We start from the raw sequence: 109904 nt of genomic DNA on the forward strand, positions 1-109904 counted from the left end.
TAAAAAAAAAAATCCCAAAGCGCCCAACAGTCAATTGGGTTTATTAAAATGAACAATTGGATTTTGTCAAAGGAAGCTTTTTTGTAAAACTAAAGATGCTGTTTATAATAAAATGGTAGGGTTCTTGGCATGGGGCAAAAAATATTTCTTTGAGGGTGAGAAACAGGAATGAATTATTTGATGCAAATATGTGATTGTTAAAAAAATTGAATGTACATAATAGTTTTAATATGCATCTTGTACCAAGTCCAGTGCTGAGAGATTTATTTAAATGATCTCAATTAATCCCCCCACACACACACATCCACAGATCAGCGTGGTTTTGCAGAGGTAGAAACTGTAAATTCAGTTCTATAACCACTTTAAAAAGAACAGAAGAGGTCACAACCATTGGCCACAGGCTCACCCACCTAAAATCAGCTGCGGTCATTCTGCTCAGGCCTCCTCCCTGGCTTCTGTGCACAGTACAGACACGCTTTACAAAGCCGCCAGCCTCCCTGGGTTTTGCATTTATTTTATTTAATTTTTCGCATCATACTGCACCCAGTCTCCTTCCCTGGCCTTTGCCTTTCTAATTCTTAGCAGCTGAGGAAGCTTGCATTGACCGGTGGAGTGTGTGGGGTTATTTTTGAAAGCAGATGCTGGAATTCCATTTTTATTTTAACCTGGTTATTGAGTGGGGTGGGGGAGGGAGAGGCTGGCCAATTCGTGTGCAAGACGAAAAAGCTGGATTTTATCACAGGCTGAGCAATTTTGACAATGGCTGCTTGGGTTTGTGATGTGTGAGTGGTTCCAAGGCAGTCCTGAATGCGTGTATGTGAGTGTGCAAATGTGGGTGCATTTGGGCATGTGAACAGAACGGGTGTGAGTGTGTGTATGTGTGTGCACTGTGTGAGGGGGTGGGGAGAGGGAGGGGGCAGAGGCTGGTCTGTGCACCTGACCGTATATTCTTAGTGTGCGTGCACGGGTGTGCGAGGGTGAGTTGGTACGTGTGTGTGGTGTGGGAGCATGCATGCGTGTATCTGTGTGTGTGCCTGTGAGTATGTGGATGATGTGCAGGAGTGTGTGGGAGGATGTGCGTGTGAGTGCATGCCTCTGCGCGTGTGTGTGAGAACTGTGCGTGCCCGTGTGTGAGTGGTTACAGGTTAGATAGGTGTGCGTGTGCTTGGGATTAAGTGCCTTGTTGGTGCACATGCGTGAGCGCGTGAGGCTGTGTGTCGGAGCCTCCGCCTCTCCTGCCTTCCTCACTCCTGCAAGCTCAGCTCCCAGCTTCCCGAGACCGCTCTGCCCCTGCCCGGCCTCCCTGCCTTCTCTCCTGATGCTCCTGCCGTAGGGACATGGGTCCGTACCTCTTCACTGCTGCCCTGCTCATTCTCTCACGAGCCTCAGGTGCCCCACTCGGGACAATATGCTGAGATGCATTCATTCCATAAATGTTCGCCTCCCCTGGGCGCTGTCTGAGGGCAGGGGCCCGCGTCCAAAGCATGGCTCGGTCCTCAGTCCCCAGAGCCCAGGACAGGATGAACGGACTAGAGTGTGACACCCATAGATAAGAACAGTGGCCTGGACTGTAGGTGCCGGCACACTGTGCCAAGGGCGGCCGTGGAAACCCCCTTGATGGATGGGGAAACTGAGGCCTAGACAAGAGGTCCCCCCACCCCGGGATGTGCCTCCCACCCCGTCCAAGCACCGGCCCTGCTGGGTGTCAGCTGTCCTGGAACACTTTCCCTGTCGTACCTGGCCTGGCGCATGGATTTCCGCAGCCATCTCTCCATCTGGCAGCTTTATTAACCTGATTCGACTGATCGAGTGATTGACGTTTGCTTATTGGCTACTCCTGCCCCTCGAGGGACCCGGACTAGGAGCCCCCCACCTCCATCTCCATCAGCCCAGGAGGACAGGGGACACCAGGACCCTCTCATAGGCCCATCACACACACAAACAATTACTCGCAATTAAACACTTGTGGTGATTGGGTCCATTTGAGTGGATCTTTCCAGAAGATGATGTGCCAACATCTAACAAAAAATTAAAAGCCAAATTGAAAATGCGAGCTTGGTGAAGACAAGAACTTTTATCTGTCCCCTTCCTCCCTGGGTCCCGAGCCCCTTAAAACCATGCCAAGCACACAGTAGGTACTCAATAAATAGTAAACGAATTCCCCTGGCCTGTGTTCCTACTGCTAGAAATGTACCCCATCCCATGGGGGCATGCACAATGGGGCAATATTTACATAAGAGTATGTTCCTAGAGGCATTCATTGTTCCAGCAAAAATGTGGAAACAGCCTAAAAGCCAGGGATAAGATGTTCTTGAAATCAGTTACAGAGTGCCAGCAGCTCCGAGCACTACACAGCTGTTCCAAAGGCGAGTGCCGCCCAGGCAGCGGCACTGAATATTCCTAAGATATATTCAGTGCAAAGGCTAGTTGCCCCAAAGGAGCCAGCAACGTATGTCCGCACAAAAACCTGCATAGGGGTGTTGATGGAAGCTTTATTCCTAACTGCCCAAACCCGGAAGTAACCGAGATGTCCTCTACTAGGTGGACGGATCATCCAGAAGATGCAATGTTACTCTACACTAAGAAGAAAGCTAACAAGCCATGCATAGAAAGACACGCAGGAACCTTAAATGCACATGACTGAGAGGAAGAAGCCAGTCTGAAAAGGCTACACACTGTGATTCCAACTCTGGGACATTCTAGAAAAGGCAGGACTCTGGAGATGAGAGTAGGATCAGTGATGTGGGGTTTGGGGGGAGGAGGGATGAATGGGCGGGGCCCAGAGGGTTCTTAGGGCTACAAAACCATTCTGTATGATGCTGTAATGCTGGGTGAACAGTATTACGTCATGAAAGCCCATAGAACTTACAACACAAAGGGTGAGCCTTAATGTAAGTTATGGACCTTAATGTGCCATAACAAGGGACCTCAGACTGAGTGGCTTAAACAACAGAAATGATTCCCTCCCAGCTCTGGAGGCCAGAGGTCCAAGATCAGGGCATGGGCAGGGCTGGTTCCTTCTGAGGGCTTGGGGGAGCATCTGTTCCAGACCTCTCTCCTGTTTCTGGGGATCGCTGGTGATCCTTGGTCACCTTGGCTTATAGAAGCACCACCCCGATCTCGGCCTTCATCTTCACATGGCCTTTTCCCTGTGTGTGTGTGTCTATGTCTAAATGTTCCCTTCTTATAAGGACACCAGTCACATTGGATTATGACCCACCCCAATGCCTATCTTAACTTGATCTTCTGCAAAGACCCGATTACTAAATAAGGTCACATTCACAGGTGAACTTCAGTGTCTTTTGCTAGGGATAAAATTCAACCGATTACAGTCACTTATAATGTATTAAGGTCAGTTCATTAATTGTAGCTCGTGTACCACACCCATGGTAATAATAGAGGACGCTGTGTGTGTGTGTGTGTGTGTGTGTGTGTGGTGGGGGTGTATATAGGAACCTCCTACACACTGTTCACTTTTCCTGTGAATCTGAAACTATTCTAAAAAGCAGAGTCTATTATTAAAAAAAAAAAGCTAGGTACTAAACAGTGAGAAAGATGCTCAAATTTGAGCAAAGCAACGGGGGCACATCTATGTGTGGGGCTCGTACAGACACAGGACACAGAGGCTGCCAAGCTCGCCCTCCTCCTGCCACCAAGCCTTTGCATATGCTTTTCCCACTTCACTTAACTCCTGCTCTACTTGCAGCTCTCAAGGCAAATGTCCTCTTCTTGGGGACCCCTCAGGCTGCCTGTCCAGCCCCGATCCCCCTTTCAGCCCCCCTTAGTCTGGGTCATGCTTTAAGGTCTGTCATCCCCAGACTGAACTCCCCTGCTCCCCCTGCACCCCGTCCAGTCCTGGCACACAGTAGGTGCAGTAAAGATCCTTTAAGCGATTATAAGATTAAAATAAATGGAGACTCCACAGCCTCTTGTAGCAGGAACTCAGCAAATGGGATCACTGTTTGAAGGGTTATTAGCAGCCATCAGGAGCACCCCCTCCATGAGCCCCCGCAAGCCCGAGGTGGGGGGACAGAGGCCCCTTTAAGGGTCCACTGCCACCCGGCACCCACCCACCTGATGAGGCTCAAGAAGCCCATTAAGTGATTTTTTTCCTCCACTTACAGCTAGCGGCATCGACAGGGATACTCAATATCTGAGGGGCCGCTGGCCTTGGAAGAGAGATTGCAGCTACCTCAATAAAACATTCCCTCTCGTCAGCGCCTCCCCCGCCCAGCCGAAGCTGCGTGTCTGATCCCCTCCCCTAATAAGCTCCGTTCTCTCCCCTCCAGGAGGATGGGATGCTGCACCCTCCCAGGCTTTCAAGCTCAGCTCAAGGGTTGAGGGTGGTGGTGGAAGGAGAACCATTCCCACTTCCCATCTGTCCAGATTCTGGTGGGGTCACCTCCCCCAGGAAGTCCTCCAGGACCACCCGAGTCAGGCTCTGGATTCCTGCAGCCCTGCTTTGGGAGGTGGGAGGCTGGGGTACATAGAGGGACCGGGGACTGAGTGGGGTCACCCAGCAGTGTCCAGATGCCACCACTCTCAATTGTCCATTTGCTCAACAGAGAGGGAGGCAGGGCTGGGCTCTGGTACTCCCAGCCCTGTGGGGCTGACATGAGGGGCCGGGCAAGATGGGGTGGGGCGCCGGAGCTACAGAGCAGGGAGGGACCAGACAGGGTGCAGGGCTAGAGGGAGCCCCCTCAGGATGCGATGGCAGCAAACTGGAGGGCAGACAACCCAATGTGACTGGACTGGGCTCGTCCAGCCTGCCTGGGGAGGGGGTACATGGGGTCTGAATGCTGTGGCAAGGGAGGGAACTCAGCTGGCCAGGTTGTGGGGGAAGCCCTCTCCCCAGACTGAAGACCTCCGGTTCTAGCTTCAGCACCAAGAACAGCTCCCCAGTCCTCTCTCGATGGGAGGGGACCTCATTCGTCAGAACATAGGACCTCTGAGAGACACCTCCCAGGACTTCCTTGGGCCTCAGCGTCCCCAGTAAGATGAAAAAAATGCCTTGCCCTTGTGGTGGGGGGATGGGAGGCAGCAGGTGTCAACGCCAGAGTGAATGAGTAAATAAATGATTCCAAAATTTCAAATCTGACTCAAACCCCTTGTTCAAAAACAGGGAAACTGAGACCTGAAGAGACTGTGGCTCTGCCCCTCCTCCACAGCCAGATTCCAGAATCTTCTCTCCGGGCCTAAGGGTGAATGGGAAGGGGGAGGCAGGGAGGGAAGAGGGGTGGGGGAACAGCCACCTCCCAAAATGAGCCCTGTTCATTGTCCAGACACTGATCCACTGCACTGGGAGATGCCAAAGTCCCGGAGGGCCAGCTCTGGTCTGGATCTCAGGAAGCCCCCAGGCTGATGGGGAGATGGGCGGGGGGGTACTGGGTGGGCCAGAGTGTGAGCCCCAGGGTTCAGGAGTCCCTGGAGGGGGGAAGTGAGGGTGCTGGAGTCGGGCAGCTGGGGAAGGGCAGCGAAGGTTCTATCTGGGAGGGGTGGGGAAGTTGTATAGAGTGGGGGCATTGGGACTGGGCTCTGTAGGTAGAGTAGGAGTTTCCTAGAGTGAGCAGAGGGACAAGCAGAAACGCAGGTGAGAGATCATGGCTCATTTGGGGAGGGTTGGGAGGAACTCAGATGAGAAGGATGCCCCCCGCCCCAGAGGGGAGAATGGGGGTGAATTGAGGGAGCCCCTGGGGCCTCGGCCAGGACTAGGAGCAGGTGGGGGCTGAGAAGGCCTGCTCAGAGGGGCCCAGGCACCCACTGCGGGGGCCAAAGCCTCACCTTATCCCCACTACCCAGACATCAAACCCAGCCTCCCCGTCTTTCAGGTTATTAATTTTTCAGAGAAGAAAATGCTTTTTGTATTTTTTCCAGGCAAAATATTGATAATGGTTTTAATGTGCCTTTCCTGCTTTTGTGTGTTGAGAGGGCTTTTCCATTCTGGTTGCTGCAGAGGCTGCTATCCCCCCTACACACACACACACACACACACACACACACACACACACACACACACACACACACACACACACACACACACACACACACACACACACTCTGCTGCAGCCCCCCATCAGCAGACCCGCGCTTGTCTGTGGAGGCCCGGGTGTCTGCAGAGATGGCTGGGAGTGGGGTGGGGTGTTTTGATTGCTGCCGGGTGGGTTTTGATCGCAGCCCCCTACCTGCCTCAAGCCCCCCACCTCTGCTTGCACAAAGCCAGATGCCCACCCGCCCCAAGGTGGGTCGATGCGCCCTGCCAGGGGAGCTGATGTTCCCAGCAGCTCCAGGCTGAGATACATCTTCGGGTTGTTTGAAATATGCCTGCCTTATTCTCATGACGATCAAGAAGCAGGAAGGTAGGGAGGCCCGTTCATTTGTTCATCCATCCATCCATCTACCCATCCCTCCGTTCACTCACTCACTTGTACGTCGGCCGGTTACTAGGCACTTACTATGCACCAGGCAGGGTACTGGAGCCACAGCCACCACCAGGCAGCCCCTGACCCCTGCCCTTTTGGAGTTCACAGTCTGGTGGGAGAGAAGGGTACTAACCCAAAAATTCCAGGGAAAAAGATATCATTACAACTTGTGACAAGACCCCTGTGAGAGACACGTAGGTGTGTGAGACTGTAAAACAGGGAGGGGTCAGGGACTTCCTAGGGCTGTGACACCATCTGAGCCCTGATGAGCCAGGAGGAGTGGCCTCTGGGAAGAGGGGCAGTGAGGTGCTCAGACCTCCTCCGAAGGCAGCAGCCTGTGCGGGACCCCAAGGCACCAGAACCTGTTCTCAGTGGTTCTGAAACATAAGCATGTTTCACAGTCCCATGGGAGGCTCCCTGATGCCCAGCCAGACAGCCCCCCACCTCTGGGGCACTGATTCAGCAGGCGATCCTCTCTCTGAAGGCCACCGCACCAGGGGAAGCACCAGTGATTGGTGAGATCCAGACAAGGGCCATACCTCCAGGGACAGGCAAAGGGGGGGCCCTGGGGCCAGACACCCTCAAGGCCCGGCTTACCGTCTGCATGCTCTGGGGGGGCTCACTTCAACCTTCAGGTGTCAGCTTCCCCGTAGGGAAAACGAGCATGGTGAGCATCCCGATTTCCTGTGACAGGAGAAGGAACGAACCAAGATGACCCAGATCAAATACTTAGTGCAGAGCCTGGCACACAGTAGGTGCTCAATAAATGTGAGTGCCAATGATGATCAGGTGCGTGACTGATTAAGGAGCAGGAACCCTCCTCTGAGCTGATGCCCGATTAAAATGCAGAAAGCAAGAGCATGTCACACCATGTATTAGTTAGCTACTGCTGCATAACAAAGCATCGCAAATTTACCAGCTTGGAACAACACACATCTACGATCTGTCAGGCTCTGTGGGTCAGGAGTCAGGGCACTGGGTCCTCTGCTCTGGTCCCACAGGCCACAGTCAAGGTATCAGCCAGGCTGAGTTCTTTTCTAGAGTTCAAGTTCCTTTTCCAAGCTCACGTGGATGTTGACAGAATTCAATCCTTGTGGTTGTAGGACTGAAGTCTGGGTTGTTTTATTTTTTCTGGCTTTCAGTAATGAGTGTGCCAGCTGTTTCCCAACACATGCTCCCCTCCAGGGACCCCTCACAATGTGGTAGCTCACCTCTTCAAGGCCAGCAGGAGAATCTCTGCTGGGATAGGGTCTTATGTAACACAGTGTAATTATGGGTGGACACCCATCACGTTTGCCATATTCCACTGGTGGTACGTAAGCCCACACTCAAGGGGAGGGGGTTATACAGGATGCAACACCTGTGGGTACAGTTTCCGTGGCCATTAAAATTCTGCTGAGCACACCCTGCTCGGGCACACACTCACATGCACACGTCCAGGACCAGGCTTAGCAATGGCCACAAAACTATGCGTGGCCATAAGTATGAACATACCAGCAAGTGTTTCTCTTTTCGCATTGCCTGCTGAGGAGCTCAGAGCCAATACTGTGGCCCACCTGCTGGGTTTAGAACCACCTGCTGTGGGTTTTATGGACTAACTTCTCTTCCAGCTACAGCTTCTCTCGACCTCATTTCTAATTTATTTTCTCTGGCTGCCTTATCTCTCTGCAACCTCCTCCGTCCCAACTTTCTGGACCCAAAACAGGCTGATAAGGACAGCAGTTCCCAGCTGCTCAGCAGATGAGCACTGTTCTAAGGGCTTTACATGAATTCTCTCATTTCATCCTCAGTAAAACCCCCTCTTGCAGATGAGGGAAAAGTTGCACAGAGCGGGTGTGAGAACAAGCCCAAGGACACCAGCTAAGAAGTGGAACAGAGAATCCGGATGAGAAGCTGGGCTCAATTCCAGGAGATTGGGTTTGAGATCTTGGGCTATAGGCACCCATCACGGACCTTCAATGAAATCACATACAGAGACTGATCTGCAAAGCAACCTCAGAGAGGATTGAACCAGCAGGAAGGCTGCCCAGCCGTCACCTCCTCCCCGCTCCTGAACCCACAGCTGGACTGTGGGGCTGCCCCAGCATAAATAATCTTCTGCAAACGCGCCTCCACCCACACATCGATCTGTGGGCAGGACAGAAAGCGCTGCTTCAGGGAAACAGTTGCTCCAGAGAGCAACGTGAAGCCCCTGCACCAGCCTGCTGGGGACCTCCTCAAATCCCCGGACAAAGCCCCTGCCCCATGCCCCTCCCAGAGCCCCCCCAAAGGGAAGATGAGGGGCCCAGGGCTGAGGCAGGATGCTTGCTCACACCATGTGTTTAGCTGTCCTCAGGGACTGCACAGGCCCGAGCCTGCTGCTGAAGCACACTTGAACGGATCTTCCGGGCAGGTGTCCGTCCCTACTGAGCGCCCCTGGCCTGAGCGGGGCGATGGGGACACCAGGGCACCCCAAATGCTGTTTGTGCCTTCAGGGGATGCCCAGGCCTGGGAGAGAGACAGCAGGTTAAGAGGCAGGGCAGCGCACACACTGGGTGGAGAGCAGATGGAGCAGGACAAGACGGGATCACAGTGGGGCCTCTCAGGGTGTGGTCCTCAGACCCTCCAGTCCCCTCTTCCAGAGCTGCCTCCGTGCAGCTTTGTGCAGCCCCGGGTTCCAAACACAGGCCTGAGTATGCATCCAGCCACTTTCATTAGAACAAAGGCCCTGCACTTCCCTTGAATCAATTCACAGTAATTCAACGTGATCCCCATTTTACAGATGGGGAAACCAAGGCACAACGAATTGGGTGTGTTACCCAGAGTCCATCAGCGGGGGCCTGAGTTCACACCCCAAGTCTGTAATTGTCAAGGTAGCTGGGGAGTTGGGGCCTCAGTCTCCTCACTCATAAAAGGGGACTGACCACCCTGGCTTTGCCCACCTGCTGGGATCTGGGGCAGGAGGTGAGCTGAGGCCCACACCTCAATGATGCCCAAGGATGCTGAATCCAGGGCCCTAGCCCTGCCCCTGCCCAGTCATTTCTGCCCCATTCAGAGGAACTGGGGAAAAAAATAGCCCTGGGAAGGTACAAGGAACAGAAAATCAGGGGCTTGGTACACAGAGGCAGACTGGGAATTCCAGAACCAACACACAAAACCAGGGTTGGCTAACCAGAGGCGCATGAATCCACCACCATGCGCCTGGCACTGCCTCCCTGGAACCTCCTGTGAAGTGTGGCTGGGGTCCTGCTGGGCCTGCAGGGGAAAGGAGGAGCCTCCCTCGCCTCTGTCCGCCCCTCGCCCTTCTCTCCTGCCTCTTCTCAGGATCAATGTGCAGATCAATGCCAGGCTCTGTCCTCTTGGCCCTGCTTCAGGGACCCTCTGACCCCCACCCGGTTTGCTCTCCCTCAGACACAGCTCGGTGGCTGCACCTGCACAAGCATTTCCTGGGCATCACCCAGGTGCCCTTGGGTTTGCACCGTGTATGTTTTGTGTCCATTCCACAGATGAGTACGCTGGGATGCTGAGAGGGGCCGTGAGGTGGGTAAGGGGGCACTGGGGTTCACATTCAGAACTCACTCTTGACTTTGGGGGGGTGAAGCCCTGGTACCAAGGACCCTGAGCCAAAGAGGCACCCACAGGGGATTGGCGACCCAAGGGGCTGGGGTCACTGGCTCCACCGAGCAGCCAGCACAAGGCTCAATCTTCCTATCTGTGAAATGGGCCGCCCCTCAGAGGGGTCGAATCAGCCATGGCAGCACTTAGCTGGCTTGACATGGGTCGTCCTCCTGCACCCTGTGCCCCACTATGCTTCTGGGACCTTCAGAGGGCTTTTCCCGGGCAGCCGAGAGATGCTCAGCAAACTGGGAGGCAGGAGCCTGGGTTCCGCCTCAGTTTCCTCACCCAGAAAACAAGCAAGGGGGTCGACAAGATGACCCTCAGCCCTCCCCAGCCCCTCCCCCTCCTGCCACTGCTATGCTCCTGGGGACCCCCCCCAGGACTAGCAGCCCACTCGGGGACCCTCCTGATGGGAGCACGTCCCTGATTTCTCGCTCCACCAGGGCCCTTGCCCTCCCGTCTACCTTCCCTCTATGTGGAGGGCAGGTGAGGAGGGGGCTGGAGGGGTTCTCCCCCCACAGTTCCCCTGGGAGACACAGCCAGTGGGAGCCTGGCTTCTTCCCTCCTGATGCACAGGGAGTTAGAGGTCGATAATAATAGAAATGTTATGTTGTGCGTGCGTGCGTGCGTGCGTGCGTGCGTGCGTGTGTGTGTGTGTGTGTGTGTATCTTAAGTGAAGAGGAGGAAGCTGGGTCCCTTACCCAGCCAAAGTAGGGGATTTATGACAGAGGCAATTACACAGGGAGCCGGCAGGGACTGCTGGGGGCCAGGGTCTTGTTAAGGAAGTGGGTTAACCAGCAGTTACAGCTGTTAGCAGCGGAGGGGAGGGGAGTGGAGAGAGGGAAGGAGGGGGAAGGGGAGGGGAGAAGTGGGGGAGGGTAAGAGGGGGAGAGAAGAGGGAGGAGGGGGGCATCAAGACCCGCCCTCTCCTTCCTGGCAGACCCTCCCAGTCCCTCCGTGTTGGGGTGTCTGGGCCAGGCTCTGCTCTCCCCACTCCCAGGGCTCCCCAAAAGTCAAGCTGGAGAGAGTTCGAGCGGGACTGCAGCGGCCTTTTCTGGAGGAGCCCAGTTGGCCCTACCTTTCCCCAGTTCCTTTAATGATTATCTGGCTGGGTGGGAGTCATGGGGGAGGATGCAGGAAGCCCTCCAAACTTTAGCCCCCATGGCCCGGCTGCTGGTTCACAGGCCCTGAATAGGGGACGCCCCGAAAGTGCAGGCTGGAGTGTCCCTCTCAGTCTCTTCGTCATCACCACCACCACCACCCCGCAATCCCTGGGACTGTTCGAAGCGCTGGGTTGAAGGGAGGGACCCCAGGCAGGGATATTCTGTGTAGCTGGACCCTGTGCCCCACAGATTCGGCTGGGACTTCAGCATTGCCGCCGAGATCAACTCTATCCCCAGCTGGACACACCGATGTGTCCACAACACATGCAAACTGGGCTCACACTGGGACTCAGGCCTGGGGTCGGTCGGCTCACCGGCTGGGGGTCTGGGGCAAATCCCGGAACCTCCAAGTGCCTCAGTTTCCTCATCTGAAAAATGGGGATGATTAGCGTTGCTCCCCCAGAGTCTCACCTCCCCAAGCGCACAGCAGGCATTGCTGGGGTGGGGGGAGGGCAGGCAGGTAGAACCGGGTTCTGCCGGGCGCATTACCCGCCAGGGTTCAGGGAACCCCCTCACGCCCACACCTGGGGAGGGAGGAAGAAGGCGGCAGCTGATAGAAGGAAGGAGAAAACTGTTTCCTTTCCGCACACCTCGGTGACTCACCTGCTGGGCTCAGGAACAAACAGCTCTCCCTCCCCCACTGTCACCGCCCTGGGGGGAGGGGGAGTCATTCAGCCCCCACCACATCCTTGAGGACGCTTCTTTGTACAGACTGGGGCTGGAAGGAGTTGTTCTAGAGGCCACTGGGACCCCCTCCTGCTGGCGTCCCAGCCCAGGAGAGAAAGCCCAGCCCCACTTAGCCTGGCATTCAAGGCCTGGCTTTGACACCCACCCCCTCCTGTCAGGTCCCAGTTTTATCTCATTGACTCATTTAACAAATATTTCCTTGATGAAGGCCTCTGAGCTAACACCAGCCTCCTGCCCCTGCTCCATCCCCTTCTGCCCCAAGTTACAAGGGGCCTTTGCATCCCTGGACTTGCCTACCTGACTCAAACTCCTGCACGTCGTACAAAACCCAGCCTACAAAACCCAGCCTGGAGGTCCTCCCCTCCAGGAAGTTTGCTCCCTCCCCCCAGTCCTGCCCTCAGGGGCATGAGTGACTGTGTAGTCTTTGTCTCCCCCTCCCCAAGTAGAGGAGCTACACCTGGAGGGCAGGGGCTGCAGCCTCAGCTCTGGGGTGGGGACTACGCAGAGGGGTTCGTTAAATCAGGTGAACAGCCCAGCTCCGTTCCTCCGTCCTTGACGTGTAGATTCTGCCTGGCGGGGCGCGCACCCCGGTCCCATTCTCAACTTCTCAGTGTCCCTCAGACAGGTCTCCTAGATCCCCTCACACCCCAGGGGTGCAAGCAAAAGAGACAGACCTAGAGGGCAGCTCGGAGGTAGGGGGCGGTCAGCCTTGGGGATGGGCCGGGAAGCCTCCTCTGCCTCCCCTCCCCCTTCCTGGCCCAGCGGAAAGGGCACGGGTGTGTTCAGATAAATGGCGCATTAATGGGGCGCCAGACCAGGGCGAGGCTCCCCGGCCGGATGCCGCGGAGGGTAACCTACCGGGGCGGGGCGTCGGACCCTCCCCGAGTGGGAGGGGCAGAGTCCTCCGTCCCCGCTGGGCCTCCGTCTCCGTATCGGGAAAGTGGGCGCTCTCCCAGGCCTGTGCTGCCCACCCCCGCCTCTGTCTCGTCTCATCGTGGGCTCTGGGGATCCAGGGCAGGAACCTCCCGGGGGTCGAAGCTGGCGTGCTGGGGCTCAGCAGAGCCCTCGCTGCGACCCGGGCCAAGGTAGCTCCTGGAGGTACCCCAGGGTCAGCCCCGCTGCAGTCCGGCCGGGATCACCCGGCCTGGGGCCTCCCCGAACCCATCCACCGCGCCCCGTCCCACCCCCAGCTCCAGGATCCGCGGGCCGCCTTTCTGCAAGGAAGAAAGCGTTGTGGATTAAATAAATAAATATATATATATATTTACATCTTTACTTGTCAAAGGAGCGTCCCTTCCGGGAAGGGCCAGAGGACGCTCAGGACCGCCCAGGGGTGGGGGAACTCGCTTCACTGTCGGGGCCGGAGCTTGGCCGCGGGGGTGGCCCGGCCTCTCCGGAGAGGGCGCCAGAAGCGGGTTTCGTTGCGCCGGGGAAGTCAGCGGCCTGCGATGCCCGGGCCGCGCGGTCAGCGGAGTTGGGTAGTGGGGCGCCCCCCTCTCCCATCCTCTGGGAGGCCGCAGCCCGCTCCCTGCCTGGCCTGGCCTCGCCTCAATTTCCCCAACTGCGCACCGCGGAACAAGGTCGAAGTTTCCTCACTAGCAGGGGGCGGGGTGGGGGCGAGGGGACGACGGGTTGTGATCACGAAGGAGCCGAGAGACCAGGGGTTCGGGCCTGAGGGGGGCGTCTTCGTGTCCCCAGCCCCTTCTGGCTGCGCCTCCAGCTCGAACTCTCCGTGTTTACAAGGTCGGCGTCCTAGGCTCCAGGCCCCCAGCCCAGCTCCGGGACCTGCACGCGATCCCCGGCGCGCAGAGGGAGCGAAAGCAGGCGGAGGGGGCGGGAGGAGAACGAGCAGACCTCCAGAGCCCTGGGGTCCCCTCGCCCCTGCGGGTCACTTTCCTGACCTGGCAGGAGGTGCGGGCCCAAGCTCCGCAATCCGGGCTCCTCGCGCTCCAGCCCGGGCCTGGCCGCGACCACCCACCCGGAGTCGTAGTGGTGGGGGTGGAATTCTCTCCGCTATCTGCGCCTGGAACTCCCGGGCCCGCGAAGGCCGAGCTGCTGGGGGAGGGGACGAGGACGCGGGGCCCCAGGGAACCCCCCACCGGCCACGGGCTCCCGGTTCCGGTGCCCCGGCGCAAACAAGCGCGGTGTTTGCGGAGAGCGCGGCGGGCGGCTCGGCCCAGGAGCGATGAGGATTCGATGGAGCCGCGCGGCGTGGCGCGGGCAGCGGAGCCAGGGCGGGCGCGGGGATCGATCGGGCGCAGCTATCGCCGACACGCCCGCGGGAGCAGCCACCCCGCGGGCCAGCGCGACCGGGCGCCCCGCGACGGCGGGCAGGAAGCTCGGACGTTCTGCCCGCCACCGGCGAAACCCCAACGTCGTGGCGCCCCAGGTTGGGCGCTGGGGTGTCCCACACCCAACGTCCGAGGGTGGAACCTTCGGGCGCCGCGAGCGCAGCCGGGCCGGGACCCCCGGCCGGGCCGGAAAAGTCTAGCGCCCTCCCCCCACACCCCAATCTAAATAAAGTCCTCCGACCCCGCCCGAACGAAGGCGCAGGAGTCGGGCGGAGCACGTGGGCCCAGCCAAGTGCGAGCCGGCCAGGAGTTGGGGCGTCTGCAGGTTTGGGAGACCGTACCTGGGGCTGACACGGATCTCGGGCTGGGTGGGACTGGAGGGGGACATTAATCTCCACTATTTATTAAAACCTCGCTCTAAAAAAAAAAGGAAGGTACGCAGCGGCTGGTGAGTTTCATTTCCGTGGGCGACAAATCGAATCACAGAATCAGCCGCGAACCGTGCCTAGCGGAGGCCCGGAAAGGGAAAACTTTGAGTATAACACCTCCCCCCCCCCATATTTTTGGCTGTGATCTGGAGCCAAAACAACAAGGAATGTTGCCTGTCCAAGAAGAGAGAAGGTGGACGGTACTGATTCGAGTTGGGGCGGATTGGGGATGTTGAACCGGAGGAGATGGCTGGGCCCCCCGGAGCGGGGAGGGGGCCCGAGCTCCAGCCAAGCCTCCCTGCCGCTTGCTGGACGCTGCAAGCCCCCGGGGTTAGGGGGATGCGGGGTTGCACTTCCCGGCTTCTCCCAGGCCCGGCTGTGCACAGAGAGGGTGGGCATTGACAGAGGCAGCCCAGCGTGGGCCGAAGCACCCCTAGGCGCAGACGCGGGCTCCAAGCGTCAAACTCCAATTTTCCTGGACGGGATACTGAGGCCAGAGAGCTTCCGCCACGTGGCCAAGGTCTCCCTGCCCCCATCCAGCCCACCCTTCCCCCTGCCGCAATTTGCCTAATGACCCAAGATCGATCAGGGCCTGAGCCACCGGCCGTCCGTGGTCAGCTCAATTCTATTTTACTAATTACTAAAAGGCCACTGGTGGGGGAAGCCGGTTCTGGAGCTCCAGGGGGCTCTCCGCTCACTCTCTGGAGGGTGGCAAATTTTTGTTCAGTCTCCCAGGGGGACCATAGCCTCTTCAGGAGCGGGATCCCTGTCCCTGTGGGTGTCTGAATGTCCAGCCTAAAAGGGGTGCAGGGCTGCGCGCACCTGGATGAGCCTGGTTCCTCCGCCAGGTATCTCCTGCGGAGTGGAGGTGCTCAGGGTGTCCTGAGGCAGCAGAGAAGAGGGGACCCCTTCATCTCAAAGCTGCTGGTCTCCCTCTTTCAAAATGGACGCTTTCCCCGTTAGAAAAGGCACACATGGTTGTTATAAAAATGAAAGTGATAATCAAGCTGGAGGAAATATTTATATAAAGATGGAGGTAAAAGGCTGCATGGCCCTGACCCCCACAGAGCACCCCTTGGTTGACTTTGGGGGTACTTCCTTCCACCTTAGCTTTCCCACCCATAGAGACCCCCCCGCAACCGCCTGATCTGAGCTTGTTGGGCCTGGGATGCGATCGTTTTATGAAGGCTGATTGATTTTTAGATCCCACGATTATTTTTAATTACCTGTGATTGTTGGCCAGTGAGATGGGGGGGCGGGGGGTGGAGCCCCGCACAGCCAGAACCCAACCTCCCAGACTTGGAATCTGCATGGGGAGGGGGATATTCACTTGTTCAGACCTGCCCATCTCTGCCACCTCTGTTTTCCTACCTGGAATATGGGTGTACTGATATATAACCTGAAATTATATATAAATCCTGAATTGAAAACTTCATGGACCTGGACCTGGGGGCAGTGTTGGCCCTTGGGAAGAATCTCAGAACGATCACTGCCACAATCTACCTTGGGCCTGAGGCAGAAGCAAAGCAGCGATGCAACTTCCCGTTGGGGCTCGGTGAAGAGTGTGTGTGCCTGGTAAAGAGTAGGCAGCCACTAAATGCTGAGTCCTGAGCACAAGGCACTAAAAGGGGTCCCTTTTAGCCCTATCCCACCCAGGACTTGGCTCAGGCCATTCTACTGTCTGATCCTCCAAAGCTGGGGGTCAGGTCATCCTGGCTCCCCAACTCCCTCGCACTCAGAGACCCCCACCTCCCTCTCCCGCTATGATGGAAAACACAGATGTGTCCCAGGCTCTCAGCTGGGGCAGGCAGGAAGGCACCCTCCTCCCCGTCAGAGAAGGGGAAACAGACACTGAAAGGGCCCTGGCACACGGTCCAAGCCCAGTGGCAGTTCAGAGAATCAAACCTCCAATGCATAGCCGCGTCTACAGGGGCGGGAATCCTGTTGAAGGTGGTGACGGAGGGGCTGCCCCAATGGTTTGCGGCGGGGGGGGGCATAGCTCACTGATAGGGTCTTCCCCTCCCTCCGCTCGCAGATAAGAGCCCTGGTCCTCCCCTCGAGGTGGGGGTTCCCAGGGTACCCTAGCAGAGGGCTTACTAGCTCTACCCTTCCCCTCCCCATTCTGGAAAAGGCAAAGGTTACCCCATGGGGCAGATGTATGGGGAAGGAAGAAGGGGTGGGGCCGGTTTGGGGAGTCCCTCCTCAGCCCCCACTCTGGCCTTCAGATGGGGACACCACTTGGGGTCTGGCTTGGCCACTCCAGACTCCCCTCCCTGATCTGCATCTTATTCCAATAGAGGGATCACCTTGAGGAGGGGGTCTCTCTGAGTGTGGGAGGCCCCCTCATTTATCCCAGTTCCCAGGGATCCCTGGGCCTCACCTGTCTCCACGTGGTGAGGAAAAGGAGCACCCTCGCTCCCCTCTAAAAGAGAAACCCCAGGGAGAGCGTGGAGCTGGACCAGGGGCTTTGTGGGAAGCTGGGAGGATGTGTCTTCGGCCTGCCTGCTCTGGAGGGGGAGAGGGGTTCTTTAAGAGTCACCCCCAAGCTGCTCCCACGCTGGAGATGAACGAAACTAGAAGGAACTGGGAGGTGACTTGGGCACCCCTGAGGCCAGGTGCTCCATTGTACAGCTGGGGAAACTGAGGCCCAGATGCCCACACATGGGGGCAGATTGAGACACTTGGGAGGCACAGGCCGTGACCCAGCCTGAAGACCCTCTTTCAGCACACTCGCTCCAGAGAGACCTTTGTGGGGGGCTGTGACTCCCTACCTGTGCTGAGATGGAGGTGAGCGAGCAGAGGGCCCACCTCCTGGGGGGGTCTGTGTGAGTTGGGGGGAGCACGATCACAGACCCCCACTCAGCCACACTCCTGCGCACTCCCTAAAGATGGACTCACGGGTGCCAGGTAGGAAAGTAACCTTCACGACCCTCGGGAGAGACAGGGAATCAGAGACCCAGAGACAAGGTCCCCAGTCCCACCTCGGCAGAGTCTGTCCTTGACCCCCGCCCATTGTCCCCGGGTACGACCAGTCCCCAGGGGGCACGGCGGAGACAGAGGCAGGGGACCCCAAAAGCCCGGAGTCTGGCCCACTCCGGCCTGCCTGGCGCTGAAAGGGGCCGGGGCGGGCGGAGAGCGAGGCGGCGGGAGGTGGCGGCGAGGGGAGCCGGTGGGCGGGGGCACTGACGTCAGACCCGGGCCCGGGAGCCGGCGGCCGCTCCCCCGCCACATCCTGGTGGCCGCGCTCGCAGCCGGGCCGGGCCGTGCGCCGCTCAGCCGGGCAGCCTCGCGCGCAGCCACCGGAGAGCGGGCGGGGGACATGCGTCGGCCTTGAGCGCGCCGGGCCGGCGCCAAGGAGCGCGCGCGGCGGGCGGGCGGCCGAGCCGGCGAGGGGCCCGCGCGCGGCGGCCGAGCATGGAGCTGAGCCTGGAGAGCCTGGGGGGCCTGCACGGCGTGGCCCATGCGCAGGCGGGAGAGCTGCTGAGCCCGAGCCACGCGCGCTCGGCGGCGGCGCCGCACCGCGGCCTGGTGGCGCCCGGGCGCCCCGGCCTGGTGGCGGGCATGGCGAGCCTGCTGGACGGCGGCGGCGGCGGCGGCGCCGGGGGCGCCGGGGGCGCGGGCGGCTCGAGCGGCGCGGGCGGCGCCGCCGACTTCCGCGGGGAGCTGGCGGGCCCGCTGCACCCGGCCATGGGCATGGCCTGCGAGGCCCCCGGCCTGGGCGGCACCTACACGACGCTCACGCCCCTGCAGCACCTGCCCCCGCTCGCGGCCGTGGCTGACAAGTTCCACCAGCACGCGGCGGCCGCGGCCGTAGCCGGGGCGCACGGCGGCCACCCCCACTCGCACCCGCACCCGGCGGCCGCGCCGCCCCCGCCGCCCCCGCCGCAGCGCCTGGCGGCCAGCGTGAGCGGCAGCTTCACCCTCATGCGCGACGAGCGCGCGGCGCTCGCCTCCGTGGGCCACCTCTACGGGCCCTACGGCAAGGAGCTGCCCGCCATGGGGTCGCCGCTGTCGCCGCTGCCCAACGCACTGCCGCCCGCGCTGCACGGCGCCCCTCAGCCCCCGCCGCCGCCGCCGCCGCTGGCCGCCTATGGCGCGCCGGGCCACCTGGCGGGGGATAAGCTGCTGCCGCCCGCCGCCTTCGAGCCTCACGCCGCGCTGCTGGGTCGCGCGGAGGACGCGCTGGCCCGCGGGCTGCCCGGAGGCGGCGGCGGCGGCGGCAGCAGCTCGGGCGCCGGGAGCACCGGGGGGCTGCTGGCGCCGCTGGGCGGGCTGGCGGCGGCTGGAGCGCACGGGCCTCACTCCGGCGGCGGCGGCCCGGCCGCGGGCGGCGGCGGCCCCGGGGCGGGTGCGGCGGCCGAGGAGATCAACACCAAGGAGGTGGCGCAGCGCATCACGGCGGAGCTGAAGCGCTACAGCATCCCGCAGGCCATCTTCGCGCAGCGCATCCTGTGCCGCTCGCAGGGCACGCTCTCCGACCTGCTGCGCAACCCCAAGCCCTGGAGCAAGCTCAAGTCGGGCCGCGAGACCTTCCGCAGGATGTGGAAGTGGCTGCAGGAGCCCGAGTTCCAGCGCATGTCGGCGCTGCGCCTCGCAGGTAGGAGCGCGGCGCGTACCGCCCGACCCTGGGGTCCGGCTCGAGGCTCCCCAGCACCAAGCAGTGCGGCAGCGGAGAGCCCCGGCTCCCTCCCCAGTCGGCGGCCTTGCGCCCCGCCGCCCTCTCTGAACCCCCTTGCAGGAGGCTAGAGCGTGATCTGCGCCCCTGCCCGTCAGTTCCGTCAGCGAAAGGGGGAAAAGGATTGTGCCGCCGTCCCTCCCGTAGACTCCCGCCCAGCCCCTCCGGGACCTGGGAGGGGGTCCCTGGACCCTTTTTAGACTGCTGAAGGATCCCCAAGCTGCCAGCAGGGTCGCTCATTGTGTGTGTGATGTGTGCGTGTGTGTTTTAGGAGGGGGGGTGCCCCAAACGCGCCGCCGCTTTCAGCTCGGGGTGCCACTCCTCTCCTCCCAAACGGCCCCTCGCTGCGCCTCCAGCCCCGGGGCAGAGCGCCAGGACCGTACACCGGTTGCCAGAACCTTAGCAGCCAGGGCCGGGCCCGCGCTCAGCCCCCGGCCCCAGCGCGCGCTTCTTTGTAGCTGGGCCTCTGCGATCGATAGCGCCCTCCCCCTCTCCGGCCGCTGGCAAAGGTCACCCGAGAACGGGCGGGGGAGGGGCAGCCCGGGGGACCCTCGGCCCGCGCGGCGCGGAGGCCTTTACACCCCAGCCGGCCGCCCGCGACCACGCGTTTGCTCCTGACTAGGGTGCGCGCACCCCATTGGCCTCTCTTTTCCGTTTTGTGTTTCTCTCCTTTCTACTTCTATCTCTGTCGGGCGAACTGGGGTCTATTTTTTTGGCTCGATCTCCGTTTTCCTCCTGGTCTCATTCTTTCTCCTTCTCTCTGTCCCGCTCCCTCTCTACCTCTCTCTGCCTCTGTCTCCGTGTCTCACTCACACTGATGCTCATCCCCCCTCTTGCTCCCTCCTCCCTCCCAGCTGACAACAGCTGGGTCCACACCTGCCCCCAGAGAGCCGGCAGCCAGGACCCCTTCTCCTGGGTGTGCGTGGTGGGGTGCAGGAGAGCCCCCACTCTCACCACGGTGGCCTGGCTTGGGTGGGGGGGGGGTCTTTTCCTGGCCACTCTGGGGAGGGGCTGCAGCCGCAGCAGCCGTCCCAGCAGCGGGGACAATAGCGGCCCCGGGCGCCTGATCGATCGCTTCTCTGCGCACAGGGGAGAGTGGGGCTGGATGGAGTGGGCTGGGGCTCAAACCAGACACCCCCGTAAGCGGGGAGGCAGGAAGGGACTTGGCTGTGAGGGGCCGGGCAGGGGGGCTGGGAGAGAGGGGGTGCCGTTGGGGGATGGAGAGGGGTCGGTGTTCGTTGCTCCCCTCCCCCTAGGCGTCCTGGACAACCTGGGGGACCTGCACCCACACGCGGGCCTCAGTTGCCCGTTCTGCAGAACAAGGTGACTGCCTGAGCCTCGGATAGGCTTCCTAGATTCTCCTCATTGGAGACTAAATCCTCCTTTTATGTGGCAGGTAACCAAGTGCGTGGGAAGGTGGCCGTGAAATGTTAGAAATGGCATCAGGAACCTGGACGGTCTTGTGTAAGGGCAGTACCCACTCTGTCCTTCTCCTCATGACACATGCAATGACACAGGTGTGCTCACAGGGGACACTCAGTCACACCCGACACACAGCCACAGCCTGCCGTGTGTGATGCAGGTGATCAGGGTTCTGACGCTGTAGGTACTAAGCAGTCCTCAACGAATGGGGTCACTTGTAAGGTTTGACTTATTGCACACTGGCCACCTTCGGCCTGCTCCCCGGTGCATGTATTTTGGGGAAATTGTGTCTGACATGTGTGTACCCAAAGGACACACCACTTTCCATTTTTTTCCACCGTCACTGTCATGTAACTAACTGGACCTCTTTGTGATATTTGAGTGGCACACTTCGGGGCCACCCAACAGATTGGCCAGGGCGTCTTAGAATGACAAGCCTCAGGTGAGAAGTCCCTGTGGCGGGTGCCTGCCGTGAGGCATCAGTGCCAGCCAGCAGGGCACCAGCTCCCAGAGTCGGTGTAAGTGCGGGGAGGGCAGGGGAAACTGAGGCTGCGTTTGCATCCCAGCCGGGCCTCCCTGACTTCTGCGGTGGCAGCCAGACGCCTCACCTCTCTGAGCCTCGGTTTCCCCTTTTGAAGTGGGAGTCAGAATAGTGGCCATCTCAGGGGTACGTGGGGGAAATGGAGAGGATGAGCGCAGGACCTGGCACATGCTCAGGTCCAGGGGACATTGAGCCGCGACACCCGGCCTGTCCCCGGCTCCGCCAGGCCGCTGCCCACGCGTGACTCACCCCCCCGCCGTCCGCCTGGTCCGCGCGCCCAGCCCTGGGCCCCCGCCACACCTCTAGCGCGTTCAGGACCCCGTCCACAGCGCGGGGCTGGCCTTAGGATGTCAGAGGTGGCCGGGCCGGGGTAATTAGGCACCGACCAGCCGAGAGGCCTTTAGTTCCGGTTGCTGCGCAAATGAAAAGCGGTTAAGTGGCGGCAAATCGCAGCGGTTGGGGGGGCGGAGGCGGGGCGCATCCCTCCCCAACGCGCCGACGCGCAAGCGACAGCCCAAAGCATCTCCCGGCGCGCAGACCCGCGCAGTCCCACCCCGGCAGGGAGCACTCACCGCCGCCCTTCCTCCTCCCCGCCCCATCCCGGGCCCAGTGAAAGCCGCCCACCTTCCCGGGACCCTGCAGCTCCGCGCCCCAGTCCCACCCCTCGCGCTGGCCCGCCTCCGGCCTCGCCTCTTGGCCGAGCTGCTCCGGAAGTCCCGTCAGGTAGTCCTGTCCTTGCGCTGGACCAGGAGGGAGAAAGACACACGCAGAGACAGAGAGAAAGAGAGATAGGTAAGGAAGGACAGAGAGTGGCAAAAAAAAAAGAAGACAGAAAGTCAAAGAGAGAGTCAAAGACATAGAAAAGGAGAGACTGGAGAGGGGAGTTGAGAGGTCCCAGTGGCTGCCCCTCTGCTGGGTTCCACTAGTCTGGATCCTGTCACCTCCCAGCTCCCCAGCCTCTCTCCTTCCCGGCTCTGGGGCTGAGGAGGGAAGAGCAGTTTCTTTGTTTCTCTAAAGTACCCAAGAAATCTGGCCAGGTAGACCCGAGGGTCCCCCACTCCGTTGCCCCCAGGCCTACCAGTTCTTTGTGACTCAGTTTACCCACCTGTACAATGTGTGTGCATTGGGGGAGCCAGGCTCTGGGTCTGACATTCTGAGATTCTGGGGATGGCCCATCCTGCAGCCCCCCAACCCCACTGCCATGGGGGGGCTCTAGCCCTACTCCACCCCAGGGTCCTCAGACTCCCACAGCTTCGGAGCCGCCGCCTCTTCGAAGCCCTCCCCTACTCTGTCTCAAACAGTAATTACGGGAGAGGGGCTGGGGGAGGGGCTGGCAGACTCCGCGGGGGCGGGGCGGTCGATGAATTCGAATTACCGTCTCTAATTCATCACCGTCGCCGGGTCGATAACTTCGGCCGTCTTCAAATATTGTTTAAATTGCAACTCCGGAGGAAAAGTATTTTTTGTAACTGATCAGAAAATATATATAAAATATCAGATGGTGGCGATTGAAAGAAGGGCCCTCTCCTCCTCCTCCTTCTTGCCTGCTGATGAGCCCCAGACCCAGAATCCCTGAAGGCTGTGGGAGACCGGCCATGGGGGAAACTGAGGCAGAGAGGGAGCCATTTCCGGAGGTGACAGGGGGTGGGTACGATGAGGGCAGATGTCAGGGTTGGCGGTGGATTTGCAGTGGCCAGGGGCCTGGAGTCTGGAAGGGATGGTGACGGAAAGGGGAAAGGCACACCAGCTGCCCCCTGCCAGGCTAGGACAGGCTTTTCTCCCACCCCTCCCCCCATTCTGCAGCCACTATCCTGGACAGGTGTTGAATGGGGGTGGAGAGGTCCTGAGGCTGAAGAGACTCAACCCACAAGGTCCAATCCTGGAGTCCCACTTGGAGGGACACTATCCATCCCCCAGCAAGCACTCTCGACCCCCTCTCCCCTCCCCTCATCCCCCCACCCCCGCAAAGACCAATGTACCTTCAGTAAAACCTGACCTTGATCCACCCACAAGGGTCCACACCTCTTACAGACCCCTCCAGAAAGCCACCCCAGCAGAGAATTTGGAGACCTGGCCTCACCCGGGCTCTGTCACTGACTGATCTTGGGTGAGGGTCTAAGTCTCAGTTTCCTCATCTGAGAAATGGACAGAATCAGATACCACCTCCTGGGTGTTGGTTGAGGTTTTTCTTATCAACCCAGCCCCCCCCAGAGCCCCTGTACCCTGAGGCCACATTGCTTAATCACCCACTCACACCCACATCTCCTTGTCTTTAGGGAGGACCTGGGTCACCCCTGGCAGCCTGTGCTTTGTGGGACCCACAGAGAGTGGGCAGGGGAGCCAGAAGGGGTCTGGGACCTGGAAGGGGACACTGCAGGCCTCCTCAGGGAAGCAAGGAGTCGGGGGATACTGTCTGGGGCTGTGTGTGCCAGGGCCATGAGGGGCTGTGCATGATGCCTTGGGTCCCCCAACCAGTCCCTCCTTCTAGACCACAAGACCCAAGTGGGGTGGCACCAGCGCTCTGCCCAGGTTCACTGATTCTGGCTTCCGCTTCCATGCAGAGGGGTAGGCAGAGGAGAGGGGTAGGTTGTCAGATGGGGAGGAGGCGGGCTGGGATGCCCAGAAGCCCTCCCCCTCCCCCTTGGTTCGCCCACCAGAAATGAGGGACCTTTTAAGCCAGTTTGGATATTGAGCCCATTTTACAGACCAGCAAGCCAAGGCTGAAAGAAAGGTGCTTGCCAAAGCTGCACACTCAGGGTGACTCAAAGCCTTTAGTAAATGGGGCTTGAGATGCTCAGGCTCCCACCTCCCTCTGAGATGGGGGGACATTCCGGGCAGGTGGCCCAGCAGAGACAAAGGCTGGGAGGGGAACTCAGTGGACTGAGGCCAGGGACAGGAGGGAGGCTCTCAAGGTCATGTCAAGGTCCAGTTTACAAACAGCTTGGGTGACCCTTGGGCCGGGAGGGCAGGCCTGCACTTTTCCTTCCGACTCAGAGTTGGACAGGATCACAGACCCAGATGAGTCCCCCCAGGGACCACCAGAGACCCTGGGGATGGGGGCCGGGTCCCAGTGTCCTCCTGCTGCACTCAGAGCCACCCGCTTCTGCTTTTCCTGGTGAACTGCCCCCTCCTGGCTGCCAGCCCTCAGGGGGAACCTGGGCCCTGAACTGGAGGTCCAGCCCTCCTTGGACCCCAGTCCCGATAGCCCCTTCCTGCCTGAGAGACAAGGATGGTCGTTCCCACGTCACAGAGAAGCACACAGAGGAATCTGCCGGGTGAGGGGCTGGAGCTGGGCTTTGGCTCCTTTGTTCTGAAGTCCCCTTAGCTGAAAATCCTAGGACTAACCAAGACCCAGCCATTCTCCCTAAACTCCCTCCCTATCAACCATCACCACTCTAGTCTGAGCAACCCACCTCTGACCGCTGCCTCCTCCTTGCTGGTCTCCAGGCTCCACTCCCTCCCCTGATGTCCTCTCTCCAAAGCTGGAGGGGGCTTCTTACAGTAAGTCAGAGCTCATCATTCTTCTGCTTAGTACCGTGCCTCGTGGCTCCCGAGAGCCCAGAAGTAGAGGAAACTTCCTGCCACGGCCCTAACTTTCTGTCCTGCGTCAATGCAGGTGGAACCACCAAGGACAAAGGCTGGGAGGTGGGAAGCCAGAGCTGCTGTAAGGATGGAGGCTGGACCCCTGCGGCTGGAGTCTTTGTATGTAGCAGCGAGCTCAGCTTAACCAGGGGAGCTCAGGCTGGTTTGAATCAAGTGTTTAATTAAATATGGCCCTTGATCAATAAGGAAGGCTGTGCTCCTGGGGGAGGGAAGAGGCTGGCCAGGAGCCAGGGGCAGCCTGGGAGACCCACCTGACCTTGGGCAGTCCAGGGACATCTGCGGCCTCAGTTTCCCCTCTGCCGAGTAGGTGTGGACATGGTGGGGCTAGGAAACGGGGGAGACTCTCCTGCTGCTGGTGTCTTGCCCTATGGACAGATGTGGGGCAGGCCAGGGCCTTAGACCTAAAGAGTCACACGCACAAAGCCACAGATTGGCAGCAGATGGAAACGGACAAGGAGAGGTGCCCATGGCCGGCGCGGGCCTCTGGAGAGAGGGAACGGAAGTGTAGACGCGCCAGCGACACAGTGTAGATGCACGCGGGGAACGCAAGCGGAGATGCAAAAGAATGGGGATGTAAGTGTAGATCCTCACGGAACACAAGTGTAGACGCCCACATCCACACTAGGGCAAGTGCGCACAGACTCCGGCCCAGGACCCCCACTGCCCTCCAGTCGGGGTCTGGCACATCCCGGCGCTGGGGGAGCAGGGAAGAGCCCACTTCCCTCCCCCCCCCCCCCCCCGACACCGCTGGCGCCTGGGAATTTTTCAGGGGCCCCCAGCTGAGCCGCTGGGCCACCTCTCCTACCCATCTACTTCCGGGCAGCTGCTGTCCGGACCCCACTCCCTAGAGCTGGGGGGTTGGGAGAGGGTCGCGTCCGCCCGCGCGGTGACGGAGGTAGGTGATGGGGGACCTGGTGCGGGCACAGCAGGGTTCATGCTTTTCTATGCACCCTAGCGCGTCCGCGCCCACTAGGGAAGATGTCGGTGCCTCAGTTTCCACCACCAGGCCAACGCCGCCCCGCAGTGCCGACAAAGCCGCGGAGTGCAGCCAGGGCCGCCGCGTTCCGCACGTCTGTCCTCAGCGGACGTGGGATCTCACAAACCCGAAAGGATCTAGCGTGCATCCGCCCTCCACAGCCTGGAGGGACATGGGCGCACGCAGCCCAGTGTAAGGACCCGGCCCCTTGCCCTGCACACCCGCGGCTTCCCAGCCTCAGGGTCACCGGCGCGCCCTCAACAAGCGTCCGCATCCTACCCCGGGGGAAGTCACATCCCACCCGTGGGGAGCCGCCCCTGGGTTCGCCTCCCTCCGGCCCAACCCAGGGCGGCGGCGGACTTGGTGCGCTTGGCTGTGCGCTCAGAACGTCGGGTCACTGCTCCTGGAACGCAGACAGCACAGCACGCAGGGGGGGCCCAGGGCGCTTGGGGAGGGATTCGCGCGGCGGCGGTCAGGCCCGGGAATGTGGACAAGGCGCTTCCCCTGCGCACCTCCGTTTCCCCAAATGGAGACTAGAATCCCCGGCCCGGCTGAGAACGAAGCACGTAAAGAAAAGCCTCCTGCGCGCGTTGGAGCAACGGCAAAGTCCCTGCTCGCTTTCCTCCACCTCCCTCCTGTCTACCCACCCTGTTCTTTAAAAAATGCTGTATTGGGCTTCCCTGGTGGCGCAGTAGTTGAGAGTCCGCCTGCCGATGCAGGGGACACGGGTTCGTGCCCCGGTCCGGGAAGATCCCACGTGCCGCGGAGCGGCTGGGCCCGTGAGCCATGGCCGCTGAGCGTGCGCTTCCGGAGCCTGTGCTCCGCAACGGGAGAGGCCACAACAGTGAGAGGCCCGCGTACCGCAAAAATAAAATAAAACAAAATAAAATGCTGTATTATTTTTTTCAAACAGCGGACACATTCGCCAACTTCCAAATTTAAGTGGAGCAAGTCCCCTTTCTGTAAACCATACTTTGTATTGCTCCTTCTAAAGAGAGGTTACACTTAATCTGGCAGCCATAGTGCACGTACTTTTTTCCTTTTCCTCTTTTTAAAAAACACTGGTTCTGCTGTGCTTTTGCCTCACTGACACCCGGCACGTCCACATCAGGAAAGAGAGAGCCTCGAAGGCATTTTTGCCTGCTGCATAGCATTCTCTTTTGCCATTTCCTTCTATCTTCAACCACGTCCCTGCCCAATGGACATTTAGGACGGTCCAGGTGGTTTGTCGTCGCCCCCAGGGCCGCAGTGAGCACGACAATTTTGCCTGTGAGTTTATCTGTGGCTTAGTTTCCCAATCACTGAAATGCTGGGTCCTCCTCCCCCCCTCCCCCCCCACCAGCCTTTTCTGCTTTGGCTTCTCTATGCTTTTTCTTATCACCGAAGGTTCCTTTCCTGTCATCTTTTTCAAATCCATTTCCAACTGTCGACCGCTGTGACTCTTAACATTTTTTAAAAAATAAAAGCTCTGTGTGCACCCGCTGATGAGGTTTGCCCCCGAGTGCCTGAATGGGGGGGTGGGTCTCAAGGCGTGAGAGCTGCCCCTGGACACCCCCGTCCCCCCATCCCCAGGCGTTGCAACCACCAGATGGAGCCCCCGCAGGAGGGGCAGCCCAGAGCCCAGTGGAAACGCTCATTTCCCTGATAAGTCTTTGAAAGGCTCAGAACTAATTTGAAAATGCGGCCATTAAAATCCCATCAGGGGAAGCAGGTGGGTGGGGAGGGAGGCTGGGTGACAGCCAAGGTGCGTTCAGAGGCTGGGGGAGGGGGAGGTGTGGACCTGGCGCGCAGGGGAGGGGTGGAGGGGCAGAGAGTGGAGAGGCATCGGAGACAGAAGAGGGGCTGCTGAGGCTTCCAGGGGGTCCACATCTGAGGGCAGGGGCCTGGTTCAGCACTGTCTCCCTGGAGATGAGTTTCCTCCCCCCCACCCATGGGAACCTTTTCCCGGTGCCCTGAGGAGTGCAGGGTGTGGATAAAGCGGGTCCGAGGCATGTATATGCTCCAGGCTCCCCTCCGAGTGACTCACTGTGTGACCTTGGGCAAGTCACTCACTGTCCCTGGCCAGGGGAGGCCAGCGGGGGATGCTCAGGGCAGCTCAGCCCGGTGGGGACAAACCACTAGGGTAGTGGCATCAATGTGGTCCACATCTGGGGCTGGGCAGCTGGTGGCCCGGGTGGGGCGTGTAGCCAAGGAAACCGGTCATCATCCCAGCCGGGACCTGGCTCCGTATTGAATTGTCTGCCCCGAGAAGCTGAGCTGAGCGCAGGAGGTGGCTGGAGGGGAGGGAACGGGACTGGCTCCCGCTCCCACACCACCACCCCGTGCCCAGGTGGGCGGATACTGGGAAGGGGGTGGTACAGGCACACAGGTCCGCGGCCCTGGGGGCAGGCAAGAGTGGCTCCGTGGTGGCTTTGACACTGTACAGAGGGTGACACAGAGGGATGAGCACAATTGCCCAAGTGCCTGCATCGCTGACTTCTGGGGCCACCGTCTGGCTGCTGTCCTCCCCTGTCAGACCCAGGCTTTCACTGTGGGGGGGGTCACCCTCCTGATGCCACCTGGCTTCTGCCAGATCTGTTCCCCGCTAGCCGGGCTCATGTCTTCCCCCACAGATAGCCCACCCATGCCCACCTCCATCCCGAGCTGCACAGCGGGGGCAGCTGGCAGCCCTGTCTGAGAACAGTCAGTCATCGGTTTCCCTGTATCTGTGCGATTATTCGGGTGATGCGTTTTCACACCACATCGAGGCTCCGTGGGAGCTTTGCACACAGTGCACACAGGAGGTGCTTGATAACTGTGTGAGTGAAGGCGGGAGCGGGAAGGAGTGAGCAGCCGCAGGGTCCGCCCTGGCCCACATTTGGAGCCAGCTTTGCTAACCCTCGCGACCGACCACTGCGCAGTTGGGACCCCCAACCCCACGGACAGACGGGGACATCAGGACCAGGGGTCGCTGGGCCTGCTTTATAAACCAGGTAAACAGTGTCCACAGACTGTGTGCTCAGGGCCACTCGGCCCCTGAAGCCCAGGCCCAGGATCCCCGCTGTTAGGAAAGGGCAGGGCAGTGGGGCAGCTAGCAGGCCCAAGGCCAGAAGACAGACAGGAGCCACCCCGGGGGTCTCAATGGCCCATCCTCCATCCTGTAGACTCAGACCCAGTGGGCTCAGCACCACGCACACTGGCTGTCACAGCCAGCAAGTCACCTTCCGCCCTTGATTCTTCACACTGCATCCTCTGTCTGACATCCACACTGTGTCCCCAACCCCCGAGGCCAGCTGCAAGCAAACGTCACGCTGAGGCCTGCTGGCCCCCAGGGTCTTCCCCCGCGGCCCACTGACCGGCCACATCCTCTGAGCCTTTGCCCCCACCGCCCCTCCAGGTTCCCACCCGCTGCCTACCTGTCTGCCGGTTGCACCAAAGGCTCTGGCTACCCTCCCAGTTTTCCCAGTTCCTCACGCGCGTGTGGTCTGCTTTGCGTGGCTACCCCTCCCAATACAGCAAAGCCGTACTGCACACACCGCCTTCCACCCGGACAGGCCCTGTGCAGCCCCACGCGGGCACACCCAACTGATGGGGGACAGGCAGACTCCCGCGTGGTCAGCCGGCTGGGGCCAGGGATGGCCCAGGACAGGCACGGCAGGGGTACTCATCCCCCCATGTCACCCACCCAGACCACAGTGGGCCTCTGGAGGAGGAGAGGAGGAAGGCACAGGATGCCAGAGGGGAGGGGGAGATGGGGGGGAGGGGGAGACGGGGGGAGGGGGGAGAAGGAGGGGGAAGGAGATGGGTGTTTGTCAGGTGATGATGGGGGTAAACAGGTGCAATCCTAGCTCCCTCCAGTGCAGACCTGATCCTCTCCATCCACTGAGGGGCGACTGAATCCAGGGACACCCCCCCTCCCCTGCCTGCTGCACAGCCCCAGCTTCTCCCTGGCTGACTGGGGACAGGGTGCTCCCTGCTGAGGGCCCTCCCTGGGGTCTCTCTGCTTTACCGGGCCCTCCAGGGCAGTGGCCAGCCGGGTCTCCCTGTGCAGGGTCTTCCAGTCTGGGCTGAGTCCCCTACCACCCACACAGGGGTGTCAGGCATTGGACAACACAGCCAGCTGGCAGCCTCCTGTGGATCCACTCTGTGCTGGGCACCAGAAGGCTCCTAGGGGAGAGAATTGGGGCTCTGCTGAGGGTGAGGGGAAGAGTTTCCTGGGGCAAGGGCAACTGGGGCTGGGCCTTGAGGGTTGTCTAGGAGTTCTTTTGCTGAGGCAGCGCAACTCCCTACTCCAGACCTCATTTTCTCCATCCCTCCCCCCTCCAGGAAGATTTTAGGGAAGATGCTGAGGCTTGAGGCCTGCCCTGAGAGGGGGAGAAACTTCACGGCTGCCCTGCAAGTGGGGCCCAGAGCCTAGCTTCTCCCCGGGGCCCCCATATGGGAGCTGGGAACCTCATCTCAGCCCCACCATCGTATTCAAGACTTTTCTGGCTAAACCCCTTCTCAGGGCCTGGCAAGGCAGAGATCATGATTAAGACAATTTTCCATTCGAGGAACCTGAGACTCAGAGGCCGTCACCACACAGTAATCCACGGTGGGGGCGGGTCTGACTGCTGTCTTGGGCCCCTGGACGCGAGCAACTTTCTAGAAAGGCAGGAGGGACAGAGGTGCCGTGGGAGCAAGTCTCCGAGGGTCTGAAATGAAAGGGAACTTGAGGGCCCCCCCAACTCACCTCCCGTTGCCGCCACCTGAAACGTGGACCAACAGGACCCACCCTCCTACCTGGAGTCCCAGCCAGCGCTGGGGCGGGGACAGCCCCCCTGCCAGTCACTGCGGGAACCATGGGCCAGACCAGCCGAAAAGCCCGCTGTTAGTGCCTGCTGGGCTCCCTGTGAGGCGGCTGATTTGGGAATAAGGTCTCTTCTGTATCTCCTTTGATCTCCTCCAGGGCTTCTGGGACCCCCAGGAGCCAGCCCCAGACCCTCCTCATCCCTGGACTCCAAAAAGACTGATAGCAATGAGGGAAACAGGATGGGGTGTACCTGCCACTGTGGTGCACCTGCATCCCCTCCTCCACCTGAATCATTTCTATCTCCATCACCTTCCCCACCATCTTTAAGATCAGAGCATCTCGGAATCAGCAGCTCCAAGTATCAGATTCTCAGTCCCTGGGGTCATGGAGGGTGGACAGGAGAGAAAGTTGGGTCCAAAACCCTCACTCTGTGGCACCCCTGGATAGAGTGTGAGAGAATGGTGTGGAAGAAAGAAAGAAACAAGCAGAGGAGGGAGAAAGTTGCAGTATTAAATTGGGGGTGGTCAGGGTGGGCCTCACAGAGAAGAGATTTGAGCAAAGAATGGAAGGAGGCAAGGGAACAATGAAGAAATGTGGGAAGAGCGATGCAGGCAGTGACTTCCCTGGCGGTCCAGTGGCTAAGACTCTGTGCTCGCAATGCAGGCGGCCCAGGTTCGATCCCTGGTCAGGAAACTAGATCCCACGTGCCACAGCCAAATAAATAAATAAATATTTTAAAAATATAAAAGAGCGATGCAGGCAGAGGTGGCAGCCAGTGCAAAGGCCCTGAGGTTGGACTGTGCCCGGGGGATGTGACCAATGTGGCCACGGAAGAGTGAGCTGAGTGAGGGACAGCAGGAAGAGGTGAGAACTGAGAGGCAGTGGGGAGCCAGGGGCCAAGTGAGATGGGTAGGGCTCGGGCAGCTGATGTGCCCTGAAAAATGTTTGAAGGAGGCAGAACGTCCCATTTTGCAACTGAGGAGACTGAGGCAGGCCCTGCAAGGGAACTGACCCCCCCAGGGTCCCAGAGCATGAATGAAGGCCCACCCCGCCACACCAATCCCACAGGCCAGCCCAGCTGGCTCCTCCTCTGCTGGCTGTCATGGCAACCATGGTTGGTGGTGAGGGCCTGTGTCTGAGGCCACTCCCTGTCTCCCCACCACAGGCTGGGTGGCCCTGGTGGGGGAACCTGGGCTGAGTCCCCCTGTGCTGGACACATCACAAGGTGGACTCTAGGATGGGGTTTGATGGTGTCGGTGAGGATTTTGGAGGAGATGGTGGTGGAGGTGATAAAATGGAGGCGATGGTGGTGGAGGTGCAAGTGCAGGAGGTGATGAGAGCAGAGGTGGTGCTGATGATGGAGTTCGGCTGCGGAGAGAGGTGGCGGTGGTACAGGTGGTGGTAGTGGTGGAGGAGGAGGGCTGGTGCTGGAATTGATGCAGATGATGGAAGGGATGGTGGTAGATGGACACCGATGGTGGTGGAGATGAGGTGATGGCAGAAGAGGTGATGGAAGTGGAAGTGATGCAGGTGGAGGAGTTGGGGGTGGTGGAGGTGACAGAAGCAGAGGTGATGGAGGGCATGATGAGGTAGAAGCAACACTGATGGTGGAGGAAGTGATGGTGGTAGAAGAGATGCAGGTGGAGGAGGTGATGGAGAAATGATGCAGATGGAGGAGGGGATGGTGGAGGAGGTGATGGTGGTAGAGGTGACTCAGGTGGAGGAGGGGATGGTGGAGGAGGTGATGGAGGGAGAAGTGATGCAGGTGCAGGAGGGGATGGTGGAGGTGATGGTGGTAGAAGTGATTCAGGTGGAGGAGGCGATGGTGGAGGAGGTGATGGAGAGAGAAGTGATGCAGGTGCAGGAGGGGATGCAGATACACCACAGGGGCGGTCCGCACTGGAGATCATCGTGGAAGAGGTGGCCGCAGCAGTGGCACCGCAGTGTGAGGCTGCAGACTGGTGCCATGAGTACATCCCAGGCTGCTCCCCCGGCTCCTCTTCCCCAGCCCTGCTCCCTGGCCGGTCCTCTGGCAGCCTTGGTTTTCACTTCTCTGAAAGGGGCCCATACCCAGGCCTCTCCTCCTTCTGGGGCTGCCTCCAGGGGTGCAGTGGTTTTTAGGGCTGGCCGGGGTGATGCTGGGTGCTGGGAGGGATACTGGTGAGGGGCAGGGCAGCGATAGTGAGGACCCGCTGCTGGGGGGCTATGGGGTGCCTCCCGTGCTGGCAGTCACACCCCCGCCAGGGGCAGGGGCCTCCAGGCCGGCGCCGCCGGGGTCTGTGGGGGAGGGAAGCGGTGACAAAAGCTGCTCGAGGTAAACAGCTCCGACTGGAGCCCGGATCGATCCAGGCTGTGAGGAGCTGTAATTAGATTGAACGCTGGGAAGCGGGTGGGGGCGAGCGGAGCCTCTTTTTGCTGCGATCGACAAAACGCGAAGTTTTTTCACCACTCTGCTTCGCCCGGCCCCTCCCCCAGCCTCTGCCTCTGGGGCCCCCATTAGGCTCTGGACTGGAGAAGGGGGAGGCCGGGGGCAAAGAGGCGACCCACATCTTAACCTCCCTCCCATCTGCCAGTCAACCCGGGCTGCTGTCTTGCCCCTGCCAGGGCTTGCTGGGCGACCTTGGGCAAGGGGCTTACCTTCTCCGAGTAAGTAAGAAGGAAAATTCCTGCCCTATGGAATTATAAGGCCCTGCACACGTAAAGCTCTTGCAAGCTAGAGCATTGATACAAAGGAGCATTTGTATATCTGTCCCTAGTGTAAATGCATAGTGAATTCACGAGAAAATTGCTAAGAGAATGAATGAATGCATGAGTGAATGAATGCATGAGTGAATGAATGAATTGACGATCACAACAGGAGGGCAAGAAAGGCCTCTTTTGGAATGTAAAGGCCTGGCTGAATTTTGACTCTTCCCTGGCCTTGCTGCCTGAGGCCCAGCTTTCCCTTGAAAGAGTGGGGGACGTGGCCTTCTCTCGTGAGCCTCACAGGCTGGCCAAGTTCCAAGGAGATGGGAGGTCAAGGCAGTTCCTTGTGCTTCCTTCCAACATTTCTTTAAGCAGATAAAATATGAACAAATGTTCTCACTCCCCTGTTTTGTATACAAAAGGCTGCCCGGTACACTGTTCATCTCCTAGGTTTTGCCTCATACAGTACCAGGATTGCTTTTCCTTTCTTGTATGGCTGTTTGTTTTTCCAGGAGTTAATGGTTGCCAATCACAAACTCTTCCCACATCCTCCAACAAAATTCAAAACCAACGCATGTTAGGACATTTCCATTTTCCTTGGTTCTTCTGCTCTGATCTGAATGGGGCTGTCCTCCCTGCCCTTGGTGCCTTTGTCCTGCTGTCTTTCAGGCTCTCCCGTCTTCATTTGGGGGACCTCTTTTCCCTTTCCTCTAGGTTGAATCACATTTCCTGATTCCCACACCTTTCTTTTTTGATTTACTTCCTCATTTTGATGGAACACACCCTCTAGTAGCTTTCTGAGAAAAGGGTATACAGAAGTCAACTTCTGGAGACCTTAAATGTCTGACTATATCTTTAGTCCACCTTCATGCTTATGTTTGGCCAGTCGCACAATTCTAGCTGAATACAGTTTTCCCTCAGAATTTTGAAGGCATTGTTCCACTGGTTCCAAGTTTTCAAGAAGTCCAAAGCCACTCTGATTCTTGGGTCTCCAAATGGCATGTGGCTTTCCTCTCTGGGACCTTTTATCTTCTTTTTCATCCTGGGTCCCTGACATTTCACAAGCATGAATCTCAGGGAGTGTATTTTTTTTCATTCATTGAGCTGAGCATTTCATGGGTTCTTTTAAACTGAACTCTCATGTCTTCCAGCCATGGATTAAAACACACACACACACACACACATATATATATATATATATATATATATATATATATATATATAATTTATTTGGGCTTCCCTTCCTCTAGTTTTGGATGGCCTCTTGCTCAGATGACAAACCTGCACATTCATCCTCTAACTTTGTTATCACCTTTCCCTCATTTTCCATCTCTGTGTTCACCTGTATTTCCAGAGATATTTGCTTTATGTTCCAATTCTTTTTTTTTTATTTTAATTTTTTGGCCCAGTCACATGGCCTGCAGGATCTTAGTTCGCCGACCAGGGATTGAACCCTGGCCCTTGGCAGGGAAGCGCCAAGTCCGACCACTGGACCGCCAGGAATTCCCTACGTTCCAATTCTTACATTGACTTTATTCCAGCTATTATATACTTAAATTCTAAGAGCACTGTCTTCCCCTTTCCTGGTCCTGTTTCATGGATACAGTATTTTTCTCTTACATCTCCAAGAATCTGACTTACAACAGTGCCTGACCTGTTTCTTCTGAGAGCATCATCCCCCAATCCTCCTGCCATTTTTCTCACTTCTCTCTCTCCTTCATTAGAGGCTTTTCTGAAATGTCCAGTAACCTCTGATCATCACTCTTCTTTAATCATGAAACCTGAAACAGCCAATCAGAAGCCCTGTGTGTGTTCCAGGTCAGAGGGGGCCAGGGAGGGACGTGGTGCGTCAGTTCACACAGGGGAACCTGTCGTCCCCGAGAAACAAGCCACAGTGCAGGGGACATTCATTTATTTTTGCTGACGTGTGTGGACATTGATCTGATATGTCATCGGGTTCAGACTGTCCTGGAACCAAAAAAAGCCGGCTTGGCATGTGGTCCCAGCAGGCCACTAGGCCTGGCAGCAGGGATCTGCTAGTACAGCCTGTGCCACTGGCCACTATGGGGGTGACAGAGTCGCTGGGGCAAGCGGTTGGCGGGGAGGCAGGATAGGGCAGGTGTCCACCACCCACTGCCCCTGACTGGTACATGGATGAGGAATTGAGGCTCTGATAAAGTTTGTGCTGATGGCAGCAGCCACCCGGGGGAAGTAGCCTGTTCTGGTCGGTGAAGCTCATCTTCTCCACCCACTGGCCCCCACGGCATTGAGGGCAGGGGTCCGCTTTGGAGCTGGGGCAGGGAGGAGCAGGACCACAGGCTCCAGCCCAGCTCCACCACCCTGAGATGTTGCCATTTCCCCTTTGCAAGCATCCACCGACCACAGGGCAGCCTCCTGCAGCCTTCCCGGTCCTCCGTGCAGGTGGCCCTGGGAGAGGGAGGGTTGGTCTCTCAACCTCCCTTAGATCCTCCCAGCTCCAGAAGTTCCTCTGGGGACTTGAAGGAAGCCAAACCTCAGTCTCAGTCTGCTGGTGGGGGGAGGCCAGAGTGGGGGCTCAGATATCAGAATCAGGCAATGGACGCCCATGTGAGCCTGGCTCAGGGTCCCTGAGCTGGCCAGGCGCCAGAGGACACCAGGGAAGGAAGCATGGACTGTCACCCCCCTTCTGAGGACCCCCTTGCCCCATCATTCCAGGGGGAGGTTACTGGGGTTTGTGACACATCTCCAAGGACCTATGAATTAACCACTTTCACCCAGGTCTACACTGAGCCAAATAACTCACATGTAGAGTTTCCATGTCATTTCCCCCAGCACCCCCCAGGTGTGGGCTGCAGAAAGGGAGGGCAGAAAGCCACCAACACCAGTGGTGCTCTTGAGGTCAGGATTCTTGGGAGGGTGGGGAGGAGTTTGGGGATATGAGGCTGGGGAGGGGGCCAGCATGCAGAAGAGGGATGGGAGGGGTGGCGACCCATGCCTGTGGAGGTGTGCTCACACTGTGTCCCCTTCTGTTTCTCCCCACCTCCACATCTGCCTCTTCTGTCTCTGTCTCCCGCCCACGACTGTCTGCCCCCACCCTTCCTTCCATTACTGGTGGTCTCTACTCGATGCCTCCTGGCCTCTTTCTGTGTCTCCCTGTCTCTTTTGGCCCTGTCCCCGGATCGTCTCTCCCTCCATCTCTCGCGTTTCCCGCGTATTTCTGTGTTTCCTGGTCTCTCCGCTCCGGGACGCGTGGCCTGTTTTCTTCCGTCCGGCCGCACGGTGGCGCTGCGTCCCGCTCGCCCGCCCGCCCGCTCGCCCGCAGCCTGCAAGCGGAAGGAGCAGGAGCAGCAGAAGGAGCGCGCGCTGCAGCCTAAGAAGCAGCGCCTGGTGTTCACCGACCTGCAGCGGCGCACGCTGATCGCCATCTTTAAGGAGAACAAGCGGCCGTCGAAGGAGATGCAGGTCACCATCTCTCAGCAGCTCGGCCTGGAGCTCAACACCGTCAGCAATTTCTTCATGAACGCGCGGCGCCGCTGCATGAACCGCTGGGCCGAGGAGCCAGGCGCGGCCCCGGGGGGTCCCGTCGGCGCCGCGGCCACCTTCTCCAAGGCCTGAGGCGCCCCGGCCCCTCCCCCCCGCGCCCTCCCCTCCCCCCCCGCGCCCTCCCAGCCTCCACGGCCCGGGCGCTGCCCTCCCACGTCCCCCAGCCCCAACCCTGCTGGCCCGGAGACCCGCCCCAGGGGTCGCCTGGAGGGGCTGCCGTCCGGGTTCCCACACCCCGGGAAGGGACGCAGCACACCCCCAGCCCAAGTGCACAAAAAGGGCCCCCCTCCTCCCTCCGTCCCAATCCCCTTCAGGCCAAAGGAAGCCCTCCACCCTCACCCCCCCAGAGGGGAGGGGGTGACAGAAAGGGGCTCCCGGGCTCCCTTTCAAGGCAGTACGCCCAGGGGGCTTCGAGGAAAACCAGGGCTCACGTGTCGTCCCGAAAGCGGGTCAAGAAGCACATACTAGAAACATAAACCGGGTATTTAAAAAAGGAATTTAAAGAATAACCCCTCCTTCGCCCGCCCCCCGACCCCACGGAAGGAGGCAGGGAGGCTTCCTCTCCAGCGGTACCCCCTCAAACCCCCGCCACGGACCCTTCCCCGAGAACTCAGCCCCTCCAAAGTCGCCAAAGCCCACGTCGAGCTGGAGCCTCACACTGCCCCCACCCCACCAAGACCACCCCGGGTCCGCCGGCAGAACTGCCTCCGCAGCCAAGACCCAGCCGCCCTTCCCGGCAGCCGGGATTCCTTGTGCCAAGAATTGCCTGCCTTAACGTCTGGGGAGGGGGGCCCTGCAGCGGCGACCGCCCAGCACCCACCGGCGAGCACCCTTCCCCACCCTGTCCCAGACCGGAGGGGGCGGCAGCTCAAACAAGCGGGTAATTCCAGACGCCTCCCTCCCCACGTCCCTCTGCCAGTTCACTTTACCGCTAGGCACCTTGATGAATGACGCGCGGGGAGAGACAGACCCCAGGAAACAGAAGAAAACACCCAGATTCCACGGAGAAACAGGCCCCGGGAGAGCAGGGGCGCACCTGAGCCTCTGCGCGCTGGGGTCGCGGCGTCGCCCTCTGCTCGGGACCCCCCGGAACTCCCCCCACCTCCCAGCGCTCGGGGGTGCGGCGCTGGACCTGCAGGGGCACAGGGGTGAACCTGTACTGCTGCTGCTTTTTCTCCAAAGAGAGAAAGAAGATGATGAACAAGGTGGAATCTGCTTGCTCTGATTTTTGCCAAAAGAAAAAAAAATGACAAAGGGGAAGGAAGGGTCAGAAATGAAGATGAGCACGCCCCCCTCCCCCCAACCTCCCCTGCTCGCCCTCTCCAGGTGACCTCCAGGACTGGCCGGCAGCTGGATCCCAAGAGCCTGCTCCCCCGCCCAGGGCTCAAGAGCTGGAGGCTAGAAGGAACCTCTCCCCACCAAACTGCCTCCCACCCCCTGACCACCGCCTCCCAGAGAGGTGGCCACACCCCTCCCCTTTGAGAATGCAAGAGACATTTCTAATGAAATGCCCCTCCTCCTCCCCAGGTAAAGGCTACCTCACTCAAATGTTCATGTCTGTGATTGGAAAAATCACGTCTGATACCAAAGATTTCCCCCAAGGACTTGTGCTGGATGCTAGGATTCCCTCGCCTGGGGACCAGGTGTGGGCGAGGGTCTGCTTTGGGCCCTGCCCCCCAGGTGCCACTTGTCCACCACCAGAGAGAGCAGAGAGAGAGAGAGAGAGAGAGAGAGAGAGAGAGACAGAGAGAGAGAGGGAGAGAGAGGGAGGGAGAGGGAGGGAGGGAGAGGGTGGTGAGGTCGATGAGTGCCTTTTTCTTGAACCAAAGACGTGTGTGAGATGCTCTCTTGTCCTTATCGACTTGCTATTCTCCCTGCTTTTCAAGCAACCGGATCTGAGTGATGCTTCTAGAACCTTTGGGTGTTGGGGCAGAATCCTAAGGGCCCCCGTTCCCACTCAGCAACCAACCCCTCCCCCCAGACACACGTACACACTCCTGTGCACACACTGGTCCCACCACAGCGGGGGCTGGGAGCTGGGGTCTGGGTGGACACGGCCCCTCCCTCAGCCTGCCACGAACACGTGGGCCCCACTTGAGAGAGCACCTGCTTCTGGGGGACGGGGCTTCTCTGCTGGTTAAGTCACTTGCTGGTCCTGCGTTCAAGGCCCAAGGGTCAGAGGCCAGGCCCTCCTGGGTTTGTGCCCTGTTGGACACTTAGGAATGGACATGGGACCTTTCTGGTGATGGGATCCCTCAAGCCCCAGTGACACGGGTCACAGAAGTGTCCCTGACTCCTGCGTCCCTTTCAAACATCCTCCTATTACATATGCACACACGCACGCATGCACGTGCACACACACCATCTCCCTCTGACGCCCCACCCCCACCGCTTGGCCAGCCCCCCAGCCCCGTTTGCCCCAACACCCAGCTGGTTGTCACATACCAAAGACCATTCTCCACACAGGGAATGACACCTCCAGCACAGCTCCTTCGAGCCTTTGACAATTTTCTCTGAAATACCTCAAGATATTTAATGTATAGTTTATGTGATTTAAAAAAAAATCCTTAGCTAGTTTTTGGAATACGTGACTTGAAGCTTTATACCGTTAAATTATAATTTTGCAGACGATGGTATGTCATTTCTTTTGGTGAGCTCCGTGGGAGACGCGTTGAATGTCAGGGCAGGGGAAGCTGGGTGGTCAGAGGCAAAGGGCCGGGGGAGCATGAGCGAGAGAGAGTCTGGGAGCGCACGAGGAAGGACCGGCGGCGTTTACAGATTTCTTATTTCAATGAGTCCTTTAGGAAAGAGAGGAGAGAGAGAGCGTTGGATACCTTTCTGTTCTCTGGCGTGTTCTGTTTCTCGTTTTTTGGAGTCATGTCTTATAAGAGTATTTATTATTCTATGTGTTCTGTGTTCAAATGTAATTTAAGAAAAAAAAAGGAAGAAAAATGAAAAAAAAAGACTCAATGGAATTTGATTTGATGCATGACTAATGTACTTTTTCTTGAAGATAATGTACTAGGTGGAAGGGTGGGGGTGGGGCGGGGCCGCGGGGCCGGAGCCCTGGGATTCCGTGTCGCATCTTGTGTTTCATGCCCCAGTCGGTGCTGTTCGGTGCTCCTCGGCACTGCTCTGTGTTACTTTCCCCCCTTTCCAAGGATCTGTGTCCAGCCGGTGGTGGGTGGACGGGCCTCAGGTGGAGAAGGAAGGCGGCTGGTGGCAGGGCCTCCAGCTCCTGGCACCAGAGTCCCTTCGGGTCCTGGTCCTGGGGCACCAGTGGGCGTCACTGCCACCTCGGGCCCCCTGCCCGGTCGGTCGGTCTCACGTTAGCATGATTTCCCAAGTGTCTTGTTCAGAGGAGACAGACAATCAGCCAATTCGAGTCTTGTCGCCTAGGTTGGTGGGGGGCAGGGTGTACCCCAACTTCCTCAGATCTGAAGCGCCCTCCTGAGACAACCCCCCCAAGGCAGGCACCTGCCCGGGCTCCACCCAGACGCCCCAGCCCCGGCCTTCACCTTTCTGTGTGGCCTGGGAGGTAGGGGGTGCACACCTGTGGAGCCCTCCCTCCCAGCCCCAACTGGTACCCAGAGAACAAAGGGCCCCCCAAAAAAATCATGAAAGGGGGCTCTGGGACAGTCTCCCGGACTGTGACTCTTCTGCCACGGGGCCCACGCTCCCACCAGGAGAGAGCCCACTTTCCAGGACAGGCCCCAGGTAAGGTAGGTTTGGGTGGCCAAAGGGGATCCCTCACACCCTGAAGGACAGAAGGCCCAAGTTTGGAGGGCTGGACCTGGGGGCGCAGGTTCAACCCACCTGCAATGAGACGGGGGGGCGTGTTCCGGGGCCCCTGCACCGGTTGGAACTGGGGCCACTCACATTCTTGGCCCAAAGCAGTTTCAGCCACACCAGCCCATCAGCTCCCTGGGCTCCTCCTGTATCCCTGGCAGGCCCCCCAAGGGCTGGTCTTTGGGGGGATTGTCTCCACCAGGGGTGAGGGGGGCCAATAGGCCACGTGGCCCTGAGTGTGTAATCACAACTGGACACTAGGGCTGCTTTCAGGGGACACACGATTTGGGTCATCCAAAGTCCTCCCCCGAACCCCCAGGGCTAGAGGGAACAGAGGCCCCCTCCACCCTACCCTCAGGCGACAGGCTTAAAAGTTTAAAAAAATATATCATCATCGTTGTGAATCATTGCTGTGCTGGATTTGTTGTTTTGTTTCCCTCCAATAAATTATTTTCTAGTCACTCACCTGGGCTTGTGCCTTTGCTGAATGGGGGGGAGGGGCTGGTGCAGGAAAGGGAGGCATGGGGCTCACCCTCCATGAAAGAGGAAGGGGAGGAGGAAAAGTGGAAGCGGGCCTCTCCCAGCCCACCCTTCTCCGCTCTGAACTCAGCCCTGAGCCCCTGCCTCGACAGGGCTCCACCCTCCACAGGGCCTTTGGGCCACCTGAGACTCAGGATCTTGCTGGGCTCTGCTTCTGATGTGTCACTGACCACTGCCTTCTGGAGCCTAAAGTGTAAGGTGGTTTGTTTGAGAAGAAACCAGGGCAGCCCAGTGGAGGAAAAGGCTGGGTGGTGTCAGGACTGGACCTTATAAACTGCCCTGAGATAGGCCAGCAGGCTGCAGGCAGGAAGCCAGGGCTGGTAAGCAGAGTCTGCTCAGCACCTTTCTCCCTTCTGAGAGCAATAAAGCTTTTATCCACATTATCTACCCCAGGGTAAAGAAAAAAACCCAAAGAAACCCAGCTTTCCCTGCAAATCCCCCATCAGGCCACTAGAGGTCAGTGTTTTGATTTTTAAAACCAGAAAAGAACTCTTCCATGGGACATCACCGAAAGAAGTATAGGAAGAGAGAGCCTCAAGGAGACCTGGGGTCAGACAGAACGTGGTTTATTAGAGAAAGAAGAGCAGGTGGAGCCCCTGTCTTTGGGGGAAGGCCACATGATGCCGGGTGACACTTACTAAGCCTGGGCAATCACTGCTGTTCCTCAGGCGAGGGCGGCAGCCCTGCCAGATCAGGTGGAGTTTGACCCTCGCTGGGCCCTGGCAGCCACTCCATGGGCGACGGCTGCTTCTCCACAGGTGAGGGCTCCACCTCCATTGGCTGCTCGCTGGTGGATGATCCTCTCACAGTTGGTGGTGGAGTTTCCATCAGAGCAGTGAGATTCGAGGTGGAAACTGGCACCATCCCCTCCTTGGGGGGCCCGGGCTCCTTTTGCCAGGTGTACGGCCAGTTCTTCCAGGACAGTTTCTGGATCTTTCAGAGGGATGTCTTCTCCTGCAAGTGTGCTGACTGGCTCTTCAAAGACAGCTGGCTTGAAGGAAGCATCTGGCTCTCCTCCGCTGATAGTGGTGTCTCCTTGGTTGGTGGCAGACTCTCGGGAGTATATGGCCACGGCTCATATGACAGTGACCTCTCCTGCCTCTTCGGCAACTTCTCCTGGAGAGACCCGGACAGCCGGTTTTGGGTGAGAGTGCTGGCTCTCCTGATAAGGAGAGGACTGCCCATCCGCAGGCAAGGATGAGCTCACCTCAGAGGCAGGCTGAACATCCTCGGAGGACACCTTCCCCTGGTTCTGGCGCCTGTTCCTCCCCAGGAACGACATCTTCCTGGGGTACCAGGAGGACTCCTCCATGCTCGAGGGCAGTTCATCAGGTGGCCTCGTGTGATCAACCAGCATGTCGCTGTTGACCCCTGGTGACCTCTGCAGAATTGTGCCCTGCGTGATGAGGCCCGCGTAGCCCTCCCAGTGGGAGAAGGCACAGCTGGAGCGCCGGGTCCGTGCCTCCCGGAGGACATGGGGTATGGGCTCCACGGTGATGATCTCCTCACTTGTGGTCTTCTCCTCCTCCTCCTACAGAGCAAAGGGGAAAGCAGGAGTCATCAGCCTCCTGAGCCATGTTGACTGCTTTCGGGTCACCTGCCCCTCCAGTGGGGGCCAATCAGAGCCCTAGGCCACTATTGACTGGCCAGGCTCTTTCCTGCCCAAGTTGACCCAACTGGAGTCCTCCATGGGACCTGACTTTTTTCTCTTTTTCTTTTTCTTTGGCCACACTGCGCAGCATGTGGGATCCTAGTTCCCCAACTAGGGATCGAACCCGTGCCCCTTGCCATGGAAGTGCAGAGTTCTAACCACTGGACCCCCAGGGAAGTCCCATGGGACGTGACTTTGGACCAGCCAATCAGATTCCTTCCCTAGGACCTGACTTTGGATGAGCCAATCAGAGTCTGGGGCAGCCCAATGTCCAGCCTGTGTGGCTGAAGGTGGCAGGTTTGTGGCCATGTCCTAGTCCATCATTCCAGTCAGTTCTGGGGCCCAGCCCAGCTGCGACCCATCCTTCTAGATTCTGATTCCATGAGCCAGTGAGTCCTCTCCCCCACCTTTTTTCACTGTGGTAGTAAAATACACATAACATAAAATGTACCATTTCAACCATTTTTAAGTGCACAGGTCAGTGGCATTAAGCACATTCACACTGTGGTACAACCGTCCCCGCCATCATCTCCAGAACTTTCTCATCTTCCCAAACTGAAGCTCTGTCCCCAAGAAACACTGACTCCCCACCCCCACCCCGGCCGCCACCATCTACTTCCTGTCTCTATGGATGTGACTCCCCCAAGGGACGCCCTGTGAGTGGGATCAGACAGGATCTGCCCTTCTGTGTCTGGTTTATCTCACTGAGCATCACGTCCTCAGGTTCATCCACATCGTAGCAGGTGTCAGAACCTCCATCCTTTTTAATGCTAGTATTCTTCTGTGTGTCTATATCACATTTTGTTTATCCATCATCTGCCGACGAGCACTGGGGTGACTCCTAACTCCCCCTTTTGCCTGCCCCATTTCCAAGTCATTCCTGTCACCTCGACCCCCAAGCCCTAGTTACTTCCTGGCGGAAGTCTGACGGCGCCAACTGGCCTTTTGCGTGCTTCCACGGCCTCCACCCCAGGAAGTGCGGCCTCCCCTCTGGCCCCCCTGGGGGCACTGGGTGTGTGTCTGGTCTCCATCCCCCAGCTCTGCGTCTCTGTCGAGTCCCCGGCTCCCAGCTCAGGCTCCAGCTGCCGGGGTCCCACATATGCGGTGGGTACCCCCGCCCCTCACCTTGGGCCGTGGCTTCTGGAGGGCTTGGTAAATGATGTGGAAGGCCAGCACGGGCAGGGTGTTCAGTGACACGTTCAGCAGGGTCACCAGCAGGATGGGGGGCTGGGACAGTACGCTGAGGTCAGCATCTGGTGACAGGGCGGGGTCGTGAATGGCCTGGGGTGTAGCCTCCCCCACAACACCCCATCTCCTTCCCCTCCCTTTACCCCAGGGATGCCTTTGTGAAAATGCCCCAAAGACACCGACATCCCCTGCACGCACAACCCCCCACCTGCATGGCCAAGGAGACTGAGGTTCAGAGAGGGTGCTCCGACTGGGGTCCCCCCAACTGCCCCGTCCTTGCTGGGGACTCACACAGAAATGGGAAGGTCTTGGGGGAGACCTTGAAGAGCCAGATGCTCTGGGTGAGCCAGGTCATGACCGCATAAAAGCAGAGGCTGAAGAAAATGGCCAGCACAGACAGGATGGTCCAGTACTTGGTGATGAGGATGATCTGAACAGGAAGGGGGCGTTAAAGGAGAGGGGCCAGGAACCCCGGGGTGGCTCTCCATGGGGAGGGTGGCGGTCCAGCCCCTGGGGCCCGTGAAGGGGCAGGTCACTGGGCGGGAAGACCTCAGTGCCTGTCTGAGGTCCCCGGGGGTGGGGTGGGCAGGCGGCCATGCCTACCTCCATGGTGATGGACAGCAGTCCCGACAGGGCCACGATCACCACGAAAGACTGGTAGTCACTGAAGCTGACAGGCCCAGCTGAGTCACGGCTGATCCACAGGGTCATGAAGAAGTTGACCAGGGATGTGGCCGTGCCGTGGGCGATGGCTTGGAGAAAGACCCAGTAGTTGAAGAGCTTGTCCTCCTGGCCCGCCATATACAGCTCGGGCAACTCCAGGCTCCGCTCAGCGCTCACGTCCTGTTGAGTTTGCAGTGGGGAGGCCGGCTCTCTAGGGACCAGGTGGGGACGTCCCCCACCCCACCCCAGTCCCCCAGAAAGAGAAGGTGGGGCAGAGACAGGACCATCTACAGAGAAGCAGGAGGCAAGACATGCAGCTGCTCACCTGCTCGAAGAGCCCAATGTAGAGAACCGGGAGGGTGGTGTAGAGCAGGTTGAAGAACGCCAGGAACCAGCCTTCATACAGAGGCTGGGTGTGGGCTGGGGGAGAGGGGGAGAGGGGAGGGAGAACGAGGTGAGCCTTCAGAGCCAAATGGCCAGAAACAGAAACCAGCCTTTACCTGAGGAAACCCACCCAAGCTAGGTCGGCACCTGGAGAGGATTCCAGGTGATTTCGAAAGTCAAGCTGCAAGCAAGCTTGGGGCTAAGATCAGGGCCACATTAACCGATAAAGATTGAAAGATAAAAGGCAGAGAGAAAAACCATGGTCTAATTCCTTTATTTTTTTTATTTTTTGCGGTACCTGGGCCTCTCACGGTTGTGGCCTCTCCCGTTGTGGAGCACAGGCTCCGGACACGCAGGCTCAGCGGCCATGGCTCACGAGCCCAGCCACTCCGCGGCATGTGGGATCTTCCCGGACCGGGGCACGAACCCGTGTCCCCTGCATCGGCAGGTGGACTCTCAACCACTGCGCCACCAGGGAAGCCCTCAAATGGTCATTTTAAGAAAACATTCTCTGGCCCGCAGACCTGTCTGTAGGATCGGGCTGCATATTTGGCAGAGAAGGGAAACTGAGGCCTGGAAGATGACAGGCTTTTGTATTTGGGGTGGGGCCTCTCCCTCCCCTCCTCTGCGTCCCTCTCCCCAGCCCAGGGCAGGGGCTCTGAGGAGCTCACCAGGACCACCAGTCTGTTCATCAGATGGTCTATCTTGGTTCTCTTCAGATGGATCTTGCCACAATTCTTCAAGATCTTTGTGTCAAAACCTGCAGGGTTTCCATGCATCCATGCATCTCTCCATGCATGCATCCATCTGTCCATGCATGCATCCATCTCTCCATGCATGCATGCATGCATCCATCCATCCATGCATGCATCCATCTGTCCATCCATCCATCCATTTATCCATCCGCTCTTCCATCTACTCATCCATCCACCCGTCCTCCATCCCTCTGTCACCCCCCCGCCCAACCATCCACCTGCCCAGCCACCCATCCTTCCGTCTACTACAGGCACCCCATTTTTCCCAGTAAAAACAAAGGTGCTGGCTCAACTTGTCCATTTCCCCAGTTTCAGAACCGAGCATGCAGAGAAACCACGCCAGGAGCCCCTCATCACACAGCAGCAGACATGCAGCGGCCAGGCCTGGCCATGTGACTTCTTGCCACTGACTTCAGGGTTCTCACCCACCCACCCCTGACCTGGACAGTGCACACCCCAGGGTCCCTGGAGTGACTGTACCGGCGTAGATGACCAGTCCATAGCAGGTGTCCATGTTCCGGATCTTGCAGCCGCGCAGGATGTTGCTGCTATCCAGGGGATATTTCTTGCCCTTCCACTCCAGGCACCCCACAAAGTGGTGCATCCGGCTGTTGGGTTCCTCACACACCACTTTGCCTAGGGGCGAGCCAGCGGTCAGGGAGTCTCGCGCATAGCTGGGCTCGGCCACCCCTCTCCAATGTGGGGTTGGAGGGGGGGGGACTCAGAGAATGTTCCTGTCACTCTCTGGCCGGGGCCACCCTCACAAGCCCTACCCTGCCCCAAACCTGACCCGCTGACACCTCCACCCCCACCACGTGGCCTCCTCCTGGATGCTCCAAAGCTGGCCATTCCCTGCCTCAGGAGCTTTATGTGTGCTATTCCCTGTGGTTGCAATCATACCTCCTCAGGGAAGCTCTCCTTGATCCTCCAGCCAGATCAGGTACCTCCCCCCATTAAGCCCCTCCCCGTGGTTGCAATCCTGGGATGTCACCAGATATTAATGTCTATGAGGTTCCTGAGTGCAGGTGCCAGCCTTGTCTCAGTTGAGCTGGGGACCCCAGGGCCCAGCCCAGCACCTGGCACTTACCAGTGCTCAGTAAATGTGTGAGGAGGGAAGGAAGGAAGGGATGCCCCCATCCAGTACCCTAAACCACAGGGGCCAAATGCAGGGCATAGCATAGAGTTCCCCAGCAGGCAGAAGGGGAGGGCCTGCCCCCAACACCCTGAGAAAATGCTACCACTGGCCTCACTCGCGTTTGACAAAACCCACCCAGGATGCAAAGGCTGGCCCCTGGCAGCATCTGGCGGGGTAGGGGCTGGGACCCCAGAAGGGAGTCCGCTGGGGGCCATGGGGCTGCTTCTGAATGACCCTCACCTGCTCCACCCCTTCCTTCTCAGGGTGCAGAGCCTGAGCCTGTCCTGAACGTAGAAATGAAAGCTGTCTGGGTAGGTGGGGGAGGGCAAAGGACCACGGAGGAGCCACAGGGCAAGCCCACACCACTCGCCACCCATCTGAACCTCAGTCCCCTCCTCTGGCAAATGGGGCCACACCTTGCAGGAATTCTGGGGCAGCTGGGCCAGGTCGGGACCCAGAGAGAGCCGTCGGGATGGGAAGGCCTTTCCCCAGATTCATGAGCAGACGTGCAACCAGTGTGGATGTTGGGAGCAGAGAGGCTGTGGTTGGAGAGAAGGGCTCTGGTCTGCTCCAGAACCAATTAGAGTAACTTGCCTTTGCAACATGACAGGGGAATAATGATAAAAATGACAATCATTTTTAAAAAGTATCCCCTCACTGGGCCCTGGCAAACAGTAACTGGATCCCTAGTGTGAAACGGTGTGAAATGTCATACTTTCCTGGTGGAAAATAAGAAACTTGGAGGTGGAGGATGGTTCCTGTTCCCATGGGCCTCTCCCACCATGCGGGTGAGTTGCTAGCCAGTGTACACACGCTGCCTTTTTTTTTTTTTCCTGGCCATGCCGCGCAGCTTGCGGGATCTTATTTCCCCGACCAGGGATTGAACCCAGGCCCGGGCACTGAAAGCGCTGAGTCCTAACCACTGGACCACCAGGGAATTCCCACAGGCTGCCTTTTTGTATAAACAAGCGAAAGCATTTGCTTTGAAGTGTGTTAAAATAAAATGTAACACTTGATAAAATGCCCAGCACAGGGGCTTCCGTGGTGGCACAGTGCTTGAGAATCTGCCTGCTAATGCAGGGGGCACGGGTTTGAGCCCTGGTCTGGGAGGATCCCACATGCCGCGGAGAAACTACGCCCGTGAGCCACAACTACTGAGCCTGCGCGTCTGGAGCCTGTGCTCCGCAACAAGAGAGGCCGCGATAGTGAGAGGCCCGCGTACTGCGATGAAGAGTGGCCCCCACTTGCCACAACTAGAGAAAAGCCCATGCACAGAAATGAAGACCCAATGCAGCCAAAAATAAATAAATTAATTAATAAACTCCTACCCCAAACATCTTAAAAAAAAAAATGCCCAGCACATTTTGTAATAACAACAGAAAATGCCTCCACTGTTGCATCGATTTAAGGGATTTGATATGGGCCTGGAATAAGCCCATCTCTTAAAAGCTATCCCAATCCCAACGGTCTGGGCATAAACGAGACAAGGGACAACGCAGGAGAACAGGCTGTGCCCATCTGGATGCCAGAAGTCACCCAACACACCCCACTGCACCCCATTACCATCCCCCACCCAAGCAAGTGGGAAGCCTGTGCTCCCACCGCTCGGGGGTGCATACAGGGCCCAGAGCAGGTGGATGGCTCTGCCAGCTCCCACCTTGGAAGGACGCCATCTTCCTTATACTGGTCAGCTCGTGGTGGGTGATCGTTGGGGCCTGCCTGAACTTCAAGTTGGTCTCCCTTGGTGACGAGAAGGGGAGCGAGGTGAAAGGTGGGGACAGACAGCGCCCGGGCAAGTCGTCCCCAGCCTCCTTCCAGAGCCCCTCCAGCATTTTCCCCTAGCACCCATTGTGTACCAGCTGCCAAGCACAAGGCTGAGGCCCAGAGAGGGAGAGGGCCTTGCCCCAGGTCACACAGCGCGTTTGCCAACGGGCTGAGGCTAAACCCTAGCCCTTCTTGCTTTGGCACCTGGCACCCAGTGGGGCTTCCAGAAATACTGGTGCATCTTATTGCCCCTGCTGGCTCGCAGGCCCCCCCCCCAATCCATGCTCCCAGGGCAAAGGACCACAATATCCAAGTGGGCTGGGCAAGCAGCCCCCAGGCCCTTGAAAGCCCTAGTGATGACCTGGTATCACCTGTCGATGTCAGCTGTCTCCACGTAGCACAAGCTGCTGGGCTCCGTGCTGGCCAGCAAGACCAAGTCGGCCTGGGGTGGGGAGCGGGGTGGGAGGAGACGGTGTTGCACGGTGGGGGGAGTGGGGAGGAGGAAGACCGGTCGGGGGCGGCCCTGACCCCTGGAGCCCGCCAACCGGGACGATGCTGTCTTTGTGCAGACAGACCATGTCTCCTACACACAGATTCTTCCACTTTCTCCACAGGAAGCTGCGCGGGTGCAGGAGGCAGAGGTGAAGGCGGGGGAGGGGGGTCCTCCCAGCCCCCACCCACCTGCCCTGGGGGCTTAGCCTTGACCGCCCCCTCCTCCCAGGTTCCAAGCCCCTTCAGACCTTCCCGCCCTCCCCTTGGGCTGAACGCTCAGCTCCACGAGGGTGAACACTTGGGTCTTCAGCCTCTGCCGCTTCACAGGGCCCACCCCAGGCCTGGTAGACAACAGGCGCCGAGTAAGTGCTGGCCTGGGTTGCCCCCTACCCCCACCCCGCCGTCAGACCCAACCGGGACGTCTGGGAGCATGGAAGGTGCTGGACCATCTTCCGGGCACCCTCCCCTGTGGTGTCCATCCATCCCCCTCTGTGCTGGGGTCCCCCCGCCCGGGGATGGACCCCGCGCCCGGCTGCCGTGGCCTCACCTCTTCCCCATCAGGATCTGGCATGGCCTGTTGTTAATGTTCCTGTCGCTCCTGTGTCGCCCCTGGGCCGACAGGGGCGTAGGTCAGAGCGATGGGGCTGCCCCCCACGCTGCCCAGGTGACCGTACAGACTCAGGTGCCCCACTAGCAAGCCCACACCCCGCTGTGCCCGTCCAGCGACCCTGCCCTTAGGAGGGTGGGGCCAGAGGCAGAAGGAGGGCAGTTTCCTGCCTCTGCCGCCCGCGTCGACACTAAGGTGACCTCATCGGCCCCTGCCCCTCGTGGCCACAAGGCACGATGGACGCTGCAGCCCACCGGGGCTGCCCGGGCCGACCTTCCTCCCGCCGTGCCCAGGAGTCCTGAGGCCTCGCCTGCCCCCGCCCCATTCACAATGTCATCCACCAGGTCTCGGGTGGCCCGGATGGTGAGGAGGCCGACAAGCGGGGAGAACAGAGTGAGCCAAGGCAGCATGGAGATCTCGGGGATGCCCTGACACGGGATGGGGTGCGGGGGTCATGCCGGCCCACCGTCCTGGGTGCCCCTGCCCTGCCCCCGCCCACACGCCCAGCAGCCCAACCCGGCATCATGTGTTCTGACCTCGGTCCCTCTCCCTACCCAGACCTCCTCCCCAGCAATGCCTTCTCCTCTCCCCTCCACGCCCCGCTCCTACGTTCTCTCCTCCAGGAAGCCTTCCCAACCCCAAGCTTGTTCCCTCCTCAGGGCCTTGGCTCTCTCTGGCTCCCCTCCCTGTAACCCTCAGGTCTGAGCTCCCAGTGGCCCCTAAACCAGTCTGGGTGGGGGTCCCCGTCCCCTTCAGTGGTCCCCACCATGTGGTTTAATGACAGTCACCTCCTGCACTCCCTGGGCCACCTGAAGACAGGGGTTAGGGCCACTGCTGGGTCCCCAGTACCCAGAATAGGACCTGCATACAGTAGGTGTTCAATAAAAGCTTATCGGATCAACGGATAAAAGCAGAGTGTCTCATTTCACTCAGAACAGAATGAGAAACTGGGTGCGGTTGGGGTGCTCTGGAAACTGCCAATCCCTCACCCATCTCCACCCATGACCGGCCTGATGCCAGGAAGTGACCCGGCAGGTCCCAAGAACCTGATCCTTCCTCCTGGCCCTCTGGGATCAGCTCAGCCTGCTGGGGCCAAAGGGGTCAGGAGGTCTCCTCAGAACTGGAGGGGCCACCCATGCACCCTCAGCATCCAACATATATTGAGCACTTCCTGTGCGCCAGGCCCTGGGCTGGGCAGTGGGGACCCAGCCATGAGGGTGCTCCCAGTGTGAGGGGGGCCAGACACTGACCCACCAGCCACACAGACAAACACAGGGTAGGACCACCTTGGGTCTACAGAGCCACGTGGGAAGGTGGGAAGGGAGGGCTTCCTGGAGGAGGTGGCTCGAGCAGGTAGAAGGAGTGGAGTGAGCACAGACACTGACCCCTGGGGCTGCCCCACCCGCCCCACCTGGAGGATGATGATGAGAAGGAAGTAGAGGTTGGACATGCAGTGGAACTGCTCGTACAGGTTCAAGGGCAGGAAGGAGAAGACGTACTTGGCCGTGTGGATGACGTTCCTCTGGGACAAGAGCCGGCAGCCGGCATGGGGGCGCCGCCCAGGAGGTCCCGGGTTCCCACCCAGCCCCATCCGCCTCCCCCTTCCCTCTGGCCGTGACCAGCGTGCGTGCAGACCCAGTGAGCCGAGCTGTGACCCCAGGACTCCCCGCGTGAGACGCAGGCAGGGGGTTTCGGGTAGAGCCCAATGGACATGCCGTACCGTGAAGGTTGCCTAGTAACTTACTTAGGGCGGAGGAGACACGCGAAGCGCCAGCACCCCCATGACACGGCGAGGGCGGCGCTACGGTCCTCAGGACTAAGTGGACTGACCCAGCATGCAGAGCTTGGGTGGCAGGTCCCAAAGGCCCGCGAGGGCAGGGTGGGGGTGGAGACGGGGGAGGCCTGCGCCGTGGGGGGCTGGGCCTGCCCACCTTGTACCTCTTCCTCTGCCAGCACAGGAAGACCTTCTCCTTGAACTGGTTGTTGTAGGACCGGTTGTTGGCTTGCACCTCCTAGGTGAACTCTGAGGCCCAAGAGGACAAACACGGGCTAACGACACCCCGGAGGAGGGCTAAGGGGCCTCCTGGGGATCCAGCCAGTAAACAGATGAGAGGGCCCACGCGGCCCCTGCACAACAGTAGGCGCTCAGGGAGCCCAGGTGGATCTGAGCATCCGGCTCCCCTTGAGCCAATCCCTAGGCCCTGGGAGACCCACTCACACACATTCCTTCTAAAGAGGGGTAAACTGAGGCCCAGGGACGGGCGCCGAGGTGTCCGAGGCTGAACTCCCTGCCCAGATAGTTCTGGGCTCACAGGCCCACAAATCCTGAGTCCACCTTTCAGTGATAGGATTTTGAACTCTTTGTAACCCACTGAGAACCCCGCGCTGGGCCTCCGGTCTCCCCACTTCAGTCACTGCACTCTAACGCCCCTTGTCGGGGTCCCCCGGCACCCCTCCACTCTACCCCGAGCCCTGCGCCCACGCTTGGCCGGACACGCACCTGAGTTCCTCTCCTCCTCAAGGTCTTCTCGGTACGTGAGGCTGCCCATGCTGGTGGGGCTGTCGAGGAGAGGGGTCTGAGGTCACACTGGCGGCCGGACAGTGCCCACCACTCCACCTTCTTTGAAATGTCACTTCCCACGTCCATCTGCTGTCCCCTCCCCAGGCTCTGGAGGTCCAGTCACCAGCTGTGAGTCCTTCCTCGTTACAGCTGGTCACCTGGCCGCTGCTCCCCACCCCCATGGCCCCCCATGGTCGGCCCCCACCACCTCTCCGGGGCCGATCGCACCCACATCCTCCCGGGCCCCCCTGCTGCCCCTCCTGCCCCAATCCCCACATGGCACACGATGCCCAGCCTGGTCAGGTGCTCAGTCAATGTTTGTTGACAGACTAAATGGGGCCCCAGGGCTCTCCATCATGTCTCAAAGTGTGTTTGAGGACCAAGGGGCTGAGAGGTCTGAGTGTGGTGTTGGGGCAGGGACCACCAGCCCTCCACAGAGCCCGGAGCCCTCCCACCAGCTAGTTCATGGTCACTCCTAGTCCTTCAATGCCCTTGGCAGCTCCCCAAATGACTCCCACCCCCAGCACTCAGCAGCTCCCTACTCCCCACGCCCTGGCCCCGCTGTTCCCTCTGCCGGGAGCACCATTCCCGCTCGAATGGCCGGAGCCTCCTCACCCTTCCGCTCTCAGCCCCTACTTCTCCTACTGCCCAGCCTTGTCTGGCGCCTCCTCTGGGCTTCCCCTCTGCCTGTGGGATTCCCCCATCCTAGTTCTGATCACCCTCTCTCCTCTGCTTCTTCCCCTGTCTGGGCTGCCTGCTGAAATTGGAACCTCCCAGGGCAAGAAATACTGGCGTCTGGGTCACTGGTCCCGGGGCCCGCCCCCAGGGGGAGGGCCTGGCTCAGGGCCAGCTCTGATGCTCCCGGGGGCCCGAGCAAGGCCAGTGCCCATTCACCAGATGAGGAAAAGTGAGGCTCAGGGTGAGGCTCATCCCGTGGGGCCAGAGCCGAGATGAGCTCTGGCCCCACCGGAGCCAGAGCCGGGGGAAACCCGGCCGGGGCCAAATGGAGTTAGACGAATGCTGTGGGCCAGAATTCAATCAAAGCGTATCAGGGGGCAGGGACACGCCCTCCCCCCTCGCATTTTCAGCTCACCGGAACGCCCACTACCCCCCGGGAAGCCCTGAGCATTCCCGCAGCGAAGCGGTTCAGGGTTCGACGCCCAGCCCCCTGGGACATGCACCTGGAGATCCGGGCCCACACGACACCGGGCGCTCCGGCGCCCGTCCGGACCTTGGCCCACGCGAACCTCTAGGGGGCGACCCCGCCGCCGCGGCTGCGGCCTCCCGCCCTCAGACCGGGCAGAGTCCAGAGAGGGTGCGCGGGCGCCCGGGGACACACGGCTGCGGGAGCGCCGCCGCTCACCTGCGCGGGCCGGGGCGGTGGGGGTCCGGGCTCCCTGGGGCGGTCCGCAGGCGTCCAGGGCGACGGACGTGGTGGAGCTGTTATCCCGGTGCCAACAGGCCTGAAACGGGCCTGAAACGGGCGGCGCGGGCGCGGGGCGGGCCGGGGCGGAAGGTTGGGGCCTAGGGGCGGGGCCGGGCAGAATGCAGGGGGCCGAGGGCGGGGCCAGGGTGGAAGGTGGGGCCAGGGTAGAGGGGGCGGGGCGGGACCCCAGGGGTGGGGCCAAGACAAGTTGGGGCGGGACAGAGGCAGGGCCGAGCTGGGCCGCCTCGCCGAACAGGGCCAAAGGGGCGGGGCCTAAGGTGGGACCGAGCGGGACCTCGAGGAGCTGGGGCGGGATGGAGGAGTCTTAATCTGGGCCTGGGTATTAAGGGGCCAGTTGCTGGCGGGGGTGGGCTGGACCCGGCTGAAGCTGGGCGGGGCCGGATGTGTTGGGGGGAGACGCTAGGGGCGGAGAAAGGACGCAGAGGAAATCGCAGGTATGCGGGGCGTGAGTCTGAGCTGTGTGCGCGTTCCAGTTCAGCGAGCATGTCGTACGCGCAGGTACAGTGTTGGGCGCCGGGCTGGGAGAGGCTGTTAGAACCACCGAGATCATCCCGCCAGGAAGAAGCCCACAGGGTTCTAGCCCGGTGTGTGTCTACCCAGCGCACGGCCGGGACTCCGGGGGCCTTCCTGGAGGTGGTGACAGGGGTGGGAGACAACGATGAGGCTGGGGCAGCGTCCAGGCCGGAGATGGGGGACTTGAGCCAGGGTGGGGAGGGTGTGTGGGAGGCGCTACTGAATGTAGGATCCTCCTAGGAGGGGCAAACTTGGGGGTTCAGGGGAGGTGATTAAGCTCGGTTTTTCATATTCTTTTAGGAACCCTTTGAAGCGCAGAAAGTAGGAAGGTACTGGACACCTCCACCACCCTTTCTCCCCAGCCTCGGGGTTGCTCTCTCCCTCTGGCTCAGCCGCCACGCAACAGACCGAGGGTGGCTGTCTGACTGTGCCCTGCCTGGGGCACGGGCATCCCCTCTGAGCTGATGTTGGGTGAAGGAATGAATGATGGGGATGGTGACAGCACCCAGGAGCTGACCGCCCCCATCAGAGCAGCAGCCTCCCACTCCCATTTCTTGGGAAGACCTGTACACCCAGCGGCCTCTGGGGGATGCCAAGTAAACCTCTCCTTTCCTTCATTCACCGGGGAAACGTTCGTCCAGCCCTACCCAGCGGTTACTGAGAAAGACACTGCGGGGAGGGGCTTGGACAAACTGCTCTAACAGCCTTTAGGAGACACCTCACCCGGTATGCACCTGTGAGGAGGGCGTCGGGATCGGTTCTCCCCCCTGGGACGGTGACAGAAGGGAGAGGAGTTTCCCAAGCAGCGAGTTTGCAAAGGCTCTTTGGCCTCCAAGAGGCAGCAGCTGAAAGCTTGCACCCCACCCCCAACCACCCCCACACCCGGGAGCTCCTCTCCCAACTGCCCAAGGCCTCCCTGGGGCACTCATGCTCTGGGGAGGGGGACAGACCACACAGAAACGGGGCTCCTGGGATGCTGCCTGCATCCTTTCTTTAGAAGAACACTCCTTGTTCACAGAGGGTGGGGGAAAGTCAACTGGTCACAAGAACAGCCCCGGAGGGACACGATGGTGGCAGGGGCCTGACTTCACCAAGAACCCTCCCCTCAGGGCCCCTGTGGACAGAGAATGTTGCTCACCATCAAGCCTTCTGCCACTGCAGCGCCACCCCCCTTCCCCACAGTGGTGCGCCGTGAGGGGATTCAGGATGGAGAAAAACCAGATACTGGCCCTGGATAGCTGAAGTGCGTATCAAAGGAATGATTTCAGTGAGCCCAGACAGCATCTAGCATCTTCCCACACACAGAAAAAGCACTGCAATCATTAACTAGAGATGTCAGCTTTTTGTGATTAGCAGGAACCTTTCGATGTTTGACTCTGTTTTTTTTTTTTTTCAGCAAAAACTCCGAGGAACAGTTCCTCAGAGCTTTATGAGAGGCAATGTCTTGGACTACAGTCCTCAGTAAGTTCCTGGAATAAAACGTAACTCACAGCTTTCAGGTCTTGTATTTTTCAGTCGACACCCCCTGGGAACTCTGCAGCCCTGGCTGCTGTGTCCTCATATGGGAGCCTGCCCTCTTGGCCTTTAGCAGAAGCCAGAGGAACTTATGCGGAAATGGAGTGGCAAGGGGGCCTCCTCCAGGCAGCCCTCCTTCCAGCACCTTTGTGCTCCTGCACTGGGACCTGGGGCCCCCCAGCATCTCCCCGACCCACGAGGCTCTTTGGGCTTCACTTTTTGCTTTACCCAGTGTCTGCCTTTCCCTTCCCAAGTTAGCTGCTCAGACAGGGAACAAGCAGTGGTGGTCGGGGTCTCCCCACTCCCAGCCCTGTACGCAGGCCCCACCTCATGAGTGGGCAAGGCAACTCCAGTCCCAGGGCCTGGCCGCTGGCCCCACTGTCACGGCACCCTGAGGGGCCGGAAGCATGGGGCCCTGGTCTGCTCTGGACACTGGTCCTGGGGGCAACCCGGGCACTGGGCTGGTTTTTGTGAAGGACAGCAGGATCCCATTCCTGATTCCCCCCGTTACGGGTGACAGTGACCTCCACTGTGTGTGTAGAGCCACATCTGGCACCAAGAACACCTCCAGACGCCATGAGCTCTAAAATCCATACAAACGTTTATTCTGCCCCTGCCTGGGGGTGGGGGAGAGGGGATGCAGGAACTGGGGCGCTGTGGGCCTTTACAGACAGCCCCCGGAGGAGGGCGGGGCTCTGGCGGGAAGACAGCGTCCAGAGGCCGACGGGCTCTGGGGCGTCCAGAAGGCAAGGCCCTGGGGGCTGATGGAGGGACTGGCTTGGTTCCCAGAACTCCCAGGTCCTGGCGGCTGCTGGGGTGCCGGTGCTCCACTCCCAGTCCTACCCCCGTCCCCCGGGAGGGAAGGCAGCACCAGGGTCTTGCTCCTCCGGGTGGGGGAAGACAACTGTGCAAGTCATCAGGTTTAAATTACAAATAATAAAAATAACAATACAAAATAAAAAGACAACTCCTGTCATAAACAAACCCTCGACAAGCCTGCCCGGCCGCCCCCCGCCCACGAGAAGGAGCAGGGGCAGGTGGTCTCACTGCCTGGGGCACGAGCAGGGCCCACTGGGAGTGCCAGGCGGGAGGGCCCCGGCCTCGCCCGTCGAGTCAGCAGCAGTCTCCAGAGGACAGAGGTCTGGGGCAGAGAGGCAGGGACGGGCAAAGGGGTGCGGCGGGGGCTCGGGGCTCCGGGGTCAGTCTCGGCGTTAGGCTCTCGTGGCCTCCGGCTCGTCCCGTTCTCTCGGTTTTCTGTGTCTTGGCGACGTGGACAGGGTTAGATCTCGAGATTTATTGCACTGTTTTGGAAGAGGCCTGGGGTCGAGAATGGGCTGGGGCGGCAGGAGAGGAGGGCGGGCGGGCGGGCGGGCGGGCAGGCGGCGGTCACCGCTTGGTCTTGGCGTCTTCGCGGATCTTCCAGATCACCAGGTGCATGCAGGCGCTGGCGTCCTCACTGGAGCTGTGCCCGTCCACTGCGGGGCAGACAGATGCGTCAGGGCAGGGAGTCCGCGGCCCCCGCAGCCCCCGCGGCCCCACGGCCCGGCACTCACCATTGTCCTGGATGATCTGTCTGAGGTAGTCGGCCATGAGATTCCGCAGGGAGCGCTTGTAGGGGAGGCCCAGGCGATGCGGGAATAACACGGACGTGTCCACCACGGTGCTATGGATGACCTGCGGGCGGGCAGGCGGGCGGGCGGGTGGGCGGTCAGGGACCCCAGGAGGGCTGGGGTGGCAAAGGGGGGAGGGGGACACCGAGTGCCTGGTCCCTGACCCCACAGCTCCAGCCCTGGGCTGAGGGCAGCAGGCCCCAGACGCCCCCGCCCCCCCTCTGAGGACCCTCAGGGAGCCGGAGCCGAAGCAGAGGCGGGCGGGTACCTTCAAGGCCAGCAGGTCGCTCTCCAGGCTGTGGCCGACGAGGATGGTGTCTGAACTGAACATGCTCAGCAAGACGGCCTGGACGTCCCGCAGCGAGATGCTCGTGTCCGTGAGGTCGGCCTCGGTCACCCCTGAAAACCTGGGGCGGGAGGATGGAGGCCTTAGGAAGCTGGGGAGAGCACGGGGACCCCAACCCAGGGGCTGGGCTGCGGGCAGGAAGGCTGGGCTGTGGTGGGAAATGGTCCTGCCAGGGCTCCCAGCTCCTTGGTCAAGGGGTCCAGGGTCAGGGTGGGAGGGGCACACCTAGTGTTATAGTCGACGATCTCGTTGTCCGGCCTGACGAAGGTGTCGTACACAACCCGGAGCTCCGTGTCCACCACCGTGACGCGCGTCAGCTCCAGGCCATACGTGGTGTAAGACTGCGGGGCCACAGGATGGGCCTCAGACGCAGCACCTGGTGGCCCACCCCGGCCCCGCACACCAGCCCTCCCGCCTAGGCCACCCCTGTCCCTGAACCCTGCGGGCGGAGGCACAGCTCCCACTCTCAGATACGGAAACCGGGCCAGAGGCCTTCCGGGGCCTCTCTGCGGGTTGAAGGGGGCATGAGCCCGGGCACCCTCCCGAAGCCAGAGCTGTGCTCACGAGGCCCACGCACCCTCCAAGTGCCAAGGTGGCCCGTGTGTGCCAGGCCCTCGGACGCAGGCAAGGCTGTGATGTGCGCTCAGCGGGCACGTAGGCCTGGCTGCTGTTCACCCTCTTATCATGGCACCTGCGCTGGCCCGAGGCTCTGGGTAGAGGTACTGGGGCAGCCCTGCTGGGCAGCCGGGCCGCCTCACCATTTCACAGTCGAGGGCGTAGACTCCTGGGTGTGCATCTCCTGAAAGTTCTTTCTCAAAGGTCTTCACAAACCCTTCGAGGTTTTCCTTCCGGCCGTCCTGCACGTGTTGCTGAGGGTGGGAAGGAAGGAAGGTCAGGGCGGCAGGCTCGGAAAGACAAGGCCGGGCTCAGGGGGCTGTGCTGTGCTGGTGGCTTTCACAGACTGTCCTCCTCTTCCCAAAGCCCCCAGACCAGGCAGGTAGATCAAGGATGGGAAAAGGGCAGCTCAGAGGTCAGGGCTCTGGCCAGAATGGGGGAGGGGCTTCCCAGGACGAGGAAGGGCCCAGGACACCTACCTTGGCGACCTGACAGCCGGCGGAGCCGATGGCGGCCGAGCAGCACGTGTACTGAGTCTCCCAGCCCCCGGCCACTGCAAGGGAGACACGGTCATCAGACCTCCTTGAGGCCCTGGGCCCAAGCCTCCCGCAGGGAACTACAAACGTCGGCTAGTTTGCCTGCGCGGGGCAGGGGCTTCCCAGTGCCCTTCCCTGGAGGGGCGCCATTCCCAACCAGGCAGTGAGGGGCCGGGACAGCTCGCAGACCCGCCCCCCCGCCCAGGCTTAGCGCGAGCCCTTCGCATTTGGTAGTGAGGACGTGCCTGGCGCAGCCCCCAGGGAGGCCTGCCCACCCAGAGATGGGTCTGCGGGCGGCCAGCTGGCAGCTCCACCCCGTGTGTTCCCAGGAGAAGGAATTTGGCCACATCGGCGACAAAATGAAACAAGTAGCCGCAGGACAGGACGAACGCTTTGTTCCCGCTGGGGCAGAACCGCCCACGTAGTTCCACAGGGACCGGCGTGGAAAGGGTGCGTGGGGGCCCCATGGGGTGGGAGGCCTTCCTTTTATCTGCTCGGGGACACTGTCACAGGAAGACCTTTGTATTACTTTTCCCATGAAGAACAACCAATGGAAAAAGTTACAAATGGTCAGAGCTGGCGCCAGCCCAGCCCAGCGGCCCGGCGGGGGTCTCACCTCGGTTCCGGCGGAGCCGCCCCCAGTGGTAGTAACACTCCTCGTCGCGCACGCAGCGGCCGGAGGAGGACACGAGGTACTCGGCGCCGCAACGGCAGCAGACCCTGCAAGCGGCTGCGGTGGGGAACGGGGCAGGAGGAAGGGCGAGGCGTCAGGCCAGCCTGGGCCGGGCCGTTCCCTGTCCCCAGATGGCCCCCTCCCTGCCCCCTCCAACCCCAGGGCGGTGGCACAGGAGGTACTCACAGTCCTTGGGCTTCTTCTCCTCGGCCGTGAAGATGACGGCACCCCCTGGCTTCTCGGGGTGCGGGAAGGGGTAGCCGTTCTCCTTGAGCTGGGCCTCGGTGAGCAGGTACTCCTTGAGGCGGCTGTACAGGGCGGCCCCTGGGGACAGGGGAGAGGGGGTCAGCCCCCAGCAGGGCTGGGGCTGGACCCAGGAGCTGGGGAAGGTGGGAGAGCCTCCAGGGGCCGCACCCGGAGGAGCCAGGCTCACCTTTCAGATCCTCCACGCGGGGGCTGCTGGGACGGCTGAGCGAAAAGCTGGTCTTGGCAGCCAACTTGCCCCCCAGCACCACTTCATGGGACACCACCCTCCGGCCGCTGGGTTCTGGAAGGTGAGGGGAGGGTAAAGGAGGTTCAGCCCTCAGCCCTCACAAGTGCTCCTCCACCCTCCTCCAGAAGGGGATGGCCTGACCTCTTTGGGGAGAAGCAGGCTGCCCGGCAGCCCCCCCACCTCCCCTGGACCCCCCGGGGGTCTTCACCCCTTGGAGGAGAAGGGAAAGGACTCTACACAGGCTCTGATGGCCACCTCGGGCGCTGTGCGCAGCTGCCTGCCGGGGAAGCGGGCCGAGCGGGAGAGCAGGCGGAGCGGACAGGCGCTAATGCATCCCTCGAGAGGGGTCAGGAAATGCCCCCCTGCCTTGCGCTTTGAAGAGGCCCCCATTAGTGGCGTCCCCTCGGTTCGCTGAGGAGGGCGGTTAACAGCGAAAGGAGGCTGTTCTGAGGGCACGGGGCCAGAGCCATCCTGACAGGAGCCTGGCAACCGGGTGGCTGGCGCGCAGAGCCTTTGTCTGACAACCTGCCGGTGGCCCGGGCATGGGGGCAGGGAGAGCTGGGCCCCGGTCCTCCGGAGGCGACTTACTGTTGAGACCAGGCCCGGTGCCAGGGCCCAGGCCGCGCAGCTTCTTGAGGGTGTTCACGGCCACGTTCAGGTAGATGTTCTTGCTGGGGCTCCGGTCATAGGCCACCTTCTCCTCGTTGAGCGCCTGAAGGAGGACACTCGGCTCAGCCCCGCCCAGCCCCGCCTCCTGCCAGCCCCGCCCCACGCACCTTCTCTACGGCTTCCTGGTTAGAAGAGCAAAACTTGAGGCACTCTTCAATGAACAGGTTGAGATAGCGCTGGCGGATGACAGTGGGGACTTTGCCCCCGAACTCTTTTGGGATAACGGGCTTCTTTAAACTCTAGGGGAACAGAGACCAGCAGAGTGTGGCACGCTCCCGCCTGCACCCCGCTCAGGGTCTGCAAACTCAAACTGCTCAAAGCAGTAAGGCTACGGGTTAAATGGAAACAACGGGGGAGCAGGAAGAGGCAAGCTGAGCAGAGGGCTCACCTGTAAGGATGGACTGTGCGCCACACGCTTGGGGGCCACGGTGGCGGTAGTCTTGGACGCCATGCCCGACAACGTGCGCGTCTTCAGAGGCTGGCTGCCCGGCTCGGGGCCGTTGGGGGGCTGGCTGCTGCTGGCCGAGAGGGTCCTCTTGGCACCTGTGGGGGCTGGAGGGGGACAGGGGCCATGAGTACGGGAGGAGAGCACGCCCATCACTGAGCTGCAGAGCACCAGGCAGCTGCGGCCTTTCAGCGTCAGCACGATGTGCATCTTGGGGCACAGGCGGAAGGGCCGGGGTCTGGCCTGCGGGCTGTGGAACGCCATTAGGCTCTTTCGGCTTTCGGGCAAGTCCATCGAGAGGGGACGGGACGAAAATGGGGCTTCGGAGGCCGGCTCGGGCAAGGTCACCACTGGGGTGGCCCCACAATTGGCGGGGGGTGTGGGGAGCCTCTGCCACATGCTGCGGCCCCAACCCCGAGGCGCTCAAGTGTGAGGCCTCTGTGTTCTGTCTCTCCCTTTGATGAGGTCACAAACCAGGCAGTCTCCTGTGACCACCAGTAGGGCTGTTTCCAAGGGCCCGGGGTGGGGGTGGGGTGGGTGGTGGCGGGAGGGCTCAGCCCCGAGGAAGGACAGGAGCAGCGAGGAGACCGAGGCACAGACGCAGAGCGGCGGGGCCCACACCAGGCCCAGCCTCTCAGGCCACAAAGGAGGCCATGACTCTAAGAATGCACACTTTTCAGTGATGGAGGAAGGAACGCTTTTACGGTCATCTGGAGCACGAGGCATCGGATGACGGGTGGGGCTCGGGAGAGCCGCCACCCAACCCGAGCGCGTGCAGTGACAACGGTGGCAGGACTGTCCCAAGCCATCGGCGATGACCAGACAACCCGAGAGCAGGTGCAGGCTTTTGAGAGTGTGCATCTCAGGTCCGTAGCTCAGGGCGATCTCTGTTCACACCCCCAGGGCCAAACAACTGCTAAAGCCCATGCCGGAGACAGAGACCCTGGCTGACAAGCCCCCTGGCTGCAAGCGCTCCCTCCAGCATCCTGGGGCAGGGGGAAGGATGGGGATCTGGCCAGCTTCTCCTAAAGGGAGGCTCTAGCACCCAGGGAAACCAGGGAGGCCTGCGGAAGCCTGTATCCGCAGGACCAGTGTGTGGAGCCGTCTCCTCGGGGCTGGCTCCTCAAAGGGGTCTTGGAACCAGCAGGAAAGACATCGCAGGCAGCTGGTCAGACAGTAGGGGTCCCCCCGGCCCAAGGGGGCAAACGACTGCATCTGAACGAGCCTCCAGGTGGCTGCAGAGCCCCGGCTCCTGTCCCACGTCCTCAGCCCCAGACACACCACTGAGCACCCCACGCATTGGACTGCTGAAGGGCAACCCAGCTTTCAGACAAGCCCAAGTGGGGGGAAAGTGGCCCTCAGGGTGGGAGGGGGAGGAAAACCAGCCCCCAACTCCCACCCCAGATCAGCTGGCTTGACTCAAGGGTGAAGGCCTCCAGGGCCACCCCCCCATTAACACCTTACCAGGTGCAAGCCACACCTGGGTGGGAGCCCCCCACAGAGCAGGCAGCAGGGGCAGAGCGGAGTCACAGGCAGACCTCTGGCGCTGGTGGACAGACAGGGAAGGGAGGAAGATACCCCTCAGACTCCCTACGGCCCGCCCCACTGCTAATACCAAAGCCCACAGAGGCCCAGAGCCGCCGGGCACCACACCAGGCCTGCCTCAGCCTCCCACTAGCAGCTGGGAGACTTTTATCCCCGTCTGACAGATAATCACCAAGACGCAGCCAGGCCCTGCTCAAGGCCACCACTACTGGCATAAAAGGAGCCCAGCCTTGGGGTCCTCCTGTGGGACAAGAAGCACTCCCGAGACCAGAACCCTGGGACCCACCTGCAGCCAGGAGGGGGTTGGGGATGTGGGCAATCCTCCTCTTCTCTCCGGGGGCTGAGATGTGCACGGAGGACTGCTTCTCGGCCAGCGGCTGGGCAGCCTGGAGCCGGCTGGCTGACTCCCTCTGTGCCTGCTGGGCCCGGCGGTAGCACACCTCCTGGGCCGTCGGGGGACGGGTAGGAGGCGCTGGGCCTCTGCTTGTGGGCTCCGCCTGGGTGACAAATTTCAAGTCCAGACTGCACATCAGAGGTACCCAGAGCAGGCCTCCCGGGGCGTCAGGAGAGGGGTAGTACTGTGGGGCGGGCGGCAGGTGCTCCAGGGCTGGGATGGAGCAGGCCACCTCAGAAGCTTCCTCCTGAGCGTGCAGGGGCCCCGGAGGGAACCAGCTCTCCTCCTCCGGAGTGTGCAGGGGTCCCGGAGGGAACCAGCTGGTCTTCTGAGTTTGCTGATACCCTGGAAGGAACCGACTAGCTTCCCCCCAAGTTTGCAGATACCTGGGAGGGAACCAGCTTGGTGCTTCGGCTCTCAGACTCACCATGATGCTTCACTATCCCAGGTCCCTTCCCAGCCCTGCTGTCCTGACTTCTAAGTGCCCAGACTGTGCTCTCAGCCCTTATATAGACACAGAGTGGGTGGGAACCCCCAGCACCTAGATTAGATCCTGCTTGATCCAATCTTCTCTGAACTGTACTTCCAAAATCCCCATCCGGGTGGGGCAGGGGTCTGGTGATTGGATCACCTGCAGTTCTTCAGCCAAGAGCCCTGTCTTCTGCTCCAGTCTTCCCTGTGCTAACTCACTGAGCAGCCCCATAGTGAATGACAACTGATCCTGTCTCTGGACCACAGGGGAGGAAATCTAGGCTCAGAGAGGTTACACCACTTGCCCAAGATCACACAGCATACCTCTGAACTGGGACTGGGATGGGGCAGTGTGACCCTGCTGGAGGGCTGCCCCTCATCTCGCTGTCCCTGCTCTGTGCCCCACTCTGTGCACTAAGCGCAACTTGATGACTGGACATGGGTCCCAGGCATTTTTCTGCAGGACACGGGCAGTGCTGGATCCACGGCTGCCAAAGGCGCCCATGGGCAAGGGAGAGCGAGGCCCATCTCCCCCCCACCAGCCTCTACCCAGGACCCAGAAGCAGGCCCTCCCTTACCTCCTTGCCTTGCTTGGAGAGGTGAGAGATCCTCCTCTTCTGCCCAGGAAACAGAGTGGTCAGCCCCGAGTGCCCCTGTTCCTCGGTCTTCTCCTCCTTGGGGGGCTGAGACACACATCCGGCCCTCAGCGAGGCCCCCCCCCCAACACCGATGCTGCGGCTCCTCTCACCCTGGCCTGCAGCACGCGGAGGATCTGACTCCCAGGCCCGAGGAGCGGGTGGAAGACAGTACCGTGCTGAGGGAGGGCTGCCGCGTCTAGAGATGCGATCTGGGGTTCTCACCTCCACCCCGGGAGGTGCGCAGGCCCTGCCCTGCCTCCCAGGTGAGCAAACAGACTTAGCGCCCCGGAGCCAAGGCCCCCAGTGCTGCCTGAGCCCCGGGCACCCCTCCCAGGCCCTGCGGATGGTGAGTTCTGCACACTTGGCCCAGCCCACGCTCACGCCTGCCTCTTGCTCCCCTCCCACCCAGCCAGCACAGGGACAAGATCAGAATCGCGGGAATGAAGGGAAAGAAATCAGAAAAGCAAAGGGCCGAGAACAGGGTGGGGCACTAAGGGAGGGAGCAAGGGGCGGGGCCAGGGTCCCACCCTGGGATCCCTCAGAAGCGGCAGGTTCTCTGCAGGGACTGGCTCAGCCTGCTTTGTTTAGAGCAAGCTCCCTCTGGTGGCGAGGTGGGGACACTGCAGGAGGAGACCAGAAAGGTGGAGGCTGGCTGAGTTTGGGGGGTCGGGGACGGGGTGGGGGGTGGGGAAGCCGGGGAAGGAGGGAAGAGGGGAGAGGCAAGAGAGGCAGGGGAGAAGCAACGCTTCAGGGGAGAGGGCCGGGGAAGGCGGGATTGGTGGTGCCTGATACCCCTTAGCCGGGATGCTCTCAGGAGGCTGCTGTGGGAACCCCGCTGGGTGGGCCATAAGCCAGCGTCCTCTTTCTGGACGGGGTGCAGGGGGGCAGCAGGCAGCCAGCGAGGGGTCCTGAATTCTGAACGAGTTGAGAGGCCGACGCTGAGCGAGCCGTCTCCACCGGGCGCTGGGACTCCAGTCACGGGGGAAGCCGGGAAGGGCCCGGCTGCCCGAGCCCAGCCCGCCCTCACCTGCCGGGCCAGGCGGCCCTTGTCCTCCGTCTTGACAGCGGTGGATTCGTTGAAAATGCGCAGGCACTCCTCCATGGGGTCGGAGTCAAAGTCAACCTCCTTCTCCAGGGCCGAGTAGTCCACGTCGGAGCCTGCCCCCGAGGAGGAGGAGGAGGAGGGGGCGGGAGGGGAGGACCTGCTGGCCGAGGGGGGCGGGGAGGCCTTGAGGCGTTTGGGCGGCCCCCGCGCGCCGCAGAGGCCCAGGCTGGAGTCCGAGTCCGAATCGGAGCTGGAGCTGAGGCTGGGGAGGACGGGCGGCCGTGGGGTGGGCGCCTCGGGCCCCGGGTCCTCGTCCTCACTCTCATCCCCGAAGAGCTCGGCGTGGCTCAGGGCCCGCCTCGGCAGCTTGGGGGCGCCCTGGGGGGCACCCTCATCCAGCGAGCGGGCTTTCCGCTGTGCCAGCTTCCCTGACGGGGTCTTCCTGCCCGTCCTGTCTGGCAGCTGGTGGGCAGCCCCTTGTGCAGGGCTGGGCCGCGGTCCCGGCCCCTCGGGCCGGCCTTTCCCTGAGCTGGCCACCGGAGTGGCTGAAGATGGCTTCTTCTTGGTCCCTTGGGGCCGCTCCGCCCTGTGCCGGGGGCTGCCGGCCCGCGGGCCCCTCCTGTCCACACAGGGCTTCTCGGCTGGCCTCCCATGCTCTCCATCCTGACCCTTGCCTGTCTTCCCGATACCATCCTTGCGGCCGGCGGCCGGCAGCCCCCCGCTTTTCTTCTTCTTGGGTCTCCCCTCCTTGGGGCTGCTGCGCTCCTGCGAGGCCCTGCCCGGGGAGCTGGGCTTGGCAGGAGGCAGCCCGTCTGGGCCCTTGGCAGGCTGACCGAGGTCCCCCACGTCGTACTGCACGGCCATCTCCTTGGTCTCCCGAAGGTTGCCCTCCTCAGGCTCTGGGCCCTCCCCAGAGCCCGGCTTCCCCGGGGCCTGGCTCCCAGGGCCCGCTCGGGCTCTCGGGGGGCTGGCGGTGGCGGGCCTGTCGCCCGGAGTGGCAGCGGTGTCATCGTCCGAGTCTGAGAACCTGGCGTCGCAGCCGCTGAAGGGGTCACAGGGCTTCTTGGGTGCAGGTGTGTAGGGCTCACTGCCGCGGGAGCCCCGGGGCCGCTTGGGGGCCCTGTCGTCCTTGGTGCTGGCCCTGCTGAGCAGGCGGGCGGAGAAGTTGGACAGGGGGTCGTATTCCAGGTCTGTAGATGGCTTGGAGTTGTCCACCACGTACTTGCCGCTGGAGACGGGGCGGCCATACCGCCGGGGCTGGCCCACGGCCTTGGGGACATACTCCAGGGTGCCACCAGCCCCTCCACCATGGCCCTGACCCCGGTCCAGAGAGGCCAGCGAGTACTTGGTGCCAGGCTCGGTGGGGCTGGCCAGAGGCGTGGGCTGGTAGCTGGCATCGGGGCTTAACAGGCCACGGCCACTGGGGTTGTATTCGAAGGATAGAGGGAAGGTGTCCCCATCCAGGCCGGCAGTGGGGCCGTGGGGCACCAGGGCAGGGGCCTCGGCCGAGCCGTGCTCCCGGGCCGTCTCCAGGAGCTCCCGGTAGCGCCTCTGCTCCAGCTCCACCTCAGAGCGCACGGCCTCGATGGCCTGGTTGACCAGCTCCAGCTCCAGGATGTCTGAGCGGGGCTCGGCACCTCTGCCCAGGGCGCCATTCTCCCTCTGGGTGGGGGGCTTGGGCAGCTCGGGGTTGTACGGGTCATAACCAAGCCCTGAAACAGAGAGGGAGAAAACAGCAGTGAGCAGGCGGCTACAGCAGCAGGCCAGACGAGCCGGTGACCGGTCACTGCCTCATCCCGGGCCTCGACCCCAGGGGCCAGCAAGGAAGAGCAGAATACCAGCCTCCAGAACCTACCGGGGGCCAGGCCTCCGGCCGACCCCCACCAAGGCTCCAGCAGCAAGTCAGGGTTTCCAGAGGGCCCCTCCCTGCAGGTCCTGCCCCGAAGAGGCTGCCAGGTGGGGTGAAAGCACATAGCCCAGGCCCCAGAGGAGGCCACAAGAGCCCGGGGACTTCACCGCCTGGGACAGGGGATGGTGAGGCCTGGGGAGCTGGGCGAGAGGGTGGCTTCCCCCCAGGGCCCAGCCCACACTGAAGCCACACCACCCTGCTCCCTGCAGTCGGGGAGGCCGGACACCCAGCAAGGGCAGAAAGCGCAGGGCGCACCTGGGGGCAACAGGGGTGCGAGAGGGGGTGGGAGGCGGGGCCGACACAGCCTGCCCACAGCAGCGGGTGGACAGGCGGATGTACACAGCCCTGCCTGGTGACAGCACCTTTAGGGTTCTGTCCCCCACACGCGCCCTCGCCCAGATAACTCCACCGGCTGCATGTGTACCAGAGAGGACACAGAAAGCCCCGAAGCGTCCACTGGGAAGGGGCAGTGGGTGGGGTGGACAAAGGACAGCACAGCACATCTCACGGGGTAGGCGAGGCACGACAACGTCCAGGGAACAGCGCCATGGCGTGAAAGACGTTCCGGCAATGGGCAATGTTGGGGAAGCACGAAGTGGGGTGGACGGCAAGGCGGGCACAGGACACACTTAGGTTTGTATCAATCTGAACAGGGGTGGTGGAGCGGCTGGCGGGCTACCTGGCTCCAGGGTGTATTCCACGAGACCAGTCCAACCCCAATACCACCCACGTTGACATGAAGCTCACGGGAGACTCACTTAGGACAGAGGTGCGGAAATTCTCGGTAAGATGTAAGCAAATAAAGCCCAACGTTCAAAGAAAGGAATAACGCGTTCAAATATTCCAGAACGTAAAGACAGTTCATTGTTAGAGCGTCTGCCAAACATAATGTAAAACCTCTGACAAAAAAGTGGATCGATTTGGTGCCTTCTGGTTAACAGAGTAACAGCCAATTCTCCCAGAACCTCCAGATGGGATCAGCCGTGCCCACACCTGGACTGTAGCCCAGGGAGACCCACTTTGGACCTCTGAGCCCCAGAACCACCAGAAAAAAAAACCCTGTGTTGTTTTAAGGCACCGGTGAGTGGCGTCTTGCTGAAGCCCCGGGAAATGCACACATCACTGACTGACAAAGCACCAGAGAACCCGGCACTGCCGGGGCCAGTGGCTGGGCCTGGGCCGCCTGGGGGCCCAAGGTGAGGCGAGGCCCATTGCAGGCCTGTTGTCTGGCTTGTACCTTGGAACCTATTTCTCAAACAACGCTTAGAAAGGAGAAAGGACGCACGTACACCTGTGCTTCAGAACACCGATGACATGCCCAGGCTGCGGGTTATAGATGGGGAGGTAAAGCCAAGCTGCAGGGGCTGCAGGGGGCAGCGGGACTGGGGTGCCGGGGAGCAGTCACTTCATGCCCCCACCTCCCAGCTGAGGACACCAGGGTGAAGGGCGGAGTGGGGGACAGGTCAGGACACACAGCCACTGGGCCCTCTGCCCCCCACAAGGTTCAAGATGAAGGCACCATAGAGAGGGAAGGCTAGAAACCCCAACAGCGAGATCCACGGCCCTCTTCCCAGCCCACCCTAACTCTCAACGGGTCGGAAGGCACTAAAGCAGACCCACCCCTAGCCCACCACACACCCGGATGAACAGAAGAGCCAGTGCCCCCGCACGCCGTCCCCTTGGAGTGGAGGGCCCAGGACACAAGCCAGGGGGCACTTACAGGGCATGTCAAGTGAAGGGTGGGTCGGGTCTTGCCGGTCTCAGGGGGCCTCCAGCCCAACCCACCTCACTCCCAACCTCCCTCCTGAGGCCAAGATGGCTCCCAGCCCAGCCAGATCCCCTAGGTGGGGGACGGGAGCAAGGGCCCAGCTGGTGGGAATGCCCTCCCCCAAGAGAGGTGGGCAGGGCAGGGTGGGGATCAAATGGATGGGGGTCCTTCCCCACCCGTGACCTGCTCTGGAACAGGTCACAACGGGCCACAGACAACATGCAAATCACCCAGGAGTGCCTCTAGCCCTTCCCAAGTAAGGGCAGAGTTCAAACCCCTGCACTTCGCATTTTGAAAGAGATCCCCCCACAAACAAGTCTGTGCTTTGGAAGCAAGGAGAGGAAGGAGGTGCCCTGGGACCCAGCCCCCAGCCCCTTAGATCTGAGCGTCCAGGAGCTCTGTCAGCGTGGGGTGTTTTCAGTCCCAGGAGAGGCTGCCTCCTCACACCCCATCAGGCTACACCAAAAAGCAAAAGAAACAGCTCGAGGTGGGCGTGAGCCGGTCTAGGCCAACACCCTCCCCTCCAGGGCCTCAGGGTCCCCAAGGTACCATAAGGCCAAATCACCAGCCCGAGGAGCTCCAAACAGGTCTAGACGCGTCAAGGATACAGCTGCCAGGGGCTCGGCTGCAGCCCCCTGTGGCTCAGAAGCTAGTGCATGGGGCCCAGAGCTTGGCCCCTGGAGCAGCAACTCCAAGCCCCTGCCAAGGCTACTGGAGGCTCGTGGGGGAGGCGGGCAAATGGAGAAGATACCTGTGATGCTACCTAGCGCCCCCGCCCTACCCCGCCTCAGGGACCGGTAGGAACCGGAGAAGCTCCCTGAGAAAATGTTTTACAAGTGACTCGACAGGTGACCCTCGAGAGGTCAGGAATGGCCGTAATGGCCATGGGAGCACCTCAGAAGCACCTCCCCGTTACTGGGGAGTTAACCTGGCTGGGAGCCAATGGGAGCTCCTTTGGGGCTGGCACCAGGGAAGCATGCCTTTGGTAAACAAGATTAATTGGGCTGTTTTTCGGAAAGGGGGTGAACCTCAGGATGACTGGAAAAGCACCTTGAAGGCCTGGCTGCTGGGGTTACACTCTCAGGAGAAGTTCCTGCCCCCGGCCCAGGGCAAGGAAGGAAGGGGTCAGCTACTGTCGCTCCAAGGACACCCACAAGGCCAAGGGCCTGACCAGGTGGGCCAACGCTTGAAGGACGCCCCTTGGGAAGGCTCCCGGCCAGCTCATGGGGCCGAGCCTTCTTCAGCCGTCCCTGTGCCCAGTTCTGTGTGCACCAGCTCCCCCTCCTGGCTCTGGTGCTGCTGGGCACTCTCCCAGTGACCCAGTCCCGACCGGCTCTGATCATCAGCTCTGAACAGGCATCCGGCACGGCGGGGCCCAGGCCAGCTGCCCCACCTCCACGCCGGGAAAAGCAAACACTCGGGGCCACAGCGCTCAGGGAATGGATCATGCGGAGCCCACGGCGGGTCGAAGGACAACACGGGGTGGTGGCCACCTCCAACCCCTCCAAGCCTTCCCCTTGCTCCTCTCTGCTCGCACCACGCCCCTCCATTCCAGAAAACACTCCGCACCCTTCCATAACTGCGCAGACGCCCGGCCCACAAGCTCTAGCTGCAAGTAAAATTAACGACAAGCGAAAATGAGCAGACACGCGAGTGTGAAGACCCCACTGGGAGGCACGTGACCCCCACCCAGCCGGCTCCGAGGCCTTCCCCTTTAATCCCGACGTTCGTCCTGCCCACATCAGCCCCCCGCATCAGCCCCCCTCACAGAGCAAAGAGGAGGCTGGGTCTAGGGCAGCGGGTGAGGGATCTGCCTAACTCCAAATCCTGGCTCCCTGCCCACAGACCAGAAGACCCAGCATCGTGCGATCCTTTCTGGTCCCGAAAGACTCCCCATCACCCCACCCCTCCTCCCCCCTGCACCTCCAAAGACGATAAGCGCACAGTGGTCCCACCCCCCCACCCCTGCCCACTTGTGCCCTGATTAGACATCAGCGGGGACTCCTCCACCCAGGGGACGGTCACAACACAAGGGGGTGGGCAGGGGAGCCAGGAGAAGACAAACACCGTCCCGCCACACAAGAGGTAAGCACGACACAGGGATGAGTCAAAGAAGGGCAACGAGACACCCCGACCCAGGAAGCTACCCAAGTGGCAGAGGCCTCAACGGCAGCCAAAGAACGGAGGACATTCCACTCCCAGCCACTAGGCAAACTTCTATTCATCCTTCAAAGCCCAGCTCGGTAACTGCTTGCTTGGGGACACTCGCCCGACTCCCTGCAACTTCAGGTGCCAACGGCTCGCTCTCCTGGACTCTGGTCCGTTATCTGTGCTGCTGGACACCCCTCCTTCCCTTGCAGAGTCCCCACAGCCTGGTCCCCAGATAAGTACTGAATTTAGACAGATCCAGAAGAGCCCTTGGAGGGACCCAGAGCCAGCTCCTGATTTTACGGACGACACAGAGGCTGTGCTGTGCCCACGTGCATGCCCAGGCTGAGGCCACAGCTTGTGAGATGGCCAAGTCCCAGCCCCCAGTGCACCCAGGTCCGTCAGCCACCCGTCCTGCTCCCCCCAGCAACTACAGCAGCAGGCAGGAGGGCAGTTCCCCCAGCAACGTTCCTGGGCTTTCAACACTGCCTGCCACCCGCGCAGTCCTCGGGGGCAGGGTGCTCCAAATGGCCCTTTACAGAAAGCCTCAGTGCTCAGAGGAAGCCACGGACCCAGCGCCCTAAAACCCACATGTGCCTGCTTCTTCAAAGGGCAGACTGGATACCGCAGGAGCCTGAGGACCTGCCACCACCAAGGAGGACAGGGGACCAGAAGACAACCCTGTGGGGCTCCAGCCGGATCTGTCCTGACCACCTCCCAGCTCCTGTGACCCTCCTTCCGCGCTTTTCCTCTTTAGCGTTCCAGGTTTTGCTTTGAGTCAGGTCAGACCAGCAGAAGTCTACCTTCCCCACTTGGACAGCTTAAATAATAATAAACCAAATTCCTACGCACCCAGCACTCGCTCATCACTGGAAATGATGCTGTGCGGGGGATTCTGAGGGCAGAATGGGAGTGGAGGAGGACGGCAAAGCAGGAGCATTGTGCAGCACAGCTGAGAGGAGAGAGGCGCACTGTGTGTAGAGGGTCTGCGTCGTGACCTCGTTTTGCAGAAGAGGTAACTGACGCCAGGCTCTTCGCACAATGGAAGGTAGAGCCAAAAGGCCTTCATCTGAGGCCCTACTCCACCTGCAGGGCTGAAAGCCAGCCGTGGCGCCTGCACCTGTTCTCTGGAGGATGCTCTGGGGGTGGGGGGTACACTCGGGCATCCACGTGGTCCTCTGAGCTCTCCCAGCTGGGTGCTGTCCCTGTCCACCCCAACCTGGGCGCCTGGGCCGCCCTGCCTCACCTCCAGAGCCGGAGGAGCTGGGGCGGCGACGATTCTCGGGGTTCTTGGCTCCCTGCAGGCGTGGCCAGCTCTCCCGTCCTATTCTCAAATACGAAAGGGGCCAGGTGCTGGGATACTGATCAGGCTCCTCCATGTCACCTGGCACCACTGACGTTTGGGGCTGGAAAAGTCTGTGTGTGTAGGGGAAGGGGGCCATCCTGGGCACCGGAGGGCACTGAGCAGCATCCCTGGCCCTCGCCCCTCGTTGCCAGGAGCACCCCCAAGTCATGACAACCGCAGATGTCCCTGTATCGCCCTGTGTCCCCCAGGGGATCAGGATTGTCCACGGTGAGAGACACTGCTTTACTGACACGAAGCAAAGAATCCTAAAATACCAAAAACAGCTTTAAGGGCAGATGTACCCTTATTCAAATGTCCCAAGCCTGGATCTGGGCAAGAAGGCAGGTTTTTAAAGTTCCCCAAGTGCTTGAAGAGGGGCCGCAGGCCTGGGGACGGCCTCTCACTTCACTGGAGTCTCTGGAGCCTCTGCAAAAGAATGCAACTTCACCAGTGAGGCAGGGTCCCAAGTACAGGAAAGAGACACAGAGCCTTTTGTTTCTGAGGCTGGGAGGACGCACAAGCCGGCAGATGCAGGACTTGCGACAACATACGAAACATCTTTCCTTTGACTTTGCGGTATTCTCCAGTGGTTTTAAAACGAACGTTTCTCCGAGTCCAGGAAAAAAAAGTGCTCTGAATGGAGAGACAACTTGTCCAAGCTGCTGCTGGCTGGGACACTGCCCCCGAAGACAAGGGCTGCATCTGGGTGGGGCTGAACCACCAACACAACCTAGACTCTTCTCATCCTGGTGTAAGAGACGAACTCTGCTCTGAAAATCCAACAGCACCTCTCCTCCACTCCCTCTTTACAAAAAAGTCAAGAACAATAGAACAAGAGAACCACCCAAGGGATGGCAGTGAAGGCCCCTCCTCTGGGAGGCCACAAGCTTCTGTCCTCTGAGCCTGGTGGCCCGGGCTCCCTGGGGCTGGAGCTGCACCTGGGCACACAGCTCCCTGGGAGGGGCAGGGAGGAGACTTAAAAAAAAAAAAAAAAAAAGTGGCCTCAGCAAGAAGCAGCCTACGACCAGGGGGTCTCACCCAGGGTGATCCCGCCCCCCCAGGGGACACTGGGCCACGTCTGGGGACATCTGACATCTGTGCATGTCGTGATTGGGGGGCTGCTGGCATCGAGGGGCTGTGGCCAGGGAGGCGGCTCCACACCCCAAAGTGCCCAGGACAGGCCCAGAGGATAACCCCCTATGTCCCCAGTTTCTGCTGTTCTTCATAGCTCCCCCCGACCCCCCGACAAAGTTCTCGAGAGGCCCTGGCTGGCCTGACCAAAGACCACACCTGACAACCAGCTAGGAAAATCCCTCCCAGGTCCTCAAGTACCCTGGCTGGGCCTCCAGACACAAAGGCGATCCTGCTCTCTGCTGAGGTTTTCTCAGTATCAGTTCTCTCCCAGGAAGGGGAGGGAGGGAAGTGCACACAGCAGTTCACTCTGGAAGAGAAAGTGTCAAACCAGGGAAAGCACTGTCATCAGGGCAGTGGGAAAGCTGCTGGCACCCAGCCCACGGGGAAGGCAGCTAAGGGGCAGCGTGGCCAGTGGCCCGGGGCAGTGATACTGCAGGGGCTGCTACCCCTTCCTGTTCCAAGTCAGCTCGAGGAGAAAATCAAACAAAACCCACCCTCTGCTGGAAGCACTCGTTTCTCTGGCTGCACCCTCCCTTCCCTGCCTGACTCCTGGCTGCCACCTTCCCTGGAGAAGCAGGGCTTGCTCTCAGGATTCCAGACCACAAGGGGCCGCTGCCGAGGCCCAAATCTGAGACCCGGGGGAGGGGGTTGCCCAGGGAGCTGCCACTGCCACCTAGCTGGGGCCACCCCCGCCTTCCAGCCTCCTTCCGGCCCATCCTTGGAAGGTTTCAGTGCTCAGGCCCTGCTATATCGTCTTTCCCACATCTCACTGTTACCTCCCAGCCTCAGGGCACAGCACTGAGCCCACATGTAATAGGCACCCAGGTGCCCAGGCCCCACATGTGCCAGGCAGCAGGAATTGGCTGTCGGTGGTGAGGGGCAAGGGCCTGACAGTCCAGATCAACCCCGTGTCCCCCACTTACCAGCCATGTGTACACAGGTGCGTGGCTTCCCCTCTCTGGGTCTGTCTCCTTGTCCGTAAAATGGGGACAATCGTCCCTACCACTGGTTAAAGAGCACGCCTGAGGGTGCGTGGCGGTAACTGGGCATCCCCCAGCTGAGTGCCAAGGTGGGGACCCTGGAGCACAGGAGGGCAGATTTGAGGGCCGGGAAGAACGGGATGCCCGCCCAGCCCTCAGGAGGCCATCAACCCAAGGCCAGAGGTGCTGGGCTACACAGGGACCCCCACATCCTGCCTGCAGGTGGCCATCACCCAGCACCTCAGCATCCTTGCCAAAGCACTTGTGCTTGGGCCGTGCCTATCTGGTCAAAAGTGGATCCAGCCAAAGCCTGGATTTTTGCAGTCTTTCCAAGCCCGATGGGAAGTGGGTTTGTCAAAATCTGGAGCAAGGGGAGCTGAAGGGGTGGGGGAGGTCTAGGCACACACTCCCCCTGGCCCACGAGCACGCCGCAGAGGAGGAAAGAGAGTGTCAGAGAGGCCCCGCAGCGAGAAAGAGGCCAAGCTGGGATCTGCCCCTGCCTCTCTGCAGAGCAAGGCAGCCCTCGACCAAAAGGTAACCAGAGACCCCACCCCCCAGGCCCCGCCCTCTGTGATGGGAAGAGGGCTGCTTATTCTCACCTGCAAAAGGAAAATGCAGACACACTGGGGTCAAGGGTAGGCAGCTGCACTTTTTCCTGCGGGAAAGTGAAGCAGACAGGGCTACATCACCGAATGGATTCTCAAAAAACGATTCTTTGGGAAACTGACCATTTATGGTGTAGGAAGCAATCAAGAGACTGACTTGGCACGAGAGGAATGCACGGGAAGAGAAGTCAGCACCCCAGAGCGCAGACGGCTGGAAGGCCACCTGTGGGCCTGCAGAAGAGTCAGTCCCGGGGTCTGAGGGAGCCGGCCCGCCCGGTCTGTCCCGACGGTGAGGAACCCAAACACCAGGAGCTCTTTACAGAACGCCACACACCGCGCCAATAACTCAATAGATGGAGTGAGAAACTGCCCTGTGACAGGGTGACCACCGAGAGGCCTCCCACTCACCCCCTTCCCCTCTCCCAGACCTGAAGCTCAGGCACCTGTGTGCACGGCTGTCTTCCCTCCTCGAGGGAAGGTTCCTGAGAGGCAGGCCGGAGCCCAACGCAGGTGTGGAGCCCGACCTTGAACGCTCACATCTGCCCGGCTACAAACACTGGGCTACAGGGGCCAGTGGTCTGAGCAAATTCACAGTGGAAACTTGAAAAAATTCTACCTTTTTTTTTTTTTTCTGGCAAACTGGGAAAACAGCCCTATGGTTTCATCCTAGCAATGACGCTCCTCTCTTCAGGTAAGAAGGCTCTGAGATGAGGACCAGTGCCTTATGGGGGAAATCTGGGCCCTGATGGAAAGGGGGAGCCAGTCCCGGAGGACAGGGGCCACAGCGGGAGCCTGAATTCCCCTCGGAAAGAATGACACCACACTCGATTCTCCCGGCGGGCCTTTCCTTGTGATATCCCTCTTTTTGCCCCCGTTCTTCACGTCTCGGCTCAAGGCCCACACTTCCTACGAGAAGCACTGCCTGCCCCCTGACAGCTCGCACCGAACTCTGCCATGACATTGATAGTCACCACGCTGACGGGATGCGCAGTCTCTGAGCGTTCTCTCGGAAGCCTGTCCCCGACCCCAAAACACACACAACACACAGTCAACCGGGTCTGACTCACTCCCTAACCCTGGCATGACACACAAGGCTCGACACACAGTCGGCGGCCGCTAAACAAGACTCTCTCGACTCCGCTGTAGTAAACAGGAGCGGCCACGAGCAGAGGTGCGGCGGGGGAGGAAGCGCGGAAATAAACAACAGCTGCAACCAACACCCCGGGCCGGGGAGGCGGCGGGAACGGTTCCCCGGGCAGGAGTCCCGGGCCTACAGACCAGTGTCGGCCGCGCTCATTTCCCGACCCCCGCGCGCTCCAACCTCGCGACACCTCTAGGAGAGCAAGTCCTCCCACTGTTTACGTTTTACACTCATGGAAACTGTGGTTCACAGAGGTCCCGCGACTGGCACTGGGCCCCGGGGTGGGTGGTCCTGGCTTGGGGGGACGAAGCCCACGACCATGCAGGGAGAGGGCTGAGCGGGGAACAGGAAACCATGGAAACCCGGGCGCTGGGGTCCAGGCCCGCGCCAGGGAACGGAGCCCGGGGCGGGCGTGTAGACATTACCTGCTGCGGGGGGCGCCGCTCCGCCTTCGCCAGGTGCGCCCGGGCCCCGGGCCCCGCGGTGCCGGAAGTGGCAGTAGGGCCGCCGGCAGGGTCCCCCAGGCGCCCCGGCCCAATAGGGGCAGTCGATGGCCCGGAAGAAGCCGGTGGAGCGTAGCATGGTCCGTCCCGCGGCGGGGCCCCGGCCCGGAGCCGCCCGGGCCCCCGGGCCCCCTCACTGGCGCCGCGGTCGCCGCCGCCCGCGGCTCATGGACCCCACCGCCGCCGCCATCTTGCTCCGAGGTCCCCGGAGGCCCCCGGGACGCCGCCGCAAGGGACCCCGGGAGCGGCTGCCCGAAGTGCGCCTGATCAGAAACGCCTGCTCCCGCGGGACCGAGGTGGGTCGCGGACCCCTGACCTGGGACAGGCGGCTGCGGGGGGAGTGATGGGGGGCGCGGGCTGCCCTGCCTGCGGCCTCCGTGTGTCTTGCCGCCGCCGCCGCCCGGGCCTCTGTGGCGGCAGAAGCACCATCTTCAGCCCCAGGCCCCTGCGGCACCTGGGCTGTCCAAGGCGCGCCTGATAAAAAAAAAAAAAAAAAACGCCCCACACAGCCCGGCTGTGGCTCATTTGCATTCAATTTGCGTTCTATTAGCTTGTCTCCCTAAAGCGCCCTCTGCTGGTCGACTCGAGTCCTGCGGGCGCATCTCACCTGCACCTGGGAACCCTCACCTGAGTTACCCAGTTCAGGCTCTGAAACTCAACTCCGTCCTGGTTGACTGGCAATAAGTGCTTCATTTCTCCCACCTGGACTCTTGTCAGCAGTCTAATCCCCAGGTCTACCAGAGGAGACCTGTTCCAATTCACTCATTTGTCCATCAAATATTGAGCACCTACTGTATACCAAGGCCCCGCCCTAAGTCGTATTTTATCCATTCATCAGATGATGGACATTCAGATTGTTTCCGCCTTTTGTCTATTGTGAATTGTGCTGTTGTGAACATGTGTGTATGTGACATGTGTGTATGTGTATCTGAGTACCAGTTTTGTTTCAGTACTAGTTTTTCAAATGATATAAATTTGTGTTGTCCATTTTTTTTTTTTTTTTTTTTGCGGTACGCGGGCCTCTCACTGTTGTGGCCCCTCCCGTTGCGGAACACAGGCTCCGGACGCGCAGACTCAGCGGCTATGGCTCACGGGCCCAGCCACTCCGCGGCATGTGGGATCTTCCCGGACCGGGGCACGAACCCGCGTCCCCTGCATCGGCAGGCGGACTCTCAACCACTGCGCCACCAGGGAAGCCCTGTTGCCCATTTTTTAAATGTAGGGAGATGTCACATACAACTACAATTCTCAGCCTGTGCACCAGCTGGCAATTACCAAGGATCCTCCTGTGAGCAGGCAGTAGTCTGCGCAGGTCACCTCCCCCCTCTCCCAACCCATCTCTCTCCCTACCTCAGCCACCTGGCCCTGCAGACATATGGGCTTGAGACCTCTCACCTCAGGGGTCTCTCAGTGCCTCTCCTCCACTGCCAACAGGAGGGTGGGCTCCTGAACAAAGCAAAGATCCTCACCCTGGTGGCTGTAGCATTATAGATGCAGACAGACAGACAACAGGAAATCAGTAAATATCTTGATACAAGGTAAAAAGTGCTATGGCAGGGAAGTAGAACAGGGTAGGGGGCTGGGACAAGGGGTGGTTCACATAGTCCTATGGGAAAGGTGGGATTTGAGCAGTTCTAAGGAAGCGAATGAGGAAGCTAAGCAGGCATCTGGGGGAGGGGCTTTCCAGGAAGAGGGCATAGCCCGTGCAAAGACCTTGGGGCAGGGCCGGGCCTGGCATGTTGGAGGAACAGCTAGAAGGTCCATGTGCCTGGAGCAGACTGAGCAAGGGTGAGAGAGGGAGGAGGGGAGGGCAGGGAGGGGACGGGGCAGGTCGTGCAGGTCCCTGTGGGCCACGGAGAGAGCATTGGCTTTTACCCCCAGGGAGGTGGGAGCCTTGCAGGCCTATGGGCAGAGGAGGGACTGGACCTGGTACAGGTGCTCACTGGCGCCCTGTGGCCACTACAGGGTGGACAGACTGTCAGGAGTGAGGGTGGGAGTCAAGGACCACAGGGGAGGCCACGCTGGTCCTGGTGGGCCATGATGAGGTGGGACCAGGTGGAGGCCGAGGAGGGGGGAGAAGTGGGTGGATTCTGGATATGTATTGAAGGTAGAGCTCTAGGGAGATTTCCGGGTGGACTGGATGTGGGTGGTGAGACAGAGGGGAGTCAAGGGTGACCCCAAAGATTTTGGCCTGTACACCTGGAAAGATGAAGCTGCAGTGATAAAGGGGAGCCGACCAAGGCAGACTGGGGGCAGGGGTAAGAACATCCCGGGCCTGGAGTTGAGGGTGAGGTCCAGCTGGCATGGACCAGGGGGTGTCGTCAGCACACCTGGGGAGAAGGACCAGGGGTCCCCGAGGCGACCTGCCAATGAAGCGTCCAGGAGGCAGAGGGGGCATCTTCGAGCTGTTTCTGGGGCACGTGGGAGTGCGACCAAGAGAGACTAAAGGGGGGGGGGCTGCCCGCGTGGACCCAGCATTCCAGGAACCCTGCCACAAAGGAGCAGAGAAGCCTGCCAGAGCTGGAGGGGGACAGGGGTCCAGGGAGCGAGATCTGCGGGCTTTCGGGCCAGATTCCAGGAGAAAGGGAGCAAGGGGAGTGCCAGAAGGAGACCACCCTCGAGTAAAGGCGAGGGCCCCGTGCCCAGGTTGGGGCGACCTTGGCGGCCCCAAGGACAGGACCCTGGGGAGGGGTGGGCCGGAGCCGGTGGTGCAGTACCAGGGGAGGCCACCAGATGGCGGGTCTGCCGCCTTCCCGGGGGTCGGGAAGCGGGGAAACCCGTGGGGAGGGTCCGCGCTCCCCCCACCGCAGTCCCACACGCCTTCCGGGCTCTGGAGACCGCTGGAACCTGGGGTGCACTTTTCCTAAGGGGTTCAGAACCCTCACCAGTTTCTCAACGCTCCCGAGGCCCCTTGCCCTCTCAATTGGAAGCCGGCATACGATACAGGAGCAGCCAGACGATGGGCACAAGAGCCGGGCAGGGGTCGTGGGGAACCTCCGGGGAGGAGCCCTGTCGAGCCCGCGAGTCCTTTAGAGTCTAGAGAAGCGCGGGCTACCCCCGCCCCCGGTTCCGGAAGGGGGAGGGCAGCGGACGCCCCCGGGCGCCGTGTCACAGCGCCTCGGTTGCCGGGTAACGGAGCCGGAAGGCGGGCTGGGGGCGCAGCTGCGCGAGGCGTGGGTGCCGCTGGACTGCAGCACGCGCCGCAGAGGGCAGCCCCCTCCCCGCACCTTAGGGCTGGGGGGGCGTTGCCAAGACCGCCACCAGGTCCCCGGATTCACTAGCCCACTGCCTCAGTTTCCCCAAGAGGAGGCTGGGGACCTCATTGGCGAGGGACTCAGAGGGCCCACCGGCTCGGACCAGCGATAGGAAAAACCACAAGGCTCTGGAAATCGGGTTTAAAAAAGACATGTTTAATTAATTAAATACCAGGATGAGGCCAGGCAGGGCAAGGGGAGGGTGGGGGTCACCCGAAAGCGCAAATCCCTTGGGACCCTACCCCCCCACACACTTCAAGAGGCCACAGCTAAAATGGCTGGAGCCAGATCCCAATGACCATCGGTCCCTTCAGACCCCTGGACACGGGGTGGCGGGGGGCAGGGACAAGTTCTCAGCTCCCTGGGTCCTCAGACCACAGTCCAACCCCTGCGGACATGCACCGGCCAGGGCTGGGACAATGAGGGGGCGTCCAGACAGACACAAAGGGAAACAAGACCCGGGCCCACCCTCTGCCCCCTGGACTAAGGCATCTCACCACCGCGGGAAGATCCTCTGCAGCCCCGCCCCAATCCCCAGGACCCCAGGCACCTGTCCCTGGATCCTGCCAGGGCCGGTTCCGGTCCACGCTAGTGCCATCCAAACGCCCCAGCCGTCAACTGGGAGGCAGGAAGGTTCTGGAACACAGAGGGGTGCCACAGACCTCGTGCAGCCAAAGGCGGGATAGGCCTTTTCAGGGTATGGGACAGGGAGCCTGGGTCCCTTCCCATTCCAGGGCCGGGGTCTTCAGTCCCTCTGTCCAAAATGAAATTCAACCGCAGCCACAGTGGGAAGACACCAGGAAGGGACGTGACATCTGTCCCTCCCCATCCTAAGTTCAGACCACGCAGGCCCTCCCCCCCACACCCACAAAGCCTGAGGACAACAGACCACCCACCGGGGCCCAGATCAAGGAAGAGATTGGCGCCTGAAAAAATATTCTACCCGGTCCAAAAAAATCGAGCTATCCCAGGGGGTTCGGGGGTCAGCCCTCCCACTTCCCGCCTGCCCGCGTGGCAGGACCTCAACCGCTGGTCCAGTGGCCATGCCCGGGGCAGGATGGTGCAAGGGCACGGGGCCTTCTCACCCCCATCCGCAGGGCGGGGAAGGGGTGCATTTCGCCCGAAGGCTGGCCTGGTCCCAAATAGGAGGGATTGATTGTCACGTGATGCTGCACAAGGCCAAAGTCGGGGACTCTTCCCCTTCAGCAGAGGGGAGCTGGCCATCCAAACTGGGGGGCCAGCTTCCCCCGAGTCTCTCTCACTGACACACTCACACACCCACCCAGAGGGGCAGGGCGGCCCCCCAAGCCAGCAGAGGAAAATAAATAAGCCTGCAGTAATTCCCATCCCGTGATATTTGCACCCCGCACCCTGCCCCCACTGTGAGTCAAATTGCTCTTTGGAAGACCCCCCCTTTCTCTCCCTCCCTACCCCAAGTCTCAGAAGCAAAACTGGTACCCCTATGGAAACCCTACGACCTCCCCCGTCCCCACCCACCCAGCCCTCGAGGCTGGGGAGCTGAGGGGCCCCTCCCGTGAGCAGTGGGGCAGAACCTGTGGACACCTGAGATTGAGTACCCGAATGGGGGCGGCTGGGCCACACCCCGTTTCCCTGAACGTCTCCAATGGCTTTCGGCGGGGTGAGGGGCTCCCGGGGCGGGGGATGGGGGGACACGAGGCAGCCCGCGGTAACCCCTGGTTCACCTATGGCTCTTTGCATACTTCATCCCAACCTGGACAGAGGGGCCTGGGGACCAAGTGTGAACACCGGTTAGGGGGTGCCTTTCCTGGGCCACCTCCCCCCAAGGCCCACACGTCCCTCAAAGCAGGGAGGTGGCGAAGGGGGAAGGGGGACGCCTCCTGGCCACCCACCGGGGGTCCCTGTTTAACAGCTGGGAAGAGAGTTAACGATCATGGCTATATACAGACACGGGGCCACTACCCCTCCCGAGAGCAAACTCCAAGGCCCGGATGACCCCGGTCCAGTCTCAGACCCCTCCTTGTTCTCTCGAGGGGGCAAGGGCATCTTGGGGGCCCTCAGGGGGACACTGGAAGGGGCCGGGCTGGCAGTCAGTCCGTTCCCCGCCCCGGGCCGGGACAGCAGGCGTGTTGCTGGTGCTCCATGCCCAGGCCCAGCGGGGGCGCGCTCAGGGTGGCTGGACTGGGGCTCTACAGGCCGGCGGGGGCCGGGCTGGGCACCGGGCTGGGCGCGGGGCTGCCTGCCAGGCTGCAGGGCAGCGAGTCGCTGGGCGAGGTGCTGCGGGCGCCCGGGCGCCGGAGCAGTTCCGGGCGGAAGCCGGGGTGGCGGCGTGCGTGCTTGGTCAGGTGGTCGCTGCGGGTGAAGCGCTTGGAGCAGAGTGGGCAGGGGAAGCGCTTCTCGCCCGTGTGCGTCCGATGGTGGCGGGCCAGCTCGTCGGAGCGCGCGAACTTCTTGTCGCAGCCCGGCCAGTCGCAAGCGAAGGGGCGCTCACCTGCGCGGAGGAGGCGGAGGACAGACAGACAGCAGTCAATATCGGGGGAGAGAGGGAGAGGAAGAAGTCCCATCAGATCCCCAAGGGTCCTCGTCATCTGCCTCATCCCCTCCCCACCTCGTTCTAGAGGCTGAATTCTGCGCGTGAATTTAAAACGTTTAGATGTTTAAAGAAAACGGCCCCAACTCATTTCGCGAACCCCCGTGAATACTCTCCTCTATTTCCTACGACTAATGGTAATCAGACTGGGAGCAGCTGCCATGGGTTGAAAGGAGAATCTACAGAGACCGCGTTCTCCCAGGACCGCGCGCCCGCGCGCCCCCACCCCCAGGAAGGTGCCACCTCGGTGGCACGTGTACTTCGCACACACGTGTCCGCTCCGAACGCACGTCGAGTTTTCGGAGAGGCTTCTTATGCAAACGGGTCCTGCCGTCCCCACTCCCGCGAAACTCCCTTCTGCCCTTCCTGTGGGGGCATTCCGGGGGCTCCCAGGTGCTCGGGATCCCAGTCAAGCCCCTTCCTTTTGGAAATGACCACCCCGTGGGGGGCACCGTCTGGGCAGCTCCCCGTGCCTGACGCCACTGTTGACCCTCGTGGCCCCTCTACGAGCAGAGGGACATGTGAAGGGACCCCCACACCCAGCCAACCCCGGGGCCGCACTCGCAGGGCGCGGAGGGACGCAAGGCGAGAAGGGGACAGCCCCTGGGTCAGGAAGCCCAGGACTCGCCCCGCCCCGGAGCAAAGGCCAGGGGAGGGGCGGGCCGCCACCGGCAACTTCCTCCGCAGACCCCTCCCACCGCCAGGGCGGCCTCGCCCATCCTGCCCCTGCGGGCCACCGCCATCCCCCGCCTGCCAGTCCCCACCCGCCCATCCCTTGGGGGTCTCCGCCCCGGATCAGGGTCGTCCAACCCCCCTCATCAACCCGGGGGGTCGCCCGACCTCCCTCATCAACACATCAACGTGTGTGTTGTCAGCGTGTCCCCAGCCGACCCGGGGGGACCCCCGCCACACCCCAGGCCCAAGGGCCGTGAAGCACCTAAGAGTTTGCACCCTTCTGGACCCAGCGCCGGGTACCTGGGACCCTGGAATCCCCAGGCGTTGTGTTGCCCAATGCCCAGGGGGTTTGCAGGGTATGTTGGGGGTGGATAGAGTGTGGACACGTGGGCAGGGTCGCCCCTCGTGGCACTGGACGGAACCCGGAAGAGGGGGAGGCCAGCTGGGGGGCAGGAGGGGGAGCCACAGTGGGGTGAGGGTAGGTTACACACTGGCAGGCCCACACCGAGCACTGGGGACTGCGGTGACCCAGGCTGACCCTGCCTCAGGAAACACGCCCACCGGTGGGGGAGGTGCTGAGCGAGACAGACTGAAGGGTGTCCTCAGCCGAGGATCAGAGAAGCACCCCCAAAGCAGCACCCTAGTGGGGAGGTGCACAGCTGACCAGGAGCCGGAGGTGGGGGCCATGGGACAGACCGCAGCCGTGAGGTGGGGGGAACCTGCATTCTCAGGGTGACCCAGTGACATCTCTGCTCTGGAAGCTCAAGGCCCGCCCTGGGGAGAGGGCTGGGAGGGGGATGGGATCGTGAACCACTGAGGGGCACCAGTGGACTTCAGAGGGGCTGCCCAGGAGAGAGCGGGACTAAAACCTCCCCTCCCCCACCCCTTCCTCCTGGTCGCACTCGGACACCACCAGCGAGGCAGAAAAGGGTGGGTCAAAGTCTCCCCCAGAAAGTTTCTTGTGGGATACCTGTCGGTTATACTCACGGCTGGGGGAGGGCAGGCCCCAGGAGGCTGGGGACCCAGACGCGCTGGTGCCACCTCCCCCAGCGGTCACAGGCCACAATCATGGTGCTGGGGGGAGAGCAACTGTCCAAGACCACAGGTGGCACCAAATCCCTGGGACTGCCCCCACCACACACACCCCATGCTTCCCCTGGAACAATCCAGCAGGCAGAGTCCGCAGCCGCTGGGGGAGGGGCCCCAGCGGGGACGTCCTCCATAGAATCACGGGGCTCAAAACAGTCCCAGAAGGGACACCCCACCCCACCCCACTTTGAACCGACAGGTCCCGAGGGCCGAAGTCTGGGGGCGGGGCTGCTGGCTTCCGAGCAAACGGGGGCCTAGGGGAGCGACGCCCCTCCGAGGGGCATGCGGCCCTGTCGCCATCTTGCAGGACGCAGGCGGGGAGAAGGGGGGGGAGAGGGGGGCCAGTCCGCCACGGGTGCGCCCCGCAGTTGGCTCACTTCCCCATTTAGGGCAGCGGGGCCCGCCTCCCGCCCTGCCCTCCCCTCCCTCCGTCCCGCAGCTCTACTTTGCCACCAGCAGGTTGCAAGAGCGGTGCCACTGCCCGCAGGGGCCGGACGCCTGCAGCCGCCGGGAACACAGCTGCCGCACGTAGCTCGGCGGCGGCAGGGACATCCGCAGCCTCAGCCGGCCCCGCTCACGTGGTCCCACTCCCGCCGGGGCCGGGGGTCGCCTCGCCGGCTGGCCGCCTGCCAACCCCGCCCCATGCCCGGTTGCTGGGTAGCGCAGCGCACGTGCACACGTGGGTGGCGCGGCCTGGGGCTCGCAGGCTTCCCTCCCCACAACGTCGGGCGGATGCCTGCAGGATGCCAGGACCTGCCACCCTCTCAGTCCTCTGGCCGGGAAGGGCCGTAACATTCAGAGGCTCAGAGCCGGCATGCTGGGTGCAGCCGCCTGTCTGCTGAGTCCACCTGGGTGCCGGAGGAAGATGCGGTGGGCGGGGCTGCGGTGGACTTGACCCTCTGACTTGGGCTGGGACTAGGGGTGAGCTCAGGACGGCCGTAAAGGAGGTCCTGGCGACCGTGCGCCAGGCCTGGCTCAGTGTGCTCGGCCTTCACGGGGGACAGCGCCCCACCTCCCTGGGCTGGGGCTGGGGGCCAAGGGTCTGACAGCTGACCTTCACTGTGACCTCCTGAGGTCATCACTAACCTAAGGGGGGGGGTGTGGCCCACAGCCAACCCTTGCGCAAATGCCCACCTACCAGGTGGACTACAGCGGGGGAGGGGCCCAGGTAAGGTAGCATCCCAGGAGAGCTGGAGAAGGCTGGGACTGCAGCAGGTGGGGGGGCAGGGGGCTTCCCAAAGGAGATAGGCCTGAGCAGGCCGCGAAGGACAGTACGGACATACAACCAAAAGGACTGAAAACTGATGCTGAGGTCCGGGGGTCAGAGCACAGGGTCCCCGTGTGGCTGGCCATCCCGATGGCTTTAACAAAGACCAACCCGTGCGAAGTTCATCTGCTCTGTGATCTTAAATACTTCCTAGACATTAGCCACCCCCATCTCTCTCCCTGTCCCCGCCCCTCCTGTAGGTTTTCCATTTCAATTGTTCTGCGGTTGCCACCAAAAACCGTAGGCAGAGGTCTTGCAGGCCCTCACCTCCCCACGTGGTACCTGGCAGCAAATCCCATCAGAGCCCCTTTCAAAATATGTCCACCCCCCCCCCACCGGCTCTTCGTGGCTCCAGCCCCGCCCCCCCTCAGGCCGGGAGTGGGGCGGCAGCCCATTGGCGGCGCCTGGGCCGTCCAGCCTGTGCTCTGCTCCCTGGCTCAGAGTCGAAGCTGAAGTCTTTACTGTGGCCTCGCACCTCTGCAGCCCCGGGAGCTGCTCCATCACTCCGTCCCTTCTCTGCGCTAACGTCACCCTTCAGAACAGACTCTCCTTATCCCGCTGGGGTACCCACCCACCGTCCCCGTCCTCGGCTTTCTTATGCTTATGCTGTCTCTCCTGGGTATGATATGTGCCCCCCACCTGGCCATAAAGCTGACAGCACAGGCCTGGCACACCGTGGGTGCTTAACACATGCGTGGAAAGCGTCTACAAGCCCCGAGAATGGCACTCAGGTTGCTACAGCTCCAGCAGCAGCTAACCAGCTAGCTTGCTGGTGCGTCATCTGTTGTACCTCCCCATCCCCCAGGTAGGAGCCACCACTACCCCCGTTTACATAAAAAGCGGGCCACCTGCCACCCCACACCTCTCCTCCCTCCCGGGGAACCCAGGTTGCCCTGGCTTTGCTTCCCCACCCGGACTGGCATCTTCAGCATTGGGGGTGATGTCCCACTCAGTGCCTGTGTGTTCAGGTCCCCCAGAGCATGTGTGTTCCGGAGCCCCGCTGTTCTGGAAGCGGGACTGGGTGAGGGTGGCCGCCCTCTCTCCCCGGGAGGCCAGCTCCTCAGGCTGGTATCGTGTGCCAACTCCCGGGCCATCTGGGCCACCTTTATCAGGGAGCCTGGGTGGGGGGTGGTTATCGCCCCTTGCAAGGTTGAGGGCACCCTCCCCCGCCCCCCAGCTGGGGCACCGGCACCGTGAGCAGTCCCAGCTGCTCGCTGCACCCTGCTGCGGGAGGTGGGGGCTGGGGGGCGGGCAGTCCTTGGCACTTGCACCCCACCCCGCGCCCTGGCACTGCCCCATTCTGGCCCCCCAGATAAGCCACCAGTCTCCTGCGCCCCACCTGGCGCGCTAGGGGCGCTCACAGCTCTGCGAGGGGTGGAGGTGGGGTCTGCTGACTCAGACAGCCCTGGGGGGTGCGGTGGCTACTTCCCCTCTGGGCCTCAGTTTCCCTGTCTGCCTCTCCTCCTGGGGGCCTGTTCAGCAAAGAATACCACCACCACCCCCCTTAGCCGCTCGGCAAACAGAGGTCGCCCTAGCCGCCTCTTGTCCTCCAAGTCCTGGGCCTTGTCCCTCCCACCCAATTCATGCGGTGCCCCACCGCTCTCCCTCCCACGCAGCGGCCCCCCTCCTCGATCCCTCTGCTGGATCCTAATCCCTTCCCCATAAACGGATTTTCATCTGCAAAGCCGGGCCTTTCTGCGCGCCCCCCCTGCCCTTGGGATTAAAGGGCACACCTACCTACTCTGCCCCCTCCCCACCTCCCACCGACCACAGCCGCAGCCCTCCAAATCCACGCCCCAGGGCCCCTGCCCCCACCCCCTGCAGCCAGGGTGCCGTCCCCTCTCCTGGGACACACCCTTCCCTGCTGCATCTGACCCCACGGTGTCGCTCAGAGGCCTCTTCCTCCAGGAAGCCTTTTCCTCCATCACCGCTGCTGTCACTGTCCCCCCAGTGTTCCAGGAGCCCCGGGGGACGGGGACTGGGTCATCCCCACGGTGCCTCTCACACACTGTAAAGGCTTAGCTACTCTTGCTCAGGCTGAAGTAGACAGGGTTTTACAGGGGGTCTCAGCTGGAGGTATTGCCGCAATGCCCAGGGGACACTGGATGATGTCTGAGAACATTTGTCATTGTCACAACGGGGGGTGCTCCAGGTGGGGGCCAGGGAGGCTGCTCAACACCCTACATTAGCCAGGACGCCCCACACAATGAGCCGGCCCTGAAGTCAGCAAGGCCGAAGGGGAGACCCTAGACTAACAGCCCCACTTCCAGATCTCAGCTCCTTGCGGGGAGGGGGTGAGTCCCCCAGAAGGTGCTGGACACCGGGGGCTCTGGGGTAGGGGAGCAGTCCGGAGACGAGGGAGGTTGGGAGAGCGAGGAGTAGATTGCCAGCCTCTCCGCCCCCGCCCCACCTCCCTCCCTCTCCCTCTCGGTATCCACGGCAACCGCGTCAACATCTCCTGCAGCTTCCAGTCCTTCCGTACCCCACACCGGAGGCAGGAGAGCTCCTTCTGGGCCAGGGGCTGCAGGCCAGACACAGGGGACCAGAGGACAGCCGTCCCCGCTCCCCCACAGCTGGGTGGCCCTGTGAAAGACCCCATCGCCCCTCCTGGTCTCCCCACCCCAGCCTCTGTGCCAAATGGAGCAGGGATGATGAGGCGCCATGTTCAACTCGCCTGGCTCCTCCTGCTGGGCCTGCTTGCTCATCTGTAAAATGGGGCCAGGCCAGGATGGGAGCTCTCTTTACTTTACAGAGAGGAGAGCCCTCATCAGGCAGAGGCGGGTGGAATGGGACTCCCTCCCAAAGGCCCTCGGGGGACAACGGCGCAGCAGACAGCCATCATCTAATTAAAGCTCCTCATCAGATCACTCCCCAGGCCTGCCCCCAGCAGTGGGCAACAAGAGGTCCAAGACAAGCATGGCTTCCCCACCCCAAAACAGGCATAAAAACAGCTGCCCCCTCCCCTGGGGGCTGGAAAAACCCGAAGGCCTTGACACCGACCCTGGGTAGGGTTTGGTGGTCCTGAGCACTAGACAGATGCTGAATTAGCAATCACTGAGCACGAAGGTGCCCCAAACCCTCCAAAACCGGCATCAAAGGTGCCTGGGTGCACGACTTTGACTCTCAGGAGCAGCACCCCCTACCCCAGGGCCCAGCACCATTATTATCCAGGGGGCAAGGCATGGGGGGATGGCACCCTGCCCTTCCCCACCCATCACTGGGACACCCCAACTCAGTCCCCTGGGCCTCACTTTCTCTTTAAAACCAGAATGGCAATACTGACATCCAGGCCCTCGACAAGGAGTCCTTTCTCCCCCAAAGGCTTACGGGGGGGCCAGTACTGCCTGGGGGCCCACGGAGGTTCTCAAGGATCCCAGTATACCCTGGGGAAGTGTCCCTACAGAGCCACAGTGGGAAGGGGGGTGGCCACCCCCTTCACCAGACCCAGAGACTCAAACAGAATGTGGAAAAAACCAAACCAAACTAGAGCACTAGGGGGCCTGAGCCACTCTCGGGGGTCTGAGCCACTCTCAGGGGTCACACCATCCATGTCTCTGCCACAACGCTAGATCCAACCTCGCTTCCATGCACCCACTGCACTTGTTTCTACAGTGAGAGCGTGTCCACTGAGCCAAGCTGATGCACCCTATTGCCCGACGTGACCCCCATAACGGCCCTCAGGAGAAGGCAGCCCGGAGGCGGTAGGTAATGCGCTAGAAACGGACAGAACCACCAAGTCCAAGCGCACGCCCACCCAGCTCCCCTGCCCTTCCCAACAGAAGGAACACCTCCAATGTTCAAACTCAGGCTGGTGACCGAGGCCCACCATCCCCAGACCCCCAGCCCAAGAGAAAATCCTCAGGGTTGAGGGTGGGACTCCGTGGGGAGGACTGGGGGGACCCACAGGAGGAAAAAGAGGGGGTGACAGAGTGAAAGGGTAGCCAAAGCCCCCCTACCTCCGGCTCCCTAGCGGCCCTTCCCCACCCCCGGCTGGGCTGTGAGACGTGACAGTGTCGCGCGGAACCGTCCCCCGCCCCCAAGCCTTCCCGGCTCCCGCTGCAAGCGGGGGCGTGGGGGGGACCCAGGAAGCTGCGAAACGCACTGAAGACGTGACACCCTCAGGGGTCCCCCTCCTCCCCAGACTCAAGCCCTAACCCGCACTCCCAACCCTGCCTTCCGCCTTATTAAAATACATATAAAGGAAGAAAAAATGTGCCGGGCACCCCCCAACCTGGCTCCGCACCAGGCGCTCTGCCGCTCTCTGGGGTGAATCCTCGCGGCCACCTCGGGGGCAGCGCGCGGTTCCTCCTGCCTTTCTACAGAGAAGGAAACCAAGGCAGCAGAGAGAACGAGAACCTCAGAATTGGACGCTCCGACCACGATGCCCACCAACCAGATCCGAAACCAACGGAAAATAAAAGAGAAACGAGGCCGAGAGCGAAGGAAACTGCCCGGGAGCCCCGATCCCGCCCGCGGACCCCGCCGCGACGCGCGCCCCGCGAGCCCCTGCCGCTGCCTCGGCGCCCGCCATCCGCTCGCCGCCCGACCGCGTGGCCGCCACGCCCCCCGCGCGCGCCCCACCCACCAAGGCCCCGCCCTCCCGGCCGGCGCGGCGGCGGCCCGGGCGCGCCCCCCTCCCCGCCCCCGACGCGCCACGCAGTTTCGGGGTCCCGACCGGGGGGGGGGAGCGCGGGAGGCCGCCCTCGCGCGGGCCGGGCGCGCGGCCAGACTCACCTGTGTGCGTCCGCAGGTGCGACTTGAGGTGGGAGGACTTATAGTACGCCTTGGCGCAGCCCGGGAAGGGACAGCGGTGGCTCTTGGCGGCGGCGGGCGCGGCGCCGGGGGCGCGGCCGGAGGACGGGGACGAGGCGGCCGAAGAAGAGGAGGCGGGCGAGGCGCCCCCCGGAGCGGCGCCGGGCCCGCCGCGCAGGTCGGCCAGGATGCTGGCGGCCAGCAGGTGGGGTGCGGCGGCGGCTGCGCCCGGGCCTGGGCCCGGGACGGCGGGGGCCGGCGGCGGCGGCCCTGGGGGCCCGGGCGGGGCGGCCTCGCGGCGCGGCGCGCGCACATCCAGGCCAGCGGCCGGGCCCGCGCCCTCGGGGCCCGGTCTCCCGCGGTGCACCACGGCGCCTGAGGAGATGGCCATGAGCACGTCGGCGGCGAAGTAATCCACGCACGCCACGGCTGCCGACATGCCAGGCAGGGGCGGGCGGCGCGGCCGAGCGGGCGGAGCGGAGGCGGCGGGAGCGGCGCCCGTCCGGCCGGCGGCGGCTGATCGAGTGCGGGAGGCGGAGGAGGAGGAGGAGGAGGAGGAGGCCGGCGCGCGCCGCCGCCGCCGCCGCCCGCGCTCGGCCTGCCCCGCCCCGCCTGACGCGCCCTGACGCACCGGAGCCCGCGGGGGCGGCCGCGGCCCGCCCCGCCCGGAGGACGCCCCCTCGGGGCGCGCGGCCACGCCCCCCGCCTGGCGCGCCCTCCACCACCCTGCCCGCTGCGCGCGGCCGCCGGGGGCGGGGCCTGGCCGAAGGGGCCGCCCCCTGGCGCGCCTACTCTGGCAGCGGAGTACGCCTCTCCTCCTTCTCCGAGCACTCCTTCCCCACGCCGGGCGCCAGGCCGGGGATCCAGCCCCCTCTGGCCCTCCCCTCCCCCTGCGGCCACCCCTGGTCCGCTTCCCCGAGCACCCTATCCTCACACCAGGAAGCTCCGCCCGGTCCCCGCTACGGTCCCGCCTCCGGAGCGCGCCCCGCCCCGTCACGCCCCTCCCTCCTCGGAGGGCCCCGCCCCTAGGGCGCGCCCCTCCCTGCTCGGCGCGCGCCCCGCCTCGCCGCGGGCTCGCCCACCCCACGCTGGGGCGCGCGGCCGGCGGGGGCCCGCCCCTTCCTCGGACGCTTCCACCCTGGCCCGGGCGCGCCCCAGGTCAAGATGGGGGAGGGGTCCGTTCCCCACGTGGCCCGGTGGGGGTGCGGAAGCGGCGAGCCCCGCCCCCCGGCCACGTGCGCGACCCTTCCCCCTCTTCTCCTCCCCCGTTTGTGGCCCTGCTCGCCCGCGCGCCCCCTGCTTTCTCTCGCCCGCTTGCTTTCATGGGGGGGTCCCCCTTGCCGCTCCCGGAGACCCGCAGCTAGGTAGGGGAGGGGAGGACTCCCCGCCTGGTAGCGTCGAGCTAGCGTGCGCTTGTTCCTCTTTTTTTGCCCCATTCGGGAGTGAGGAGGGCTGGGGTCACAAAGGGCGGGGCGCGGGGTGCTTTGGTGAGGAAGAGTGGGCCGGCCCCGCCAGGACAAGGGGGTCGGGAACATCGCTACCGGCGCCACTCAGGGATCTTTGGGGCGCAGACGGGGAAAGTGGGGCCTCGGCAAGCCGGCGAGGACGTCCTGGCCAAGTTGTTTAATGTCGTCGATGACGCCAGGAACGCAGATGCCCGGGGTCCGCCCAACCCTCAGGTCTGAAGCAGCGGGCGCGGGGAAGTGGGGCGATGGGGTGGTCCCCTCCATTGCGACCACGCCCCCGCCCCTTCCTAGGCAGGCCACGGGGACCGTGCACTGGCAGGAGCGGCCTCCAGGGGGCCTTCCTGCACGGGTTCTAGTCGTCTCGGTGACCCGCCCTGAGCTGGGTGTGGACAGAGGTCGGGGGCCTCTGGCCCAGACCCCATCCCGGGACTGAATACTCACCCTGGCCACCTGCAACACATACCCACTCCGCGCGCTGGCTGACAAGGCCTGGCTCCGCCCCATGCGTCCCCCTGGTCTAGGCCCGACCATCCATGGTGGTGCCAGCTTGTGCCAGCCCCCTCTGGGGGCCCGCCCTTGCACAAGGGTGGACGGAGGGAGAGGAGAGGGGCACTGGAGCAATGACTTCAGGCTTCAGAGAGGAGACGCCGCTTCTTCCTTTAACAGATGAGCCCACTCCCACTCCAGGTGGGCACTTGGTGGGCGCCGGCTGTCAGCATTCCTGCTGGCCTGGGCTTCCTGTGCCTTTGAAAGTCTAGGAGGGTGGCCCACCTAGGCAGGCCCCCACCCTCCACTATCTCAGCACACCCACCCTCAGGTCTTCCCCAAGTCCCTGTGCCTGCCCTCTCCCAAGTCCAGACAAGGCAGGAAGTGCTTTGCAGGCTGCCCCCATAGGCCCCAGCTCACCCTAGCATGTGGGGAAGAAGCAGGACAAGAAAGATGCCGGGACCCTTTGTTCTTTCCTTCCACTGATGTTTATAGGGCCCAGAGCAAGATCTCCCCAGTGGCTTTGCCCTCCAGGGGCTCAGAGTCTAGGGCAAGGCAGCTGGGACTCAAGACAGTGGCAAAGGGGATGGATACAGGCCTGACAAGTGGAAGAAGTGGGGGTAGCATCCCAGAGATGGCTCCACCTGAGGCCTGCAGTTCAAGGGGGCAGCCACGGGAAAATGGAGCGATAACTGAAGGGGGCCCTTCTTCCCACAGGCAAGCGGGGGGTGGACCGTGGCAAAGCAGAGCTTAGGACTGCCGTCCTGGCTGTGCCTGGCAGATCACACGGCCCCAGACAGACCATTTTCTCAGAACCCCAGGTGTGCACTTGCTCCCACGGATAATCAGGGTCTTGGACCTGTGGCTTTCTTCCACGGACCACTTGTGCAGGCAGGAGACCCCAGGCAGGGGACCACACTCCACCCACAGTGTTTCTGTTCACACCCCAGGCCCCGGGGGATGCCTGGGTGACCCCTGATGACACCCCCTGCCCCACCCTGACCCCATGCCCACCTCTGCCTTATGTTTTGTCACCCTATCCTCACTACAGCCCTTCAGGAGTTTTCACCCCATTTCATAGATGAAGACATCAAGGCTGGGAGAGGCCCCAGAAGTGGCCTGAAGTGGCTGGCCCACGTGGAAGAGCTAGGAGGCAGCAGAGGGTTTGGGGGCCTGAGCTTCTGTCCTGGCCGGGGCACCCACACAGAGGTCAGTCCCTTCTTTCTCCAGACCTCAGTTTCCTCACCTGTAGATGGGGGCCCATCTCTAGCCTTCCCTTCTGTCACCAAGGGGTTCAGGGGGGCTCTCGCCAGACCACAAGGCCCATGGAGCCAAGCTGGGCAGGAGCAGACACAGGGAGGTGTGGAAGGGAAGGGGGCTCAGAGCGCAAGCCTCCCAGCTGCCAGTGAGGGGAAGGCAACATAAAGTGGAGCGCATCGGAAACATGGATGCCCTGGCGCCCCGACAGGTCAGGGTGGGAATCCAGGCTCATGTACCTGCGTGTACGTCTGTGTGTCTGTATGTACAGACATTCTGGAAGAACCATAGCTTTTTTTTTCTTCTAAAGAGTGAATCCTTTACTTTTTGTTTTAATAGTACTTTCTGTATAGTTCAACCTTTTTTTTAATCCATGTGTATTTATTACTTTTATTTTCTTTAAATGTCAGTAGATATCTAGGCAGTGCAATTATGGGCCATGGGCCCTTTCCTCTCATACTTTTCTGTATGAAACGTTTTTGTTTTTCTTTTTGTTTTGGACATGCCATGCGGCTCGCAGGATCTTGGTTCCCCGAGCAGGGATCAAAACTGGGCCCCTGGCGGTGAAAGCACAGAGTCCTAACCACTGGACTGCCGGGAAAGTCCCTGAAAAGTTATCTTCTAAATAACTCCCCCGCTTTGGTGTCGGCTGGGCTGAGGACAGTAACCTGCTTGTGGGGAAACCTGGGGACCCCACCTTAGCCAGGAGGTCAAGGTCGTCTTCAGGGTGTCAGCAATCCCCAGTGGGATGTGATGAGAAGGGCACCTCACTTCTGGGTGTTCTTCCCTATACCCATAGCCCTGGTCTGATCACGAGAAAACCTCAGAAAGGCTCAGATTAGGGGACATTTTACAGAAATTCCCGACTGGTTCCCAAACTGTCAAGGTCATGAAAAACCAGGAAAGACTGCAGGAGTGTCACATGTTTTAAGAGGGTAAGCAGACATGATGACTGAAGGCCATGTGGGCTGCCAGGTCGGACCCTGGAACAGAACAGGACGTTAGTGGGAAAACTGCGGAGATGGGAAAAAAGTCTGGAGCGTGCGAATGGGCAGGTACACAAGTTAGTCCTTGGTTTTCACAAAACCCTCCCACGAGGGGCGCTGGGGGGAGGCTAGATATGACAGCTTTTCTGTAAAGCCCAAACTAGTCTGAGGTGAACATTTGAAATTAAACACGAGGGGTGGATGCTAGCAGCCCACATCGGAGGCACCAGGAGTTCTACATTCTCACAGCTGTGTACAGAGCCGTCACAGCCGTAAATGTGGTACCTTGTGACCCAGCAATTCCACTCCTGAAAAGGTACACAAAAAATATTCTTTTTCTGTTTTAAAGCCGTGCACCGTGTGGGATCTTAGTTCCCCGACCAGGGATCAAACCCGTGCCCCCTACATTGGGAGCGTGGAGTCTTAACCACTGGACCACCAGGGAAGTCCCCATCCGTGTTTATTTCTAACGTGTGTCAGATTACTCACCATGGTCCTAGGGGTTGGTCACACGTAGGAGGTGCAGAAGGCCCCAGCCCAGGCCTAGCCGGGCAGTGGGCATGTGGCTGTCTTCCCCCACAGGAGGTGCCAGGTCCCTGCTCCCAGCTGCTGGGGAGAGACCCAGCCAGCCCGCCCGCCCCCCCTCCAACCCTTCCCTTCTCTAGGAGCGGGAGGGGGCGGGTCTGGCCTGAGCCGCGTGAACTCCCTCCCCAGGGCCCCTGCTCATCCTCCATTCCTTGCTGGCCTGGGACCGACCCCTGGAAAGCAGGGGCTTCCAGAGGCAAGTTTCAGATGGCCAGATGCAGTGGGGGCCACCCGTGGGCCTGGCCTCCCCGTGCCCTGCTCGGGGAGATGACAAGCCCACTTCAAGGCCCTCTCCTGTAACGTGGGTTGCGCGGCGCTCTGCTGGGCTTCAGAGAGCACCTGGCTCGGCTCCTCCCAGCGATGACGGTGACCACAGCCAGGCCCATCCCTTCCACCTCACCTGGATGTGCTGTGGACACACACGGGGCTCTGATCTGTGCCCCCTGGCCCTGGGGTCTGGCAGCACAGAGCTCACTGTCCAGCAGGGGCACACCTGTGTCCCAAGACCACTTGAGCACCAGAGAGTCCAGGCCTGAGTCCAGTCAGGGTCCCAGGCCTCCTTCTCTGGGCAGCTTGGCCAGAGCCATCTCCCCTGAAGTGGGGACAGTGGGGACAGCGACCCCAGTAGCCCAGGGTTGTCGTCGTGAAGATCCACTTGGCACACGGCAGGAGCTTCGAAACTTAAGTGGGACCCTGACGCTGGGCTGGCACTCCCACCTGATGGAATCGCACAGTTAACACGTTGGCCCTGCACCCTGACCGTGAAGCAGACAAAGTGCCTGCCCTGGGGGAGCGCCCAGGCCCTGGGTCGGGGTGCCGGGGGCCCTGAGGGGTGGCACCCACCGCGAGGCCCCATCTCAGATCTGGGCCCTGGGGGGCCACAGCTCCTCACATAACCTTAGCCACTACACGTCAGGGAGGACACTGAACTCCCCGCCCTCTTCTGGGACCCCTGGGGTCCCCCAGTTCACACAGAGACGGCAGAACCAGAGGGGTGGGTCCCACCAGTTCAGCCTGATGGCGGGGGCAGTGAAGCAGGGTCGCCAGAGGAAGGGAGGGAGGATGGACGGAGGGCCCTCGGGGGCTGGGCCCCGCAGGAAGTCCAGTCGGAGCTCCTCAGGGCGAGGGGCACGCGCACAACCCGGACCCCACCCTCGGGGAGGGGCCTGTGCCTGGCTGAGGCAGCCCCACCCCCTGGGCGGGCTGTGTCCCCTGGGGTCTCTGGGTGCCAGGCGTGTCTAGGCCGCGGAACAGAGACCCTGGACCCTGGTTCCGGGACCCAGGGGCCAGGTGTCAGGTGAGGTGCGCCAGGCCAGGTGTCGAGCGGAGGACCCGAGGCGCCGAGGAGCCGGGGGGCGTCTGCTGAGCAGCGCAAGAACGCTGCCCGGTGTGAACACGTGTGTCCTGGGAAATTCACAAAATGGAGAACCGAAAGTTGGCCCTTGTCCCAGGCGGCCTGGCTCATGGGCCGTACCAAGTGGAAAGGAAGGGGGGGTGCAACCCGGAAGGTACCACTCCCCCATCACAGCCCCTGCGGTTCAGAGGCAGAGACCCTCGGAGGCACCCCCCGTGGGAGAGGCGAGTCCCCCGCAGAACGGCGGAGCCCCTGGCCTTAGCTTATCCCTTCCTTGCAATGGGCAGGCACCGGCGAGTAAAGCTGACCTCAAGCAAGGTCAGCACCTCGCACTGTGACTACACGGGGGCCAGGGGGGAGGCCCCAAAGGCTTAAGTTTTCAGAATCCTATCTGTCAGAACTAGCATTACAGGGAACATGTTCAAGCCATCAGCTATTTATTGTGACAGAACTTCTCTTGATTTTCATGAGGGGAGTTGGGGCCTCCAGACAGTAAAGAAGTCAGCAGAGTTCAGGATGACTGGGGTGATAGGGTCTAGAAACGGAGCCCCGGACACGGAGAGGCCCTCGTGCGTGCGGTAAAAGCGGTGCTTCAGTCAGGGAAAGAATGGCTTTAACGGGAAATGGCTTTGGGGGCGAACGATTTGGGAAAAAGCAGTTTGGGTTCCTACCTTACTCCTTCTCAGAAGTCCTTTCTAGAGTTAGACCAAAAATTTAAATACATATTTAAAAAACAAACCATTATATTTACGTAAGAAAACATCAAAAGTTTTACAATCGTGTAGTAGGGAAGATATCTCTCAGCACGATACAAAATGCAGAAGCCATATTGATAAGGTAATGACTGATAACGATTTTAGGTGCCTGGCAAAAATAAATAAATAAAATTAACAAACAAACAAACAAAAACAAAAAAACCCACACACAATCCAAGTCAAACACGAATGACAAGTTGGAAAAAATGTATCTTTTTTTAAGACAGTGGGCTAATTTTCTTAATCTGTAAAGTGTTCCTATAAAACAGTAACACCAAGAACCCAACAGAACCCAACCCAAGAACCCAACAGTAACATCAAGAACCCAATGGACAAAGAACGTGAAATACAAACGGCTTTTTAAGTATATACATGTTCATAATAGACTTCCAGTTTCAAAATGATTATATTAGTGGTAGAAATGATCAACATAAAAACAAATCTGACAGAAGCACTGAGATGTTTGATTATACTTCTAGGAAACACAAATCAAGCTACAATAAAATACTATTTTAAGGGATCACATACCCATTTAGAGTTCTATGGAAAGCCCTTGGACCTAACCCTTCTGTATTAAGGAATTCAGCCTCCAGAAGTACTCGTACTTGGGTAGGAAGATATTTGTACGAGGATACTGGACCTAGCATTGCCTGCTACGGAAGACTGGAAAAAACCTACATGTCAACCAACAAGAAACAGGATGAATAAATTATAGTGCTAATAAACTGTGGCGTGGCCACCAGGAGGACTGGATCCAATCTATCTATGTAGGGGAAACTCAACACTCTCCAAGGCACGCTAAGAGGATCACACTTTTGTATAAACTCATTAGCTAAACATGCACTTTCTTTGTTGACACATAAGAAACTGCTTCCTCTCTGCCCCAGTGGAGGGGAGCACTTGAGGTCAGGGGTGGGAAGAACACTTAGTTTTCACCCAACACTCTTCTATACTCTGAATTACTCTGTGTGTCTGAAAACATTTTTGTTCGATCGCGAGCCGTCGCTTTGGACTTGCTGCACTGCGGAGCCCCGGCACTCAGGGAACTTACATTCTGATGGGGTGAAAAGTCGGCGGACTCTTGTGACACGGGCAGCAGTGGGGTCAGTGGGAGCACAGGGCTGGGGGGCAGCTTCGGGAAAGAAATACTGCAGCGGGAGGCTGAGGAGCCGGTCGTGCTGAGGGGGATCGGCAAAGGCCGAGCCGTAGTGGCGGCACGTCGGTCACGAGGACCAGCCCGTGCAAACGCCTCGCGGCGGAAAGGACCCGATGCTCTCTGCTCCCGAGAGAACACACCCCACGTTCAGTTTTGCTCCCAGACGTCCTGGATTATCAAACGCGAGCCTAGATTCCCAGCGGGAGTGCCCGTGGGGCTCGGGAGGGTCAAGGCCGGGCACCGTCCTGGGTCAGGGACGGCGTGGCCGGGGCCACTCCTGGCTCTTCCAGCGCCCCAGGCCCGAGGCCCAGCTGTGAGCCACAGACAACGCTGACACACACCCGCCGGCGTCGGCCGACCCGCTGCGCGCGCCCCCACGACCTGGACGGCGGCAAGGGCAGGGCCGGCCAGCCGGAGCCCGAGCCGCTGCCACTTACCGCGCAAGCCGCGGCCTCCTCGCGCTCCGCCACCCACTGCCTCCGCCGTGCGCGCGCCACCCCACTTCCGCTTCGCCCGGCCGCGCCCCTTGCCGTCTTCCCCGCCCACAGACCGAAGCACCGCCCCCTCTTAAAGGGGCCGCTGACCCCGAGGGGCCGAGGCGGAAGCATCGCCGGCTCCCGGCCTCGCCACTGCCTAGTGTCGCCACACACGCCGAGCCGCCGCCCGACCTCGGGGTGGATGACAGGCCTCTGAGGCCTTACCCACTCTAGAGTGCCGCCCTTGGAGGTCGCAAGGGGTACTCCGGAGGCCGTTGATGAGCCAGGCGTCTGGCCAGGGTCCAGGGTGACGCGGACCGACCCTGTCTTCAAGGGCACTCCGGGCGGAGGATACAGCTCAGACCAAGGTCCGGAGGTGTGCTGCGAGGTGCTCATCGTGACCTCATTCCTGGGGAGGCCCCACGGGGCCTCGGACCTGTCACTGCCCTCCACTGGACCCAAGCGTCCCCGTTTGCAAGACTCTATTAGCTCTCTGTGCAGCGGGAGCCGAGGACGGGTGGGATGGGAAGAGCAGCCCTGCGATGTCTACCACACGGGCACGGAAGGGTTGTCTGCCTCTCTGGGGGACCGGAGCAGGCCCAGCCTAAACCGGCGGCGGCCACTTCCACCCCCAGGGTTGTCTCGGAGACAGGAAGCCCACCACCCTCCCCAGGCGCGCCCTCCGAGCACGCAGCGTCCTGGGTTCGAATGCTGCCGCCCCTCCGTCACCACCCAGGCAACCGGCAGCCCCAAGGACCCGAACTGGACCCCTCTTCTGTAGGGAGTGACCTGACATCCGCAGTTGTGAACTTTCCCTGGGGGGTTGGGGACAAAGCCCGGCCCCCTCTTCGTGCTTGCTGAGCCCCAGGGAGAGCACGCATGAGCCAAGAAAGGGAGAGGAACCTTAAAATTTTAAATCTTTAATTTCTGTTCTCACGTTTTTCCTTCGTTTTGCTTCCAAAAGGAAAGGAGAGCATAGCTCCGTCGCCTGTACATTGTCCACGGCCCAGGGGCCGGGTCAGGTCCCGACCCCTACCGGCCAGCTGCTTCGAGGACGTGGGGCGCCCGGGGGTTCACATGCAGCCCCCGGGGCCGGGGCGGGGTCCGGGCGCCGCCTTATTGCTGAGGTCCCGGCGCGGCTCGGGTCTGCTGCTAGGCTAGGCGCGCTGGCTGGGCAGCTCCTGGGAGATGAAGCGGCGCAGGCGCTCCAGGTACTGGCTGTAGAGCTCGATGTCGTTGTGCCCGGCGCCCTCCACCCACAGAGGCTCCACGGCCTTGGGACAGCGCTCGTAGAGCGCCAGCCCGTGCGAGAAGTCGATCACCTCGTCCTCCGTGCCGTGGATGATGAGCACCGGCGACGTGATCTTGGACACCTTCTCGATGCTGCGGGTCGGGGCACATTAGGCCTCCACGCCCCAACCCCGCCGAGGCCCCGCCCCCTGGGTCCCCGCCCCCGCCCGCGGACCCGCCCCCCTCCGCGCTCACTTGGGGAACGCGTCAAAGCAGTAGGTCTTCTTGGTGTCGGGGAAGGCGACGCGCATGCCCGAGGTGAGCGGGGAGTGCAGCACCACCGCGGCGCACTCGTAGCGCGAGGCCAGGTCCACGGTGGGCACCGTGCCGATGCTCTGCCCGTACAAGACGATGCTGTCTGGGCTGATGCCGTACCTGGCGGCGGTAGGGGCAGATCAGCCGCGACGCAACACGCACACCCCTCCCACTGCCTGCCCTCCTAGTGCAGTCCCCCATTCTCTGCGCAGGCTCCCCTGCCTCCCAGCCCCGAGGCGGTCCGCTCAGCAGGGGAGGCAGGATCCACAGGTGTGAGGGGAGCTGGCTGCCCGAAGCCCCAGGCCCCCAGCTCTACCCTCAGTTTCGACAGCATCTACTTGGTCACACCTGGGCGGGGGCGTGTCTTCCTCCCAGCACCCGTCACCCTCACCCACCCCCTTGGCCTCGGGGAACGGAGGCAGCCTCGTCCTCTCCTCTCTCATCTCAGCCAGTTTGCGGCCCCTCAGCTGCTTAGTACAACGTGGGTGAGCAGGCATAGCGGCTCCTGAGGGGAGGAGGTGGGTGGCCACCACCTCCCTCCCTGGGCACCTTTCCTACACAGTGGCCGGGTCCTGACCCCCCCACGCCCCCTCCACACGGGCTTCCCCCAGCGCCACCCCAGCACAGTCCTCTCCTGACCCCACAAGGACCCACTCACCACCCTCCCACTGCAGGGGGCCTCCACGGCCTTCCTCCCCACACCCACATCCTGATCTCAAAGGGGATGCCCCTCCTCCGAGTAGCCAGGGAAGGTCTTTGTCTCACCTGGGCAACCCACCTGGGCACCCAGGCGCCATCTGCACCCGTCCCTGTCCTCCGGCCCCAACCCCCAGGCCTCGGGGATGCCATCTGGCCTTGTGCCTACCACCCTGCAAGCTCCTCCCGACCTGCTCCCTGGTTCACCATGAGCACTGCTGTGCTGAGCACCAGCCTCGTCCTATCACCCAGCTCCAGGCAGGGACCCTCCAGCTGCCACCTGGCTGTCTCCACCTGGACAAACGTGACAGGTGCCGGATGACACAGCTCTTCTTTCCAGGCCTGCCCCGCCCCGGGCCACCACTTGGGCCCCAGCCGCCCACCCTCCTGCTGATTCTCAGCTGTTGGGTCTGAGGGACCAGGTCTCTGGAGATCAAGGCTGGCAGCAGGACAGACGGATGGATGACAGAGCTCAGACCCCTGACCCTTCGGCGGGGTATGATTCTGCCAGCGACCGCCAGCCAGTGGGGACAGGCTGCGGTAGCCGAGTGTGGACACACACCTGCACCACGCCACCCAGCACGGGTCCCCAGCGCCAAGGTGGTGCCAGGGAATCCTGCTCCCAGGGCCTGCATCAGGGACTGCCTGGTGCATCACTCCAGCAACCAGGGCCCCGCCTCCCCAGGGCAGGCTGGCTGTGGTCCCTGAAGGAGCTGGTTGCGCCAGTTGGCCAGGCAGGGCCAAGATGGAGCGGCCCTGGGCAGGCAGAGGGCACCGCCTTCGGGAGGGTGGGGTTGGGTGGGTCTCCCTCTAGAGCAGCACAGGGCGCCGGGCCATCTCTGCACAGACACTGAGCTATTGTGCTTCAGTGAGCGAGCACGGGGTGGAAGGGGGCTGCCAGGACCTGGATGACCGGGGTGGCGGGGTCTGGGGACGGAGATGTAGACCAGACAGTGGGGGCCCTGTTTGAGTCAAGCAAGCAGCTGTGTGCTGGGCACCATGCCTGGGGAGGACCCAGCCTCTGGGAGCTGACCTCCCTCCAGCCACCAGGACTGTGCTGGGTACGAAGCTGCCCAACAGAACCTTCCAGGCCCAGAGGAGACCCTCCTCAGGATGAAGCCAAGCTCCACGACCAGAACCCTGATACAGAGGCCCAGCCCCTCCCCGCACCCCAAGTGCTCCCTCAGCCTCGGGGCTCCCAGAGTCCTTTCACACCGCCCTCACACGCCACCTCTTGGGCTCAGGAGGGGCCTCGTCCTCTGCCCGCCCCTTCCCTCCAGGCGGAACCTCCATTCCCATGGGGACAGTCCCAGGCCAGCGGCTCCCAGGAGGGCCCCCCCCCGCCGGGAGGCTGGAGGACTGCCTTCCCCCTGCACACCAAGCACGCCTGTCACCCTGCAGAGGGAACAGGGGTCGGGCCTCTTCCTGTGGCCAGTGTGGCCGCAGACCAGCTCCCTCTCCTGCGGGGCTACCCACCTGGGCTTCCTCCCACCTGGTCTCACCAGGTCCGGCCACCTGTAAAGAGACGCACCCGCCAGCCCCTCCCTGCCGCGTGAGCTCACCTGGTGCGCAGGGCCTGCCAGGCGGCATCGATGTCGGCGTAGAGGTTCTTCTCGGAAGGCTTGCCCGAGCTCACGCCGTAGCCCGAGTAGTCGTAGGAGAAGATGTTGCAGTTGAGGCGCGTGCCCAGCCCGATGTAGAAGCTGCTCATCTGGCCCAGGTCCACCGCGTTGCCGTGCGAGAAGAGAACCGTGTACCTTGGGGTGGGCAGTGGGGAAGCACAGGTCAGAGGGCGAAGGGCGGAGGGGGCAGGAGCCCCGCCGAGGGGAACAGTGCCTGGTTCTGCCTGGCGTGACTTAGGCCATGACACACAGTGGAGCCTCGGGCTTCCGCTCATCAAAGGGGGCCGCTGGGCCCACTGGTCACCTTCTTGGCACAGATGGACCCCCAGCGTGAGCCCAGGAAGCCGCAGTGACCATCACATTGACGCCCTGGGCAGCAGCCACCTCTCCCCTGGAATTGTTCCTGCTGGAGGGACTGTGATGGCCCCAGGATGGGAGGGGCGTCTGCCCACTGCTCGGAACCATCCTGGAGGACGAGACGCGGCCCTCCGACCACAGGCGAAGAGAGCCAAGCCCCGTTCACCGCGGTGCAGCTCTTCCCGCTCCTCCAGGGAATGACCCGGGCTGCCACCTCTGCCCTCTGCCCCATGGCGGCCCTGCCAGGCGGTCATGCCAAGGGCAGGTGACCAGGCTGGATCCTGGCTGACAGCCTTGCAGAGGCTTCTTCCTCCAGCCCCACTGTGGCCCTAGCCCAGCCCAGCTGAAAGGTAAAAGCTTGCCCTTTGGACCTAGCCTGCTCTGAGGCAGAAGCAGCTGGAAGGCCCCCCTCTGCACCGCCGTAGGGCTCCGGCAGTCAGAGCTGGCCCAAGCCGCCAGCCAGGCCTCAGGGGCCACCGGCCCAAAGTGGGTGCCGGGCCTCACCAGGCACCCAGGGCCCAGGAGACCAGCCCTGGGCAGGTGAACACTGAGACCCGGAAGGAGACGGCTCCACATCGAGCAGGTGACATGACGCAGCCACTCAGAGCCACCCCCGAGCCTCAGGGTCCTCGTCCACAAGACAGGGTGCCGAGAGGGCCCCCCAGAGGGCTGCGCGTGGAAGGGCCCCCGGCAGTTCCTTGGTGGCCATGGGCAGATCTCATCTGCCACCCCTTTGGCGAGAAGAATCCCCGGGCACCCGCACCTCCAGATGGGCTTTCGCCGGTCTCTGGCCCTCCAGGGGCCACCACAGGCCGAAACGAGAGCCCTGAGGATGGAGCACATCCTGGGCTCCTACCCCCCACCCGGTCCCTCCACCCCGGGGGGTCGAGTCCACGTGGCTCACCTGGCGCCGGGCACGCAGCGCACGTACATGCAGGAGATGCGGTTGCCCCGGCTGCTCTTGGTCAGGAAGACCTCGATGGTGTCCAGCTCGCGCTGGCTGTACTGGAAGTCGGCGCGATCCATCAGGTGGAGCTTCCAGCGCCCGGGGGTGCCGGCTGAGGCCCGCAGGGTCCCCGAGGGGGCGGCCCCGGCCCCACCGGGCCCGGGCTCAGGCTCAGGCACCAGCGAGTAGGTGGGCTCTGGAGGCAGGAAGGCGAGCTTGGCAGCGATGCGGCCAGGGCAGGGCGGGCAGCAGAAGAGACAGCAGAGCTCAGTCACCGACAGGCCGTTCATGGCGGGCGCCGGGCCCCGGGGCGGGCCTCGCCCGGCAGGGGAGGGATGGGGGTGCTCGGAGACACGGGCAGGGGGCAGGGCGACCCCCAGCCACCGCCCCAGACGAGAGCCCTGTTAGGAGGCCGCAGCCCAGCCCCATCGCGGTCCAAGCTGAGCCCTTGGGAGCCTCGCAGCCTCGTGTGTCCATGTCGCACAGAGGGAAACCCTGCAGGGGGACAGCAAGATGTGGAGTTCCCCCGGGGCTCCCAAGTGACCTTGGTGGGACCTAAACCTGACCAGGACCCCGCCTGCCAGCACCTTTCCTCCGCTGGCAGACACCAACTCTTGCCATTTAAGCCCATTCATCAGCCCAGCCTCGGCCTGCAGGCTGTGCGGGGTGATCAGAGCCCTGGCCCCCCCAGCTCTCCCTGGCACAGCTCCTGCTCCAGGCCCCGCGAAACATCACCCCAGCCCACTCCCACCCCGTGCCTCTGTCCACACGGCTGGCCCAGACTCTGCCCTGGGGCCCGTCCCCAACTGCCACCCCCAGGTGCCACAGCTCAGCCAGGCGAGGACCGACTGCTGACCACAGGGACCCAGGAGCACGCTCCCAGCTCCCAGGGCCTGCGAAGTCCAGAGACAGGAGCCCAGGCAGAGGAAATACAACAAACAAAGGCTCTGGAAACAAAAGCAGGATACATCTCGAGGCTGGGAAGGCCTACTGGGCTGAGACAATGGCTCTCTCCAGTGCTTGGGGCCAGGCCCAGGGGTCAGCCTGCTGGGTTTGGGGGAGGCAGGGCAGGGTCATAGGAGCCTGGGGTTCCTTCCCCAGCTCTGCCAGCTTAGGTGTCTGTGGCCTTGGGCAAGTTGCTTAGCCTCCCTGGGCCTCAGTTTCCTCATCTATCAATCAGACACCACTCAGGTCACAGAGACCGTGAATAAGATGAGGGCAAAGTGGTGGAATGGGTCAGGCTCAGAGAAGAAACGCAGAATGTCGTGTGAAACGTGGCCTTGAACAGACTACAGCGAAATTGCTCAAGCAACTGCAATCGTACATGGAGCTGCCAACAGGGAGACTGGAAGAAAATACAGAGGTTTGAAAATACAGAGTACTTACTCACTTACTACATTTTCCCTACAGCCTGGAGTGAGGGAGGGACACACACTCACAACTCAAGTGTCAGCAGCAGAGCACCTGAGCCCGTTCTGTTTCGGGGCCACAGCATTTGTAAACCACTGGGCCAGGGATACGCGGATGCAGAGCAGGTCGGCGCAGTCTGAGGCCCAGAAATACACCTGCTCCCTCCAGACCTGTGATCTGAGACCGGGGGCTGCAGAGAGCCGCATCACAGTCACTCGGATGGGGGCACACGGAGGGGTGTGGGAGAGGGTGGCAAGAGCCAAGGCGGGGACACAGACCACCTCCAGGAGCCCCCAGACTCCCAAGTGGGATGCTCGCTTTACAAGTCCATCACATTGTTCTCAGAGGAAGGCAAGTTTGCCCCCTGGGGACACTTGCCAAGGTCTGGAGACATCTTTGGTTGTCATGACTTGGGGGCGGTGGGGTTACTACTGGCACTGAGTGGGCGGGGCCAGGGGTGCTGCTCAATACCCCACAGTGCCCAGGACACCCTCCCTCCCCCTCCAGAGTGTCAACCAAACCGATGTTGTTCCAACATATTCTCAAAGAGGCCCAGGCCCCAACAGATGACACTGCACTGGTGCTTTGGTGACTTGGCGGGTCTGGAGTTTGGGTGGCACAGGGAAGGCTTGTACCTCACGCATCTTGTACCTCACTCTCCCCTGATGAGCCCCACTGCCTTCTCCTGACTCAGAGCCGAAGCCCCAGCAGTTCCCCTAATCTCACCAGACAGCCCGTGACCCTTGTCCCACCCACCCTTCACATCTCCCTTCCAGCACCCTTCCAAACAGGGTCAGCCCCCCCACACACTCTCATGGTTCAGATCTGTCTCTGCAGCTTGTAGTTGCATGTTCAACCATACCCCTCAAACCAAAGAGAAACTCCACGAGGGCAAGACTACTACCTGTTCTTGCTCAGTAAACACTGACTGAACAAATGGACAAAGTACCAGGGGCAAAAGGGAAAGGGGGACGCTACAGTCCGCCAGGTCTGACATCTGACAGAGGGGGGAAAGTCTCTTCTCAAGCCACGCAGACCTGGGACCTCCCGCTGTCTTTTATGGATGTCACTGAATGTGACCTGAGAGCCTGGCCTCGGACTGGACAGAGCACATCCAGATGCCTCACTCACTGGGCAAGCACCCCTGGCACCAAGAGCCCAGCGATTTCACCCACAAGCACATAATCGGACACCCCGCTGCCGGGCCCGGTGCAGGCTGGCAGTGTCATGAGGGCCAACATGGAACCAGGCAATTATAATACTCCAGGACGACCTAAATACGGACGACTATGACCGCACCTCATTCAGCCAGTCAGCCTGAAAGGCACAGGCAAAGTGCCGGGTGACAGGGAGCAGGGCGGAGGGGAGAAAACAGGCAAAACCCAGAAGTGACAGCGGGTTCCAGGCTAGAGGGACACTGGGAGGAAGAGGAGAGTAGAGGGATCCTGGAGAGAGCCAGAGCTGGGTCGGGCCGCGCCCGTGAGCCCTGCTGCAGTTTGGACTTCATCCTGGAGGAGAAGGAGGAGCCCTGGAGGAGTCCCGGGCTGGGAATGGAGCCCGTGGGTTAGGAGCTGTGGATATGCCCTAGCTGTAGCCTGGAGATGGGACTGGAGCAAAGGCTGGGAAGCCTGTCCAGGTGTCCCAGCCCGCCAGAGGACGCCCGCGAAAGGGCAGAGGTGTCTTGGAGACGTTTAGGAAGCAGGGCTCCGGCTGCTTCGGCGGGCCCGGGTGTCAGGCTGGGGCACTGGTTCGGGGCCGGGGATAGAGTCCGCGGCTCGGACAGCGCATTCCCCGAAGGCGGGGCTGCGTACCCGGAACGGTGAGAACACACCCCAAGTCGGAGGGCTGAATGGACGGCGGACGGGGCTCTGCCGGAGTCGGAGACGCCGTCCCGCGGTCCCTGGCCCTGATCCGGGGGTCCTCCGGCTGGGACCGCGGCCGCCCCGGGAGTGCGGGGTCTCGGGGGCGTCCGGCCGGACTGCCCCGGCCTCGCGGCCCGGCCCGGCTCTCCAGACGGCCGCGGGAAGCACTGAGACCGCTCCGCGCAGCCGCGCCAGCCCCTGCAGGACACTCACCGCCGCGGCCCGCGCCCCCCGGCCCCGGGGCCGCGCTCCATGGCTCCCGGCCGCCCGCCCGTGCGTCCGTCAATCCCCCAGGGCCCCGGCCCGGTCTCCTGCGCCGCCACCGCCGCCGCTCCCCCGCTGGCGGAAGTGAACCTCACTCCCACCGCCGCCCAGGAAGTGACGCGCAGGTGTGCGCGAGGGCCGGAGGGGCCGGGGGCCAGGCGCCCGGCGCTGGGCGCTGGGCAGGGTTTGTGGGTGGAGCTGACTCCCTGGAGGGGCGGGGGCACGTCGTGGTGGGCGGGGCAAGAGTGGGTGGGCGGGGCCCGGGCTTTGGGTTCCCCTTAGGTTACAAGCAGTGCAGACTCACAACCGTTCATTCGATCCTTCACTCATTCCAGGGCCAGGACTCGGGTGAGGCAAGTGAGGCACTCGCCTAGAAAATAAGCTTACAGCGTGCCAAAAAACTCAGTAGTCAACATAAAAAAAATATTTTAATGCACTACTAAAAAACCCACAAAGTTTTGTTGGAACCAGGCCCCCTGACTGGGATGAGGCAGTGATCCTGCCTTTATTTAAAATCTTGATATTTTGTTCATCATGGGTTCTTTTGCCTTGGTTTTGGCTTTTTTACTAGTGCAATTAAAATATTATGGATCGGGGACTTCCCTGGCGGTCCAGTAGGTCCAGTGGTTAAGACTCCGCACTTCCACTGCAGTGGGCACAGGTTCTATGCCTGGTCAGGGAACTAAGATCCCGCATGCCGCGCGGGGCAGCCAAATAAATAAATAATATAATAAAATATTATGGATCACGAGCCCCTCCCACTCAGCTCACCCCACGGGCAGGGAGGCGGATGGTTACAGAGCTGAAGGTAGGGGAGATGAAAAAACGATGTCAGTTGAGAGCAAAGTGGCGGTGTGGCTGAAGGTGACCAGGGAAACTCTTCGAGGGTAGTCAGGGCAGGCCTTCCTGAGGAGTGACAGGGACGGGGCAGGAAGGCTGCAGAGGCCAACAGGGCCCAGCCTGAGTCAGGGAGATGAGTTAGTGCGACAGCCTCGTCATTCCAGGCCTCCGCCCTTTGCGTGTGCCTTTCCCTGGGCCGGCAATCCTATTCCAGCTCAAAATCCGCCCCACCAGCTGCAGGCAACCCCAGGCCCCTCTCCTCCCCGGGGAGCCTAACCTTCAGCTTCATTTGAAGAGATAAGCCTCCCTGGCCAGCCCTCCCCCAGGGCCCCATTCCCGGAGAGGCTTAGGCTCAGGAATGGACACTGTCCAGAGGTAGTTTCCAGCTGGTTTCCTCTGGCCCCTGGCCCCGGGATCAGCTGCCACCTTCCACAGCCATGTGCCAGGGGGCTGTTGAGGGGTGCCCCAAAGTCCCCCTGCCTCGGCTGCCCCCCTCAGGGCTCCTGGCGTCAGCTGTTCTCCTGAGGTCCAAAGGTCACACCTGGGCCAGGCTCCTTCCAGTTTCCTTGTGCCAGAACAGGAAGAGGCCTGTCTGCAGCCTCCTTCCCCTGCCCATCTTCCCCTCCAGGCCCTCTTCCCCTGGGCTAGAAAGGGCCAGAGCAGTGGCGCCTCCAGAAAGCCCAGCTCCACCAGGACTGAAATGCCCCAAGGGGAACACTTGTGAAGGGGGTGGCCAGGAGGTGGGGATAGGCTTAGTCCCCACCCAAATGTGGCCTGCCCCACTCCCACTGAGTTCCCCCACCAACCAGAGGGCACTCCGCAAGGATGAAGGCGCTGCTGTGAATGCCCCAAGGTCTCAGAAGGTCAGTCACTCCTCTCTCCTCCCCTCCCCAAAGCCCCTGCTTGATGTCGCCATGCAGCTGCTGGCCCATTTTCCCCACCTCTTTTCGTTTGTTTGTTTACAGCACTAGGTGTGTGGGATCCTAGTTCTCCAACCAGGAATCGAACCCATGCCTCCTGCATTGGAAGTGCAGAGTCTTAACCACTGGACCACCAGGGATGTCCCTTCCCCACCTCTTTTGCCCCTGCTCTCTCTGCCCCAGCCAAACCATCCTTGCCAAGTTTGTTCCTACCTCAGGGCCTTTGCATAAGTGGTGCCTACTGCCTGGAGTGCCCCCAGATAGACACATGGCCGGCTTCTCCTCCTCTTTAAGCACCTGCTCAAATATAACCTCCACAGAAAGCCCTCCCTGACCACCCCCAGTCAAAATCCCTACCACACCCTATTCATTTCCATCATAGAACTTGACATCATTTTATTGAGTTGTTTGCTTGTCATCTATCTTCCCCCCATTCCATGAGCTCCCTGGGGCAGGGACCCAGGCTCTTACCCAGCAGGTCCCCAGCTGTCTCCCATGCTGTCTGATGAATCAATGGAC

The 109904-nt window shown here is 61.3% G+C and overlaps 5 protein-coding genes across 7 annotated transcripts; 1 reads left to right on the top strand and 4 right to left on the bottom strand.

The window, feature by feature from the left end:
- Positions 1–17999: 17999 nt before the first annotated feature.
- On the top strand, positions 18000–36852 carry ONECUT3 (one cut homeobox 3). Its single transcript, XM_060092406.1, has 2 exons — positions 18000–19182; positions 36560–36852. The coding sequence occupies exons 1-2, from the start codon at positions 18000–18002 to the stop codon at positions 36850–36852; spliced, it is 1476 nt and encodes a 491-aa protein (XP_059948389.1).
- Positions 36853–41760: 4908 nt separating this feature from the next.
- ATP8B3 (ATPase phospholipid transporting 8B3) lies at positions 41761–55967 on the bottom strand. Its single transcript, XM_060094503.1, is given in 20 exon segments — positions 41761–42225; positions 42317–42640; positions 43886–44013; positions 44240–44378; positions 44552–44791; positions 44937–45020; positions 45667–45782; positions 46231–46386; positions 48543–48625; positions 49021–49091; positions 49195–49267; positions 49689–49750; positions 50078–50176; positions 51160–51270; positions 51680–51771; positions 52249–52307; positions 53028–53265; positions 53402–54038; positions 54352–54504; positions 55929–55967. Coding segments are annotated over 20 exon segments (3369 nt in total).
- Positions 55968–56365: 398 nt separating this feature from the next.
- Positions 56366–76964, bottom strand: REXO1 (RNA exonuclease 1 homolog). 2 transcript variants are annotated; one of them, XM_060094669.1, is made up of 16 exons: positions 76719–76964; positions 65246–66975; positions 64159–64263; positions 63002–63212; positions 61114–61277; positions 60833–60964; positions 60645–60768; positions 59997–60110; positions 59750–59887; positions 59507–59620; positions 58834–58907; positions 58498–58608; positions 57965–58080; positions 57662–57800; positions 57337–57457; positions 56366–57258 (listed from the first exon to the last, which is right to left on the bottom strand). In XM_060094669.1, exons 1-16 carry the CDS (start codon positions 76873–76875, stop codon positions 57170–57172), a joined length of 3639 nt encoding a protein of 1212 aa, XP_059950652.1. In that variant the 5' UTR covers positions 76876–76964; the 3' UTR covers positions 56366–57169. The 2 variants fall into 2 exon arrangements, with proteins under 2 accessions (XP_059950652.1, XP_059950651.1); XM_060094668.1 differs by lacking the exon at positions 76719–76964 and adding an exon at positions 72335–72589.
- Positions 76965–80185: 3221 nt separating this feature from the next.
- Positions 80186–90978, bottom strand: KLF16 (KLF transcription factor 16). Its single transcript, XM_060094670.1, has 2 exons — positions 90385–90978; positions 80186–82520 (listed from the first exon to the last, which is right to left on the bottom strand). The coding sequence occupies exons 1-2, from the start codon at positions 90839–90841 to the stop codon at positions 82219–82221; spliced, it is 759 nt and encodes a 252-aa protein (XP_059950653.1). The 5' UTR covers positions 90842–90978; the 3' UTR covers positions 80186–82218.
- Positions 90979–99827: 8849 nt separating this feature from the next.
- ABHD17A (abhydrolase domain containing 17A, depalmitoylase) lies at positions 99828–104500 on the bottom strand. Of its 2 annotated transcripts, XM_060094679.1 has the most exons (5): positions 104048–104500; positions 102727–102921; positions 101372–101458; positions 100409–100588; positions 99828–100306 (listed from the first exon to the last, which is right to left on the bottom strand). In XM_060094679.1, the coding sequence occupies exons 1-5, from the start codon at positions 104377–104379 to the stop codon at positions 100081–100083; spliced, it is 1020 nt and encodes a 339-aa protein (XP_059950662.1). In that variant the 5' UTR covers positions 104380–104500; the 3' UTR covers positions 99828–100080. The 2 variants fall into 2 exon arrangements, with proteins under 2 accessions (XP_059950662.1, XP_059950663.1); XM_060094680.1 differs by lacking the exon at positions 101372–101458.
- Positions 104501–109904: the final 5404 nt, after the last annotated feature.

This window comes from Mesoplodon densirostris, chromosome 3 (assembly GCF_025265405.1).
Source record: "Mesoplodon densirostris isolate mMesDen1 chromosome 3, mMesDen1 primary haplotype, whole genome shotgun sequence".
In the NCBI taxonomy this organism is placed as follows: Eukaryota; Metazoa; Chordata; class Mammalia; order Artiodactyla; family Ziphiidae; genus Mesoplodon; species Mesoplodon densirostris.

What these genes read in the sequence shown, in the direction of transcription:
- ONECUT3 (XM_060092406.1), top strand. Translation starts at nt 18,000, where the DNA reads ATGGAGCTGAGCCTGGAGAGCCTGGGGGGCCTGCACGGCGTGGCCCAT. An exon ending in GTCGGCGCTGCGCCTCGCAG is followed by an intron (nt 19,183 to 36,559) that starts GTAGGAGCGCGG and finishes GCTCGCCCGCAG; the next exon opens with CCTGCAAGCGGAAGGAGCAG.
- ABHD17A (XM_060094679.1), bottom strand. Translation starts at nt 104,379, where the DNA reads ATGAACGGCCTGTCGGTGACTGAGCTCTGCTGTCTCTTCTGCTGCCCG. An exon ending in CGCTGCGTGCCCGGCGCCAG is followed by an intron (nt 102,922 to 104,047) that starts GTGAGCCACGTG and finishes GCCCACCCCAAG; the next exon opens with GTACACGGTTCTCTTCTCGC. An exon ending in TGGCAGGCCCTGCGCACCAG is followed by an intron (nt 101,459 to 102,726) that starts GTGAGCTCACGC and finishes ACGTTTGTCCAG; the next exon opens with GTGGAGACAGCCAGGTGGCA.
- KLF16 (XM_060094670.1), bottom strand. Translation starts at nt 90,841, where the DNA reads ATGTCGGCAGCCGTGGCGTGCGTGGATTACTTCGCCGCCGACGTGCTC. An exon ending in GCACCTGCGGACGCACACAG is followed by an intron (nt 82,521 to 90,384) that starts GTGAGTCTGGCC and finishes TCCTCCGCGCAG; the next exon opens with GTGAGCGCCCCTTCGCTTGC.
- REXO1 (XM_060094668.1), bottom strand. Translation starts at nt 72,530, where the DNA reads ATGGCCCCCTTCCCCTACACACACAGACTTTTCCAGCCCCAAACGTCA. An exon ending in AGGGCCGCCTGGCCCGGCAG is followed by an intron (nt 64,264 to 65,245) that starts GTGAGGGCGGGC and finishes TGTGTGTCTCAG; the next exon opens with CCCCCCAAGGAGGAGAAGAC. An exon ending in GCGACCTGCTGGCCTTGAAG is followed by an intron (nt 57,458 to 57,661) that starts GTACCCGCCCGC and finishes GCCCGCCCGCAG; the next exon opens with GTCATCCATAGCACCGTGGT.